The 144,179-nt window shown below is 42.2% G+C and overlaps 2 protein-coding genes and 3 long non-coding RNA genes across 11 annotated transcripts; 4 read left to right on the top strand and 1 right to left on the bottom strand.

Annotated features, from left to right (window-relative positions):
- The first annotated feature begins 12,560 nt into the window (after positions 1-12,560).
- Positions 12,561-36,763, top strand: PTPDC1 (protein tyrosine phosphatase domain containing 1). 4 transcript variants are annotated; one of them, XM_064518871.1, is made up of 11 exons: positions 12,594-12,611; positions 25,614-25,706; positions 27,775-27,931; positions 28,498-28,669; positions 29,462-29,542; positions 29,765-29,883; positions 30,651-30,788; positions 31,514-32,721; positions 33,489-33,674; positions 35,266-35,376; positions 36,212-36,763. In XM_064518871.1, the coding sequence occupies exons 3-11, from the start codon at positions 27,871-27,873 to the stop codon at positions 36,326-36,328; spliced, it is 2,193 nt and encodes a 730-aa protein (XP_064374941.1). In that variant the 5' UTR covers positions 12,594-12,611; positions 25,614-25,706; positions 27,775-27,870; the 3' UTR covers positions 36,329-36,763. The 4 variants fall into 4 exon arrangements, 3 of the variants coding, with proteins under 3 accessions (XP_064374942.1, XP_064374941.1, XP_025955348.2); XM_064518872.1 differs by lacking the exon at positions 27,775-27,931 and having other exon boundaries at positions 12,561-12,611; XM_026099563.2 differs by lacking the exons at positions 12,594-12,611; positions 25,614-25,706 and having other exon boundaries at positions 25,733-27,931.
- A 20,662-nt stretch (positions 36,764-57,425) lies between these two features.
- LOC112982861 (uncharacterized) lies at positions 57,426-68,674 on the top strand. Of its 2 annotated transcripts, none has more exons than XR_003259079.2 (4): positions 57,426-57,534; positions 57,982-58,082; positions 65,369-65,422; positions 65,944-68,674. It is a non-coding gene; the product is annotated as an uncharacterized LOC112982861 (long non-coding RNA). The 2 variants fall into 2 exon arrangements; XR_010391226.1 differs by having other exon boundaries at positions 65,356-65,422.
- LOC135329682 (uncharacterized) lies at positions 58,671-84,530 on the bottom strand. Of its 2 annotated transcripts, XR_010391228.1 has the most exons (8): positions 77,030-84,530; positions 76,448-76,572; positions 75,410-75,573; positions 74,491-74,601; positions 71,545-71,710; positions 69,806-69,922; positions 62,154-62,232; positions 58,671-61,209 (listed from the first exon to the last, which is right to left on the bottom strand). It is a non-coding gene; the product is annotated as an uncharacterized LOC135329682 (long non-coding RNA). The 2 variants fall into 2 exon arrangements; XR_010391227.1 differs by lacking the exons at positions 71,545-71,710; positions 74,491-74,601; positions 75,410-75,573; positions 76,448-76,572; positions 77,030-84,530 and having other exon boundaries at positions 69,806-70,351.
- Positions 84,531-91,349: 6,819 nt separating this feature from the next.
- Positions 91,350-92,219, top strand: LOC135329681 (uncharacterized). Of its 2 annotated transcripts, none has more exons than XR_010391225.1 (2): positions 91,350-91,450; positions 92,117-92,219. It is a non-coding gene; the product is annotated as an uncharacterized LOC135329681 (long non-coding RNA). The 2 variants fall into 2 exon arrangements; XR_010391224.1 differs by lacking the exon at positions 91,350-91,450 and adding an exon at positions 91,770-91,881.
- A 1,063-nt stretch (positions 92,220-93,282) lies between these two features.
- Positions 93,283-136,415, top strand: WNT7A (Wnt family member 7A). The gene is made up of 4 exons (XM_064518870.1): positions 93,283-93,581; positions 94,282-94,508; positions 107,330-107,601; positions 129,075-136,415. The coding sequence occupies exons 1-4, from the start codon at positions 93,511-93,513 to the stop codon at positions 129,552-129,554; spliced, it is 1,050 nt and encodes a 349-aa protein (XP_064374940.1). The 5' UTR covers positions 93,283-93,510; the 3' UTR covers positions 129,555-136,415.
- Positions 136,416-144,179: the final 7,764 nt, after the last annotated feature.

Below are 144,179 nucleotides of genomic sequence, written 5' to 3'. Positions count from 1 at the left end.
GAAGCTCATGAGGAGGCAGGCAGGTTCGGAGGCTGCTTCCTTTGCCAACGCAGGGCGCATGGACGAAAGCACCATGGCCGCAGCCGCTGGAAATGGCGTCAGAGCCAACAGCCGAGCGCAATCAGGCCGGCCCTGGTCGATGGCGTATGTAACCCTCTTCGGTCCCTCTCCAGAGCTGCTATCGAAACCCGCAGCGGAGCAAGCTACGCTGTTTTTCAGGAGTCTCCTGCAAGACCCGGGTGCTGCGCAATGCTGTGGTCTGCACAGGCGTCACCGGTGTCACCACTCGGGCTGGTCTTGTGCACGCGGCTCCGCGCCTCGCACACAAGCGCGCCTGGCTCTGAACCGGCAGCGGTACCACGACGCCTGTTCGGGATGCACAGGTTCGGCGTGGGAAGGCTGCAGAGGACGTCCTCAGGTCCCGAACGGCCACGTCAGTCAGCAGGCCCTGGACCGCACCAAGGTGACGATGTGCTTTTATCATACCCAAACGGGGCTCGGGCAGGACTGCCGTCGCCAGAGTTATGGCTGCAGAGCTGAGCGCCCACAGCTGCAACTTACATACGGGTTTTGCAAACCGCAACTGGGATATACATAAAACTATGTTAAAAAAATGGGTGCATTAGTTCAGTAAATAAATATACTAAACCTTAAACCGCAACTGTGACTGTGCTAACCATTTCTGGCTGCTGAAGTAGTTTCATACAGAAAACAATGAATTTGTCCTCACCACTCTGGAATTAGATTAAATCAAGAAACAAGCACATCTGTTGCAAAATTAAAGATGCCTTTAATGATATCACATTAGCCCCTGTGCTGTAAACACTTAAATGTGTGCTTCGGTTTTCACTATGTACACAGTTGACTGACTGGAATAGGACTGTTTATAGTTCATAAAATTAAGTTAATGACTACATCTGTGCAGAGCTGGGGCCTTCAGTTTTTAAAAGAGAGTGAAGAAGCAGAATAAAACCCCGTCATTCTTCAGTTTTACAGTTCGCCTCCAGTCAGTTTGGGTTTCTGGTTCTCCAGCACTGCATCAGACCTAGACGGTTTGGGTTTATAGATCAGCAGGGAGAGATGTTTAAGTCATTTAACACAATAATGGCTAACTGAAACATTTTATTTTAAAAATAACAAGATGTTTTATACATATTAAAGGTATATTAAAGCTGACTTCCAAGTCCCCCATAAGCACCACTGCAGCTAGTTAAAAGCCCTAAGTCAGAGAGTCAGTTACACAAAATAGCTTTCTTTAAATGCCAAACAGTATAAAATGATTAAATGATAAAAGGCTCCTTTCTATTAGCTTATTTGTTAAACAAGCTTTTGATAAGCATGTTTGCCTTGTTTGAAAATACAGGCACAAATATGTTAAAATGCTGCTATAGTGGAGGTTAAGGCCAGAGTCTCTTCCCATCCCCAGGGAGATCAATGGCGCTGGCCTAGGAGAAGGGTTTGCAGCGTGGGGTTCACCAAGCGTTAACGAAAATCACGCCAATCAAAAATACTTAAGAAAAATGTTCCAAAAATGAGCAACCAGGTGTCTGAACTCTCCCAAATGGCTTCTATTTTTAGCGGTTTCCTTTCCCAGTGCGACGGCTGCAGCTATTCCACCTGACAGGCCAGTCGATCCGGTGGGGCTGCAAACCGCCACGATGGAAACATTAACCCCCGCGTCCCTCCTCGCACGTCGGGCGGACACTGCCCGCTGCGGGGAGCGTTCATAATAGAAGGTAATTAATGTATATGGGATATTTATATGTGTGTGTAATATATATCAATGTATTGGTCCCCAGACAAGGGACGCTCAGAAGTGGAGTGCCATTTCCCGCCTCAGTCTAGAATAACTTTTTGCAACAAAACCGTGCTGCGTGGATTAGGATTTCTGTTCGCTGTTTACATTCCTCAGAGTCTTTATCCATTTTAATCTCCATATCTTGGCTGAGATTCAACAGATTCTTAAAAACATAACTTTTGTTTTAGGAGTCGTGGCCATAAATCAGCAGATGGGGTTAAAATATTTATACGCATGCAGCGCGGTGCGACCTGCCCCACGCAGCAGGCACACGAGCCCGAGCGGCCGGGGGGAGCCGGATCTGGGTGTGAGGGAACCGCTGACTCCGAGACACGGCGGGAAGCCGGCAGCGGCGCTTCGTCACAGCCGGGCGCGTACGGGGCCGCGCTGCGTTTTCACGCCTTTTCCCATGGCGGGTTTCCCCGCTCCACCGGCCCGCGCGTCCTCGCCGAAACGCGCAGGGAGGCTGCGGGCCGGCTCCCATGCCCGCTGCGGCCCCGCAGGCCTTGCTCAGGCCAACCAGCGCCGCGGGACGGCTGTGGGCCCGCGCCGCTTTCGCGTGTTCAGCAACGCGAGCTTCCGCCTGCTGTTGCCGGGGGTTCAAGCCGCGCACGGCTGCGCACCGCCGCCAGGCGGCGCTGCCTCCCCCGCCAGGGCGCGCGGGGCCGGGCCGGGCCGGACGCGGCGCTGAGGGGAGGCGCCCGGCCGCTCCCGCCGCTCCCGCCGGCCGCGTGACGCCACCGCGGGGGCGGCGCCCTCTGCCGGCCGCGGCGCGCACGGGCCGGCGCACACGTCACACCGCGCGCGTGACGTCACGGCGCCTCGGCGGCGGCGGGCGGGGGGCAGCGCTGGGGCTGCGCTGAAACACGCGGAAGAGGGGACCGCGGCACGGGCGGGAGGAGCAGGAGGGGGACACGCGCCTCGGCTCAGCCTTTAAGCGGTTACTGAGCGCTGGAGAGGTCTGCGGAGGAGAAGTCGCATGCCCCATGAGACGGCACGCGTGGCGCTGGGTGCCCCCTCCCAGCAGCGAAGCTCCCGTTCGCTCTCACGGACCCCAGCGTACGCTGCTGCCGTTCCGGCACTGCAGGAAACAGGAGGCAGAGGGACACGCGGCAGGACCTCCCCAGAGCCACGCTAGACCCTGCTTGTGCTGCCCTTCCTTGCCTACCGCGCAGGCCAGCTCACGACCAGTTCTTGGTGAAGCTCAGACTAGCGTTACCACATCATTCCCTTTCCAAAGGATTCATTTTCTGTTTCGTCAGCCAAGACAAGCGGGTTAGGGCCTCCTAACTCCTGTTGAAGTCTTCTGCCCCAGAAGACTCTCAGTTCTCTGTACAACAAGCATTCCCAGCAAGACCCTATGCTTAACCGAGGCCACCTCTCTTCTGAAGCTCCTACGTAACCCTCGTTTTCCCTAAATCCACACCCCACGTTCCCGCTACGCTGTTTGCCGATGGTTTGTTGGATGACAAGGGAGGAAGCCAGTCACTGCTGGGATTGCACCCAGCAACTTTAAAGCTCTCCCACGCTGCCCTGTGACCGAGCACCGCCCTCTCGCTCAGACGTACGGCTGCAGGTGAACGGCACAGACCCGCCACAGCGCTCGGTTCCTCTACTGGTTTCCCGTTCGCCCGCAGCTGACATGCCCGCGGCGGGGCGCAGCTCGGCCACAGCACCTCCCACCAGCCCGTGGCAACCCCGGTGCTCCGGCAGGTTTCCTTCCAGTGCACGGCAGCTGCCAGGCGAACGCCCACGCGAAGGGAGAACTACGCGCTGTAGAGCCGAGTGATCCTGTAGCCACTCTCTGATCAGTTTAACCAAGCCCAAGGGTCTCTGGTCCTCTTTCAGCACGCTTGTGTTGATGCTCTTCTGAAGAGTCAGGCTCGAAACTCAAGAAGGGAAACTCTGGATTAGCTTTTCTCTCTGGAGGACTTCTTGGATGACCAGCTTTTGAGTTTTAAATGATAGCAATCCTCTAACAACTTACGGAAGAGCCTTTGAATCTGACGTTTTTATAAACACCAACCTTTTCATCCTCAATGTTTGTTGTTTAAGGAAATCCCTTCTAGTTCTTATGCATGTATAACATCTAAAACAATTGAATTGATACCATATGAGGGTAGAGGGGTGAAAAATCATATCCATAGCCAAAATAGTTCAGAAAAACTGTAAAGCCCGGGTTTAAGATCGCCTATCGTGACTTTGTATTTTGTTTAGACATTGGTGTTAATGCTTCACATGGATTATGTGTAGTGCAGATTACAACAGTATGTGCTGTGTGCTGTATAATTTATGAACTATTAAACATAATTCTTATGTTTTGGAGTTGTGAGTTATGACCGAACAGAACCTAAACTACCAGCAAAGAGAGGATTTTTTTCTTTTTATCCTGGATTAAAGTAAAACTGCTGTGTGTGTAGGGAAACACCCCAAGCCAAAAACTTGCATACTGACTCTCAGCAAACTGATAGCTCAAGCTGTATAAATTTAGAAATCTTTAATGTTCAACACATGTATAATCTATGTTGGTGGAGTTGTGAAACAGGGATCATCTGACTGGTCTCATACTGTCCCAGAGAGGAAGACCATGGGAAAGGAGGAAGGCAGTGGGGAAACACCTCTCTTTCCCCTGACCTAGAGGGCTGCCAGAGGAATCATTAATATTTGTAACAACACCAAGCTATGCGGGCACGTAAGTTCATAAATTCCACACACATCCTAGCAGCACTGGCTGTAAGTCCACACTGCTATCGAAAACAGAGCTGCAGCTTCTTGGATTCGTTTTGTATTACCTAGCTATATATATTACCTAGCAATATATTTGTGATGGCACAAAGCTCAGCGCAGGCCTGTGTTTAACACTTACCCTGCCTCTCTGCTGGATTCACAGTGCACACTGACCTCCCCGCAGCCACAGTTAATGACAGGTGCTGCTGCTGCACCTGAGCTGGCAAGTCCACGGCTAGCTTTGCTGTGTCTACGTAAGCAGCAGCCAGTGTGTGAGCAAACCCAGCCAAGGCAGCTGGGAAGAGGATAATGCAATAGCTATGAAAGTAATCAGGTGAGGAAAGAAAAGCTCTATCAACAAAGATTAACCTACTAAAGCTAATTTCCCTTGGCTCCCTCTGCAGTGAATGGAGATAGAGATTCCTGTGCTGTGCAGCCTCTAACTCAGATGAGCTGTTCTCCATCAGTACTGTGCCATCTTTCTCCCTTCGTGGTGGCTCCCTTTGGTGATAAGCAGGTCCTAGTCAGAGATGCAATGGTACAGTTATGTTTAGAAACTCAGAATTTTACTTGCAGGTAGTGCTTAGCTGAAGATTAATATGAACCAAGTAAATAAGGCTGAGATGTGGTTCCTTCATCTCAGTTCTCATACGTAAATACTGTGTGATGACAGACTGTAGCAGACAAACCCTTTGAGAAGGAAACATCCTCAACTGTTTTAGTTTATGGTTAGTATAATCAGACCCTTTCTGTCAGCCCCTGCTTTGCAACAGAAAGTGTCAGCTACAGCTGAGTGAGGGTCCCCAGCAAAGATGCTCAAATGATACTGGCAAACAACACTGTTTTACTTGGGCGCTCAAGAATGAGTGATGTTTCTCACTCCCACGCCTTGAGTTTACACAGCGGAATTTAAACAAACAGAACTTTACAGGGAAGGAAGAAGGAACCAAAATAAAGAATAAAACTGAAGGGCCTGAACAGCTAACAGAAGGTGAGACGACTGCCCTCCGGGTATGCTGGCGATGGCTGTGAATGCAGCCCTCTCCTCCAGCTGCAAGCAGCTGCTGAGGTAGCCAGCCACTGCCCTCCCTCTGCTTGTATCTCACTCAGTTTATTGTCAGGGCTCAGGAAAAATCCAAGCTTTGGCCAGATCAGTCTGTTATTCCTAATGGATATTCAGCATCTGGGGCTCTATCCAGCTGCTGAATCACCATAACGGCTTTTGCAAATTACAGTTTTCAATAAATTATATTTTACTTCGACACATTTTATTGTTTGCAAGGTTTACTTGGGAGATGAAACAAAAGTTAATTACATCAACTGATATGTCAAGAAAATGGATTGATTTGATATCCCCTCCAGATGGGCTTCCTTTGCGTGGCAGTATGCATACCACATCTTAAGAAAGAAGACAGAATATGTTAGGAAGGCACATTTGAGCCATCAGACTGACACTTCTTTATTACAGTGTATTTATTTTTTATCATGTGCTTTGACACAAGTCTCATAAAGTGTTATGCTCCTTCTGTAGGGTCAAAGTCTTGCGACCTTCCGTGATTTTAGAGAGAAGGAACATAATTTTAGAGGGCATGTTTATTATTTCTGTAAACAGTCTGTTTTCTAAGCCAAGAGAACAGTTTTTCTGTACGTACTTAGATGACAGCTCAGCTTCACTGGCTCACTTTCTTGAGCAAGTCTTGCCTGCCAAATGTTTTTGATCAGTCTGGCAAACAAAACAATATTAATCGTAGAGCCGAGCAAATAATCTCCAGAAAACTGCTGATTTTTAAACCTCTTTCTACTGCTTGCATAATATCTCTGAATCAAATGCAATTTGCTTGAATTTAATTATAATTCTAAAGCATTTTATTTTTTTACTGAAGACAAAACAATTAAACTCCATGGAATACTCAGAATAAGTTGCCAGCAATCTGGTTAGCTGTGACAACACAGGCACATCACATTATGTTGTTTAAGTCCCCCAAGAAATGAGCATCCATACCCTTGCAGCATGAATGCACATGCTTGTGAATTTAAACTCTGAACACTCAGCTTCCAAATCTGTTTTTACTGGCACAGGTTTTCATGGAAAGGAGACAAGACCACAGCCAAAGCAAACCTACTTTAAAATCTAACTGAATAGCCCGCTTCTGCAATACATACAGATTTCTGATAAATGCACTGAAGTGACTTATTTTCCCTTCAAACTGTGCAGATGTATCTGGAATATGCCTCTCTGAATCTGCTGCAACCTTGCATGCTCTGCTATGTGTTCACGGCACAAGGTCTGTGCCAAGGCTTTCTTCTATGATGGCCCGTAAAAACTGTTGCAGCACCCTGCTGAAACTGTGAACTTGAAGCAAAGCAATTCCTTCTGTAAAGGGTTTTGGTCTTTTTGAGTGGCACAGAGCTGGTAAAATCCCTCCGTGTTATCCCAGTATTATGTCGAGGAAGGCAGAATGATGGCATGCACCTTTGACCGGTTTTGTTGAAGAGCCCTCCAGAAGCCACGGCAGCTGAACATAGGATAAGCCTTACGAGAGAATGAAGGGACTGAAGGCACCAAGCTAGTTCATGCCATTTTCTGCTCTTCTTGCACAGAGAACACTTTAGGAGGGAGGAAGCATCTGGCTCACTACCATCATTCGGGAACATTCAATTTCCTCCAGTAGGAATGAGTTTGTTCAGGGACTTGCATGGCACTTGATAAAACCCCCTAACTAAACTCCTTATGCAAAACACCTGGCAGCTGTAGCTGGAATAACCTGCTTCTAAGGCAATTTGGAATACGTCTGCCTAGCAATATTTCCCTATCTACCCAAGAGCTGTCTCCTTCCCTCCGGACATACTGCTCGAGGCGTAATAATAAATTCCTAAGAATACCTGAAATTCTCTTTGTCAAAGTCTAATTATTCTTGAGATCTGTTTGGGTTTTGTTCAGTGCCTTAAAGTTCATAAAACACAAGACTTCACTTCCCCAGCTCAGCCTTCCTGATTTACAATTTTTTTCTCCCTTCCTACAGTAATTGTCCTTCAGGTTGTTCAGTTTTGGCAACCGAAAGATTCACGCTGACTCATAGCCTGACTTTGCTCCTTGGTCATTCCGGAAGTTTTGCTGTTAAAACCCCGTTCTGACTTCTTAGTCCTTGTTCCTTCTTTCCTGACAAAGATTTTTTTGCTGCTTGGATCCCTCCTCTTTCAGGCTTGTCCCTTCCAAAGCAGACAATCTATTGTGCCAAGATGTTCTCATTTTACTGGAAGATTTTAGTTAATCATTGTTTCTAATCTGAGAGATAGCTAATACCCATTCTGGTGGCAAATGACTGCTCTAATGCACATGGAGATCCTTAGCAGCAGTTGATTTTAAGAAACGGATATAATTTCAAAAAGCCATGATCATGAAATTTCACCAAGAATCACAGGGGGTATGGCATTTATCACCCATAGGTCAGAAGCACCAATCCAACTGAATGCAGAAGTCACTGAAAATCCCCTCCAGCTGAAGGCATATGATGCAAATAAAAATTGTAGACTCATAAGCTTTGACATCAGAAAAATTACCACTAGAATTACCACCAGAATGAACTACATTTCACTTAAGATGTTTCTTTCTGACTAATGCTCAAGGCAGACTGGTAAGAATGTATGGTTTAAATTAGCTCTTGCAAACTTACAGCTGCTATGTTATCCTACTAAAATTTATTTTCCTCCATTGTGGTTCATATTAATTTGTTGCCTTAGGGCTGCATGTGAATTCAAGCACTACAGGCTTTTTAAAATGAAAAATACGTATATATGCTTTTTTTTTTTAAAGAAAGTAAAAGGATTACATATAAGATGAATGAAGCAAGCAGAAGACTGAAATAAATGCAGTAGGTTACACTTTTACCTACTGCAACATTATTTCTTTAACATCTTTCTGAGAGGAGAGCACACTGTACATAGAAGGGAGAAGAGGATCTCAGAGTTCCTATATTCTGTGTACTGACTTTGGCTATCAAATTTCTTAATCATTATTTTAAAGTATAGTCATGCAAATTCCAAGACACACAGACCTTTCCCCATTAGTGTTCCTGTCCTGTTGTAAAATGGGGGTATTATTAGCTACCTGCTGAACTATAGTTATTATTTAAAAAATTTCTTTAATGAAAAGTTTTGATAAGTGAAACTACGGAAATATCTACACCTTTGTAACAACAAATTTACTTTGAAGAATTTCTTACTTGACTTATTAATCATGATTGTAAAGGCCAAAGCACAGTTTTAAGGTGTTGAAGCTAACAAGTGTAAAGCATATAAAAAAAAATCAGAAGAAAGAAATTCAATACACAGTTCCATAAAAAAGTAAATTAAAAAAAAAAGTTGTGAGGATGAGAAACCTCTGCAGAATAGGAAAGGGACTGGCAACATGACAGAGAAATGGTTGCATCTTTTTAAAAGGAACTGTAAGAAAATCCACATGAAAACAAGTGAAAGGACACAAAATTGGCCTGACAGAAAGTAGAACTATATCTACAGCATTCGTCCTGCCTTCAGACGAGACCTCGGTTGAAGGAGGGAGTTTCCATCCACATAGTGTTGAATGTCAGAGGAAGAGAGGGATGAGGCAAAATGTCTTGGAAAACCTTTGACAGTAGGCATCACTCGTCTTTTCCAGGAAAATGTGGAAAGCTAAAGACGAATGAGCTCTACCAAGATACTCAGATACTACGTAGAAGCTCAGATGGCTCCACTAAATCTGCATACAGACTTGCCCGTACTTAGGATCCACGCTCCAAACTAATGACAACTGCAACACCACGTTCCACTGAGGACATTTCTAACCTCAGAAGCAGCGGGTCAAGTTATTTTCTCTTGCTGTTGGCATTGTTTCATTACATCTGCTGATTATCCCTCCTATCCTTTTGTTCCCTTTGCATTACGCTGATGTTCATTTCAAACAATGCAGATATTGTACAATGTGTGATGTGCCTGCATAAACACTGCAAATGAAAGGCTTGCAGTGAAAAACTAAATCATCTTTGTAAGGGCTGTGTTTATGCTGGGAAAGAACACTGCTATCCCCAGTGAGCAAATGGAAAGTAAGAAAATGAAAACAGGAATAAAGAATTTAAATCCAGTACTCGTGCAAGAAAGATAAGGAGTGTTAACAATTCAGACGTAGAAATGAACACTAAAGGTTAAAGGTGAACCTTCAATATTCTTTATAAGGCTTTTTTACTCCACAGATTAACCAAATGCAGTTATTTATCAGCTAGCTACTAGCTTTGAGTTGCAAAGCACTCAGAACATCTTGCTGAAAAGCATGCTTGATGTTGAAAAAACATGTGACCCAAATGCAAAAAAATCACAAAATTGAATCAGTGGGATTTCCAAGCTATGTAGGAACTACTGAGATGAAGTGCAGGAACCCTAAAAGGAAATCCATCTTGCCCCCACAACAATCTGAAGGATAGAAGAAACATAACAGAAGACAGAATTTTGATAAAGAAGTATTTTATATAGCTGGAAAAAAACAGATGCACCATGTTAATTTGCCACAAGGTGGCATGTGCTGATCTAAAATGAGTTCCAATCAGGTAAGGTTTTTAAGATCTAAATACTAAAACTCAGACCTGGAGTAAGTAGGTTCAGCTTCAGCGGAGTTACGCCATTTGCATCACATTAGAACTTGGCCCTATAGTACTAGAGGATCTCATTACGCATCCAGGAATATCACTAAACTTGAATTCACACTTTTTCCTGGAAAAGTTTCCTTTCCCCTGCTGTCCCTTATCATCTATTTAGTCAGATTTGCTCTGACTAAATAAAAATAACCTTTTCTTGGCTGTATCCAAAAGCCTGTTTTTCATTCTCGTTCATAGTGAGTTTTCCTCTGGCTTTGGTTCATTCTCTGCTGAATAACATATCTTTCAAAATTTGACATTTCTGAGTATTCCTGCAACATGGCTTTCCTTGTGGCACAGCCCTGCGGGGGCACCTCCTGGGTCTACATGCTGAAAAGAGTGGTGAAGGTGGCAGGCCTGCCTTCCGCCACTGCCCTTTGCTGGGCACCCCGCTCTGGCCCACTGCGTGGGCACAAGGGTTTGTGCAGCTGCGCAACGAGCTGGATCGAGGACATGCTGTGGTGAAGAACTAATCTTTTCCCTTATTTCAGACACAAAGAAGCAAAACCGGAACGTTTATTTTCAAAAAATGTGGCGTGCGTCTGTGGTTATAGCTTTACAACAAAACAAAGTAAACTTTACGCTTTCTTTTATGAATTTTATGAACTTTATAAATTCTTTTCTGAAGCGTTCAGGAGGTTTGTTTATTGAAGTAATTATGTAATGATAAACACAAATTTTAGGAACAGATATCACATGGCACGCTCATAGCCATACTCCACATTCCAGCCCTGAGCCTGCAAAATTCTAAACACATGAGTATTATAATTGATGGCAAAGGCACAAATCACAGCAGCGCTGAACGCTAAATGTGTGTCCTGTAGTTAATTTTAAAAATGAAACTGGTAAATTTCAACAACAGTTTCTGTCAAGCAGACCTTCGAAAAACAGCCCTCAGTTTTTTTACTCTTAGAAAAAGATAGAAGTAAGAGTTACATAGCCATTTTTTTGCTTGGTTAGAGATTACAGTTATTTTAGGAAAGGCTGTATGCTAATGGTGTGAAAAAACAAGGTAAGTTTACAACACCGTAGTACTAATGTGACATACGTACTCTAAGGAGCAAGCCTTGCCTTTGTTATACTCACAGTTCCTTTACTTAGTAGAAGGAAAATGAACAACAGAGATTTCTTCAGTATTCCCACTAATTTCTTACATCTGTTGTTTTATCTTTAAGGGGCCTAATTTACAAAAACATAAACACTGCTATTGCTTATGTAACTTCCAAGATGTAACATAGACACTAATTCTATTAGCTGACATTACAATTATTTTAATACTGGCTAATGAGATACACAATACTATCAAAAATTTATCTTAAAAATATCTTGAAAAGCACAGCTGAACTTTGCAAATGGCTTATAAGGACAGTCCATCCTAAAATATCCTCATTACCTATAGATGTTTCAGCCTAACACACTTGTGCTGTAAAGATTAACTGCTTTTATTATTCCTTTAAACAGGAACCGCATATCAGTTCTAGTATTAAAATAAACCATTATATACACATTCTGCTCTTATACCAAAGATCCAAATATCTTCATGCCTGTTACAGATGCTAAAAAGACTCGTAACTAAGCCTTGCAAAGCCCTAGCTGATGTCTGTTTGGCACCCCTTCACCACTAATTCCAGGAGCCTTAATACAGATAAAATATACCACAACATAATCAACAAAGCAGCTGGCTGAAATACAGGTCTTTCAGCATGTTAATGTGAAAAACATCCATCAGCCACAGATCTAATTTACCCGAATGGAAAGAAACCGTCTGTCAAGAATTTTGAGTGAAGCCCCTGACGTCGAACTGTCAGTAAAAATCAGCGGTTGACGATGACAACGCGATATAAAATGACAACAGTAAAGTCTGTTCACTCCTGGTTTCTTTCTGCGCTTCTAAGTGCACGTTAGCTATAAAATACCCCAAGTCCCGACGCCAGCACACTCCTACACCCCGCGACCTGGGGATTCAGGCCATCAGGAGGTTCCTATCTACTCCTTCCCTTCCCCGCAGTTTGCTCTCCACACGCTCCCGCTTTATTGCAGCGCGGCCGTAGGCAGCGCGCCGTCGCCGCCAGCCCGGTACCGCCGCCAGCCCGGCGCACGCCGCACACGCCGCCTTTCCGACCCGATCCAGCTCAGCGGCGGTGTGTGACATGTTCCCACCCCCGGGGTGTCTGCGAGGCGGGAAGCAGAGCGTCCCTGCCCCGGCAGGAGCTGAGGGCAGCGGCCGCCTCACCCCGGGCGCCACACGCCACGCGCCCCCCGTCACGGCACGGCCCGGCACGGCCCGGCACGGCTGCTCGCGGCCCAACGGCCCCCGCCGGCGGCGCATGCGCGCGCACCCCTCCAACCCCTCCCCCCCCCACGCGCGCGCGCGCGCGCAGAGCGCAGGCGGCGGCGGCGGCGCAGGCGGCGGGAGGCAGGTGGGTGCGGCGCCCCCCGGGCCCTGCCCGCGGCCGCAGCGGAGCGCGCAGCGGGGCCGCCTCTCCCTCCCCCCTCCCCTCCCCACCGCGCGGGCCCGCCCCCGTCGCCACGGCAGCGCGCCACGCCCGGGCCGCCGCCCTCCGCGGGGCCTCCGCGCGGGAGCCGCGGCGGCGGGGCCGGGGCGAGCGGCAGGCCGCTGCGCCGGGTCTTCCGAGCCGGGCGGCAGCGCCGGGGGGCGCTGGAGGGGGCTGGGCGCAGCCGGCGGCGGGTAACGGCCGCGCCGCGCCCCGCGGGGCTGCCAGGGCCCGCGCGAGGGGCGCCCGAGCCGGCGGTCACCGGGCAGGAGACGGCAGCGCGGCGAGCGGGCTGCCGACCCCTGTGCCCGGCCTGCAGCCGCCGGCACCCTGCGGCACCCGCCTCCGAGAGAGGGCAGCGCCCGTAGCCCCTGCCGGAGCAGAGAGGGCACACGTGCTCGCACCTCGCTTAACCTAAGCGCATTTCATCGGGACAGTGATTGTTAGATACGGCTGTTGCCGGTTTCCCCGCAGACAGCAACGACGCTCTTCGCTAACGTAGAGGGTTGCCCAACATATCAGTAATTTGGCCTTAAGCATTTTCCCTTTGCGCGGCTCCCTCGCTCCTCTGTTCCTAGAGAGAGGCGTGCTCTCAGGAGGCCCGCGCCTCGGCTAGCAAAACGGAGCACCGCATCTGTGGAGTAATTAATCCCCAAAGAATATGCACAGAATAAACTTTAAGCATTTGCAATTACGTATTGCTTGAAAGCATTTTTTCCAGTCTCTCTCTTTTTTCATCACTAGTTTATGTGAAACATACATAGAGCCACATGTGTCAGACAACAAAGCAAAAAGCAAGGAGACGGTCTGCAGGGCCAGATATTGCAAGTGTGTCACCTCAGAGCTATAATTAGCCATGTAATCTTCTCCCGTTATGGGGTTGCTTGGGTGGCAGTATCTATTTGAAGTGTTTATTCCATGTGCTTGAGTAAATATTTTACTTTATTGTGAAACCAGTGACCATTTTGAGTATTTTTTAATTGTAAAATTACAAGTGAGAAGAGTTGTGAGTAGAAATTATGAAATTTGACATGACTTACCGGGAAGCAATGCCTATACGAATACTGTGACAAAATTAAATGGACTAGGTATGCTCAGGTAAGGTACAAGATTGCTTTACAGATGGCAAAATATTTCCACTTTTCTGAATGAAGAGTATAGTTTGCAGGTTTAATTTAATTTTAATGCTAGTATATACCATTCAGAGTTTAAGATAATTTTTTTAAAGTTACATTCAATTCAGATCCAATTTTTATCTAATTTTTTAAAAACACCTACAGTTGATAACAACTGCTGTTACAACAGGGAGGTTTTTTTTCCAGTCAGTTTGCTTACCAACACAGGTGAACTTAGAGGTACTTTAAGCAGTGTATATGGAAAGCATTAAATTAAAACATTGGTAAGGGACTTTAGGAATAAGGTATGAAGCATAAAACCATTTAATTCTTTTAAAATAAATGAGTAAATGCAATTACGGGGTTACTTTAATATTATTATTGGAGTTTTTAAAGTAGCAGCCAGACCAAATCTTGCCATAGCTAAAGAGATGCTTGCTATACAGAAATATTAGCTCTGGAAACTACAGCTAATTCTGAGGCTAGGGAAGGTAATTTTCTCATTTGCTTCTCCATGCGGCTCAGCAGCAGCTCTCAGAGCCCTGGGCCAGGGCTGCTGGGCCAGGCTGCAGAGAGGAGCTGAGCTGATAGCACCCAGCGCAGGGGGGCTGTTGTGGCCTGCCGGCCTCAAGGTGCTCAGCCAGTTCACCTGTAAACGGTAATACCTGCCAGTCCCTAAAACAACTACATTTCAAAACAAAGCCAGTCTCTCTTTCCCATTGTCCACATGTGCTTTTAAAGACTGACTGCCTTGTTAGAAGCATTAAATTGAAGGCATAGGGCGTCCCTCTCTTGGAGGCACAGGTGCTGCCTGCGGCAGCCTTGGCCTCAGGCACCAGGCCTGCACACCCTTGTTCCTTACACCTTGTTCCTTACAAAGCAACAGTTTCCTAGGCATACCTTATTTCTTTGTGAAAACAACCTTCAGACTCTTTCAGGCTCTCTGTAAACAGCTTTCAGGCTTAAGTACACTTACAACAAAAAGCAAATGATTTCCAACCTTGTATTCTGTGGTTATCTTTGCAACACCATGGAGAAACTTCTCAGCATGTCTACTCTTGATTTTAAGTAGTTTGTTATTGTCATAAATTAGAAAAATACTTTAAAACATACCTATTTCCTCAGTTTTCTGTCCACTCTGGAGTATTTCCTGGACTTAATCCTATCTTGGGAGCAAGAGAGAGATACTCCATCTGAATGACCAGCTACCTGCAGCTCTTGGTCTCTGGCCACCTTATTAACTTCCTTTGACCTCTTTGGTTCTTCACTCAAACAGTCCCCCGTGTTATGGAGCTCAGCCATTTTGTTCCTTGGCAAAAGGCAAATGATAAAATACATAACAGAATTGGGTTACCTTAGACCCACTCTATTTTTTTAACATTTCCTCTTTACCTAGTCTGCCACTCTTTGAAGATCTAAGTTTTATTGTGCATAAACTACACGTTTGTTCTGCATATGCATAGGAGGTCCAATGCTTCCTAGAAATTATACATGTATTAAACAGTTCATTTGCAAAGTTCATCACAAATTGGATTAATACATGGTAGCTCTTCAGAAGTTACAAAATTTATGAAAGAAGGATTTCTCCTTAATTTCTCCATTTTCAAAAACCTCACATTTGCTGGCTACCTCTAAGGCAGTGCTTCTAGCACAAAATAGACCATTACTGGATAAGGGTTTTGCAGCCACATGGACACCACTGTGTCATATAGTCAGAAAATGAGGTATCTGACAAGGTAGAGAGAAATAGGGTTGCTACAGCCCTACAACACCTCTCCTTTCCTTTTTAAATCTAAATTTAGTTAGGAATTTTCTTTCATTTCTAGGTCTGTGGCTAAAAAGTGAAGTTCTAGGCTATTTTCCTGGGCTTGTAGTCACTTGCAGTGCAAGTCTTAAGTCCACTGAACAGCTTGCAAGTCATACTTGATACAATGGCTCCAGTTTTAGAACTGTATTTTGAATTGAAATCTTTGTAATTATGCTCCCTCCTCCTCAAATTTTACTACATTTCTATTTTATCCCTTATTCACAGTTTTAACTAGCAGTGGAACAAACATGAAAAGAGGGAATATAGGCAGTACAGATGACAAATGAGCAGAGGGATCATAGGTGGGCCGTTGCTCTAGGATCTCATTAGGCATCTAGAAACAGCACACATTTAATCTCACAATTGTAACATAGTTACATATAATGTAACTAGTTACGCAGTTAACTATGTTATATTACCTTATATGCATAACTATAACATAGTTACATAATTGTCAGCATAGTCTAGGACTGGGAACCAAAGATGAACTTTAATCCTGCTTTTATGATTGATTTGCTGTGTGATACTGCATTGTACTTAAGGGACAAGAATGTCAAAAATTTAATCCAAAAGCAAAACTTGTAAAAAGTTTTTAATAAAACTTCGTACAGTTTTAAAATTACACAAAACTACAACATTCCCTGCAGTGTTTTAATGTAAGCATTAGAGTCCTGAATATAGAGCAACATTAACAGATTTTTATTAGCCAAACTATGAGAAGTGCAGAAAGCAAAAGGCGAAGATGGAAATCTTCAAAGCCAGCTAGGAATCTAAATACATAGTTTGTACTAAATTAGCATTATCCTTAAAGTAAATTAGTTTTTAGTAAAGTTTAAGTTGTCATGTAATTTCATGTTCCAATTCTGTCTATGCAGCAACGGAAAGAGTGCAGTCTTAACAATGGTCAAACATTTTAATTGCATCCAGCTCATTATGAAACATAGTTTTCTACCTGCCTAATTTGATAATTAGTACCTAAGGCAATGGGACAGGTAGATTTGCTAAGTCCAGTGTAAGGTAGCCATGAGCTAGCCCATACAGTTCTAGGGAAATAAGCTGCCAGAAGCCTAGTGATCCCGTTCTACTTGCCTAAAAAGCTTGTTAACATCTCTGAGCAGCAATGATAGTTCAATAGAATTTTCCAGAGGGCTTTTGTGTCTTCATTTTGTTTCAGTAGGAAAATGCCAAGCCTAAAGATACAAAGATGATTAGTTTAGTCACTGGCATCACACCTACTCTGTGTATTCTTTCTTTGAAAATGGCAGATTATTTTACCTAATGGTTAACTCCCCCAAAAAGTCATACTCAGTTAGCACAAAACCTTGTCTTGATGAAAGTACGATGACATAGCCTGTTTGAACGACCACGGTTGGCACAGCTTCCTGGAACTAGCTAAACTTGGCAGATTATTAGAAAAAATTAGTTCTTTAGCTGAATAAACTGCCATTAATACTGAAGAGTACCAATCTAGGAACAGATAATAAGGGGCAACCCACCAAATATCTAATATCTATAAATAAATATAGCAGAACAAGGAGGCTCTTACACCAGGTTTCGAAACCATCCAAAAATTAAACCCCCTCTGGAGTCAGATAGGTTCCTAGAGTTATATTATCCGTATGAAAGTAATCACTAAGTATGTCACTGACCACCTTTCAAATGTACCCATTTAGAAATTACCAAAATATATTAAGAATTAAGATTCTTAAGATTTCATTCATTAAGATGCGTGTGTATGCACAATTCTGCTTACAGCCTAGTGTTTAACAGGACTCCTCGAGGGAGTGAAGCTGTTTACCAGCTCTTGTTGCATACGGACCCTTACAGACCAGTTTTGCAGAGGTTCTGAGCATTGCTGATCCACTGGCAGTCGGGGAAAATGGGGTGATTGGCACGTTTAGAGCTGAAGCTTATATCAACACATAAAAGAAAGAAGTGCAACATAATATTTCAAGCTGCACAATCTGTTCAGGTTTTAAATAACAAAAGGGAAAAAATATTCAGAATTTTGAAAACGTACATTGTTTTGTAGTTGGAATAATATATATTCTTAATATTAGTTGTTGTTTAAATGGCAAAACTTAATTTGCAGTATTGCAAGTCCTAAGTTTCTAACCTTAAAGTTCAAAATAATGAACCTGATTTCAGTCAGATTTTTAACAATATATATTTGCTTTACAGGTTATAGAAACAGGAGTATATGGCTACTTAGATACACCTTAGTTAAAATGTTTGTTCCTCAGCAAGTTATTCTGCAGCTTATATTTGCAGCTACAGAACTCTTCCAGTCCTAAAGGTGATTTTTAGTATGCATGTTCTATAAGAAACACTGAAGTGGAGAAAAATGAAATTACATGCCCTCTAATACCTGCCTGTTGTAAATAACAGGGTTACAAGTATATACAGCTGAGAGGGCAATTATTAAGGCATCTCACAAAGTTTTTTCAGCCTATTCAAACCCTCCTTTATCAGCAAAGACTCACTATCCAAAGCAATAGCTGTAGTTTGTCATACAATTCAAAATATTTACAGGCTTTTAAAAACTTTTCCATTGTATGCTTCTATTAATACATTTTTCAGCTATAAGATAATCACTTGGAAAAATAAATATAAAAATATGTTATAGCTCTGGCACACAGTTCACACAGTACTCATGTAGGGTGGTGAATGTGTTTGAAAATCAAACGTATTGAACATGGAAATTCCTGTTTTTTCATGAGACACAATCTCTCAGGGAAGGAAACTATTTATTTTCTCTCTTCGTAATTAATGCACAAAACTGTGTGAGTAGACTTTTTTTAAAAAAAAAAATTGAGCTCACTTGAAAACAGCTTGAAAACAGCAAGTTTTTTTTGTGTGAATTTTATCTCACTTTACATTCACCCATGACCAATTACTAGCTTTGTAAGAGGATATATTTACCATGGCACGTGGCAAACAATGGATGTAAACTAAAACAGCTACTTGTAGAAGAGTGAATTTGAGAATAACCATGATTCTAATATGTTTTTTGGAATTGCACATAAATCTTTTGAAGCCCAATTTTTGTGTAACACTTTTTTGCCCAAATGTCCATACATTCATGTATATGATGTATACTGTTTACTAAAATGACTGGAATGCAGTTTAGTTCATGTACAGGATTTTTTTTTGTCCCTGCAAGATTATTGAGAAGCTAGACATGTAGTTTTAAGGACTACTTTTGTAAATTTGTCTCTGATCTCAGTAAATTAATTTTCATATAAAGGAGTGCTTGGATTCTTCTTCCATCTGAATTTTATTAGCAGTACACAGCACAAACACAGTGCAATCTGACTATAAAATTGTTTCTGAAAACTAACCAAACAGTTTAGTCCTGCTACATGCTCCATCTCTCTGCTGGCCAAATTAAGGCAGGTGTTTAGCTGAGACAGTGTCTTTGGCATTAATGAGGTTGTTGGCATCAGCCTTGAGAGAGTTATCTCCTGTAGCTCCTTGCTTGTTTAAACAAGACAACTATCCCATCCATAGAAGCTTGTACAAATATTTGTTATTTTGTTTCCAAATAATTGGGAGGAATTTTTACTGATGAGCTTTTACTTGATTACCTCTGCTACATTTAGAGATATTTATTTTTGGTATTTTGAGGTATTACTTTTAATCCAGTTAACTTATACTACGTGTAAATATTTTAGTGATATTCTGTGCTATATTGGGTGAGAAATGAAATGTTTCGTTCAGGATATAACCACAGATATGAACAACAAAATATTTATCCATGCTTTTCTTTTCATGGTGCTTCAAAATTAATTTATTAGCATAACCCTGTTTAATATAACTTCACAAAATTATTTCTGTAATCATGTGCTTAGTTGTCTGACACATCTAGACATGTATATATATTTACTTGTGCTTAATAATAGGAAAATGAGGTGAACATAAAGAAGAGGTGGAGGATTCAGCTATTAAAACATTAGATTGGTGTGGCCTGTTTGCCTCAATCCCTTTACAATCTAGACAGCTATAGAAAGCAGTTTATGGGATGATTATCTGCATAGTCCGGCATTCCACATACAGTCTTAAGTTAAAGAAAAGATGGTTACTGGCTCCTCCCAGATTACCATGATGAATCCAATTAACTACAGGAAATACTGTGGTAACATCATTCAGCTTCTCTTCTGTAAACGTGAATGTCCCTAGAACATACTTCTTGTGGCTGATACTGCAATAATGAAGGGATCAGCAGTCACTCATTCTTTTTGCTGGGCAACAGGTAAGGGGTTAAATTGAAATTATTGAAAATCTCTATTAAAATGCATGTAAATTTACTCACTATGGTTTTGACTATTTGATATTTAAAAATAATTCCTCTGACTTGCAGAAGTTCCATTTTAAAACTTTTCCACTTCTGAATGCTATTAAAATTCATTACTGACAATATCTCACTCTTCTGTATGTAGTCAGTCTTACAAATCAGATAGACTGTCTTAGTAAACATGATATTCATGATCAGGAATATCTGAGTCACCAGTTTTGTTTGTAGAACAGTTAATATATTCATTTTTACACCATCTCCTTTATAATTCTCAATAGTAATTACTGGTTGCCAGCCTGTTCAACGTAGTTTAAAATAACTTCTGTTAACTATTGCGCTAACACTACCACAGAAAGCTGATGTGACTTAAACAGTATGAATCAAGTCAATTGGTAGACCTGTCCATCAGTTTAGGTTGCAATTTCTTATTATTTATGTCAAAAATCTATTAATAGCAAAGACTGCATCACCAGGCCAACACCTACATAATCTTCTAATGAATTATATTCTTTTGTCTCTCTAGAATGTGTAAGCAGCTGCAGTCCTATGTAAATATAATGCTTAATGATAAAATGACATTCACCTTTTACTAAAACAGATGGTGAATATTTTTTCCTAAAGAGGAAAAAACACGTATAGAAATAACAAATTAGTTCTGGTTGTGTTCCCAGTGAAATCACTGGAGTTTTACAACAGCTGTAGGATTACCCCTCTGTGTAAATTACATATAACTAAACTGTCTGTATTTAAATTATAACCTTATCCTCCCTCTTGTCTATATCTATGTGTTATTTTCTTTTTCCAGTTTTTTGGTGTTAGCTCATAGGTAGTAAACATTTCAAGTTTCAAGTGAGCCGAGGGAATTGAGATGTGTGTCTATTGAGATACGTTCACTCAATGCTAAATATTGCCTTAGAGTCTTTTGCCAATTGTACCATACATATTTGTGAAATATCTTATATCAGTGAGTCTTTTTACTGCAATATACATTGAAACACTACTTTGTTTCATTATTCATATTAATCAAGCTTAAGGAAAAATAGTTAGCTACTATTTTTACAAAACTTTAGAAATAAATGTTTTGTTATTTTTGGCAATGTTAAAATTAGATAGTCTATTGTAGTTTGAAATATGATTTCATCTACCAGTGCTTCCTGTAGAAGTGACTAACTACCTCTTAGCATATTTTTTTTTTGGTCAAAACTTTCATTATCTGCCTGTCTTAAGAGATTTAAAACCTGAGTTTAGCGAGCAAGTTATAATTTAATAACCATTTTTGCATATTGTTTAAAATAACCATGGCCTTTTACCATTTCATTAAATGCAAACAATCCTCATTACACTACCATACTTTTGCTTAGTTTTAGTTATCTAACTAAACAACTAAATTTAAATTTAACAGCAGCAATTTAAAATAATTAAATAAAACATCTTAATTACTACAGTTTCCAGAAGTTTGCCTTTTGGCAATGAAACATTGTCCCATATGATTTTCTGTTTAGATAAATATCCTGTTGACTTCTGTGGGACTACCCACGAAAGTAGTTTCTCATAAAGATAAGTACTTGTAGAATCAGGCCATGGACTAAATTTTAACTTACTCATACTTGGAGCTAGCTGAGTGATTGGTATTAAGCTAACTTGGCCCCTACCTACATCTGCGGTCAACTATGTTCCTTTAAAAATTTGGCCACTGGGCAGTTACTTATATGTAAGTAACTGTTCTATATATGTATATGCAACGGGGAAGAGAACAAATTACTTTAAAAAGCAAGAAAATAGTAAAATAAAGCCCGTATTTTATGTGACAGGTGTAAAGCAGTCATCAGCATTTCCCTATATTGTATGAATATACTTGAAGTTTAATATAACTTTTCTTATACATTGATACTTTAAAATTGGCTGCTTACCAAAGTTTTTTCATGTTCATACATGAAAGTAATCTTTTTAAATGTGTGATCTGCTCTCGTATTCTAAATTATCCAAATGCACACAGATCTGGAGAAATGAGACCTCATTATTAGTAAGTAGTTTCTCAGAAATGCAGTGAGAAGCTTTCCAAGGGGATTACTGCTCGTGCTGGCAGCTGAACTGGCACAATTGGAATCATTCCAGTGGAGAATACAAGCTCTACTGTCTGTTTTGAAAATGTGTTCTGAAGTAAAAAAGATAATAGTTACATATATTAAATAACCATACTAATTGCTACAGTCAAGTGGGACCAACATCTTGTTACTGCATCGCTTTTTGGCTATATAATTCTTTTTCTGACTGCTAAAATCTTTGATTTTATTTCTTGTTCTCATTTCATCCGGAAGCAAAGATCCTGCCCAATCACTGAAAGCCAGGAAAACTTTCCAGATCCTGAGATACTAAAAAGGCATCTTCCTTTTTGCAAGGCAAGGTGATGCCTAAGCCAGTTCTGGGGTGTGGAGTAGTTTCTGCTGTGGTCCTTCCTTCCCTCTACCAGGCAGTAGAGGAAAGGCACCACCAGCACCTACTCCTATCCCACTGCTAGTCTGCTCAGTCCATACTGCAGCCTGACCATGGGAACCAGTAGCAGAGCCCCCCCGTATGCTCTTTCTGGGTAAACCTGCACCACAGTTAGTTACAGAACCTGTTTCACTGTGGACCACTGATATCCCAGTTGGCCTACTTGCTACATGGCATTTTACTACTCAATCCATGTCTGTGCAAAGAGAAGCGCTTTTATTCTAGAGGAAATCATGACATGGACAAGAGGCTACTTCGCTCCTGAAAAGCAGGTAGATGAACAAACTGAATCTCACCTGTGACAGCACAGCATGACTACACTAGTTCCTCTGCAAAAAAGCCACCTCTCTGCATGTATGAAGCAGTGAGTAGGATCTGACAACTACTCATCTGTTATCAAATGCAACATGTCAGTCAGTGGTGCACCTAATGGGCAACAAAAACAGTATATCCTTTCTGTTAGGAACTGGTTTGCTCAAACGAGAAAAAAAAGCCTCAGAAATACATACAGAGGGACAACAAAATGAATACAAAAAACACATTGGAGGGAGAAATAAACTTCTTGAAATATCCCCTTAGTGCTTGATACCATGATTTCAAGAGACCCCTTTTTCCTTGGGCAATGTGATACTGCTATTTGCTTCAACCAGCCAATAACACAGATATTATTTTTACTGTGTGTTACACTACCTGTGTGCAGGCTTAATAACATTGCTTCCTGGGAAAAAAATGCAGAGATGGAACATCACCTAAGATACTGTTCCATTTTTTTAAATTGTGAAACCAAGATTAAGAGACCAGCTTCTTTGCTGTCATGGCAATAGGAATGCATGTCACACAGATAACATAGTGGATCTGATTAAGGTGATGTGACTGCCGCAGGTATGTGAGTCAGTTCCCTCAGAGAGCTAATAAGGAACACAACCTAGAATAACACCGCAGGATTCTTGCTTTTTTCTGTAGCATCTGCGAGTATCAACTGTTAATGTGATGAACAAAATGCTGAAGAGGATCTTTAAAAAACTAAAAATATACAGTACATAGAAGAAATAGTTGTTTCTTTTCCTCAAGCACTAGTTTTAATTTTAATACTGTTTTGATCTGTATAGAAATGTAATACCCCTCTCCAATAACATCAACACTGAAAGTACTTCCTGTCCCAAATTATAGTATTTTACTTCTGTCTGAGGGAGCTCAATATTATTCTATGAAGTGCTTGGTGACAATCTTTTTTTTTTTTTTTTTCCAGAAATAAATGCAAGGAAACACTGCTTACATTGTGGAATTCAAAATACCTGTCAGGCAGTAAATTTAAAGAACTGAAAGGCACGCAGACAAAATATTTAAGTTAGTTGGAACTGTACTGGTTGTATAGTAAAGGAACCAAATTTATATTCTTTATTCAGTATTCCGAGAAGTGCACCGTACTTCATACTCTCAAACTTTGTTAAAAAATTTTTGGTAGTTTGTAAAGTCAAATACTGCTATGTTAGAAATGCCAGATTTATAACTTGACTTGAAGCTTTAATTCTGGCAGACTGTAGGGAAAGATCCTGGACAGAGACTTTTCAGGATATTGCTGTTTTGACTCATGTGTGTGTGGGTGCGCACGCCTGTGTGTTGCTGCCTATTTATTAAGTGATTGACTTTAAAAGTGCAGAGTTGGGTGGTCAAATAGCTGAATAGAAAACATTCCAGATACTCTTTAATCTTCTTAATCTACATAATTAGTATTCTTAATAATATACATATTTACATTAGAAATGCATTTCTTGGCATCACTGAAGTTTCAAAGATCACTTGCTTTCACAAACAATAGCACTGCCTACTATTCTCATTGTTTTGAGGCCACTCTGTACTGATACAGCAGTGTTAAAGGGTCATTAATATGCATGTTTATTCTGTTCCTGCCATAAAGCATCTTGGAAAGGACAGAGCTAAGGGTCTTTGATGTAAATGGGAATCAAGTCCACTAGCACTCTTGGAAGAATAATCTCTATTTATTCAAGTATGTGGTCAGATAATGTAATATCTGAATAAATGAAATTCTATTTGAACCTATTTTAAAATTATTTTTCAAAACAATTGGGTAGAATTATAGATAAAAACTGGATATTGAACAACAAGCAATTAAAAACTATTTTTAACACAGTTTAGGATTGTTATACCACCTCATCTCCATAAACATTTTTTTTTAAGCAAATCTCCTGTCCTTTAAAACGCTATTTATGCTGCTGAATCCTAATCTTGTTTTAACAGAATCTGGGATATGAGGATTTTATATGTAGAAAAGTTTTACTAGTTATGCATATAGTGTAGACATTTTGTTTTGGTATGAGAATGCTTTTTTTTTTTTAATAATTGCAACTATTTTTCTAGTAAGGTAAGATAAACCAAATGCTGGGTAAGAATTTCCACACAAGATCCATATAAATTATTTATATTTATAAATATTTGACTTGTGTGTGTGTGCATGCACGCCTGTGTAAACATATAAATATTTATAAATATTTAAACATCACTGTGACTGATTAATATGTTCACCCCTACTGCTTTCCTTTAGCTTTCTTTTTGTCAGGTATAAGGTCTTCAGGGCAGGGCTTACCTTGTATTAGAAATCATATTAAAACATGAGAAGAACTGTTTTGTGTTTAGACAAGGTCTTGTGTTCAGATTTCTCATTACAGGGGGATCTTCATATATGTGCTTTCAAACTTGTCAACATACTAAAAACAAGGAGTGGAGGAAAGAGAACAGAGAAGGCATATAACTTGGGGATGGTCCGCTTGGAAATTATAAACTGAAACTATAAATGATCTGATCTAGAAACAGTGCTGCCATAATGATATCGTTAGCATCATCAAAACTGCACTTTCCAGGATTTCGGTTCAAGATTTCCAGTCACATGTTTACCTTGAAGAATTTGAGAAAATCAAAGTGACATTACCTTAAATACTTTGAGTGACTCCTGTCCATATAAAGCACAAAGTCCATGCTCAGCTAAGCTCTAGAGCTAGAAATACACAATCTGTTAAACTTCAGTTGTGCTGGGACAGGCTGCCAACCTGTTTTAAGATGACTGTACACCAAAAAAAAATACAGTCCATGTCTGACTGCCCAAAGAGCTTTGGACAGATCTACAATCAGTGACAGGCACTTATTTTGCATTTTTGAACTTCTGCTGTAGATTTACAGTTAACATATTACTGTTTCAACAGGTACTGCAATGGCTGCAGGAGTTTTGCTGCAAAATGAACTACCGTATTCTTCACTGCTAGAAAGCAGTGTATATCTTGCAAATATGAATTCAGGTAATCATTTTCTCTAATACGCTATTCATGGAAAGTGCTTAGAGAAATTCTGAAAAAAATACATTTCTATAGATAATTAAAGATATATTATTCCCAAATTATAAGCACAAAATGTCTATAACATAAAAATGAATTGCATTACTTAATCATCGCCATGATGTGTTATCATGCAGAACTTCTCTGTAGCTTTCATATTGTCAGGTATAACCTCTTAAGCAAAAGAACTATGTCATTTTCATGTTCAGAAGCTGCCTAGCTCTCTGAAGGTACAAACAAACCTTCAACAACAACAACAAAAATCAAAGAAAATACTTAAACTCTTATGGGACTTACTATTTTGGGTGAGTACTTGCAAATCCTACTAGATTCAGTGGGAAAATAATGGTGTGCAGCATTTTATCTTGCTCATTTCTGTCTCCACTAGCATTTGGTATATACTGAAAAAAACTCTGGGAAGAGAAAGAGAAAGAAAGAAATCTAAGAAAGCAATATAATTAATTAAAAAACATTTTTCGTGTTCACTGGATATAGGAAGCCCTTGAAACAGCCTTTTTCATCTTCCTTTCTCTTCTACCCAACCCCTAAAATAAAAGCCCATTTAAATATTTCCTCAGCTCCTGGTATCATCATTCGTGTTGAATTAGAATAGTCAGAATTTTGAGACAACAGCTAACAGTATCAGCTTTAATATTTCCTTTTCTCATGTGACATCGCTACTTAAGTTTCAGGCCTAGTATCTACAGAAGACCTTACTATGTCTTCTTAATAGCAGGGATGCAGTATTCAAAATTCAGTCACTTAATTCCTGTTCAGTACCTAGAAGAAACAGTAGAATTTTGCCTGATGATTTTTTAATCAGGAGAGCTTTCTATTACAACGCAAATTCCTCTTTAGAGGACTGCTTTCATAGTACAAAAAGAAATGTCAAATGCAGACTCAGGATAGTATACGTACTTAAGAAAATACAACAGGATTAATTTGCTTATTGAACAAAGTTACAGTTTTTTTCTTTTCCTCATCTCAGAATCTTTAACACACAGTCTAATGTACAGACAAGGGATGTTCTAACATAGATATTCTAGATGTTCGTAGATGTTTCTAGATGTTTAATTGTTTTAACATTGCTACAGTCTGTTCTCCATATAATTGCCAGCATGAGAATTTTGTGCTTTTGAGAACCTTGCAGTCTTTCTGGCCAGCTCATTCTCCTTCTTAGCACACTGGAAGCAAAGTGGGAGGAAAATTGCCACCTAATATCTACCTTCAAAAGCTTAAAGCACTCAACTGATACGTCTTCTCCCCATAATCTGCTTTATCTCAGTCTGTAGGGCTAACAGCTTTGGTTAATAAAAAAGCTGGGCCTTGAAAAAAATAAGCCTTTTGTTTTGAGTAACGAATTGTGTTTTGTTAGAAGATATGAATGGTCCAGAGTGAACAGACTACAATTCATCATGTACTGAACCATTTCAGTAGGAACACACTAATCCCAATCATTACAGAGCTAATGATGCATTTTGGAACAACTAAGTGGAGGGAGAGAGGTGGTTGTGGAATGTTAAACCAAAAGGTGGGGGAGTATAATGTTCCTACTTACGGATTTCTCAGAAAGCAGTGTCCAACTACATTCTGATTGTTCTTTTGAATATAGTATTTTGTGTCCTAGCAAATTCTGAATGTGTGTTATTTACATACTCACATTGTTTATGGAAAATGTTTTGGTTGTTCCCAGTCCATTTTCAAAATTATCTACTTGAAATGCAACTATTTTCATCAGCAGTGGAACAGTTTGTCCCAAACAGAATCAATTCATATAGAATTTAGCTGCCACAAGGATAGCTGGCATCAGTGCTTCATTGTGTGTTTCTATGGAGACAGCTCAGCCTATCCTGAAGAGCTGCCAGACCGTACAGAAAGATGCACAGCTCTGTGCAACTTCAGCACTGAGCAACTTGGATTTCGTATCAGAGCGTCTTCGGCAGCCCTTCTGAACTGTAGCTGGCGTGGGGTAGTCATGCAGGGCTCACCCCGGCGGCGGTCAGCAGCAAGTATTTTTAGCAACTTTTTCCAGGGCCGGAGGCATTCTTCCTCTGATCCCCTTCTTCGCGTAATCCAGAGGCGCCGGAGCTCAGTTGTAGAGGTACTGTCATCATCGACTCACCGGGTTATGGTGGCCGTATCATCTCTGAGCCCTGAGGAGCTGAATGCAACTTTTCCTGAAAAAAAAAGTAAAGTACTTTTCATTAAGACTATAGGCAGTTCTGTTTTTCCTGTGTGTGTTAAATTTCTTATACTTTTGTTCTGTCAACTGTATTTTATGTATATGCATAAAATATGGATTTTAAATGCTTTTTGCTGTATTTTATATTAAATTGTGTTCATTGATTTTTTATTCAGGGTTTAATATATGCTTTTTACTCTAAAACAGCTCAGTTATAGAGAATAGATAAAATAAAAGCCAGTGGTGTATGTGTCAAGGTGTGCTAAGTATTTTTGTTTTCAGATAGATGATCATGACATTTGTTTTGTTGCAAAGGATATCACACACCTGTAAGTTCATCAGAAGAAGGCAAAGTTACTGTGAGAAAAACCAAGTTCTGCAGTAATTCAAACAAATATTTTTTCCCTAAGAGTCCTTACTTTAAGTCTGTATTGAAAAATGAACCTTAAATATATATTCTATATATATTTATGCTGTTTGTAACTTCATCAATTTAGGATTAAGCTGATAACTTTCAAGGTGGAGATGAATTTGTAAGCTTTCTTACTAAATCTGTTTTTGCCTGTGTTCTAGGAAGTTCAAGGCGTCCAACGGCAAAATACACGAAAGTAGGCGAGCGCCTTCGCCATGTCATTCCTGGTCATATGCAGTGTTCAATGGCATGCGGCGGGCGTGCTTGCAAGTATGAAAATCCAGCTCGATGGAGTGACCAAGAGCAAGCCATTAAAGGGCTCTACTCTTCTTGGTAATATGCAGCATTTACTTTCACTACATGTAACTGCATCCATTATATTTATTGAAAGAGAGAATTCAATTAAAATAAGCTTCTACTTACTGCTTTTTAACTCAAATAAGTATAAAACAGAAAGATAGGTTGATTCAGAATTACCACTTAGCAGTAAACTATAATGGCCATTGTACATAGCCCTGTAAAGTCAATGAAAGACTTGTATTTACTTCAAGAGTTTGGTTCAGATCCAAAAGAAGAAATACCTATGATGAATTTAAAAAAAACATTTTGGGTTATAGGTAATTCTTCTTAAGACTTAAAATACAAATGAATTAAAATATGTTCATAACAGAACTCAAAAGTGAAAACATTATTGAAGGTGAAATAATATAAGGTATGTATTCAACAAAAGCATATTCATAATTAGTAGTATTCATATGAAATTAATCTTTAAATTATTGATTTTTGATAACAGCGGCTGCTATTCAGAAGCATACAAATCTTAAAGGGACATATCACAGAACATAGATCAGAGTCCAGATTTCAGAGGAGTTTTCTAATATGTTAATCAGCTTGGCATTTGAACATTTCCAGTAATGGTCTTTTGATATATAATATATGTATCAGTGGAACAGGATTCATCACTAACGCTATATATGATAGTAAAATTTTTTGAAAATAAAGTTTCTACTAAATCAGCAAGGTGTTTCCATCTTTCTTGAAAATGAAACGGTGTTCTTAGTTTGGTAGACTCACACCCAAGAAATTAGTATAATGACATTATTATCTGCCTTTTTAATTTCCCAGGATAACAGATAACATACTGGCTACGGCCCGACCCTCAACAGAATTAATTGAAAAGTACAACATTATTGAACAATTTGAAAGGTAAAAAATTTAGTCACTATTTATTGTAGGTATTACTCATGTAATTCTTGATCCATTTTCTCTTTCAACATAGATTTGGATTGTTGGTAAAGATCTTTTCATTTTAACAAAATACAGGTAAAGATATATTCTCCTCTAAGAATAAATGTGTGTTTCAGAAAATAAGGAATAATGAGATTTTGGCTACATATAATACTTTGACTCATCTATTCCTTGCTTAAGATGCGGTATAAAAACCATAATTAACCTTCAGCGTCCTGGGGAGCATGCAAGCTGTGGGAATCCACTGGAACAAGAAAGTGGCTTCACCTACCTTCCTGAAGCTTTCATGGAGGCTGGAAGTAAGTTAGCTCCTGCTGCTGTTCCTCATTAATTATTGATCTGGCACTTAGAGGTATTTTGACTTGAATTCTTGTGTGTTAAAAGAAACAATACAAGAAATGTAGCACAAAAAAGGATATAAAAATGAAACCTGACAAATATAATCAAGAGTGAATAACGCATTATCTAAGATCATGTATATTCAGGGTTAATATTCAGGTGTTTGGAATAAAGAGAGGATGACAGCTGGTTAATTTTTTTTTCTTCTTAGTTCCTAAATATATAGAACATTAATTGTATTTCAAATTCTGATACAATGCATATTTTCTTATCTAGACTATAAAATGGTCATTCCTTTGATTTGAGAATATTTGTATTGACAATATTTTTGTATTTCCATATTACAGTGAGATTAGAAGAATTACCCCTGTATAAAAAACAGCTTTTAACTGAAGAAGTGCTTTTATTTCTTAAAAAAAATAGGCTCTACCTATATATAGCTCAGTAATTTTAGTATGAATCACTCAGTTTTGTTATACCGTTTACATTCCAGCTGAACTTTAGTTTGACAAGTCTTTACTAGGTTCATGTATTTATCAAATTTTCATAGCAAGAGTATTTTGTGAAATGTGAAAATAATCTCTTTCAAACATTATGTAGTCAGATTATTCTAAGATCCTCTATGCTGTTTTAGTACTACCATTTATTATTGGTGTTCTCTCCTCTGTATACAGTATTGAAAATTTCATATTCTGTACAACTGAAAATAATTGTCTTTTTATTTTAGTTTACTTTTATAATTTTGGATGGAAGGATTATGGAGTGGCATCTCTCACTACTATACTTGATATGGTAAAAGTCATGGCTTTTGCCTTACAGGAAGGGAGGGTAGCTGTTCACTGTCACGCAGGACTTGGTCGGACAGGTATGTGTCCTCTACTCCAAAAATCAACACAACTGTATTTTTAAAGATGCAAAAGAATCTCTGGTTGTATAGTATTATTCATTTGTTTAAATTCTGTATCATTGCAAGATGTGCATCTGTAAAGTGGTTAAAAAAGCTAAGCAAATTTATATGTGAAAAGAGGAAGAGATCAGTTTTAGTAGATAAAAAGCAGCAGCCCATAAGGTTAGAAAATCTTTGAATCTGTATAATAATTCCCTGTTTTATTCAAATGGGACAGCTTCCTTTTGATGAGAAAAACTCACTTAGTACACTTTCATTTTGAATTTGAATATTTATTATGTTTACCCTTACAAACCTACCTACCACTGATTGTTAGATCAAGTAGATTTTTGTGGAGCAGCTGAAATTTAATTTATTTCTGGCCCTTTCAAGACCTATCTCTTTGCCTGAGTCCTTCCTGTAGAAGCCAGCATTGCTCCTGGTTTCGTGCTGGTGTTCAAAAATGCTGCAACTGCTAGAGATACTGTGGTAAGAAATTAGCTCTCGTTAAAAGTGTAGTGAGAATAGCTTTACTATCTTGCAGTCCAACAAATGCAACTGTACTGACTTAACAACAGCATCACATAACAAACGACGTAAAACTTGTATCTTTGCCTATATTCATTTTCATTCTGTACATCTTTACTGAATATTCATTTTAATCTGATAGTTCTTCAGCTAATATTTGTCTTTATATTTTCCAGGTGTTCTAATAGCTTGCTATTTAGTTTTTGCAACAAGAATGACTGCTGATCAAGCAATTCTTTTTGTTAGAGCAAAAAGGCCTAATTCTATTCAGACTAGAGGGCAGTTATTATGCATCAGAGAATTCACTCAGTTTTTAATTCCTCTGAGAAATGTATTTGCTTGCTGTGAGCCCAAGGCACACACAGTGACACTATCTCAGTACCTGACCCGTCAGAGACATTTGCTCCATGGTTATGAGAGCAGGCATCTCAAACACGTGCCAAAGCTTATTCATCTAGTTTGCAAACTGTTGCTAGACTTGGCTGAAAACAGACAAGTGATAGAGGCAGAACTGTTAGATATACCAGATCTCTCAGCTGAAATTGAAAAGACTGTTTCTCAGTTGGTGTCTACACAGCTAGATAAAGAACTAGAAAGACAAGACAGTGATACATCTGACTCGTTCTCCCAAACCCACTCAGCTACTTTTGAGATGCAGGATGCTCTTTTCTCCCTGGCACATGCCTATGATCCTCTGTGGAAAAGGAGGAATGCCGAATGCCTTCAGCCACTCACTCATGTGAAAAGGCGTCTAAGCTATAGTGAGTCAGATTTAAGGACAACCGAGTTTCTCTTAGAACAAGGAGAAACTGCATGGACAGTACCTACGCAGATGTTACTGCACAACAAACTTCAGCAGAACAGCGGCGAGGAGTGTTCTGCTGCAGGTGGACAAAAGCCTCAGCTGGATTTAAACAAAGAAGTCTTAGTGCATAATACATGTACATTCTGGAGTCAAGGTAAATTTAATTTGGATGGACGAAAAGATGGATCCTCACTTTATCACAGAAGGAAATCTACCAAAGAAGTACAACGCAGCAGAACCTTTTCTTCAGGTCTGGCATCTATCCACAATTCCAGGGAACCTGGAACACCAAGGCATAATTTTGCCAAAGAGATTGGTCATAAAGCAGAATGTGAGACTAGTATGTATAAGAGAAGAGTCTATGCCTCTCAGGACTCTGATTCTTCTTCTTCTAAAACAAACTTTTCTATGGGATATGAAAGCCAGACTAGCAAAGATCTGTCAGAGGCAATTCCACACATTGTTTTGCAATCAGAATTAAGTTTGGAAGCCCGAAGAGTTTTGGCAGCTAAAGCACTTGCGAATATAAATGAATTTCTGGGAGAGGATGAAGTGAAGCAGAAGGTAGAAATGTGGCAGGTAATTTTTAACTTGATTCAATGTTATGTGTTCTGCATATTTCACCTAGGTTAATCCCTGGAATGGCAAAAATGCCACCAATAGGTAGCGAAAAGAATCTTGGAGACCTTTGAAATGAGACACAGGGACACAGATTTATGTTCTGATTAAGTAAATGATTGTCAGTTATGGGCTGGTTCTTTCAAAAGTAAGCAAAATGAACATACACATTTTGGTCTCTAACAGAAGGTCAGAACATTGTTTCTGGTCATGTTCATTCACTTCACTAACTAATGACAATGCTATTATCTGTGGTTTTAACTTGGCTGTTGCTAACATAAAAATACTACAGATTTTTAAGTTAAAAGCTTTTAAAAGCTTAAAAACAATATAGCTCTAAGTTTTTAATTAGCTGCTTTACTTACAGTTAATCAGAGGATTCTGCATGTAGAAGTAAAATAATTTAATAACCGCTTATCCTCAAAACCAAACCCTCCTAGTAACATTTGCTTTGAAGTAGGAATCCAAAGCTGTTTTATGTATTCTAATAGATAATTAGGAGATTTTGAGCTGTACTATTTATGTCATCCTTCTGTTTTAAAGAATGACTTGTATTACTGCTGATTAATGTTGATGCTTTGGAAAAAAATAGAAATATATATGTTTTTTTTATAAGTGCTAAGTCTTCTTTTTATGTTGCAGCATAAGCAGCCAAGTACTGCTACAATCAAAGAGAATGTTAGCAAAAGTAAATAGATGATGCATTTATTTTATTTATTTATTTTTAGAAAGAACTGAATTCTCGAGATGGAGCTTGGGATAAAATCTGTACTGAGAGAGATCCTTTTATCCTCTGCAGCTTGATGTGGTCCTGGATAGAGCAACTGAAAGAACCTGTTATATCCAAAGACGATATTGACATGTTGGCAAAAAATTGCACAGAATCACAAGAAGCACTTAACTTACTGAAAAAGGTAGGTATTATTTATGTCAAATCGTTATTTTACTGCCAAATATATTCTGTTAATGTATGTTAAACTGTTCACTTATGGCCTTTGGGCAAGGAAATCACTCTTTTAAAAGGCAATTTCAATCTTTAAAAAATCAAAATGATGATTATTGTGGTAAAAGTTGTAATCAGTGCCAGGATGATGAATATTATAAGAAAAATTTCAGATACTATCTTTGAACTCTATTCAGTAAAAGCTCAACGTCACCATGCTTACCTTCAAATTCTGCAGTTTGAGATCCAGAGGCAAAGGCAAGATCTTCTCCATTGAACTTTATGTATGGCTTTTGTTAATGTCAAATCTGGCAGCTGTGCTTAATAGTTGTCATATTTGCTGTGCAAACATCTTAATCCATCAGCTTTGGCAGAGCTGGGACAAGGAATAGGAAGAACTGGCAAATTCAAGGAATCAGAAGCCAGGCCAAATTCCATTACATAAGTCAGAACTCCGGCCATGTGTTTTCTGAAATCTTTATGAAAAACAGGTCCTTCTGATCCAAAACCATTAAACTGTGTTTTCTCCAAAGGGCTATATGCAGGATAAATAAAAAAAAAAGTCTATTCTAGATCTTTTAATTACACAAGTTCACTTCCTAATTCTTTGGGCATTCTTTGCTTCTGAAGTATGGAGAAAATAGGGCCCCTTTTAATAGCCTCCTGAAGTCCCAATAATACAGCTTCTAATCAACAAGTAGTCAGAACTTTCTGTGCACTTGCCATTTTCACGACATTCTTCATGTCAAAATGGCATGTTTCTTCCTGAAGACGACACAACATTCTTCCACCCTATCATGGTTTTATCTTTACATTTTTGTCAAGTACTTGACAACTGTTGACAACTGTTATAAATGTATGGGAAAGGAATTAAAAGTTTTTTTTAATTTTAAAATAATTACTGATTTTATCTCACATTATCTTATCCTATATTATTTAGCTTATCTTCCCAGAAGTCCCTGAAGTAATAATTTGTTCTTTTAACTTTACTGTCAAGTTACCTGCCAGTGAGGAGACCTGTCTCCCACTGAAAAGGGATGGGGACTAGTAATCAGAAAGATACTGTTGTCCATTTATGTGTCCTTTCTAGCACTGCCCAGGTGTCTTTCTGTAAGCTTCATTTTATGGTGAAGGAGACCTGCTAGGACAGAAGGAGATGCAGATTATCCTACCTCAGCTGTGGATAAAAGCCTTAAACATGCATAGTGCTCTGGGCTGATGAGGCCTAATCTCACCCTTAAGGTGCAACTTCACATGAGTGCTGCTGTGTCATGGGGGAGGCCTTGAAAGTCAAATCTCCAGGTGAATGCCTGGCCTCCTAGAAATTTCCAGAGCAGTCTGTGGGGTGCTTTACAAGAGAAGACTTTCTCCCATCGTGACTGAAAAAATTATGCAGAGGCTCTTCAGGCTTCTGAAAATTCCCTCCCCAACTCCTACACCTGAAGGTTTCCATACAAGAAGGCACAGTCTGATATTTAAACAACAATTAACAGAAATTGCAAGTTAAATGTTTTTATTGAAAAGATTTCTTCTAATGAGCTGCTGTTCCATTTACCCACCAGGAACAGTGTCAGACTATCCTTTGTGTTTTACATTGTGTGGTGAACTTGCAAATGCTACCAGCTGATGTGGAGGAGGCCTTACTTGCTCGTGCTATTAAAGCTTTCACTAAGGCAAGTAACCACTTGTCCATGACTTTGTATTTATTTGTTATAAACTGTGAAGGGTAGAGCAATATTCTGTGTTAAAAATTACAGCAGTTCCTTCATAGTTATTGTACTGATGCTTATTTACTTCAGAGTTTATATTTTACAATAATCAGCCTACATAAAAGATTGGAAATATTCCCAAAATTCAGTTCTGTCACTAGAGCCTTGGACAATATGTCTTAATCCTTTAGTATCATTTGTCTGTATCTAGATTACTTCCAATTCATCGACTGTTTCAAACTGGGGAAAAGATCATATTTAAATGGTGAGAATAATTAGCCATTGGAGAAACTTACCAAAGGCTTTCGTAGATTTTCTACTACTTGGAGTCTTTCCATCAAATAAAATCATTTTCTGAAATTATGCTGTAATTCAGTTATTTTGGGGACCTGTAATACAGGATATGTATAAATAACTAGTACCTCTGATTTTGGAATCATTTAGTAAAGATGACAGGTTAAGCTCTGAGTAGCTCAGCTCAAAGCTGCTTTCTTCTCAGATACAGCAGGTGAAATTATTTGGAAAACAAAACAAAGTTCATCATATTGCTTCATAAACTCTTGTAAATCTACAGATTGTTAAAACAATCACACCATTTCTCCTTTTACTGGTTTATTTTACTGTCTAGTTAGCATAAAGTTGAAAATAAGTATTAAGTACTCCATAATAAAATGCATACTTTCTTTGGTACGTTTGAAAAACTAAAAATTAAAATATTTTAAAATGTTGATCATTTACTTTGTATTTTGCTATATGACACCTAATTTAATAACTGAACTTTAATTTTTTCCTTTTTTAGACAAGCTTTGATTCTGAAAATGGACCATATGTTTACAATACCCTGAAAAAAGTATTTAAACAAACACTGGAAGAAAAAAGAAAAAAGCTCAAAGAAGGAACAGAGAATCCTTCTTGATTTCTACACAGCTACACTGAAGAATTAGATGGGCTTACCAAATTATTTTTCATTCTCCAGCTACTGTATTTTGTGCTATTTGGCATGATTTACCTAACTTTAGATAATAATAGTTATTAACAAACATTTTATTTTTTTAAAGGGAGTTTTAGTGACAATTGTTTTATCTACACAGCTCGAAAGAACAGCGCCTGTATGACTGTACTGTAGCATTTGGTTTAAAGTACTATGCTTTTACATTGTGAACTGTTCTCTTCTTTTTAAATGTATTTATTGATTTGGAATCCTCTGTTATTGGCATGCTACATTATTTTCAAGTTACCTGATTGCCATAAGTTCAGTGCCATGGTACACAATGTATTGAGTTCGTATGTATGTATTAACATTAAGTATGTTTACATTAAAGTTATTTGATTTTACTTCGCAGAAAATAAATATTGACTGTACTTAAATTCCTTTTCCTTTTAGAAAATTTAAAATAAAACTAAGTGTAATAATGAAAGAATTGTGAGATTTACTATTAACAGCAGATGATAATTATTTCCCATAGATGTTTTAATCATGGTCACTGATGTGTTTCTAAAAGATGCTGCAATAGAGAAATAAACTAAACAAATTAGCAAGGTCTTAATTTAGAAATTTTGGCAAAAATTCTTCTAACATGTTGTTTTTAATGAAAAATTGGTTGTGTCATCTTAAATGCGTTGAATAAGAGAAAAATGTTACCTTATTAGCTAAACTCTTATACATCTTATTTTAAGTGAAAAAAATATTTAATTATCAAACCTTAACAAGGGTATTATTCTGTTCTCCTTAATTACATTGAGCAAAAACTTATTTATATAAGTGTAATAGAATAATACTCAAAAATAATTGATGAAAATCTTATCTGCAATACACTTTATAGAAGTATTTTCATTAATGAGACAGGAACAACTGGGATATCATCATAACTGCAATTTTTGATTAGGGGCTTCAGGTGCAGACTAGTGCGCCAGTTTTCAGAATAAACCATTTATCTACTTTGATATATTTAAGTAGTTAAACAAAAATCTGTCCTTTTCTATTTTTTTTTGTTATGCAGTATAAATAACTAATATTCAGAGTTAAAAACAGAATTAAAAATACAAACAGAATTAAAAACAGAATTAAAAATACTTAAGTTAGGCATGCTTCAACTGTTAGATGATTATATATCAAATTCGGAGTAAAACAAGTACTTCAGTAGAATCAGCCTAAAATAAGCACACTTGAAAGTAAATTATTGCATATGAATCACACATAAAAGCAGTCTTGTAAAGAGTAAAGGCAATATAACATGCAGTATAATTTTAGCCAGCATACCTTAGCAGTCAGACTTGGGAATTCTAAGATACATTTGCAGGTGTCTTAGTTTCATAAGAAATTACTTCAATCTACTACAGTTAACTCAGAATAGCTAGCACCAATTCCTGGTATTATATACTAAGAGTTTAGAAACCAACTCAGAATTGTTTAAATTGCATTAATTAACAAGGGCTTTGACATACCATTAAACCTAGCTAGAATAATCTTTCTGTAGTTAATGGCAGGTGTTGGTATTTGAAAAATTACCCACAGGCTATCCACATAGATGGAGGTTGTAGAACTGGCATATTGTAGAACTTTTTTATTTAGTAATTTTTCTTTTATTCACTGACTGATGTGGTTGCAATTACCTCCAAACTAGCCACCACTTCTGACTGAACACATAATGAGAAACAAACAAAAATAGCCCATCTAAATGTATAATCAAACCCACAAACGATTAGCTCAATTCATTCCCCACCTGGGTGGTATAAATGCTTAATCAGCAAAATTTTAACCCATCACCTCCTTGTGCACTAAACCTGAATCACAACTTTGTGCAACAGCCTCGCGGCTGTAGGGTTACGCATGGGCAGATACCTCTTCATGCTCATCAGGAATAGTGCCTGGTCATGCTAAGACTCTACCTAATCTCACTGCAACAAACTGGCCATGATTTAGTGACATGATGGGACAGGAGGACCCAAACTAGTATTTACTGAGTTCTCTGGTCCTCCAGAAGATCCCATTAGAAGGTCACAGCAGTATCAGCCATAGCCATGAAGTCCCCTACCACAGCTACTGCAATAAAACACATAACTCTTACTGAGCCTTACTACAAAGTCTCATAGGAAGCATGGAAACTGCAAACCCAAACCAAGCCATACAAGAGAAATTCCTCTGCTGCTGCAGCATTGCCCTCCATAGCACTAGGACTCTTCCCCCTTGATCTTGTCCTGCCTCTCGTCCACCAGAGAGGTCATGCCTAACTTGTAGTAAATACAATATTAAATTAACTGCAAACAATGCCCTTTGTGGCCCTTCTACTCCCCTGTTCATCAGTAGTCATGAAGACTGCCTTAGGCACTAGCTTCACAGTTTCCAACTTTTGTTAGACATTGGGCAAGATACTTAGCTGCCACAAACTGTATGGAATATTATAGCGTTATCCCCCTTCCCCAGTTTAGACAGCAGCAATACTGGCTTCCTCTGACCCCAAGCAATGGCAAATGCCTCCTACTTCTGCAATATCCGCTGTCATGCTCTGCCACCCCATACGCTAATGCAGCATGCAAATCTGCTAGGCACCTCTATCTGGGATGTTATATCTTATTGAAGCTGCATGAAATTCACATGCTGCAGCAACAGTCCAAAGAGCAAACTCTTACCTTCAGCAACTTGGGACAGAGAAGCTGGAATTTGTCCCCAGACCAGGCCTACATGGGTTCTGGGGAAGGTTTCCATGTAATTCCAAGGGTACTGAGAATTTTTTTGTTCAGGCAGGGGGATAAAGGAAAAGGAAGGAGATTTTTTAGATCCATCCAGTTACTGTCAGTGCCTGAGACTGTCCCTTAAATACGGCCAAGGAAAGGCAACTGCATGTGGCTTCACTGAGCCCAACGCTGTTCCACCTTTCACTTCAGGGCTATCTGTAGGGAATTTTCCTACAGATAGCTATCTCTCTACCCTACAGAAAGATACTGACAGATACCTACAGATGCTTTTACCTCTTCTCCTTCTCTGATCTCAAGCGTCCTGACTCTCCAAGTACCAAGAATGCCTTGTGAGGCACTGCCAAAAGTGATGCTGCACAGGTCCCGCACAGACTGAAGTTGAGGAGGAGAGATGAAGGATATAGGAATTTAAATCCATACAAGGAGACTGAGAGAACCTGAATAAGCTCCCACAGCAACCTCTCCTGGCTGTGTTGTTATTGCAAGTACAAACTCTGCTGTCTCCACAGACCAACGGACAGGATGAAGAGGACAGCCTTGAAGATGCCAGCTTTCTAATACATGGTCACGGCGAGGTGTTAGTGGCAGATACAGGGAGGCCAATCAAATTGGTGCATGGAAGTGCCAAGCACAGGGACACAGCAAAAAATGAAATATGGGGACAAGGAAGGTATATAGCTGGACAAGATCATGCTAATTATTATGGTATGTGGTGCACAAAGGGGATTACAGTCGACTCAGGGTGCTGGGCGCATTAATTGCAAAGGGTGAATTGATCTGAACATGACATATGTGGTTAGAATAGGTCAAATGGTTTTGGCCCCTGAAAGCACGTTGCAGAGGAAGATGTAATTGGTCTGAGTGGTTATGTTAGACTACAGCAGGAGTTACATTGATTTTAGTGCCTGAGAGTGTCTGAAAGTCCCACTGCTACCACAAATTCAATCAAAATAAAGGACTTGCCTGGTTATGCACACTCATCCCGGTCTCCCGGCAGTAAGTTTGCTGACTCTTAGGACTGCTTTCTCCACAGGCTTTGTTCAAGTCCTGGTCTGCTGGGGAGTTTTTGCTCTGTTCTCCAGCCCTCCAGAGGGGAAATGGATATACCGTGAAAACAGCAAGTCAGCTGTCAATAAGGAGTGGTGCGACCCCTGCAAGCAAGTAATCCCTGGAAAGTCATCATGAGGTTCTGAACAGACACTGGCATTTTTGTGACTACACATTGGCACCCTGGAACACACACACACACACACACACACACACACAAATTATTTTTAACTATGGATTTGCCATATGGAGACAGCACTCATTACTTTGGATAAGATGCGAATTTCAAGAAGATTTTTTACTTAGAAATGTTCACACTCAACAGTTTGCTCCTGTGAAAAATAGAGGGACTTTTCCTTCATTTTGACTCTTGAATGAAAGTAAGTAAGTCCTTAACTAGCAAATAAATTTCTGTTGCCACTTCTTTTACTTGGTTCCACTTGTCTCTCGTGAACAGAGTGCTGCTCTGAGGCATTTGAATTTTTCTCTCTTCCGCCCACACTGAGTAGTGCAGGAGTGAAGAACTGAGATTTTCCTGTGACTATTGGGTCAAAATCTATTTCCAGCCTGGGTCTGTCAACATGTCATTTGTGCACAGTTGCCTCTGGTAATAAAGAATAATCTGGTTTAACTCTCCTGCATTATTCTAGATATATTCGAGGTGTAAGTAATTGACACAAATCTAGTTACTTTATAAACCCTTCAAAAAGGCCAGTTCTCTGATGACTAATGGCTTTATGGTGTAATATTTTTTTCATTCTTGTGCTTTAGGGTTGCTGGCTGATCAGTAAAAGCCCATCTAGAAAGAATAAAGTAAGATTTATTGCTGTTCCAGCTTCTCCCTCTCCTGCAATGCTACACAGAGCGAAATGGAAACAATGGACAGTGAAAAAGAGCAGTTCCCAATGGAATATGATGCATAGCGCAGTCTAAGGAAATAACTCCCAGCAGAGGTTAAAATGAGTAATTCACTTTGTTCCAGCGACACGCTGCAAGAGATTCAGTGGCACTCCTTGGCCTACACTGTGTTTCTATTTTCCACAGGTGCAAGTGCAGTCAATTTATTTTGTAGTTATGTCATATGGTTGAGTAGCAGATTAGTTAAAAAAAAAAAAAAGATAGGACATGTTTTCAACAAAATAAACTAGTAAGAGATTTTCCCCATGTTTGCCAAATGAAAAGTTGCTCCCCAGACAGGAGGCTGGAGAGTTGATGTCCTGCAGGACAAATTTCAAGATGTTTGTTTCCTGTTTGATGAATATTCCCTTTAAGCGAATGTGGAATTTAAGAAAGCGAAGTAAGATCCCTACTTCAGGCTTCATATTCTTCAGTGAATACCTGTAAGGGGTCATTCTCTCAGTCAAAATGAGATATTAAAATATCAAAGTATCAGAAAAAGAACCTAACATTTTGAAGGAGGATGTACATTGTTTGGGTATTTGAAGCTGACAGATTAGATAGGAGACAGGTCCCAACTGGGGGGAATGGGCTAAGAGGGAATTTTGGGAAACAGGTATTTCATTACCCATGAACCAGTAAAACAAAAATAAGCTCAAGTTCTTCTTAGTTGCTACATCTACCAGTGATGAAATTCACCCCGACAGTAGTCTTGCATCTAAGAAAGTAGAAGGAAAGATGCAATATTACAGATGTCTTTTTCTGTGCAGCCGTGATTTAGAAATGTGAGAAAGTATATCAGCACAAACCTCTGTGGAGCTGTCTCACTGCCAGATAGGACACCCTATGCTGGAAATATGAAACCATGGAAGCAGCAACAAATGCTAACCTGCTAAAAACCTGCAGTGGTGGGAAAGTGCTAAACACTGTAATGTGTCAGCACTTCATGCTATCAAAACGCAGAACCAGGGAGCCGCTAACATCCCAGGTTCAGCTAAGTACAGGGAGAACAGGAACGAATGTCCATAGTCCTTTCACAAACACCACAAGTTCAGTTTGTGGAATTTCCCTGTTGTCGCCTTGGCCAAGTTCCCACCCACTCCTGCTTTTCCTATATCTTCACTACAAGATCACAGAAGATCCTCTAACCTACCACAGCAGAATTAGTGGGAGCTTCAGATTAAAGAGTTGATTTTCATGACAGTGCTGAAAGGTCCCCAGTCAGTTGCTGCATCTTATCAGCTGGGCACAGCCAGCACTGTCACTCCTCCGAGGTCCCAAAGAGAAAAGCTACGTACCTGCACACATACAAACATGTTTCATGTGCTCTCCCACTAAGGACAATAGGAAAACAGCTCAATTCCTGGGCTTAACTCCTGCCTCTGCCTTCATGCGAAGGAGGAACTTTTTCCCTCCAGAATTTCATCACCAGCCTCACCCCAGGTGACAGCAAGGAAGGAGAGCAGACAGGATTCACATACAAGAGAGCTCTCTTCCCTACTACCTCTTCTGCTCTCCAAGGTTGGGATGCTGCAGTCCTACTGATGCTTCAGTCTCATTAGCAACTGCATAAACCTTTTGCTTCAGCTCATACAGCTGCCACTTGCAGAGCATCTACAGTTGTGGGATTTTCAGACAGACCTGTGGCCAGTCTGGACCACTGACCTTCTGGCAGGAAGAGATTAACCCTCCTCCCATTGTCTTCTAGAAGAAAATAAACTGGGACTGACCTATTGCAAATAGTGGTAGGAAGAGGTCTCTTCATGGGAGGCAAAAAACCAACCTATTTCTCTTTTTTCTTACCTTAATTAAGCTCACAATTTCTATGCTCCCTCTGCTGGTTAGGGACACATGCCAGCTGCAGCACACTTAAATTACAGCTGCAGTTTCCAATGCAGCCTAAGGTTCTGGACTAATCCTTTTAAGTGTCTACACCTATTTAGCTGTTTTATAGCTGTGTTTTTAGTAATAAATAATTTCATGTTGAATCCAATTATCTGTATACACAAAAAAACTTGAGAAATCTGATACCTATATCTGATTTGCAGGAGATCCATTCAGCTCCAGAAAGTCAGACTTAGAAAAATGCAGGAGGACAAGGTTCACTTGCTCTTTAATCTGGCTCAAAACAGCACTCAGCACTCAACCTTAAAAAGGGGGTGAGGGAGGGAGCGAGGGAGCGGCATCACTGGAGTAATCTCAAATATCCGACTTGATCTACAATAGTGGGCGCTGATATGAGCACATTTCTCAGCAAAATAATCATTAGGCCACTTTTCTCCCCTGCTCCAATAAAATCAGCATTGTTTTGTAAGAAGATATTTGAAAATGTACCAGGAGAACAGAGATCTTGCATACCTCCTTATCCTCAGATTACCTAAACCAAATAAAACCACTCCTTTGACTGCAGGCCAGCACATATCAATTTATTTGACATACCCTGCACACCACAAAACCAAATAAAATACAGAGTACTACCCAAAAGGTCTTAAAGCATCTAGTATGTATCTCAATGAACATCTCGTCACAGCATGTAAAGCTAAGATTTTTTTTCCAGGGTTTTATTTATTTGCCACAGAAATTACCTTTTATACTTTTAGACACCAATTAAGGAGGATTATGACCTATGTTACTGAAGAGCTGTTTTGTACAGTTGTACTGAAATGTTAATATCATGCCCGAGATTTGACTCATATTGCAGACTGCTACCATTTGTCATACAAGGCAGCCTCAGCCTCAGCCAGGTCTTCCCCTTGCCATACTGACACTAAGTGTGTGTGTTCAGTGTTGTGCTTTAGCCAGTATTTACATAATGAAGGACTTCATACAAATGCCGCGATGATCAAGAGTTAGCTCCATAAATGGGCAGAACATGTATCTGTCTCTGCCTGATTTACCAAGTCATTTGACCCTTGTACCCTCATAAGAGTTAGCCAATGTCAGCTAACAATTAAAAAGTTGTATACTTGACTTCAGTAAGATTAAACAAAAATTGGTGGATATCCTCATAATACAATTTATACTACCAGTTTAACTGATAATTGTAATCATATTTGCATGCAGGCAGAAACTGGCTTCCAATGACTGAAATGGTAAAGACAATGAAAAAAAACATTTTGAAACATATTAATTGCTCCATTTCAAGAAAGATAATGTATTAAATAACAAACAGCGAATATATCACTTTTTTCTGTGAGCAATATTATTTGCACTTAGGAATCGAACAATATTATCAATGCATCTTTTCACTGACTTCAGACAGCTTTTGATCAAAGCACTTGGAATACATGTCCAAATATCTCAAATGTTACAACAGTTAAAGTAATAAGAAAAACTGCTTGTTGATAGCTTATCACATTTACTCTACAGATGAATAAACTGAGGCCAGTCGGTATCCAATGCATGCACAATGACCATAGAAAGTCAATAGCCAAAATGAGGGTGGAACCTAAGTGTGCTGTCCCCACGGCCTAAGTAGCCAGAACACCTCCTTGGACCCTGGCTGCATCGCATCCTCATCAATCATCATGCATTGCATACTCATCAAGAGAAGTGTTTCTTCTACTGAGAGGAAGCAAACATACTCCGAAACAAGATACTAATTCAGAGAACAGAAAATTCAAAGGGAATGTTCCACACAATCAAATGAAAGAAAAAAAGCATTCAGTGCTGGCAGTAACACCGGCTGACTGCAATAAATGTTGAAAATAACATTGTACTTCCCACATAAGGTTTCCACGCACTCCTATTGATACTTCCCTTCATATGCCTATTTTTACACCTGTGCATCCCATCTCAGTTACAGAGCACACCTCCTCAGAACATCCTATGCTAGTCTGCATACTACAAGTCACGGGACACAAAGATTATGGAAAAAGGAGAAAGATTAAAGGTGACAACAGCAACAGGCTGCTGTTACAAATTGTTTTCCAAATGTACCAGTGACTAGAAATCTCTGACTATGCTACAATCAGACGAAAGATTCAAGTAGACATTCTGTCTTTGGTTCCTGGCGTTGCCCCTTCTATTTACTCCTCTTGCTTTCTCTGGGAATGCTCTCGAATCAGAAAGAAATAGGAAAAATAACTCTCATTAATTATTATTAATACTCATTACTCTCATTAATACCAAGGCTTTCTAGCTGCACACCTAATTTCTAACTCACATAGTTTTATTAAACCTAAAAACATCTATGCATGTCTGAGATGTGAATGCCAAATCTTGAATCTAACACAGTAGGAATGTCCAAAGTAAGCAGTGTACAGAACCAATCAGTTTACCTGAAGCCGGTCCAAGTCGCAGTCAAGTCTGCAGATAGCTGTGGTTGGGCTAGCGGTAATAAAAGATGAGATATAATTGGTATAACAGCCACATATTAATATCCCAATAGGGCACTGTCTGATCACCCTACCCCCCCCAAGTGTTTATGCTTATCCAAGTTACTTTTTATCATTAATCTATTTACACTAATTTCCTAGCTACTGTAGAACACATGAAATATTTCTGTAACAAATGTATATCTCTCTGCTTTAGAACTTTTAAATAAGCATTTGTCTAGTTTATGGGAATTTAATAGAAGGTGAGAAACGTCTTAACTTCTATATCTTTGTCTGAAAGCAGTGAGACAAAAACTACTGTCTTGGTAAATATGCAAGTCTTACTAACAGCAAGAGGTCAGTTGGAGTCCTTCAACAGTGGACACAGAAACCTTTAATATATTTCAGTGTTTGGCAGTAAACTTCCAGAAAGTTGTTATTTGAATGGTCCTTATACAGATGGTATGTTAGCTTTCAATGTCATGAATTATGCCTCTAAAAACTGCTTTTTAAAGAAGTTAATGATAACAAAAGGAATATTGCTAAAAAGATGTAGGCTGACTTTTTGAAGAGGTTCTCAGCACACAGTAATGAAAATGTAAATTGAAATAAGTGAACAATGAAAAATTGTAGGTGATAAAATAATTTACCACCATATGGAACTTTTAATTGACATGCAAACCCATTTTAATTACAGCCATAGACACTGGACTGTTTCAACACCTATGAGTGTTAAACACCCAAAAAAGTGCTTAAATCAAGACCAAGGTGTTTCAACAGAAGTAAGAACTTTCTGGTGTAATACAGTGATTTCGTACATGTGCTCAGTGTGATCAGAGATGCAGGAGATCCAGTCAGACTGTCAGCATCTCAGAGAAGGGATCTGTTGATGCCGCTGCCGTGGAGATGTTATTACAGAGACTGGAGACGCGTTCCAGAGCTCCAGTGCTGATGACTGCCGGCAAAGGACTGTTCCTGATAGTGGTCAGAAGTGTCTTCCTCATGCAGTGAAACAGCATGATGGAAGCTTTAAGAGAGGTGCTCTCGTGCCCTGTGTGTTTAGACCTGTTCACCCCACCAGTCCCGGTCCTGTCCTGTGCACACAACTTCTGTAAGCAATGCTTGGAAAAGGTTCTGATCCACCAAAACCATAGCCATGTCAATGGACATTTCCACTGCCCTCTATGCAGAAAGGTCAGTAGGAATGATCCTATATTCTTTGCAGTTAAAAGCTGGGCAGATGTGACATTTTTTAGTTAGGAAACTTGTGTTTTAATCTGAAGTGTCAGGTCTGCCCCAACTTTCCATTGGAGGACCACCGTTCTTGCAAGGAACACCGTGCCACAGCATATTTACAAAGAATGCAACAAGTTGTTTGCAATTGTGCCTGCCCTTTTTAAGAACAGCTTGGGATCCACATTACCAGTCTCAGAAACCTGGCCTCACAATTCTCAAACTCCTACGCAAGGAAAGATGTGCAAATGCTATATACTATCTTGTTTAAATTAAACATTTCCTTGGATTCTGACTAAACAATGTATTTGCTTACCTTTTTTTTTTTTTTTTTTTTTTTTTGCCGGTTCTACAGGGTGTATGCTTATCACATACACAAATTGGCAGATTCTTGTGACTTAATTTGGAACATACTTGTTTAAATATCCACGTTTTATAGATTTCACTGAGAACAAGATCCACTATGAGGGCCTTTCTTGGGGATAGATTCTGCAACCATTAATACACACTGTTATAAATCTTCTCATAGTCTTTTTGGAGACCAAAAATCAATTCAGTAAGAATTGAAAATATCTATACTCCTGGCCCTACCATGCAAGTAAATCTACTGACTTCAGTAGAAGGTTCAGGAACGTATTCTCATAAAGCCTTTAGGATTTGCCTCTCAATATGAAAGTTTAAAAAATACACTTTTTACCTGTTAACAGAAACTATTGAGATTGTCTCTACTTAATTCACTGAATTCTGTACTCCAGAATAAACTGTGTAATTTCTACTGATTTAGGGTAAGCTCTTCATACTCACAGGTAAAGTATGAGCAACTGATACTCATGAGCCTTAAAGTTACAAAATACACTTTTGAATGAAACCACTCTTTAGATCAGCCAGCTGCAATATTTCACCTCAATTCTAATCACACCAATTTAAATACCAACTAACTAAAAATGATACTTTTTTCTACATTATACCGAATTGTCAGAAAAACAAAGCATTCCTGTATTCCTCAAGCTATTTTACTATTTTTCTCATTTACAGGTCATTTACCTAAGAGGCAGAGGAATAGTCGGATTGCTAAGAAATAGTCTGGTTGAAAGTATACTAGAGAAATTTAAAGATGAGCTTGAAAAAAATCCATGCTTAGGAGAAAAAACAGCTGTCCCAAATGTGTGAAGAACATGGGGAAAACATGAATTTGGTATGAAATTTTCATTTATCTTTTTTCCTTTTAGTAATTTACACAGTCTCTCTCCTGTAAACATTAAGTACATACTGGAAATTCTAGTGAAAGATCAATATTATTAATGTCCTTATATATAATAAAAAGTCCTTATAACAACAAATTATACAAAATTAAACTACATCAATTTATTCCAAAATTATAACAAAAAAGAATGAATAACTGAGTTTGAATAATCTCTTACCCAGGTTAATTTTATCCATCCCACTAACAGGGGATTTTCTGCAGCCAGAGCAGGCAGCTTCATAAACTTCAAAAAAACTGTAAACTTTTACAAAAAGTCAGATTCAGCCTTTTAGACAGAATAACTACAAAACTAAAACTATTCCTAAAAACCATGACCAAGTGGTATAAGATAAGCATCCTGTGCTTTGCCTTTTTTAAGCACCATGCTAAAATGATCAAAAAGGGCCAGGGTTCCCTTCTCTTATTCATACTGAATACTCCATTTCCAAGTAATCTACAGTTTTTATGAGGCTAGCTGCAAAAGCCATTCATGTATCTGTACAGTAGCCCCACTGAAATTAATCCTCTGAGAGGTTCAAGTTCTCATTCTGAAGTCAAGGAGCTGGATCAGCCTGCTGCCACTGCCACAGCAAGCAGAGGCCATCACTCGCACACCAGCACTCCCTAGAGAAAGTGACATCATAAATAATCATAAAGAGTTTAGCTAAAAGATGCAGGAAACCTCGATTCACTCTAGGAATTGGAAGACCCAGTGACACAATGGTCATTAATCATCACTTGTTAGACACATTTTAGACATATATTGTCCACTTATCTTTGAAAACCACATCTCATCTTTGAATCCTTCTCTGACTTCCCATCTCACTGCACTTAGCTCAAGCTTCTCATTCACATACTCTCAATCTTTTACAAAACTACATATGCCTTGTTGTCTACTCTTCTGTCTTACCATGCCACTCCACTATGTCCTCCTATTCCACCACTAGAGCCACTCTTAAACAGCTGTTCTTCAGTTCTCTCACAATTTTTTTGTGTCGTTATCATCCAGGCATGAAATTCCCTTCCTAAATTAATCCATAAATTAGTGTTCTGTTTTCCCCATAAAACATCTTGGTTTGTGCATGTTAGTGCATATGGACATGATGATACTGTACAAATATAGGAAAAAATATGTATTTATCCCTCCTATAGATATGACTTACCTCCTTCACTCATAAGTCTTCCAGGTAAGGACTGTATCTCCATCTGCAGTCATGCATCAGTTTCCTGATGCGTGTATCCCTGATCATCAGTGGGGTTTCTAGCACTATGTATTCACCAGGATGCAAAATACGTAATACATACAAGGTGCTGAAGAACCCAATAATATGATTTATTGAATGCAAAACTTCCCTATACCATCTGATACCAAAATTCACATAACACAAAGGAAGAGAGTACACTTTTTTTGGTCAGCAACTAACATGCATATGGTTTGGCAAAATTCATATTATCTAAGTTCTACTACAGATGTCAATAGAACAAACAGTGTAATAGCAATCTTTCTTTGGAAGACAAACACTTCAGCTTCACCAGCAATACTCAGTTTTGGCAGTTCTAACAGTATCTAACAGCAGACAGAACAATGAGCTACTTGGCTGACATTCCTTATATACGCATACTAACTCCCTTTGCATATTCTTTTTTCTCTCAGATGTGCCTGACTGGTGATGAGCCAATATGTGCAATCTGTACACTCTTTGGAAAACACGAGCATCACAATGTTGCAAAAGTATCAGAAGCTTACAATACCAGAAAAAATTCATTTATAAAAAAATTACACTTAGTACATAAGAAATCTGAAGATGCTAGGAAGGTATAGTATAAGCGATTCATTTGAGATTATACTAACTACATTACATGGATGTTTGATAGAAGATTAGAGCTGCATTTTGATTCTGATAGTAGATAGTCGATTTGTAGATTTTCAAAACAGGGTTAGTTTATACATGATAAAATGGCTTAGCAGAAAGAGAATAAGAAAACATCCCAATCTCCACCTAGATTGTATTATAGCTCTGGCCAAACCATGTGCTCTTTTTGTTCACCTAGATATAACCTACAATATTTGCAAAATTAATTAATGTTCATTAAGCAGATGATGAAACATGCTAAGATATATTACCGAACCTGGGCTTGCAAACTTTAATTGCTCCTCTCTGCCAAGGAGGTACATGCAATTCACCATCCCAAATACCTGTACTAACACATGTACACAGTACCAATATTCCTGTAAAATACCAGGCAACCAGTGTCTTTACTACTCACCTAAGCAGGCTTAGAAGGAGGCACTGAACAGCTGGAGGAAAAAGCTGGCACCTCACCACCCCTGTACCTTCATCCAAAGGTATCTTGTGTGTGAACGGTCCCTAAGTCTCAGGGTAATCAGCTTATTCTTTGAGAAGAGCATCTCCAGTCTCTGTTAGCATAGCATGCTCAGGAGCATATCCCAACAGTTACAAATTACTGTCATCAAATGTAGTATCTAGTTTATAGCCCTGGCTGCTACATTAAATCACAGTAAGGTACCTAGCTGCTGAGGAACGGAGATGGGAACAGGGACATTCTGGTACACACCTTCTTCAAGCCTGACCTGCAGACAGGATCCAGAGACAGGCATGTCTCAGGCAGCACAAATATGCTCTGCTCTGCTCCCACCTTGCTCATTGGCAGGATATCCCATTTTCCCAAAAGTGTTGCTGTCTGCCATATGACTTCACTGGTGCACTCACCCTGGCAAAGGCACAGCTGAGTTTCATTCCCAGTTCTCTTCATGAAAGGGTTACTGAAATACCACCAGGCTTTTCATTTGCATTACAGGATGGGCATTTAGGCTGCATCTCACCTGGGAAAAAACCATGCAAAACCAAACAGTTTACACAGCTTCTTTCAGTGAACTGACTGCAGGGTCCCCTCCTCTGCTCACCTCAGTGCTATCTTGCAAAGGAAGCTTGAGCATAGCACACATTTTCCTCCTAGAAGTTTTCAGAGCTTCCTAAAGAAAACAAATCACATTCAAGAAAAGACACTTTAACAGATCAATTTTGAGAAGTGACCTGCAGTTGAATTCACTTTCTAACCTAGAGCCAAAATAGCAAAATGTTTCAAAATGTGCTTACAATTATTTATATTTTAATTTGGTTTTGAGCACTAATGGCTCCCAAAATTGAAGTTTCAAAAGTACAGAGCTTGCACTGCATACCTAGGTACCATGTTTCTTTGAAAGTTAAATATCTCATGCACTTAATTTTTCTGAACACTACTCACAGACACTATGATGAAATACCTAACTTGCAATCAATTTCACATAGGAAACCGAAAAGCTGATTAATGAACTAACAGCTGGTGCTACAGACACCAAAATAATGATTGACACAGTTGGAACCAGTTTGCTGAAAGGGATAAGGTACAGAATGGCAGAACTGCAATCAAAGTTACACAATGACTATTCTACAAAAGTGGAGAAACTGCAAGTAATCTCAAATGACATCAAAGCTCCTGGACAGCTTTATCAGCAAATGAAAACTCTCCTGGAACAGCACTTAAATTCTGTACAATTTCTACAACAGGACAAAAAACTCAGGGAAAAGATAGAAAAAATGATAGAAGGAAAAGCCTTATATCAGGACCCACCAAAGTATAAAATTTCAGTGAGACAGTATTTTGAAGAACTGATCAAAGGAATTAATATCAAGGACTATCTCTCTACCACATGTGAGCAGACTTTTGCAAGTACCACCGACCTACACGAGACATGTAGATCAGAATGTCCTGCCTTTGTTTTTTCAGGTAGGAGTCCCAAACAGTTCTTCTGCAAACAAGTACTGCGATTATTTGAAAAGTCAAACGACACAAACCAAGATCATTTTGAAAATACAGTCCCAACCACACTGCAGCACTAATGCAAGCACTACCATTTGAAAGCACTATGCAAGCACTACCATTGAAAATTTAGTTTTTAGACGTTTGTTGAAAGGACAGTTAAAGCACTATCTCCTGAAGTTTAGCTTTAATTTCCCAGTCATATGTGTTGCCTATATAGTTCATAAAACAGCTAAAAGCCACCATAAAAAGTAAACAGAATGAGACGTATCTAACATATATGCCTTGCTGCATACTTTTTTGCACTGTCACAAATCAGTAATCGTTTGGAAGGCAGCAGTAAAAGAATAGCCTAAGACAGAATAATACAGACCACCTAAAGAGGGTGGTTTGGGAGGAACTTGGGCAAAAGGAGATTGTGTGCAGTGTGCACTGTCAACTGAGCTTCTTTCATATGACTCCAACTGCTGCAAATGCTTCAGATTTCTTCACTATAAGAAACATAATTCACATCCTAAGCACTAAATCTGAGTCTTAAACCATGTCCAAACATAGCTAACTCCATATAAACTTACCTACAGAGGTAAATGAATAAATTCTGTAACAAAATTACAAAATAATGAAAATTTGTTTTAAAATCATAAATGCTATGCAACAACACCTCTGATATTTGGTTACCTCCCTGATGATCTTTTTCCAGTGTTGGAGCACAAAATAGTCAACAATACATTGATACAAATGCATCTTCTAAATTTTTGACAGGTACAGAGCCTGTTTACCAGTTTTTTCTTTACACAATTTCTCTAAATTTTTAACTAATACAATAATACATTTGTTTCTCAGAGCAATGTCTGCTTACTCTCTGCACTTTTTAACTTTGGAAGAAAAAAACATTATGGAGTTTATCAGTTTGGTTTTCCTTTGGCTACTGAGTTTTATTCACTAGCAGACATTCATTCACCAAAAATGCTGTTTGACTATTTCTTCACATTTCACGATTTTATATAAGTAATTTCTGCGATTCATCTTCCTCTCTTACTTTGTCACTTCATTATCTTAAATAAGAGAACAAGAGCCAATCACAACTACCATTCTGGAAATCAAACAAACAAAGGACAATGTCAAATAGTAGTCATGAGAAGAGACCTATAGGTTCCTGGGGGGTTATTATGATACAGCAGGCTTTCCTTACAAAATAACATTTCGAATCAGGCTCAGGGTTGGTATGTAATCAAAGCCCTGACTGTGAAGGTTATAGGATCAGACCCTTGCTGCCACACTCGGTACCAAGCCTCCTCATGTAAATGCAGACACTACTTATGAGGATAACAGAAGAGACCGGGTCCAAAGCTGTTATTCCCTACGGCCCCTTTGTATCCTGTGTGGAGGTGGGCTGACAGCTATATCAGTGGAATGCAGAAGTCAGTTCTCAAAGAAATGGATATAGCATCTCTGACTTGCTATGCATGAAACTGACTCAAAACTTGCTCTCTTGACTGGTCTCAAGATGATTTTGAGGTCATATGCACCAAAAGTTTTGTTTTCAAACATCTCAGTAGATGCTGTATTGTACATGCTCAATGAAAACACAGACCTTGTACCAGATTCCATGTGATGCTTTTAGTCTGGTTTCTAAGGTATGTGTATGTGTCCATCCATCTTCCTCTAATTCACTGTGAATTGATTGACCAATTTCGATCCACTTTAACTGAAAGATACCAACTGTAAAGACAGTAAGTTCCTACAAGCTTCATGATGATTTTCTATTAGTGCTCCCTGTGAAAAGAGAGTACAGTGTAAGTTCAACCTTTCTTTTTATATATATTTTAAAGATATCATAGGATTCACTTGGGAACGGTGGAGAAACATGAATGACCTAGTTGTGAAAAAAGCATCAACTGTCACTTGCACATTACTAGATAACAGAAAAAAAGAAACAAACAGAAAACAACAGGAATATAGGTTTCACTGGTTCCAGTGCTATGGGGTCATACATTTCCATATTCATCAAGTTGAGGGGCCTCTATGCCATGTTGCCAGGTCTTCTGATATCTTTTTTCTCTTCATCATTTTGATTATGTTCTAATTTTGTATCATTTGCAAACACATATGTATTGGCATTTTTTTCCTCACATGTCACTCTGATGCAGAATGAGTAAAACTGGGACCAACCACAAACGCCATCACCCTTTAATCTATTGCTTCTTCCTTACAGCCTGTTAAGGTGCTGCCATAAGACGCTGTTTTAATTGCAAGGAAAATTGCGTTCAAAAGGTAAGCAGAGCTTCAGAAGACTAAAGTTACAACTTGTAATCATTTGCTGCTGTGCTCGAGCAATGCTTAGCAAGTCAACTGCTCAGCATTGCTTTGCTGGCATTTCTAATTTTTTTCTTTTGGTGTAACTGAAGCTCAGGTAAGTTATGCAGAAATTCTCAGCAGCTAGTGGCAACCTACCAATTTGCATCTATTTACTAGTTAGGGTCAGAACTCAGACTTTCTACATTACTGCTTTTTCAAAGAACTTGATTGGCTGGATTAATCATAAAAAGTGGTTTATACATCTGAACTCTCTTTTTCTGAGCTCACACCAACCACATTTGTCCACAGTGTTTGCTTTCAACCTTTACTGCACTATGATCCACTCTTAACTGAGGACAAGGATTAGGCTCTCCAGTTCTTACCTCTCACAAGAGCAGAACTGTTTGGCACTACTTCAGAACTTGAAAGACTCTTCCTAGGAAATTACATTTCAAGACACACAATTTCAGCGTCCTTCAATCTGCTTTTAAAATAATTAGTGCTATTGAAAATGGCCCTTTAGTATACATTCCAGTAAAACAGATGGACTGGCCTTCTTATTAAAATACAAGACTTCAGCTAATCAAAAAGCAATAAAACGATTCATTTTCTGAAGACAAATTGTCACTTCAGCAACTGTCTGGTGTCTGATTGGACAGAATGTGGAACTGTTCTCTTCTCTAAGCCAAAAACAATATCGCTTTCCAATTATGGGCATAATGAGCAAGGGCCACCAGTGAATCAGTGCGCATCTGGCAAAGTGGCAGGCCTGGAAGAACACTGTCACTGAATAAGTATTTCCTGCTTTACAAATAAATGTGTCGTCTACAGAAGGCCTCATTTTTGAGGAATGCTTGTGTACCCCTACTCATTTATCTAATAGCTGGAATCAATTTTCTTATTATAGCACTTTGCTCCATCAGCATATTCGAGCATTGCAACACTCTCCAGTAATATCCACTACAGACACTATAACTTATAAAATGCTAGAAGTGTGAACTCAGAGTTACACATACCTCTTAGAACTTTTCTGAATGTGACTCATGAAAAACAACATACAATAACTACTACTTCTAATAAATTTTATCTCTGTGCCAGTAAGAATTATTACAGTGCCGATGCAAAATGCATGGTAAGATGGCATTTCACTGCTGAGTTTTCTTGGACAGCCTCTTTCCTGGGTATTCATACCCCATCTTGTGACACGCAGCGGAACTGCAGGAGCTACCCTTAAGACGTGCCAGGCAGACACCTGACAGAAGTTTCTGTCACTGACGTGGCCTGTAACTTCTGCATTCATCACAAAATTTGCCAAATTACACCTACAGGTAAAGACTAAAAAGTAATTTAGCAGATGGCAGTATTTCTGTGACACAGTTTTACCTGTGCCAGGGAGCAAACTGGATTTGGGGTTGCCTTTTGGCTGTTCAGGCACCATTGCTGAATTTGCTCCACATGCAAAATGGCTGCCTCATTCAGAAAGGTGTCAGGTCAGACCGTTTCATCTGCTTGTTGCTCGGAGCACTGAAAACAAAATATGCTCCCTTCTAGCATTTGTAATAAAAATTCACTATTCAGGAAATAAGACAGAACACCACATGCAAAAAGAGTCCAGACTGTAAACTTTTACAAAATTGTTAAGAACTCAAAAAAATTATTTCTAAAATTTTTCAAAAGAGGAAAACATAAAACCCTTATTTACGAAACCTGGCAAGACTTCTCTGCGCATTCCGGTACTTTTTAAGGACAGGTTTGCTCTATCCTAATGACCTTATGAAAATTAAGAGACACAGAAAAGAGATCTATGTTTGAAGTGTTTTTAAACACACAGTTTGCCTCCCTGACCTATTACTACTCAAGAAGACTCTGATATTGAAAAGATACAGAATAAGCTGAAAGATCACCACTCCTACTCTGAAAGACTTCCACATGCACTAAACCCTCTGTATATCACCAAAACATTAAGAAACCCATCAGGAACATAACTAGAAAAGCTACTTTGATTAAGTCACCAACACACCAGTATAACACTTGCAAGTCAAATTGCTTCTGAAGTAGAACTGGATAAAACTCAAATACAATTCAATACAAATATAAAATTCAGCAGTAGAGAGAAAAGTACACAGACAAATATCGCCAAAACTTCACAATACCCTAGAGTGTTAAACGTCCTAAAGGTTATCATCTCATCCAACTACAAAGACCAGCAATATGAAAATAAGAAACACCTACAAGGGTGGCTGGTAGAAACCCCCGTTCCCAGCAAGGAGAAGTACAAACTCATTCCTTGGAGAACTCATCGGGGTGGTAGGAGAGGATGAAGCGGCAGGAAGGTGAGAAAGAGCGAATGCACAGTGCTTCAGTTGCTGCTTCCCAATTAAACAAGATTACCATCTGTAAGAGAAAGCTATCAGCAAAGCAATTAAAACTCCAGTTCTGTTGCTCATTCAATCATCTTTTTAAATAGACTACAAAACACGATGAAAACAAAAAGGTCAATGCCCTGAAGGTGAAAAGCCACTCTTGTAAATCTGGGAAGCTGACAAGAGCTCCTGAGGGAAACTGTATGTACGTGTACTGCGTTTATCCCAAACTATTATTCTTTACACTCTCAGGATAGCTTGCTAGGAGACACTCTAAGTAATCATGCCAGTCAATCTATTTTTGCTACAGCTGACGTTTCTGATTTACCCACTGTAGCACTACTTGACCATTTGCCATAGCTCAGGTGGCCAGGGCTGGCAATGAAGGGCGTATGAATCATCACTAGTGCCAAACTTTCATCACTTGTTTTTGGGTCTCAGTCATCAGCCTAGCCAGCTGATGATGTCAGGTGAAACTGAAATGGCAACAGAGGCAAACTCAGCCAGTAAACTACAGAAGAGTACTAGTGAGAAACAGGTCCTTTTCTTCTACAGAAACCAATAAACCACTGGTGCCTGCAAGATTAGAAAGTGAGGTCTCTAACGTGCACAGTCGATGCTAACCACTCAGCCTGGTTCAGGACCTGCAACCCCTCTGTGAGCACAGGGCGCTACGGCCACAACCAAGGGGTGCTGGGAGAGGCCGGCTAGCGCCTTCACCGCCTGACGGGCGCACGCTGCCCAGAACGAGCGCCACCGGCTCGACGCTTCGGGCCGCGGAAAGACGAGCGGCTCGGGGCCAGGGCGCCCGCCCCACGCGCCGGGCCCTGGCTTGAGGCAGCGGGAGGCAGGGCCGCTACCCCACGCGGCCGCCACAGGGGGGCGCCATTTCGGGGCTCCCTGCAGTGAAGCCTGAATAAATGGCGGAGGGGGCGGGCCCGTTTCTCCCGCCACCCAGTGAGGACAGAGAGTCCCGGGCGGGGGCGGCGCCGCACGGCCGCAGACCAATCAGCGGGAGGGCTCCCGCGTGAGAGACAGGAGGCTCCCCGCCCAGCAGCGCTGGCGGGCGGGGCGGGGCGCCGCTCCACCAATGAGGCGGCCGATGCGGGGCGCGTCGCCCCTTCCCGTGGTGCAGCGCGGCCGGCGGCGGCAGTAGCCGCCGCGACTCCATCCGGGTCCCGCGGTGCTCCGGGTCACCCTGCGGCAGGTAACGGGGCTGCGGCGGGCGCAGCCCCTGGTGGGCCCCGCCATCCTCGATGGGGGAGGCGGCGCGCCGCAGGGCGGCCCTATGGGGCGCGGCCGCCGGTGTCTCGCGGGCCTGGGGACTGCGGCGGTGCCAGGGCGCGGAGGGAAGCGCGGCGGGCGGGGCGGGGCGAGCCCCCGGGGGCGGTGGGGCGTTGCCGGCTCCCGCGGTCCACCCGGCGCCGCCGGGTCCGGGACCGGGTCCGGGCGTGTCCCGTCCGGGCAAGCCCGCGGCCTGCGCGGTGGAGACGGGGCTCAGGCTACTGCTGGGCGGCTGCAGTGGCGAGATGCGGCCAGGCCGCCGGGCGGCGGAGGCGGCCCCGAGCCATCCTGCCTGCCGCCCCGGTCGCTTTCCCGTTTTTATTACATTTAGGCCTTTTTTCTCCCCCCCCCTTCCCCCTCTTTTCTCCAGACTAACTTGAAGGCCCGGAAGTGCCGCCCCCGGGCGCTCCTGAGTGGTCGGTTACGCTCGCCGCCCGCCGGGGATAGGCCGCGGATGCCGTCAGCGGCTGGGTACGTCACTTCCGCTATCAAGTGTGTGGGCCGAGGAGACCTTGGCCGCGGGGGGGAGCCCCGCAGGGCCGGGGCCGCCGCCCGGGGCCGCCGCGGGCTCCGGGCCCCGCCGAGCCCCTGGGGGAGCCGGCCGCCCTGGCGGGGGGAGCCCCGCGGCCCGTGCAGGAGCGGGGCGCCGACGCCCCGGGCGGGCAGCGCTGGTGGCAGCGTCTCCGGGTGGCCGCAGCGCTGCACGGGGCTGCGCTCCCCACAACTCGGGGTGCGCGTTAGGCTCCCGCGCGTAGGGAGCAATTGCCGACGGGACGCGCTGTGGGACGAGCGTGAGCTGGTGGAGGGGGGTGAGTAGGACCTCAAGTCCCTGTGAAAAGGGGGAAAGGCGTTAGGCCCGAGATGTCCAGATTTTTGGTGGGATCGGAAAGAAAGCAGTATCGCAAATGAAGGAATTATAAGAATTAAGTGCAACAATGAAGAGGAAGAAGTAAAGCAAGGGAAAGAAAACGCTTTACAAAATACTTCTCACTTTAAAAGTAAATATGCTGTCAATAACAGCAGTGGAAAGGATGACATCACACAAAGTAACTCTTATTTGTCAGTATATGCTGTACTGATCATAACTCTAAACACTGACATTACATTGCATTATGGTTAGCACAGCTTCAAGTCCATTATTGATATATATATATATATATATTAGCATGTGTATGGTGGTTCTCTGTCTGGCACAGCAGAGTTTTACAGGAAGATTGTTCAGTCACATTACATTTAAGACTTGCTGCTTCTAGGAGTAAAAACTCAACCCAATGTTCAAGGTTAATAATAGTCCTCACTTGCAAATTTGCCTTTTCTGCATGTTTTATGCCACTCTTTCTTAACAGTACTATTTCAGTAAGATGATTTTCTCACAGTGACCTAAGTCTTAAATGAACTGGCATGGAAAAGATGCTTCAGTTAGAAAGGTACATAGAAGTCCTGCAGAGTGATGCTTAATTGTAATATTGGATCAAATTTAATTTATGGCTGAGAATTGTTGAGAAATTGAATCTCTTCTTTCAGAAACAGTAAAATTTCTTTAAATTACCATAATTAGTGTAAAAACAGTATTTCATAAATAGGTCACCCTCTTTCTGTTTCCATAGTGGAGAACTGCTGGAGTGCTTCACTGAAACAGTTGTTTACTAATAAAGCTCCTATGGTCAAATTTGATTTGTTCCATGTACAGCAACACTCAGTTGCTAAATAGTCTAAACTTACCCAAGGAATTATTTACAGTTGTTGTTCCAAACTTGCTGCAGTTTTGTCAGTGTAGTCAACTTTTAATAGTAATAGATTTAATAATACTTTATCTTCTTGAAGAGGGACTTAATAGCCATATTATATTTTCTATTTTTGTAAAATTCTTGAAGGTATTTCTTTTCCAGTGGTGATACTCTAACTTAAAAATGCAGCCTCAATTTATATGGGTTGTGTTAGGAACTTATATTGCATAGTAATATAAGAGAATTTGCAAAAAGAAGCATTGACAAAACATCAAGTTACTTTATTTTTTTACCACTAATAAAAAGCAATATCTTTATTTTCACTTTACCTCTGATAGCCTTCTTTGTTTTCCTCTAGTGTTACTAGTGGAAATATTTTATTTGCAAAATATGAAAAGGCTTCCAGTATTTATTACAGGCAATAGAAGTTTAATTATGTTGCCAATTAACAACAACACTCTTGAAAACATTGCTTTTTTATGAACACTAACTTAATAATTTGCTGAATTTATATAAATACTAATTATACAGATATGCAAGCTTCATGCATAAGAAGTTGTCAGCATAACATGTTCTGCTAATAGGTAGGATGGCTTTCATAATCAGCTGCTGTTCTATGGAAGAACACAAATTTGGTAAACGTTTTGGTAAATTTAAATGTTATCAGTAACTGTTCATCTTCAAAAAAAAATCCCATGTTTCTTCCACTTTTCTCAGTCATCTACATTCTGAAAGATTCAACTCCTTTGTAGGAATAAAACAGCATATCCCACTTACTAGTAGCATGTCCTGAGAGACACAGAGCTAGGGGTTAAATGTACATTTCAAGCAGGGACACGTGACCAAAATGAGGATTTCCTTTGAGAAAGGCATTGAGATCTTTGGGGCATTTGAAATTGTAGCTAAACAGCAATAGGCTTATATATACATTTATACTGCCAGTGAACTAATGGAAACCTATACTCAAAAGACTTTGTGAGAATTGGACAGCATTTTAGTGTAGTCATTTTTCTCACTACAGTGTGTTATCTAATGCTAGGGTTTTTTGCCAGCATTGATACTGTATGCTAAACCAGAAATTAGAAAATCAGTTCCTTCTGTTATGTGGTATACCTCAATTAACAGGATTCAGAACTAACATGTCTGCAAGGGATAAGTTTAGGGTTTGAATGCTGAACACTAACTAGGTTTAGCACTACGTTTTCAACAGTCTGTACCTCCAAAGTTTTGTATCTATATGTGTATGTGTGTACATACACTTCAAGTATTTATGAAAGGTTAAAAAATTCCAGAGTATTTTTTTTAAATCTTTGTCAAATGAAATTATGTAGGTATATTGCTGTTCTGTAGTGATGCAGTGGTAGGTAATAGACATCCTGGTTTCTGTTCTTGAACACCTTGATTATGCACTAATTTGGACACTAATACAGATCTGTTTTTTGTCTATATCAAATACTAAACTATTTCTAAAAATAATGTGCATATCTCATTGGAGAAAAGTTGCTCATAATAGATATAGCGAGAATCAAGCTTTAACTTATAAACTACTGAAATAATTTTGAATAGCTTAGGAAGGATTAAGTTTAGAATATGCATCATTCATCTGAAGTCCTACTTCCAGAAGTAATCAATGATAATGCATCGATTATATGGAGCTGGCTTAATAGTAAGGTTGTGAAGTCAAGTTCACATACAGGAACATGCTAGAATTCACCTTAGTTTGGTCCTTTCTTCATATTAAAAATTATTAATTATGATCACATACTTTGCTTTTCCACAGGAGATGTGCTTCATTCAGTGCATGAGCAGGCAGTATTGACTTCTAATTTCTTCCAAGCCATGGTTTCTTGATACTTAAGTTTGTTCTGATACTATGTGATTAGAAAAATAAATCAAACATACTCATTGAAAATGCAATGAAACAGTATTATTTCATGCTGTGATTACTTGGAATCAGAATGCTTTGTATTAAAGCAACTACATGTAAATCAGATTTAGATATTACAAAAAATTCTGGCATGTTGGATTGAGACACTAGATAAGTACATTACTAGTGACAAACAAAAGTATAAATCTTCTATTGTGTGAAAAATACTGAGAACTTGTAAACACTGGAGTGGACGCATACATTGCCACCTAGTTGCATGGACTTTGGTACTGCTCATGCTTAGAGTTAAAGCAGACATCATACAGCATTGTGGGCTGAAATGGGCTTCTACTCCTTTTCTCCTCCTTTGTTTTTTTTTTTTTTTTTTTTTTTTTTTTTTTTAAAAAAGCCAGTTCAAAGATACATTCCAGTGTACTTCAGCTAAATGGACTACCATGTTCATATGGAGGTACTAAATCTCAAGTTTTTAGGTATTGGCAGGAGGCTTTTGTTTTTTTTAAATAGTCTCCTGGACTTCAAATTGCAAGGCTTACATCCTAAAGAATTTTTGTTTTCTTGGTCTGTGCAGCTCTTCAGTGCAGGTGTGTTTCCTTGGCATTTAGCTAGGAGAAAGTACAAGATTTCCAATCTGTTTAGTCTTAATCTTCATATATTGTTTAATAACTTACAGCTTTGACTTCTCTGTTATACTTAATTTCATGCACTGAATTTTTTGAGTTTAAGCATTAAAGAAAATCTTTTTGAATAACAACCTGTTTACAATTTTACAATGTCAAATAGTTTTTGTTTCCTTTTGTTTTAAACAAAAGGATATATGACAATATAATGTACCTCAAGTTAAGGTACCTATCTCCAGCCCACAGGTAGTAGTTGATGTCAGTAAAGCACAGTTAGACAACGTAGGAGCTACTGCCTTTACAAACTCACCTTCAGCTTCAGTTGCGTTCTGTGCAAAGTGGACAAAATCAGCTGGGAGAATAAAGCACTTGTCTCTTTTAGGATCACACTAAGATGAAACAGAACACCTTTGTTATTTCCAGAAATTTGCATTTTGTTCCCTCAGCAGAGTAATGAATAAAAATTGTAACCATCATTTGAGCTATTTTTTCCCCCCCTCTTTGGTTGGAGAACAGATCAAAAGTGCTTATGTTACACTGTGTGCTACTAAACAAAAACACACAAATTCTAGAGTTCATTTTCTATACAGTTTAGGACACTTTCAGAAGATTTTAAAAAATCAGAAAAAAGCATGAAAAAACATACTTCAGAAAGCTAGAGGTAATTCAGATTCTACTACTGCCATTTCTGTTGGACACAAATTAGGAGCAAGGCTCCACCAAGATCAACACTGATAAAAAGGAAGGTACAATCCAAAACAATGTAGAATGGGAAGAATTATTCATTCAAACTAATTAAAATTTTCCTGTCAGTAACTATATAGATATATCTTACTGAATATCACTGGAAGAGGGGTCAGGAGGTATGTGCATAGTTCATGATGAAAGACAGTGTATAGGACAGCTGAGTGAAGTGAGGATATGAAGGATGACTAATAGTCTGCATTATCACACTGTTCCCCCAACAAAAGATCCCTAACACTTGAACAAAACCCGCTGACCAAGCAGACCTGAGTTTGTAAGTCTGCGTGTGGTCATTTGCGACCCTGGATGTGTAGGTACTCCAGGTGTCACTGGAGAAGGTGGTTGAAATGCATTCACTGAAAGACTCTAGGGGAGCCTGGAAGTGCCGTGCCATTAGAGGTGGCATTAGGGAAGTTAAGGGATAAAACAGTGAGGAATTGCCGGTAGGGCTGCTCATCTAAGCCCCAGAGCTCCATCTTGTGGTCAAAGCTGCGTATGGGCTAGAGCCTCAGCCCTTGGCTGCGGCAGGCAACTTCCAGTGAGGTAAGGTGTTTGGCAGTAAACTCGTTCCTCTGTTCTCAGTGCTCTGCCAGAGTCCTACAGTTGTACAATTAGTATCACTTTCCTTCACTTTAACTGCCTTGGGGTTTATTAAATAGAGACCTATGGGTGACCGAAAAATAGTGCTTTGAGCACAGCTGTTAATAAGGAAACCACATTACAAAGGTACTGCTTCAGAGCTTAAAATCTCATCATTGTCTAAATGTTTATTGCTGAAGTAGAGTAAGCGCAGGCAGATGGCACTGAAACCCTTGTGCTTTACTGTAGCATGATGTCAGACTTAAGTTGCAGGGATGTATGCAATAGCAGACTCACTTGGGTGAGTAACAGTTATCAAATCAGTAGAGACTGTGCCAGGAGCATAACTTATAAAGCTGCTCTGTTTTGGTGTGTGCCAGGAAGATTTAATACATAATATCAGGGAAGAAGCATACAGGTAGACCTCCTAGCAGATCTCATTCTTTGAAAGGACATTGCAACTTAAGTATACAGTTAGAAAATATAAGAAATAACCCACAAGTACATCTCTTAGGAAACTCCTAAACTACTGCAAAGCAGAACATGAAATTAAGCAGCCTATTCATGAATACATAGTTAAAAAAAGTTCACTTGAACTTCCTTCAGAAGAAGGTTAATAATACTAATTCTAAGCCCTTTTGTTATTAGAATTCTAGTAAAAAAACTGAACAGAAATTGCTATCAGATACCTACCTGGTTGCTGTAGCATACTGATAAAACTGCTTTTCTCAAGTAGTTAGAAGATGGGATACACTATGATCTTTTATAAGGTATGATATTTATAGAATGAGGATTTCCTAATGTACTAAAGCACTTTATGATCTCAGAGCAGACAAGTGTATGTAGTCATAGGATAAAAATTGGAAGTCATTCATAATATTTTCTTCAAGGACATTTTTGACTTTAAATAATAAATAACCTATGCACAGTGGTGTTAGATAAAAGGCTCTTGTTTTAAGAAGCTGAAGGCAGGCAGATTCTTATTGGTTGAGGAACAGCAAATACTTAACAGAAAAATCAAGTCATGGTGGTAGAAAATAATTTGAAATTTCTTATATAAGTTTCAGAACTTCCCAGGGAAGTCTTGCTGTCAATAGAAAAAAAATAAGATCTGTTTGATACATCCTGTCAAGTTGGTTAGTTTTTTAGATAACCTATCTAGATGTGGTGCAATGCAAAACATTGATTTTTAGGCTTATAAATCTAGTATCCCTCAGGCTTTGGTATAAAACTGCAAATTTGCAGGTATTCTCTTTAAATATTTTGTTTTGTATTTTTGGTATGCCTTCTTGCTTTGTGCAGTAACACCTATTTGGTTTTTCAAAGTACTGAAAATAGTTTAAGTGTGTGCATCAGAGAGTCAGCAGCTTCATTGTAAAGTTCCTTCTGAAATTAAACACCTTGGACTTAGCGATTCCATGAAGTTGAAGTGACAAACTGAAGATATCAGTTTGGCTCTGTCTGCAACTAGACTCACTGTACAGAGGCCTTGGTGGGCTACCTCTTTTGCTTAGAGATGGGATCTTTATGTGAATGCTATCCAGTTCTCATTCTAAACTGGTGAAGGTCTGGATGCAAGAACAAGGAACAGAGAGGATTGTCAGCTTCCCTACTGAATATCTGTTTGACAGCAGGACATCTCCCTGAACTAATTTAAAGGATGTGATGTCTGCCAGTGCTTCATAGTCATTTGACTTTGTCCTAGTACTCCTGTTCTAATTTATTTCTGTTTTGGGCATTAGCACCAACTGCTTGTGTCCATCTGTGCATGGTAAAATATATGCTCTGATAGGCATGTAAGTTAGCAAAAGCAAATAATGGGATTCATATGAATTACAAGCAAAATTTTTAAGAGTGATTCACTAAAATTTGTCATCAATATTTGTACAAAGAGGATTCCAGAGTAAAATGTTGAGGGGGTTGAAAAGTACTTCTTTCTGCACTATTCAAGGAATAATGTCATTCCTTTGTATATTAATGCACTGGATCACACGTTGTGTTTTTTGGCAAGGATATTAACATGCATTAGGAGCTCTTGTTCTAATCAAGGCTTTGTTTGAAAACTGGTCTAAAAATCTCAATTTAGAATTGGGGTGAAGTATTAGTAAAACATGTATTTAGTGTTTGAAAAACCATATTTCTGTAAACATTTTCAGCCATCTTATAAATTGCATTGACAAAATAATCAGTTTTCCTCTCCAGCTCTGTTTTCAAGATGTCTTTGCTAAGAAGGGGACTGTAAGTCACATCTGTCTGGCAAGTATTTAGATTTCAATATATTATTATTTTTTTTTTTAAACTTCAGGATCATGTTGAACTATGTTAATGCAGAAACTGGCTTTAAGGTTATTATCAAGATCAGTTGGAGAAGCCCATTTGTTTCTGATCTAAAAACCATGTATGCTTTAAGTGGCTTTTTGGCAAAGCAGGTGTAACAGTTAAATGGTGTAGAGTGTAGGATCTAATCTTGATGAGTTTTGTCTGTAATAAAACAGTCCTTATGCACAGAACTTCATGTAATTTCAGACTAACCGAAAAGCACAAAATACTTTGATAATTTTTCTTTGAGCTATTAACATTTATGGTAGCTGAAAAAATCATATATGTATTATTAAAAATATATATTTGATCAGAATTATAAACATCAAGGCCCCATGATCCATGTAAATGGTTTGCATTGTTATGGTCTTAGATTTTGGTTTTACTTTTAATTCTAAAGAGGAGGAAATTTAGGTTTGCTTATGATGTTTCTGATAGACTTTTTCTTCTAATTTCAGATGAGATTACATCTGTGGGACAAGAATAGTACTTTTAAAGAAAAGTTTAATGACTAATTGCTATGACTACTACAACTTGCTAACTCTGTAAAGTTGAAATATGTTAAGACCTAAGCAATTCATAGAATTTTGAAATTAAGGAATGTTATTTTTAAAGTAAAAATGTAATTGCATGTTTGGGGAGAGAAGGAATTTCTCTTTGATCAGTTTTTTTTTTTATGCTGTAAATGGTGTCTTGCAGCTAGCTTAACTTGACTTTATTAAAAATCACATTCTTCCTGCATCACCTGTGAAGATGCCTGCACTGTGGGATGAGGTAGTAGGTTGTATAGTTTTAGGGTCATACCCACAACTGGGAGATAACTATACAATCTACTGTCTTTCCTAAAGCAGCAGAAAGTCAACAGCGGAAACTTTTCAATTTAAGTTCAATGGCAGATTCTACTGAGCTCCTGTACTTGGAATGTTTATAGATAAGGTATTTTAGGAGAATGTATTTTTGTAATATCTAAAAATAATTGCATTTAGATTTTTCTCATTCTTGGAAAGTTCAGGTTATCATTTTACATTAATTTCTTCTCCTCTAAAGAATAAAAAAGTTAATAGACTAAGTTTCATATGCATATGGTGGACTAATCAAATGCAATGATTGATGTTCTAATAAGTTGTGTTGTTTACCATTGCTAACTGAAATATCAGATATAAATACTCTTCAGAATAAGACTGTAGTGAGTTACTTCAGGAAAGAGCTTAAATATATGCTTCTCTGTCAGAGTGAGGTAGTAGATTGTATAGTTGTAGGGTAGTTATTTTACCCTGTTCAGGAGATAACTATACAATCTATTGCCTTCCCTGAGGAGTAAAACAAACTGCGGTCCTTTGCAGTAATTCATATCTACATTGAATAAAAATAGATTTGTCAGATTTTGGGTTGTAGAGTATCAAATTTATCAGTGACAGAATTTGCAGAATTAACTATTAGTGTGAATGGAGCAACCCCCAAATGTTATGTTTGACTGCTGTGACTTTTCTTCCAAGGTGAGTGGCACAGTGCTGACTGGATATCCAAAGTGCATATGTTACTAGATACAGAATTGCCTCAGTGGAGTGGAAAGTCTAAAACAATTTGATTTTGAATCTAAAAATACAGGTGGCTCAGACTGGTACATTATGCCTTAAACTGTTTTGAGACCTCAATTTCTGTAAGGTATTAAAATGCCACAACCCCAGCTGAGTAGTAAAAGTTGGAGGAAGACTTTGAATTCTGCTTTGTCTGATTATTTTCTAGTTCTTCTAGCAAGTGAGACTTAAGCAATGTAACACAACATTAAAATGTTGACTTGAATGGCCAAATCTACCTTTTGAAACAAAATAAAATACTTCTGGGAGGGGTGTGTGTGTGTAAAGCTATAGAATTTGAGCACCCAAGATCCAGATCTTCAATTTTTCTGAGGTAGTTACTGTTTTTATAAAAAGACAGTTTAATCTTATTGTGTGCTTTTTCCTCTTGAAGAGCTAGAGTGTATTCAGTCTAACTACTTGTAGAGTAGATTGACAGCTCCTTGCTGTAGTGACAGACAAGCATGAAATAGCTTTTCATGGCTGAAAGTTCAGCATAGTAAGTCAGAATGAAAATGGAGCCTTGCAAGAGTGTTTAAGCCAGGAATGTTGAACTAGTTAACCACTTACAAGTAGTGACAGTGTAAAGTTGTAGTATGTACCCAGGCCTAACATGCAGAAGATCAAAAGCAGCTGGTAAGCTAAACTGACTTCAGAGAGCAGCTGCTTAGTAAGAACTGCAAAAAGGAAACACTGGGCTCCTAGGAAGAGGTAGTAGGTTGCATAGTTTTAGGGCAGGGATTTTGCTCACAAGGAGGTAACTATACAACCTGCTGCCTTTCTTAGGGCTTTACTATAACAACAGGACCATTTTGGCTCCATCTTAACTTCTGCAGCTTTGACATGTGAAGAGAAATGACAAACTATTTCTAAGCATATTGAGGCTTAGTGAAACTGGTATATGAGAAGACTTGGCACTAAACTCAAGTTTAGTACTACTAGTTGGAATTCAGTATGATAAAATGCTGCATTTAAGGGTGTGCTTGCCATTTTGGTGACATTAGTGTTGTGATACCTTGCAGGAAAGAGGCTATGTTTGGAAGGTAACTCCTTCAAGACTAAGATTTAAGTTCCCTGAAGTTGCATGATGCCTATCTAAAAGTTCACTTGAGGTACCAATACAATGTACCTAGAGACAGATAACTAAAATACATGTTCCTTTTGGCTTTGCATTTCAAGCAGAAAAACTAAAGTTTCACTTTCCCAGAAGGATCAGTGGACAACTTATTTGAAAGCTAGTGGTTTCTGTACACATATAGGCATAATAAAACATATAGGCCTAATAAAACAAGTTCTCAATCGTGGATTAAATGAATGGTTGCTTAGTGCCCTCTCTCATGGGTTTGTAGGTTGAAAAAGTCCATAATTAGTTCTTGTAGGGCTTCATCTTGATACCTTATGCTGTGGGATATGAAGACTTATTTTAATGGTTAAGCCTGTTACAGCATTGAAGTCTTATGTCTGCACTAGCCAGTACTTTGACAGTAAGACACAATCCTTCCCTAGATACTATAAAAAACATTGAGTATGCTTACATTGAACCTGTTTCATGGATTTAACTGTACACGTTTGACTTAGTTACTGACTTAATAAACTGTAGTGTTTTATGCAACTGTTATGGTGAATGGACTTTACTTTCTCCAAAATAGAGGCAGATTTCACAAGAAAACAGTACCTACATTATTGAAAGTAATCAAGAACACATTGTAAAGGAAAAAAATTCTAGTGTCGCTATAAATGTCAGGAACCCTGCTTACTCCAGAGCTAGTTTGTGAACTTAAGTTTAAGCTGCTGCATAAATATCTGGACTTTTTGAAAGGGTGGGCTGTCTGGTCATATTACAGCTTGGTTTCTGCATAAATGCAGCTGATAAAGTCATTAACAGGCAAGATTTGGGAAGAGAAACAGACACCCATAAGTTTGATCTTTAGCAGAGCAAACTCCTTATAAGCTTTAATGTACTTAGCATTTTATAAGTTGAAGGAATATGCTTATAAAAGAAATCAGTGCCAGCCACCACACCTGTGATGATCCCATTATCACATGCCACATTTGTAAAGCCTCTGTTGTGAGAGACACATAAACAGGATTTTGGTACTAAATTAAATAACTATATAAAGTTGTTTAACATTAAGTTTGGTGTCACATGCAAGTTTCAGAATTGATGTGCAGATTATTACCCTTCTTTTAATATAAGATTTAATACTGTTAGCTACATGTAGTAGATGCAGCTTTAAATTTATTAGTCTCTGACTGAAGCTGTATACATCTAAACATGTATCAGAGCCAGATTTTTCAAGTGTTACAAAAAACCTCCTCTTCAGAGTCCTAAGTGCTACTTAGGCAAAAGTACCTAAATTGTGAGTAAAGTGAGATTAATGTCTCCATATACTTTCACTGTGTATGGTGATAAGCGGACAGTGTGGAGAATTACTGCAGTATCTGTTCTACCACATCAAATATAGTCCCTCCTACACGATACCATAAGTGGCCTTGATCATGTCTTCGTAGAGGAAGGCAGTAATGCTCAGTTTATTTTTCTTAAATGGTTATTTAGTTCTTCATCTATGGGTGCTAACTGTAATTGACCTTCACCTGATCATTACTAATGCTGTCTTACCTATGATTTGTACAGGCATTTACTTTCTTGTAACTGGAAGCAACTTAATGAAATAAGGCTTGAACTAGAAAGGAAGCATGCTGTGGTTTAATCATCTCATCTAATGATCAGATTATTTCTTACCTTGACCATCTGTAGGGTCCACAAGTAAATGGCATCTGCTCAGCAAAGCACAGGATTTTGCTTTTTTCCCATATGTGTAGTCAGAGGTCCAAGGATGAGGTGACAACACAAAGAATCCTTCCAAGCAAAGAAACAGTGGTTAAAGAATGCACAGCAAAGAGTGCAGAAGAGTTTGCACTAACACAGACATGTTTACCACCCATCTTGAAGTAATTGTGTCCTGGTGGTCTTGGAAGCATTCCAAGAGAGTTCTAAAAATAGAATACAGTTCCAGCTCTGATCAATATCCCATGAGAATTATTTCTGTTCTGTACCCCTCTGGAAGAAGGTATGCTCTGAAATTTTCCTGGTAATGTGAAATTTGAGCCCTCTTGAACTTTTCCATAAGAAAAAACAGTACTTGATAACACTATGCTTCAGAAGAGTACTCCTAGCATTTGTGCCAAAAGTCTGCAACATAGGAACTTTCTCAGCTAAAAAAAGTCACCTGTGCTGCCTCACTTTGAGATCTAGGATTATAGCAGATAGCTTATTAAAACTAAGAATCTTACTGCAAGAATTCCTTCCTTTGTTTTCTATAGTTTGCACTATGCAGCAGATACTAGAGCTTCTAGAGAACAGCTGCAGCCATGGGTACCTACGTTAGAATTTTATCCTAACTCATAAGATATTCTCTACTGGAGTTTCTTAGGTTGAGAAACTATCATATTCCTAACCATTAGTTCTGTGTGCTTTTCTATCCAGCCTCTGAGAACAGATGCAAAAAAGTGAACCCTTAGCTGTCACATGTGTCTAGAGAGAAGTCAGCAAATACATGACTAGAATTTCCATTTTATGTTTGATTCTTGACTGCTAGATCTCATGCTATGATGTTCATTAGGAACACACATCATTCTTGTGCCAAAAGGCTGTTCTTGCCATCTCCTTTGCTAACCAGCAGGCTCTGCTGCACTCAGTAATAGGTAGAGAAATGCATACAGGTGGTTCATCTTCTGGATTAACCAAGCAATCTGTATAAAATACCTGATATGCAGAGGGGAGAAAGGAAGAGAAGAAAGTCTGACCAAAAGTGTCCAGTTCAATTGAAAATCGGTGGTTTCAACTGACACGCCCAAACAGCAACAAGGTCCCTCAACTCTAAAGGCCTCAGTGCACAGTGTTGGTTCCAGACCCCTGCTAAGCTTTAAGCAGCCCAGCAGTTGGGTTTAGTTAAGAAAGCAGATTTCTGCTAACAGCTTAGTGGTAAGTTTTATGAAATTGTTCTGTAAAGATGAAGAGTTATGACAGGAACTACTAGAAGCATCAGATGTCAATATGTTTTGTTGCAATGTACACACAAAAATCAATAGTGCCATTTATTTTTATTGCCTATATAGTCCTAACATGTTGAATTATATACAAGTTTGTTTCAGATACTTACAAGCACTAGAGTGAAGAGTGTTTATATGCATTGGAAAGTAAAACACTGTTCTTTCAGCCTGTTGTATTAAAATAATTTCAAAATAAAGTATTCCAAGTCATATAACGATAGTAAGAATTGTATTTTTGGTGATTGAAAATGTTCTTTCTGAAATAGGAGGTAACTGAAAAATTACCTCCTTTGACATTAAAGCTCTTCCGTATAAATGATGTTGTAAATGATGATTAAACCAGCACAATATAAGAACAGCAAGGAGAAAAATCAAATTGTGCAATTCTAAGTCCCAGTTCTGTGAGGGGATTTAAATAGCATACATTACCTTTGGAGATGCACCTGTGTTCTCAGCCTTCCCAGCAACTAGCCATAAATTGCTAGGTGAAGAGAGTAATATATTAATGCTAGTATCCTGAAGTGCTGTCACATGTGAAACCTGATTCAGCCTTGGAATCATTTGTATGTAAATGGCTCCTCCTGCCAATAGCTGCCTAAAATGAGAGGGGGATGGGTGGAAAGAAGAGGAAGGATAAGGAAGATAGAGAGCAAGGCAGGTGTACTTTGAGCTTCAACTCTTACAATGAGAAATCTGTACAAACAGCTAATACTCAGGACTCTTAAGAATATTCTGCCCAATTAAGCTGGGACTGATGCTGTTAGAACCAGGTTTGTAGAACTAAGGCATATTTTACACCAAAATAAGCACACCAGTTGTCAAAGACTTTCCCTCATACTTACTTTACAAAAGAAGCCCAAAAGTGTTTTTAGAGATCGAGGTAATAACCATCCCAAGTGTTGCTTCAGCAACTGGCATATACCACCTAAACTGCCTTGTAATACATGGTGTAACGATGCATAGCTGCTGAAACCAATGGCTAAAGAGATAATACAAAGCAGACTTCTTTCAATTACTCATGCTTTGAACAAATAGAATCTATTTCCTGTTTCTGGAAGAGTTTCAAGTTAAAGGCAGCTAATGTGGCAAGTATAGGAGAGCCAGCAGCCAACGCTACCACTGCAGTGCAAATAAGCAAAGTCAACACACACAACCAGCATCCTTGTGTCCCAGTGGTGTTGGTGGGGAACAGAGCAGTATTTCTGTTGTTCTCTGCCTCAGACCCTCTCCACTTCTGCCCTTATTGCACAGTAACACTGCAGATGCAGTTCTAAATACAGCAGTGCAACACTTAGTCATAAATGGCATTTCCGGTACCTTAGCAAGTCAAAATATCTCATGATTACAGAGGCAAACAACTAGAGTATATCAGTATCTGAAGAATACAAATGCAGGGAACAATTCTTACTTAAATTCTAAGAAGTTTCAGATAACCATTCAAAAGAAAAGTGCACAATGATACATGCAAAACTATTGCGGAGATACTTTTAAATTGATGAATTATGAACAACATGCTTTAGAAAACTATCCTTTGGCAGGAACAGACATGTTTAAATCCTGATTCAGCTTAAGTCCAAAATCCTTCCATTAATCTCAGGGCAGGGTTTCACTTTGAGCTTAAGTACATTTTTACATGAGCAATTGGAATAAAGTAAGCAGCTAACATTATTACATATAGCAAAATATTTGGATAATTATTAGGTAAAAGAAAAAAGCTATTATTAATCTCTAAGCTCTACTCAGTTAGGAAAGGCTTGTTTACTGAGTAGTAGCTAGGCTGCATGAAGATGATGTGGAAAATGCAGCAAGCTGGACCGTGATGGCTCTGTGGGCACCTGCACTGATTGCCAGTGTTGCAGGACTGCAATGACTTCCAGGAGAGGCAGTTCCTGTGAGGAACTTTACCATATCTGCTAACCTTAATCAAGAAGAGTAAGATGCCAGTTAGTAATCATTTAATACAGAGTTAATCATTACAATATTGTTACTTTGTTCACTTCTGTATCTTAGTGATTGAGACTATATAAAATTCTCACTGACACTTAAAATATTTCTAGGGTGATGAAGTTTTAACTTTTAATAAAATACTTATTTTCTATTTTGCATTTAAATTCTGGTTGGAACTCTGTCCCTGCTGGGTTACTAGGACTCTGCATACTCTGCTGTTTCAAAAATTCTGAAATACAACCAAGAGATTCCTTCCACTGATTACCTTGTAAAGGGAAAAATATCTGCTGTATTTCTTGCCTATCATATCTTATTCAGCAACTCTGTGCAGGTAGTTGTATTTCAAGAAGGGGCAACACAGGAGTTTTCAGGACAGATTCTCAAAAAAAATCCCCCCTCTTCAATTCTTTCCCCCTTCCTCCCTTTTAACTTCAGTTTTTGGAGCAACATCATGGTCCCATGAAATTTGAGGACCATTTCTGGATTCACATGTGGCACAGTTGTATATAGATTTTTCTGCCATGCTCTGTCAATTAGTTTGACTCTTGACTCAATCCCAGGTATTTTAAACTGCATGTACACACAGCTGTGATGGTAGAAAATCTAAACTACTCTTGCACAGTATTTAACAGTTGACTAGCAGGTGACTAGCTTAAATGCTAGTGTTCAGGAACTAATTTCCAAAAACAGTAATAAAAAAGTTAACAAAAAGCAAAACCCCCCAAAGGCCTAAGTGCTAATCAGCAAGTTTGAGATTGAGCACACTGTTTCACTCAGTGGACTGTACTGGGTTGATCACTGTTTAGTCCCTCTACAGTCCAACTAAAATTCCCTCCATCAAAACTGGCAACAGAAAATAACCATATGCTGTTCTTAGATTCAGTACAAATTCATTGACTGAATGACTAAGACTTCTCTTCTCAAAGAGCCTTCAATAGCAGAAGAAAAATGTGAACATGCAAGCTCTGACACGTCTTTGTTCCTTTCTGTCTTATTTTCAGACAGATCAAGAAATAATGAAGTATTCTTACATCCTTGATTTTTTTTTCCTGCTGTGGTTTAAATTAGGCTCTGAAAAACAGTGATCAGCAGCCCAAATATCTTGGGATTTCTGCATAAAAGAATTTTTCATCATATGAAGACATTATTAAAGCTGAATGACTGGTACCTTTACATACCTTCACACAACAATCCCATGCCAACTGTGTTTCTAGCAGAGTTTGCTGCACCTGAATTGAAACATTCAGTGTGTGAAACACTGTCAGCTGAAAGCTAACATTCTCAAATCTTAACAGTTGTTTTTGAAGTGAAATAAGATTCTGAGAAAACCCAAAAACTAGAAGGCCTAAGTCTTGCAGGACAGATTTGTGCCTTTAATTTCAATTTTGAACAGAAAAAAAAACCCAAACTCATTTTCTCATGTCTTACTTGTTCCAGGCTGTAATGCTACCATCACCAGATGCAGTGCAAGCAACAGGCCTTAACTGTCCAGCACCAAACACGTTCATCATCTGACATATCTGCCATGCAAACTTTTTCCTACAATAAAATAAAAGACAACAAAATATAATTAAATAGAACCAAAGGATTTGATTCTCCACAGGCCCTATTCAGCAAAGTGTTTAAGGATGTGGAGCTCAGTGCATCCAGAAAAATAACATGCCCTTTAGAAAGCATGTTATTAAGTATTATTAAATGACTGCATGTGTGAAATACAGTTTCCATCTTACAGTATTATATAATGGATGTTGAACAATTTAGATTTTACTACAAGTAAAAGAAACAGACTTGCAATGTTTATAGGGAGGTAAGACAGTTGGTGAGCAGATAAGCACTTAAATATTTTTACAAATCTGGCTTATGGTCAGTGAAGATGGGGGAAGTCTTCATAAATGATGCCATTACTTAGACAGCATAGGTGAGCAAGTGATATGCAATTGGTTTTGTCACCATCTTTTATGCAAATATTTTTAGGGCTGGTAAGGGAATATCAAAAGGTAGACACTTCAAAAAGAGTATCCAGGCAGAGCTCTATTTTTATTCTTCTGAGAACATAACACACAAAAGCCTTTTTTCCTAACGTTGATTCACTTAATGTCCACATTTCTGCTTATGGCCAGCTTAGCTTTTAAAGAAATCCAAATATGGATTTGCACTCTAAATTCATGCAACAGTTGCGTGCAAAGTCTTCTGAAGTGCTTTATCTAATACCTAACATATAAAACTAATCTGTAGCTTCTTTGAATATTCATCCATGTGAACTTCCTCCAGAATCAATTCATCCCAGCTAAGCATTCTGAAAACTGTTACCACGAGACAAGTAACCAAACAAAACTATTTTCCTTACCATTATGCCCCCTCATTGGCATACATGGGTAATTAGCTGATAGCCAGCCTGATGCCATTTGATGTTCAAACTGGGAGCAGTGGGAACAACATTTATATTGTGTTTGTCTTCCTGAAGTCAAGTTGGAGATACTGCAAAAGGCCCAACAATCTTTACACATTCTTCTGTGAAAAACAAAGATGATTATTGCCATGCATGTAGGAGTTAATAAAAATAATACAGCACAATAAGTTAAATTTGGAAGTCAGTTAGCTATATTGATTTAATATTTTGACTGAAATATTAAAAATATTTGGTTGAAACCACAGACAAAACCAGAAACTTGTTATTCATTCAAGTAGGGTCCAAGGTATGACCATGGAGTTCAAAAGAAAACTTCTGCCCAGTGACAGAAAAAATTCACTGTACTCAGGTATGACAAGATAAATCTAATCGCTCATTAATACTTGTGGGAGCCAAAACAGGATTATGATTTTTATCACCACATTATGCACAAGCAAATGCTAATAAACCCCAGCCTGCTTCTACATGTCATGCAGGAGAGATGTTTTGAGGGTGCTGGTGATGTGGGGGCAACCTGGAGCAGGGCTGGCACCACCCATGGTAACACGGGGACTCGCACGCTGCCAAACTCATCTCCGTCCAAACAGAACTGCTTAGTCCTAATCATGGTTTAGGAATTTGAAGTCTAAAAATCACCATTATTTGCTAGCCCATGAAGGCAGGACTCACTTGTCTAATGATTATAGACACAGCATCGTGATTTCCAGTGTGTGGGTCTGCGCGTATCCTGTGCTCTGAGGGACAGCTTCCTCCTGGGAGACAGCAGGGTGGCCACCAACCCGTAAGGACACGGCAGCTGCAGCAAGAGGGGTGCCTGGTCAACGACAGTATTTTTCCAGCCCGTTATTGCTGGGGTAGTTCATGGGTCTGTTCATTCATCAGGTTACCATCAGCACCCCAGCATCAGGAACTCTGCTCAGCTATTTTCATTGTATACCAGTGAAAGTCTTAACAATTCATACAAGTTCATTGTACCTGCACAGTGTGGATGGTCTCATTTCAGCCACTGTGCAACCAAGAGAAACTGCTGTCAACACTGTGTTTGCTGAAAGAAGCACTTGCTTCCACCAGGAACTGCTCTCTGCAGTGTTGCTCCATAACTGTTGTGCCAGAAAGGAGAGAAAGCGTTTTAGACACACCAAAGCTGATTCAGAGTACCAGACATCCTTTTTGGTGTCAAAGTAACAGACTGAATATCTGTTCTGCCACTAAAGCCCCCAGTTCTTTGAACAACTGGGGTTAAACATTCAATGAAACTCTAAGTGCAAGTACAGGCCTCTGGGAGAATTTTAAAAAAATGCATTTTGGTCATTGCTTACATTAGCTTTTCCAACAAACTCTGAGAACAAAGAAAAAACACTTTTTTTAAGATGAAAGTAGTTAAGATGTTACAACACTTCTAACTATACACCATACCATGAAAGATGGTTAGACTTATCAGCCCACACAAAATTAACTGGGTAATGAGCATAGAAGTGTTGGTCCCCTTTAGTGTGCAAATCCTATCAGCTGAGCCCTATCCACTAGGCTTCACCCACTAGTATTTTTCCCCTGTACCTGCCCCGATTTCCCGGCCGGCGCTTGCTGTAGGACAGCCCTCCAGGGCTTGCTGTGGAGCGCGTGACCAGTTTGTTTTGGCTGGTGCTCATGCCGGTTTTCAGTTTGTGTGTCAACACTGGGTGTGCTGGCTGTCATTTCTTGATACCGAAAGCTATACACCCGTGTTTGAAGACAGCGATCCTGCTCCACCTGGATCCAGAGGTTCACAGGAAGTGTTCTACAGCATGAGCATGCTCATACTGCAACACTGAAATACATTGCCAACTTAAACAAGAAAACCAAACCCCCCCCCCCCCCCCAAGAACACACAAAACCCACAAAGAATTAAAACATAGGAGGAAAGGAAGAAAAGTTAGAAGTATAGAGTCAAATGGAGCCTTAATATGCAAGGCTGTGCGTGGCAGGGCATCACTTTGGAGCTCACCAGATGAATTTGGTTAAAAGGACACAGAAAAAGGCACATGCTGAAGCCAGCTAACGCAGACCCAGCTTCACGCTGACCGGGAACCGCACCAGCAAGTGCCCCAGAAGGGCGATGACTTCTCAGTTGCTCGAGGAGTCTACACGGAGATCTTCAGTGCTGGAAAAGCTCCAGCTCGGCTGGCCAGTCTATGCCAAAGGAGAGGCTGGCTACAGCAAGAGGGGTTTCTCACCGCACCTGCGCGCACACAGCCGTGTGCCCCTCGGAGGGGCTGCTGGAGCAGACGTGGCCGCGGGCACCTTCGCTGCACCCTCGCAGTGTGAGCACAACATCGGGTCTGAAGCTTGCTCTTTTCTCCCTTATTTTCCCCACCCCCGGACAGGATTTACTCAAGACCTAGGTTTCCTTCGCAGCACTCCAGACTGGCTGAAGGACGATCGAGCAGGCTCGGCGGTAGCAGCCCACGGCTCAGCCTGGAAATGGCTTGGGGCAGAGCAGCCTGGCCCGGCCCGGTGGGGAGTCCCGAGCCGCCTCCAGGAGTGGCCGCACCGGCCCCAGGTCACGCAGACCCGTGCACGTTACATTTTTTATGCTCAGTAAAATTTGACTCCATTTGTGCCAAAAACTTCCAGGATTCTTCCTCTCCCCCAAAACCCCCCCACGAGTTATGTTTCCTTGAAAAACCACAACCCTCTAAGTACCTTAGAACTGCACCATAAGCACTAAGCCGGCGCGGGACAATAATAAATGAGGCAAGTTACACGCCAGGATGTGCCGGTGATAATGTTTTCCACTGAAGACAGGAGCAGTGAAATTTTCCAGCATAACAACAGCGGCACCGCTCCCCCCGCGGGACACCACCGAGCACGGCCCCGCGCCCGCCGACCGCATCCCCTGGCGCCCCGCGGCATGCGCCCGCCCGGGACCGCTGACCTTTAATCCATCGCTGCTTGTCCGTGGGCCCGGGGGGAAGTCACATGTGCGGCACGAGCCTGACCCAGAAATATTGCAGGGAGCAGGATATTTTGTGCGAATAAGGAAGGGCAGGGTCTGCAAGATGAATCACTGAAACAATAATTATCCTGAGGAAAAGCCTTGGAGGGTGGATTAGCTGCGATAACTGCCCTCTCAAGGTAACAACAATGCGAGACGTCAGCTCTTCTCTGCCGCGAGCGACAAAGTGCTTCAGTATAACACAAGAATTATGGCAGCCCGTCCGGGGAGGCTGGCCGGGGACATTCTTCGCTCCCAAACCGGCCCGGCTTCAGCCCACGATTGTTGTACAATCCGCAACAATAATAGCCCCAAAACTTATTTTTAGCTCACCAGTAGCTCACAGCGAAAATAAATACAGAGACAGACAGTTGCTATAAAGACAGGAAATAAACTTTAGAAACTATTTAGCTTTTGGCTAAGCAGGGCAACCGAATTACACAGTTCCTGAGCGTGCATGATACTCCCAGATAAGATGAACTCCAAATGATAGTTTTGTTCTTTTCCTGCGGTCAGCCCCGTTACGGGGCAGCGGTCAGCACTGGGAGATGCCACCACACCTGGAGCAAAACACCCCAGTCCGGGGATCCCCGGGTACCGTGGAGTTTCCCACCTACCCAGTGCACATTTCCCATAGCTGCATTAGACGCCCATGACATGCGGGCAGGGGTTAGCAGGCAGGAGCTCCCGTGGAGCCCCTGTGCCTGCTGCTGTCACCAGGGCCAACCTTCAGCTGTCACACGCCGAGAGCCCGTCCTGCCCCACTGTGTGGCTCGGGCACGCCAGTGCTAGTGCAGCCCGGTGAAACCAGCATCGCTCTAGACAAGCTAACAGCCCTGGTCTGTCCCCCGCTTGACTAATACTTAAGTTTGGTAAGGGACCAGCATCATCTTCGCTCCCACCTTGGCATGTCACCACCTCAGCTAGATGCTCCTGGCTGCCATGATGTCAGCCAGAGTCCTAAAGGAGACAGATTTTGCTGGTTTTCAGTTTTCCTACAAGTTACACCCACGAAGCCTGCTTTGAACACAGGGAGCTGCCGCAGCCCCGCTCCGGGCTCGCCAGGGCACAGGCACCGCGCAAGGCGCTCCTCCGGGCGAGAGCTGCCTGCAGGGACGCACCTTGGTCACGCAAGCCCTGCGCCGGGAAAGGTCACGGCAGCGAGGCAGCTCGGGGAAGACACGAGAATTCAGAGGAGAGACGAGCGTCCGCAGGTGACCCGAGCCGGCTTTGGAGGCGAAGGGGCACTTCAGCGCGCCGCGCCGGGCCCCGTCGCCCCGCACACGCTCCTCGCCAGATACGGAGGCGATTTTACCTTGCGCATGAGCCGTGCTGACGAGGAATGCGCTATCGGGCTCGCGCTGGCGTAATTTAAAGAAATGCTCTTCCTGCTGTTCTTTGAAACCAGCTGAACACTTGCCAGCAGCAAGCTCCAAGATAGCCCTGGAAAGTGAAACCACACCAGGAAGGGGGAGAGAAAACCTGGAGGGGTTACGCACCAGTGCTTCTCTCTTGGGTACTGAGGACTTGAGCTTACAGTTACCACAGAGGTGTGTCCATTGGAACAGAAGGCCGGTTTGCAGAGTTATTTTAATAATAATTAAGAAAAAGAAAAGAAAAGCAGCTTTTCCTTGTCCCAGTTCCACACGGATGCCTTTCCATCTCACTGCTCCCCAGTCACGAGAAAGAGTAAATATGATGCCTGCAACTCACCGTTACTAAAGCTGTTAGCTATTTTATATACCTCCTCCGCAGCATCCCTCTGAACCGGACAGCCAGGGTCCTCCCGCATCGCCCCACGAGCCCTCCTTGAATGCCTTGGACTTTGCTGCTTGGAGACAGGTCCATCAGCACTTGAGGGGTCATCTGGGGGAAGGTGAGGTCGCTTTACTTAAACATCCTACTATTTTATTTGCTTGTTTAGCTGTACATTGAGCTGCCTTCTGACCACAGCACCATCCTCCCCTCTGAACTGCTGTTTTCAATTTAAGGTATAAGAGAAGGATTTTCATATTTTTATGCCCCCAAAAGCACAAAAGAAAAGCCCCCAAACCCCCCTCATCCACAGGCCTTCAGCCCGGACTCGGTCATGCCTCTCACAGCGACAGAGCCACAGTAAAATCTGTTATCAATTTGAGCAGATCAGTTTCCTTTATGGTGGAGCTGTTTTCAGTACACTGCTATGTGTATTACAGCAGCCAGAGATATAAATGATCAACTGGAAGCCTGAATTAATTTTTCCTCATGTCTAAATTAGGCAAGTGAGTAATTGCTGCAGTAATCGCGAGCAAAGCCTGTTTATCAATGCCAGTGAATAATTGGCTATTAAACAATAGTGCACTTTGCCTTTGGAAATGCACAACACTCGAGCAGGAAGCACGCTGCCAGTTTTATATTAGCTTGATGATTGATGAGAGGAGTGGCAGGATTACAGACGCAGTTTGGGCAAAAGCTTTCTGACATGTCTCCCCCAAAATCATCCCTGTGCCTAAACAGTTATCCGCAATGCAAGGATAAACACACAGTGGGCTTAGATTACAGCATCTGAAGTCACAGGGCCAAAATAGCACAAGTCTAATTCTGTAATCAATCACTTGTGATTGCAGTCAGCCAAACGCTGTACCTAAAAACCGCAGGCAGGAGCTGCCTCTTGTTTTCTGTTTTTGTACATTTGTCTGTCTGCCACTTAGCTGTCGCTCTGACCTCACCCTTTGTTCATCGCAGCATCTGTCCCGTTATCTTGCCCTCTCCTATTTTCCATGCCAAGCCTATCCTTTTCCACCATGCTCTTCTGTCCTTCCCTTTGACGACCCTGGATCCAGGCCCGTCCTCCCAGCGTACCACCCGCTCCACCCAGATATCCCCGTCCACACCTCTACCTGCTTTCTGGTGCCACCACTTTAGATTTCTCCCCTCCCCGACCCCTGGCTGTTTCATGGCTCCATGTTCACCCAGCTGCCCACAGCCCGGTCCAGCTGGCAGCTCCCTGGACCTCGCCGGTGCTCCCTTGCTCTTTGGGGCATCCTTCCTCCACTGAACTGCTCTGGGACAGGCATGGTGGAAGAGGTCAGGGCTCCCTCCTGTCCCTGCTGCTTTCAAATCATTTCTCTCCTCTTATTTGCTTCATCCATGGTCTGCCCAGGCTCTTCCCATCCTCCTGCTCGGCACTTGAGTTGTAGCTCTTTCTCCTCTGCGATTCCCACATCTGTCCTTGGCGACCTCTTGACAGCCCAGCCAGTTTCTTACGCTTGCATTTCCTCATCTTTGTGCAGCTGATCTGCAGCCCTTGTGCAACTCTTTCAGTCACTCCAAAACTGCTAATTGGGTATGTTGCTAGCACTTCTCTCTCTCACCTCTCCATTGCACAAATCCCCCCTCTGATCACCTCATCTGGAGAATTCAACGAGGCTTTTCCTCCTCTGCAAACCTCTCCTCCCTGTCCTTTCTTCTATTTGAAAATTGCCGATTTTCTGTCAAGCTTCATTTCAGCCCAGTCTAGACTGCCTTCCCAAAGTCCGACCTGCTGACTGCTCGTCTCATTTTGTTTGCTGAAACTAGTAACACAACCACAGATCCATTCATTCCACTGCTCTTTCCCATCAGCTTCCCAACTAAGCAGCTCTAAGATCCAGCTGAGTTTGAAAAAGTGTATCTGCAGCTCTGGCTGATGCAATTTCTGACTCCTCCAGCCTCCCTTGTTCTCCCATGCACAGGATCTCAGCAGCTTCTCCCAAGAAACACAAGCTGGCTAGTTTTCCTCATTTCTGCAATAGTGCCCCAGTTTGTTCCTTCTTCCAACAGCATCTCAGTGCCATCTCACAATTTCCCTCACCCACTTTTATTCTGATTTACCTTAAGCCTTATTTAAGCTCTTATTCTTCTCCAGTTTTCCCCTCACCAACATCCTTTAGCAGCTCCTTCCTTTAAAGTGCAAAGTCTGCGACTCTCCTCTTGCCCTCCCAGCCACTGCTCCCGCTTGTAGCTCATTGTTGGAGAGGAACATCAAGACAGTATAGACAGCAGTTTCTCTCTCACATCTTACTGAATCTTCTCTGGCTGAAGTCTCTTCTATCTTCACCTTGTCCAGACTTCAGTCAGACACTTCATCTAAACCTTCTTCATTTACTTTTAGCATGGTTGACCACACTCTTCTAGAAATCATGTTCTCTGGCCTCTGTGATCCCCCGACCCCTCTCTCATCTCCCAGCAATTGCTTTTAGCATGTTCTCTCTAAGGAGTTATCCTCACCAGACCTTGAACATGCACAGTTCTGGACCTCTTTTCTCCTTTCATCTCATTTCCAGCAAAAAAATCTCCACACACCAACTCAGTGACTGCCACCAGAGGTAACTGTACTGTTCACTGTTCTATTCCAGATCTCTCTTCTATACAAATAAAAAGCGCTGCATCATTCTCTAATGTGATCTCTTATTTAGATCTGCTTTTAATTCAAGTTCTTCCTGGCTAAAACAAAGCTCCTTCCTAACCACACCTCCATTTATCCCCATCCTCTTTCATTACTGACAACATGACTGTGTAAGTCACTCACATCCACAACCCATCATGTTCTCCAATGTCTCCTAATGCCCAGTATATGACTCCCCTCACCCAAAAAGAGGCTTAATTCTCTTGAAATTTTTCAGCATAGCATCATGAAGTGACAGCCTTTCCCTCTTGGCTGAACTCTCACCATCTGACATCCTGGTTAGATGACCAGCTTTACTTGCTTTGCTCACAGCAAGCCAGCAGCCTGCTGCAGAGTTTCCTCACCAGCATTTTGACACATACTCCTCTTTTTGCATGCCTCTTCTGACATCTCCTCCCCTTCAGCATCAAGCATAAGTTGCTTGACTTTGCTTTCAATGTCCTTCATGACATACTGTCATTTATTAAAAGCAGCAGCTCTAATGGCTGGGCCACTACAGCAGTCTTTGTTACTCGCTATTAAGTTTTCAAGAAAGCATATTTTCTGGACAGTAAACTCCTGCTTAGGAGAACTCCCTATAAGTACTTGCAAAGGTGCCTCCTTGTTCTGCTACAGATGCTCTTTTTAACACTGTGATGCCCTCAAGAGCTTGACAGTGGCTGCTCATCACACTGATCAACATGGTTTTCTTTGCACTCCCTTGTCTTCCACTCTTACTTAGATGACAGCAGCTTTTGGGATAGGGACCCCTTTTTCTTCTGCACTTGTAGAACATACTATAGAAAGGGAACCTGTTGAATAGATAGGTCTGACAGTGCTACAAAAATAGGTACAGCTATCAAGAAGCCCTGGTTTCTAAAGAGTGGTGATCTGCAGAAATGGAAACCATTATAATCTCCTGCTATCACACACAGGCTTTTATCTATTAAATGTGCAAGTCCACCCTGGCACCCATTCAGCCCATAACCCCTGCTCAGTTCCAGCCAGTCCACGCACAGTGCTGACACCTTTCAAACAGCTTTTATGCTCTGGGCTACATTAAAATCATTTCACAGTAACATAGACTTCTGAAATGTCTAAAGAGTGTACGTGTGCACTTATACCCCCCTTGGCCATGTCTCCCAGAATGCTTCTAGGAATACTTTGGTAAAGACTGAATTTGTTTATCTCTTTTCAGGCCCAGTGCAATCGCTTTTACGAACAGCACAGAAAACACCCTTGCTGATTAAGAGCACTCACTGGAGACAGATCAGAGAGGATATGGATGGAAACCTATTTTAACCTGAACCACAAGCTAAAGGGTAGGTCTGGAAGTTGCTCCCAGCTCAGAGAGTGGAAATCAAATATTTTGCTTGCCCTTCATGTCTGTTTGACAGTCCTGGGCCAACAAATGAATCTTACCAGAGAAGGGAGCAAACCTGGGAGACAAGCCCTAGAGCCAGTGCTTCAACCTGCCGAGTGTCCTCAACCAGCCTTCGGAGAGACGATCCCATCCAGCTCCGGCCTCGGTGGTGACACCTGAGCAGCAGCGTGGGAGCTGCGGCAGACGGGCAGCCCGGCACTGCCAATACAGCCCCGCCGGCGCATCAAGAAACACGAGTTTGCAGACGCCAGGTCTGTTCACCTGGCCTAAGGCAGCAAGCTCTGCTGAAGGTGGACCAGCCCACAGCCACCACAACACCGGCCCAGGCAAAAATTAACCCCCCCCAAACCCCTGGTGGCCTAGCACTGATTTGCCTCCACATTACATCTTCGACTGTACAAAGTACATGCTAGCGCTTCATTAGTTGCCTTCTGTATCATTAGACCTCCACAGTTTACAATCATGTGCTTGATACCTTTAATTTATTTACTCTGTGGTTACAGTTTACAAACGCGTAACTGGAGGGCTGCGTGGATCACTCTGGAGGCATTAGCAGGCCCACGGTAAACGGACGTGCTTCAGGTATCTAGACAAGCGGTGTCTCCAAAAACTGGAATTAGCTTAGTCAGGCGTTTTCCAAGAATGCACGTTTTGCCAGATTAGTTAGTACTGTTTATATAATTTAAAAGTAAATATTGAATACAGGCCTATTTTGCCTTACATCATCACATAAAATGCATCTCCACAAAGGTAGATGGGGAAAAGTTCCTGGCTTTGCGAGGAGATTGGAGATTATTGATAAGGGCCCTGATATCGGCAGTACAATACCCTTTCCGAGGGCTCACAGGATTCCCCCAAAGCCTTCTCGTTAGCAAAGGCTTTTTGAGCAAATTTGGCTGAAAAACAAAACCAATCTAGTTCAGTACTTTCTCCTTTTTTTTTTTAAACCTGAAGTGGTATTTTAAGAACAACTTTATAATTACCATTTAGGCAATGGCTAAACAGTAAGGGAAAAGTTACAGTATTTCATAAAGTTTATATGCCATGCCCACACCTTCCTCTCACCACCACACTCTCCTGAAGCTCCGGTGGCACACCTGGACATCAGCCTTGTAAAGCGGCATGTTATCCCTTTGACTAGAGGAAAAAAGGGAAACTTCATTTTGGAAAAGACAGATATTATAGCTATAATTAAAATAATAAAATTGAATGATAGTGGTATTAATCTGACTGCCAGTAGTGATATTCTCAAAATTTATTCTGCTCATTGTCATACTTGTAAATATATAATGTTAGTCCAAGGTCAATCTCCATCAGAACAAAAAGTAGACCTGTGTCTTTCTGTGCCTTCCTCCTCATCATTCCACTTTCTCCACCCTTTCTCTCCTTCCTGCCGTGAACATGAGTTTGCTTCCCCTGATCTCCACATGACTTCCTCATGCTATTTGTTACCCCTTCCCATGCACAATTTTGGTGACTCCGCCCTGCGCAGGCAGGGAATGGACAACACCCTTGTTGTCCACGCTGCCGCTCTCCACCCAGCCGCACACTATCTGCTTTGCACATCACCGGCCACGTGGTAAGTTTGGCCAACACAAAGCTCACGCTGCTTTTGCGACGACCAGCATCAAGCACAGCTCCTCCTCCTCCCATCATGCCCGGGCTGCCCAAGCTCAGCATGCTCTGTGGCAAAGCACTAGGATCCAGCACTTATTATGGAAAGACACACCGGCAGGATTCCTTTATTCACCATCAGCTGGCCAAGGCTTACCAAGAAGCATGTTTGGCATCTGGTTTTAAAACACATCTCTTCCCCCCCCACATGTGCTATTGCTAGTCCATCTCACCATACACTTAGTATTTCCAAAGCTGACAAGTTCTCCCCTACTTTTAGCAGCATTTGTAGCTCTCTGGTTGTGATGCTGCCTGGAAGACTGTGTCATATTTTCTGGATCAGATCCATGGTGCTTAAGACCTTTTTTCAGCAACAAATAATCTACTTTGACAGTTCATCGTTTCACCTCTACATCCATTAATAAATGTGTAAAGGAAACATTTTTTTAAAAAGACAAAAATAGTATTTGCCTAAGTGCATATTGTGACAACTAGGGAATATTATTTTTTTGCAAATACAACATATTCCCTAGTGTGCTTATAACAAGTAACTTGTTATGGAGTGGCATCACAGAAAGCTCCTAAAGAACCCATGCAGGAAAGGTTAAAAAAAGAAAGAGTCTAGATGAGCAGCATCCCTGTGAACAAATAGCCATACTTAGGCTTGCAAGGGGACAAGAGATCAAAGGAGAAGTGAGTCATTGCAGAACTACAGGCCCATACGTGACAGTGCAGCAGGCACCTAGTGACATTTTCACATTGCTTGAGATAGACTGGTGGGATTCATATCGTTAGTTTAAAATGACTGTTGAAAAGAGGTCTGCTTCGCTCTGCACATTCCTATTAGCAGTATTAAGCATTGCTGCTTGGGAAGCAACGTGCTGCCTATATATTAACCATTAGTTTCTTCTACAGTACATGCAACAATGGCAGGTCCAGCTCCCAGGAGCCAAGATGGTACCGGGAGAGCTGCAATCTGCCAAGTTTAGCAGTTTAGGGCTGATCACATCATAAATGTAGCCCCAACATCAGGTCTGGTGCATGCAAGCACTTATCTAGAGGAACCTGCAAAACCACTACAAGCACGATGACAGTGAGTTACCTGGTCCTCAAGGAACATACTAGCACAGAAAAAAAATCACCACATTTTCAAAGAAACACATAAATAACCTATGAATCTGAGTCTGGTTTTCTGACACCTGATAGGATCAACAATCACATCCTCACATAGGGAATATTTCCTTGGTTTGGAGACCCAAAATCTACACACAATTGTCTGCCAGAAACAGAACCAGGTGGAGTTCTTCACCAAATCATTACTTTTACTTTAATTTAAAATATGGCTTTATCTGTACTCAGATTCAAGCACCTGAGCAAAACTAAACTTGGGGGAAGCCTTGACTCACAGATCTTGGTTTCAAAAGCTCCTCAGGCCATGCCCACTTCCAGAAGGCCGCAGACACGCTAGAGACTACAGCAGAGAGGAAAACCTACCTAGGCATTCATGTGTGGACACAGCTCTCTACCAGCTTGGCGTAACCTGCTGCACATCTTCCAAGTCACTTCATAGTCGGTAGGCTCCTAAATCACAGAAACCACAGCAACCCCAAACCTTCTCCAGGCATCCAACCAGCTAGCTGGACCTCTCCTAATTTAACTCCTCCAGGGCTCCAAACTCATCATCAGTTACTAGCTCAAGCTGCAGCTAATTACCTCCCAGCTGCATGGGCCTGCCTTAACGACCTGTGCATCCCGGCCTGGCACTAACTGCTCCAATTGCGGGGCGCTATCCGGCTGGTTTGGCGGGGCCTCACCTGCAGCACCCGGAGGAGCCCAGGGACCAGCGCTTCCCCTCCCAGAGGAGGCAAACCTCCTCCAGGTTTCTCGAGACTCTGTCCCAGCTTGCCACGCACCCGTTCACATCACAAAGTCAATCCCAAATTCTGTGTTCTTGCCACAAACGTTCGAGACCAGATGAGACTTCTTCTGGAAACTTGCCCTGGCCCCGTCCCAAGCGGAGCCCCGAGAGCAGCCAGGCGGGGGAGGCGGCTTTTGCCCTTCCTGAGCTCTGACCTGCGGCAGCTTCTTACATAATTTACTCATCTCAGAATGAAACTCTGCAGCATGCTATTTATTGCTCATTTTGCAGTCCCCTGAATACATCTGTAAACTGAGAAGTTACTGTGGTTGCTGATGATATGATACATTGCAGGAGGGGCAAGGCAGAGCCCAGGAAATTAACTGGCTTTGTGAATCTTATTTATTTATTTATTGTATTTTTTAAACACCCTTTTAGGAGGTTAGGGATTCTTAATCCAGGGAGTGTCGGTATATTAACCTCTCATTTCTGCTACTGAAGACTCTCTAGTCTGCCTGTTACAGGAGATGTTTTGACAACAAAACAGTGCAGCTATGACTAGCTTGATAAAAGGGAGCCAGAGTTGGAGTATTGATGGTATGTGCATCTAGGATCTGGTTACAAAATGGGCTTTTAACCACATTCTCCCTTGTGAATTCATGTTATCAGAGGCCATCTTAAAAAAAAAAAAAAAAAAGACAGACAACCTTTCTTTTTTGTTTTACATGGGTATGTTTCTTGTGTTTCTTTATGTTTATGAAAAATGAGACATTAATAACCTTGACCAGAACCACACACTGAGTGGACAGGCATTGTGCAAACTTCCGTGCTTAGCTCCGCTAACGCACATCGATGCAGAAACCGAGCGCCGCGGGGAGTCTGTGCTGCGAGAGGAAGCTGTTGGATCAAGTTTTGCGTTTGCGAGAGAGTCCAAGAGGACTGTATTGAGACCAACAGACTTTTCAAGCTTCTTTCTTGATCTAATTTATTTTGAGACTCTATTTTCAGAGCCGATTAGCTGGTGTACTAAATCACTGCGCTGCCTCACCCCCCAAAGCAACCCTGACACGCGCTTCACAATAGCCACACCATTGTGGCCCCAAGTGATGAATGGCCCGGGGGTGTGACTTGGGCCTAGGCCTAGGCTTTGTTCAGAAGAACGTTGCTGCTGCTAAATAAAGAAATGGGCAGTAAAAGGTGAGAGTGAACAGATCCCTATCTGGAATAAAACTACCCTCTGCCCGAGCGTGCGTGTTTCCCCAGACCAGGGAGCATCTCAGCAGCGACGGAGCAGCTACCGCTCGGTGCGGGCTAAGCTGGCAGCAGCGTTGGTGCTCCAACCCTGCCTCTGCCACGGCCTGGGATGAAACCATCCCTCTCAGTTCCCCCTCTGCTGCTGTATGAGAAATACAGCATCTCCTGTCCGTACGCCGGGCGCTGAGGTGGGGTAACTACTAGGATTCACACTCGGGACTTGTATTTAGGATGGGGCATTCCAGGCCTGCGGAGCCCCTCGGCCCGGCCTGACCTCCGCGTTCCTCGGCGCCCCTCGGCTTTCGCCAGCACCCGCCGCCCCATCGCCCGGCACACAGCTCCCGGCCACGCGCGGGCAGGGCTCCCCCCGAGGCGCAGCGAGTCCGGCCCGCCCCGAGCTCCCCGCACGCCCATGCCGTGGGGTCCCAAAAACGCGTGTGCAATGGGTCTGACGCTTCCCGGCGAGGCGGGCAGCTGCCCAGCAAAAACCGTCTGGCGAGAGCCTGCGCAGAGGGCGCAGACCCCCCCGGTGCTGCACACAAGTAGGGCGCTACCCGGGAGCACAGCTGGCAGCGCGAGGCAAGGGCTCGTTTCTACGCCACCACCACGGGACCATACGGCCTTATTAGCTTGGCTTCTGAAAGCAGAGCCAAGCCTGTAGTTAGCCCAAAAGGCAAAAGTCATGGCGTTACCGCAGCTAAGCAAAAATATCGATTACTACGTCCTTATATTAAGAAAGAGGCAGGCTGCTTCTGGTTGTCTTCTGGTTGTCCAGATTCAGAGTCACGGTGCTGTCAGAGTAACAAGGAAAATTGGGATTTTCACCTGCAGACACCTTCCTACGAATTGAGAGCTCTGGGATTTCTTTTTAACCCTTTTGAGAGCATGCTTTCCAGCCCTTTTTTTTTTTTTTTTTTTGCCATAGGCAATTTACTGATTCCTACTTTTCTACCATGGATTTGCTAATCACTGTTCCAGGTTTTGTGTTAATTTTCCAGGTGTTGCCTGTAACTTATTGCCCTGCTGTGTTAAGAGGAGTAGAATAATTTTTCATAATGCCTCAGACTGACTTTATTATGCAATAATTAGAAAGTAATATAAGGATATAGTGCAAAAAGAGAAGCTGGGTATATAGGCACTGGAAAACAGGTAGTAGGTGAAGACTAGATACTACAGACCACTGGAAGGACCACATGGCTAGAAGGACCACTTCAGTTCTGCAAGCATTTTAAATGCTAATTTAAATGTTTTAGAAACTTTGTGGAAGAAGACAAACTACTCTTCTGTAATCTGCACAGCAGTGTGATTTTATATATGCCTTACATGTGTGTACACACACACACACACTCACATATAGCTAAGGCAAAAGTATTTTAGGAACAAACAGGGTAAGGGAAAGTCACTGGTTAGTCCAGTAAAGGGTCTTCATTTTCTGAGGAGCTTTTGCCATTTTCTGCTCTTGCAGAACCGTAAGACAACAGTTTGCTTAGCCTTGACCTATCCCACCCCCCCGGGCTGTGTTAAGCAGCAACCTGCTGAGAGAAGTCAGACAAAACAACTCGCTCTACCTTCTGCATCGGAAATACAGAAAAAGCAAAAATGAAGCCGAAGGAGCCCCTGGACTTTGCTTGTCAGATCACCGTAGTGGGAAGAGGGACTGAAGCTCTGAAGCGAATTTAAATGACTTCCCAGTCCTTTTAGCGTTCAGAAGTTTGCTCTGGGGGTAGATTTGTTCTTCGGAAAGCTGGTTTTGTTTCGGGATGAGACTCCTGGGACTGACGGCACGCTGCTCGTGCCCGTCTCTGTTCAAGGACTATTGAACAGTAATGTGACCAGCTGCACTGGAAGAAAAAAAAAGACACAAACTCCCCCTCCACCGGGTGTCCCTGGCTCCTCTTCAGCAGCAGCTCTACTCACCCGCCGTGGTTTGCTACTCTTCTGTGCTGTCCTAGCGCTTAGGAGCCCCAGCGGTGGACCGGGACGTCATGGTACTAGGCCGTGTAGAGCGCACAGGCAAACTGCAGGCTTTGGCGCCCGGCTGGGACGACGGGGCATGGTCCGGCACCTGGGAAACCTCTGCCTGATGTGCGGCGGGGGGAGTGGGATGTGCACAGAGCGCAGCGGTGTCTCCTTACAGCCCCAGCGTAACATATGTCATGCTGCTGCTCCGCGCAAGACCACCCCACCTAGCCTGGACCAGGGGCCACTAAGGTGCCCAAGGCCTAGGTGAGCACCTAAATACGTGTTTGCTGCAGAAGCGGGTGCTGTGCGCGGGGCACCGCGTTCTCTGACACGCTCAGGTTTGTTACACACCTGTTCGCACCGCCTCTGCACGCACACACCCGCCGGCACGCAGCACGGGGCGCCTGTCCCAGAGCGATACCGGGGCTAAGCTCACGCTCAGCGTCAACGCCACGCGCTCCTCGCCGAGCCGGGAGGTGACAGATGGATGCAACTGGGAGTAACGCCTTTCTGCCTCTCTCTTAATGGTGCTTTCGCTTTCGGGGGGGATGCCCTAAACCCCGCCTTTATTCCTCTTAAATAGAACAGGCCACCGTGCATTAGGGGCACAGGGGCCCCGAGAGGCCTGCGGAGCCCCGGCAGCGCGCGCCCGTGCACAGCGCTGCTCGCACGCGGAACGGCGCGGCCCTGGGGCCGGGAGCGCGCGGAGCCCCGCGCAGAGCCCCGCGGCCGCCCCTGCTGCGCCGCGCCGCGCCCGCCAGGTGGCGCCGTGGCAAAGAGTTTGCGGCGGCCGCGCGGCTCCGCGCCCGCCCGCACCTGCCCGCGGCCGCGCTCCGCGCCTCTGTGTTTAAGGCCGCCCCGCGGCGCCCCGCGCTTTACCTCGTCTTGCGCGGGCGGCCGCGGCCGGGCACCGCGGGGAAGGGCGGCGCGGCCCGCGGTGGGAGGCGGCCGGGAAAAGGTGATGCGAACCCAGCCCCCGCGCCGCGCAGCGCGGAGAGGGGCGCGGGGAGAGGGGCGGGAGGGGGCAGCGGGGGAGGAGGCGCCGCTCCGCGCCCCGGCGGGGACCGCGGCCCCCCCGGCGTCTCCCGGCGGCGGCCTCCGCGCTCCCTGCGCTCCCCGCGCCGCGCGCGGTATTTCAAACCAACTTTCTAGGACAAATCCTTTTATTGGGTTTTTTTTTGTTTTGTTTTCAGAAAAACACGATCAGCAGAACAGTTCCAGCACCACACCCCTGTTATCACTCAGGCAACCTCCCTGTCCGAAATATTTTAAGTGGATAATAAAATAGCCACCGTATCCGCACGGATCCGCTCAGCGAGGCGCGGGGGTCCCCTGCGGGGCCGGGCGGGGAGGGGGCGGCGGGTGCGCGTCTGCCCGCGGTGCGGGAGGTGCCCCAGCGCGGTGGAGCCCCCCAGCCCCCGCTCGGAGCCCGCTCACCCCGGGGAGCCCCGGCGGGACACCGGCTGCGGCCGGGCGGGCAGCTGAGCGCCCCGGTCTGTGTCGCTGAGCGAAATCGAAAAACGAGCGGGAAAGGCAGCCCGGGCACCCGGCGGGGCAGTCGGGCAACGACGGGCTTTTCCTTTCCCCGCGGCTCCCCCGCAGACGGGCCGGGCTCTGGCACCGCCAGGGACCGTCTGAGCCGCTCCGCACCGCATCGCTCCGCACCGCCGCGCTCGGGCCGCGAGGATGCTGCGCAGCGCGGTGCGGTGCTGCGCGGTGCTGCGCGGTGTGGCGCGGCGCGGGGCGGTGCGGAGCGGAGGAGGCTGCTCTCCGCGCTGATGTGTTAATCGCGGCTCGGGAATCGAGAGGGAGCGAAAAAAGTACGGTAAATGCGGGGAGGCAGCGAGAGAGGGGAGGAGCGTCGGGGCTGGTGCAGACGCATAAAACCAGCCCGAGGTGCGGAGCGGCGCCGGCAAAGAGGGCGACGGGGCCCGGCGAGAGCGCAGCCCCCGGCGGCGGCGGCGGGCGGGGAGCCCCGGGCGAGCGCGGCGGCCTTCGGGCGCGGCCCCATGCCGCCCGGCGCCCCGCGGCGAGCAGGGGCCGCCCGCAGCGACACCCCGCCCGGACACCGCGGCGACAGGCGCTGCCGCCCCGTCGAGCCGCGCCGCCCGCCCGGCCCGCAGAGGGCAGGAGCGCGGGCAGCCCCGCGGCGGGCAGGTGCTCTGCCTGCGGTCTCGGGTTGCCCTTCTTCCCACCGCCCCCGCCTCCCCCCCCCGCGGCCGGACGACTCCCTCCCCCGCAGAACACGCCCAGGGAGCTGAAGAAGAGCGAAAGGGAGGGAAAAAAAAAAAGAAAAGAAAAAGAAAAGGGCAGAGAGTTATCGCCGAGCCCGGGCAGCGCCCGCAGCCGCCGGCCCCCGCAGCCCGCGCAGCGCCGGCGCGGAGCGGCGCGTGAGGGGCGCGCAGCGGCGGCCGGGGCCCGGCGGGGCTATGCGGAGCGGCGGCGCGGCCGGGCGAGCGCAGCCCGGCGGCCCCGCGCGGGTCGCTGCGCGGCGGGCGCTGCCGCGGCGGCCCTGAGCGGCGCCTCCCGGAGCGCCCGCGCCGCGGGCATCGTTTCCGCGCGGGTCTGGGACACGGCGAGCGGGAATATGAGCAGGAAAACGAGGCGCTGGATCTTCCACATCCTCCTGAGCCTCGGGATTGTGTACATCAAGATCGGGTAAGTAACTTCTCTCCTTCTGTAGCAATTGCTGCCTCTCGCTCTCTGCCTGACCTGCCCAGACCTGCTACCGTTTAGCCCGGGAAGTCTGCAGAAACGGTGGTGCCGATCCCGATTCGTGTTTTTTAGGCAGACAGGTAGAGCCCCGCGCCCGGGGGCGCAGCGCGCAGCGGGGAAGGCGGCCGCCCCGGCGATGCCCGCCGCAGCCGCGACGGCCGAGGGCGGCGGGGCGCGGAGCGGGGCCGGGGCCGTCCCGCAGCCCCCCGGGCCCCGGCGCATCGCGGCGCATCCCGGCGCGGCCCAGGTGTGCGCGGCGGCGGCGGGCGGCGGGGGCAGGGGGGGGCCGGCCGCCTCCCCCCCCGCTGCTCCGTGCGAGCGCTGGAAGCCCCGGCGGCCCCTTGGCTGTGCGTGGCCCGGGCACGCACCGCACTTGCATGTGCTTTAATTTACGAATGAGGAAGTTGAGCCCCGTTTTGGCAGGAGCCCACGTGCTCCTTATCTCTGCTTTATTTATGGAGAGAGAGAAAGAGAGAAGCGGCGCGGCGAAGGGGGGAGGCGGGTGTTTTCCGGGGGCACCTGCCAAAGCCGGGCCAGCGGCACGGGAGCGGGGCGCGGGAAGGTGGCGGGTGCTGCGCCCTGCCCGGCGGCCGGCTCCGGGACGTGCCGCCCCCCAGCCACCGCCGCGCTCTTGTCGTTGCAGGGGTTTTTCCTCTGTGGTGGCCCTGGGCGCCAGCATCATCTGTAACAAGATCCCGGGGCTCGCCCCCCGGCAGCGGGCGATCTGCCAGAGCAGGCCCGACGCTATTATCGTCATCGGGGAAGGGTCCCAGATGGGCATCAACGAGTGCCAGTTCCAGTTCCGCAACGGGCGCTGGAACTGCTCGGCCCTGGGCGAGAGGACCGTCTTCGGCAAAGAGCTGAAAGTGGGTACGTTACCTCTCTGCTGGCTGCCGGCCGGCTCCCGCCCGATGGCCGCGAAGGGGCGGCAGACAGGCCTTGCGGGAGCGGCGGCCGCCGCGGCGCGCGGTGCTGGCGCTGGGAGAGAGCGGTGGGCATGCACGGCCGTGCCGGCCAGGCAGCGCCGGCCCCGTGAGCGTGCTTTCACCCGGGCGCTGGGGCTGTCACACGGACACGAGTGACACCTGCAGATCCCCCTAGTGAGACGTTGACCTTGGCCCTTGCGGTAGCTCAGGACAGCGCTTTCGCAGTGCTTTAGCTTCCTCTACAGCGTCTCACTGTCCTGGTCTCACAAAACCCTTCCGAAAGACTTTTCCTCTGTGTGCATAGGACAACAGCCTTATTCCCACACCTGGGAAGAGCAAAAGGTGTTTGGTCCTAGTAAAAGGCAGTGGTCGGAGGTGGAAGGCGGAGCAGGGATGGAAGTACAATCCTGGGGCACAGAAATGTCACAGGTGATACTGGCTTGATGCTTCCACCCTCTGGGCCTCATGTCTTTGGGTCGAGGAATCAGTCTCATTTTAAGAGATTTCTACCACGTGAAGCAGTTATTCTCTAGTAATTATCTCCAGTGACCTCTCCGTCACCAGAAAGAATAGGTACTTTCCAGTCTGAGACGTCAGGTCGTTTCCAAATGGACGGCTCTAATCAACAGGCAGAAGAGTCCATTTCCAGTTTCCATTATTTTCAGTTATTGCAACAGTACAAATGTATCAAAATTCTTAACTAAAATGGCATAAATCACGATAAACACAAGTATCTCAGGAAACAGAGCCGAGGTTAAAACTGCCGTACGCCTGCAGTGCAGAGCGTGCAGCAGGGGCTTGCTCGTGTTTGCGGGTCGGACAGTGCTCGAGGTACAAGGAGTTCGGGAGAGAAGAGCGTTTTCCAGACACAGGCACTGTCGCTTCTTGAGTCATGATTGCAAGCCCATCACTCACAGGACGGAGCAGAAGGTGGGACGGTGGTTTCTGGCCTTGAGGCCTCTGCTGCCTCCCAATCTAAAATTTAGGTGTAAAAAGCCAGAAAACCAGTCAAACAGTGAGAACTGAAGCACTGAATAAGCACAGGAGCCAGAAGAGCTGTACGGCAGCTGTGTCCGGCCTGTTGGGAAACCCTCTGGCCTGGCCTGGCTCCAGGCATCATTTAGTCATACAGGGACAAGTGGTAGGATAGAGACTTAGTACCAGTTTCCTCACAGTTGCATAAACTGCGGAGATGCAGCGTTAACACTGCTCTGCAAGGCCTGAGACCGCTCCCACTGGAGCATTGTACAAGATAGGTAGAGACCCTCTAGGTCTCTAAAAGGCCCCGGGCACGCAGCCTCCAGCGAGGGAAGGTGGCCGCCCTGGCGATGCCCGGCACGCGCAGGCTGATGGACTGACCGTATACGTTCACGTATATTTTCATATATGTGTGCATGTTGATATGTGTATTTTCCAATGTCTAGAGATACTTAAGGAAAGAATAAAAAGAGAACAAAAAAGTAAATTTTAAAATCAGTGTGAACTACAGGTCTGTCAACGCCTCATATAATCATATACAGTGAGTCAAGTGACGTACGTAAAAACCAAAGTGCACAACATTGTGGAGCACATCTGAAAATGGATCATATACGAGGATTAGCTCATTGCTTCTGTTCCTTGAGCTGTCCCTGTCGGTGATCCATGCAAGTGTTTGCCACTTGGTCAGTGAAGAGACCATTTGGACGGCTGACAGATTTGGGCTCATTTAGTCTAAGAGTAGCGTTTCCTTAAACAGAAAATGTGAGAAGGATTTCTTCTTCTCCAGCAAATCATAAAATTGTGTGGTCTGTTGCATAAACATGCACTCAGCTCCTCCACCCCCCCCCCCAAAAAAAAATTGAATTATTTAGCTAGTGGGTTATATTTAGGTCCTTTTAAAGAAAGTCAATATCAAAGGAAGTAGACTTTGATCTGTCTTTGAGGTGATAACTCTTAATACACTCTATCTACCCATTATGATGCTTAGACGGATAGGGCAAATTCACCGCTGGTTTCAGAGCCCAGGCAAGTGTTGAATATCATCCAGATTAATAAAACTCATTTAAAGAACAAGCAAAAACTTCAAATTTAAACCACTTATGCATTTACATTTAAAAATGAACTTTGACAAAAATCATCTCTCAGGGCTTGAGATCTGCAATGGTGAATTTCACATGCAAGGAAAACGTTGTGTTGCGAGAGTAAAAACAGCAGGAAACTCCAACACCATGGAATATTATAATGTAACCACTGCCGTTCAGGTCATCTCCTTGTTCCTCTGCTTCTTGTCTATTAGCATGTACAGAAACCTTGCACATCTGACACAGCTCAGCTTTCAACACTGATAAGGGAAAAGCGACCATTTCCTAGATTTCTCTCTTTGTCCCTAAGATCTCTGTGTAGGAGCGTGGTCTAGGTTACCATTCACAGAAATACAGGCTAATCTTTCTGTCTGGTTAAAAAGGGTAAAAACCTACGTGCTGTAAAGCCAGAAGTCAAATTTGGTGCCCACAGCTAAGAGGAGATAAGGGGTAAGTCCTGTGCCTTACACTAAATAGGAAAGAGAGAGGGGTAAAACATGTGACGTGAAGAACCATATACCTTATAGGATGGATCTGAGATTTATTATGCACAAAAGACAATCCAGGTTAATATTAGGGCAAAAATATTGTACCCTTGTAGCTTTTTTTAATTACTAGCAGCATCTCTAGATTCTCAGTCCTTTGGCACAATGTACGTTACGAATTAGCATTCAGAGAGTAACTAATACATGAGTACCTTTTATAGTGCTCAGAGACTGATTATATTTCTCAGCCAATTGCATCTTTAAAGTTATTACCTTGGAAGTACACAGGGCACTCGCAATACAGTCATCAGGCCACTCAGCGTGGCCTTGGAGCGGCTCTGAGGGACTGGCCCTGCTTGGGAGATGACTTCAGGATGGCAGGAACGCAACTCGCCGCGCCACTGCGCTGTGAAACGAGTGCGCACGGACAGTCTCGTATCCGTCTGGGAGGATGTGCTTAAGTAACTCTTATGCTAATAGGATTTGAGTGTGTTAGTCCATACAAATAAGTTGCCTTGGATACTACATCGTCTCGTGAACTATTTCCCAGCCAATGATTTTGATGCCACACCAAGCTGAATCTCCTCAAAACAAGGCTTCATTACTTCCACCTTTACTGGGTTATCTATTTTATGAACGTTATGCCCATGCACCCAGATTATTTGCGTTCTCCTGCTGACGCTGCAGCGTGATGCAGGAGGCCTGAGCTCCCCCAGCAGCTCTGCGCTGTCTGGCTGAGCGACCCTGGCACTTTCCTCTCCTCCCCTGTGTTTCCCTTTGCCCATTTTTAAAATGACAGCAGGGATACTAGCCCCACTGCAAAGCTCTTTGAAGTCTACAGAAGGAAAATGTCATACCAAAATTTCCTGTTCTCATCTGTAGCACGTGTGTATACGTATTTTAAAGAAATCACATTTAGCCTATTTCCCAGTGATAATTTAGTTGCAGAGTTACAGTTAGCAACCATTTAAATTCACTCGTGCTTCATATGGCATATTTGTGATCACAGACTGAGTTTCCAGATTCACAGCATGCTTCCAAGCAGTACACAGCATATATACTCCGTTTCTTGTGTCATTTTGTCTAGTTTGTCCTTGAAAAGAGAGATTCTTCCCTACTGACACACTGTGGATATCTTATCATGACAGCTGGTGACAATAGTGCCAATAACATGAAGAGATATAACAGAGTACAAATGACATCAGTTTAGTCCGGCTGAGGACTTGGTCCAATTACAAGAAGAAATGAAAAAGCCACAATCAAGATTAACACAACAAATTTTTTTCTAGACAACTCTATAGACACCTCATTAATAATGCAAAGTCACAAAGAGAATTTTTAAAATAACCACAGAGATGATGCAACAAGACGATTATGGGTATTTTTGAAAACAAACGTATCTGTCAGAGCGGTCAGCACTTCTGTTCCTGAAGACAGCCACTGTAAAAAACAAGGTTTTATAGTAGGATAGTCCAAAAAACTCATGCCGACATCTGCTCAGGTGAAACGTGATTCAAGCCTAAACATTTGAGCAGCCAGGGATGCCTTTGATTGAATCTGAAAATCAGATTTGGGCTCTGGGGGATCACAGAAAGAGCAAGTGCTGTGGCGAAGGCTTGTCATCGGGCGCCTTCGTAGCCCGTTCTGCAGCGTCCGCTCTGTGAACTGGTAGTCAGCATAGCTTTGCTGTTTGGGATAGTCGCAAGCCGAGGCACAAGCAGAGAGTAGTTATCTCAAGTAATTGCTTTAGGATATCCATGCGTTTCATGGCATCTAGAGGACAGCATCTGACTGGCATCACAGGGTAAAAAGACAAAGCTATGTCCTTTTGTCGTAACGGAGCAGCAATGCCATAATTAAACACGACCCAGGAAAAATTTGCAAGCAAAAGTAATACAAACTGCTTGACTGCATCTCCACAAAGTGGCACAGCAAGGTGGAAATCGGCTTCAGTGCAGAGCTCTGGAAGGACAGGCAGCACAGCCTTGCCGAGGGCTGTCACGGGCCCTGCCTGGGACAGGGTAAAGGGAACCAACCGACGTCTGTGAAGATGTGGCGGTCCCTGAAGAACATCACAGAAAAACTGATTTCTACCAAGCTTTCATCCTGGTCTTACTAAAATCCATCAGTTGTCTGGTTTCTTTTACACTGAAAAGCTTCCCAGTACAATCAGCCTGGTAACTTCACCATCTTACATTGCTCAAGTGAGTAGTGAAGCTGAAATCAAAGGAAGAATCCACATGACCAAAGTGGTCTTAAAAATTTTGAGGGCAGCAGGCTCGCTCAGCACCCACTGTGCACAACGCCTTGGACTCAGGGGTCGCGCCGGACGCATCCAGAGGTACAGGTTACAACACGAGGCCGTCAGCTTTGGATTATATGCTAGACTATTAGCTCTGTGCTGCTCACTGGAGCAAATTTAGCAGTAATTTACTTTTAATACATTAAAAAAGCTTCTCTTTTATGACTTAGCAGTGTAAGAGAGACATTGAAAGAAATTACAAGCATCCTAGCCACCAAACTGTAACTAGCTCGCTCAGTAGCCATCACTTTTGCTAGCATGCAGAAGGGACCCAAATCTAGTTTGTTCTCCTGTAGCTTGTCTGGTCTGGTCTGGTAGAGTTAAAAGAAAAATAATACAATAAAACTTCATTTTGCCACTGTTTTAAAGACAAAACCTTTCAGAAACACCCCAGGACAGATGTGTTCAGAAAGGGTTCCATCTTCAACCATTTTCTGGGGAGTTTTGATGTTCAGCACTGGTGTAGTCTCTTGGGTCAGGTTTTAAACAGTCTGCTTCTTTGAATTACAGAATAACAGCCCAAGGAAGCAAGCACAGATAGATCCACATTAAAATGCCTGCTGTTTTTATATTGCATGGACGAGTATCTGCACGTGTCCATGGGAAGCTGGGGTTCTACGTGTTGCTGCACTATTCAGTGTTGTCAATATTCAGAAGAATGGGTGATAAATACTCTGTTTTCTGAACCAGTGGTGTTATGAAACCCTGGAGATAAACAGAGAAGAAATACGGTTGTAATTAACAGGAGTCTTGCTACCTGCTCAAGTAGGGTCAGGATTTGCATTTCTGTGCTAGGTTTTCAGCCCTTACTGCCCATTTTAGTGTCAGCATATTGCACAAGAGCAGTTATTTGCAGGCAAAACAGAGGCCAGGCTGACATACGGCCCAAACATCCAAAACCCAGCACGCTGCTTTATGCCAAAACTCAATCTCTCTAAGCAGGGACTGTCACAGCAAGATAAAACATTGCCCCAAGGTCACTGTAGTTGGAATTCCCACCAGAAGGTTTTCATACCTGCCTTCAGATGTGTCTTGTGAGTACATGTTTCAGAGAAACAAAAAGATTACATTTCATTGGAAAGCTAAAATAGGTATCTCCTATTGCAGGGTCAGTACATGGCATTTTCTAAAATAATGCTGTGGTGTGGAGGGATCAAAGCCATCTGAAAGGGGGACACTCAGTCTTCTGAACTCCAAAATCCTGGCTGCGATCTTTGCAATGCACACGCCTAAGTAGTTATTTTATAGGCTTAAAATGGGATATTTTCAAAAGTAGTCACTATATCTGGGCTGTTTCCTGTCCAAGAATCTCATTTCATGTGTTGATGAAACAAATTTGGTTTGATAAAGTGGGCAGTGACTAAACCCCCCAAAGGCTCAAATGTCTTTTAGAACAGCTCTGCTAATTTAAATTATTGGTACTACTGTTTTAAAAGCACCTACTACCAGGGAACTGTCATTTTCATTTCAAGTCAGTACAATATTTTAAGGGCACCCAATCCCTCAGCACTTCGAGCCATTACAGGAGGGGGAATAAAAAAAGGAGGTGGATACTTAAATGTTTTTTTAACCTACTATTTTATTAATTGCACATGGTAGGTAAAAGAAAGATAAAACCAAAAAAACTCCAAGACCAAACATAGTCTACCAAGGAGAAGGAGGAGGCAGACCCCAAGGCAGGCAGAGGATGAGCTCTGTTCTTCATTTTTACTAGCTATGAATTATGACCTCTATAGAGAGATGTGAAGTAATGTCAGCTATGGCACATAATTGGCAAGGTACGTTGTATTTTCCATCTTTATATTTTCACAATCAACATATATTTCAGCTCATGTCACTACAGATAACTCCCTCTCTGACCCTTTGGCTTTAAATAGCAGAAAATACAACCTGTGTTTTCCAGTGAGATAAATAGAAATTTGTCTTTTTTATTTCCCAGATTAGCCAATTTATGAGGGGGACTGATACGGTGGCCAAGCTATTTAGAAACATACTTAGATACCGCGAGGTCCTGCACCGCTGAGCACTGCCCGACTTCCTGCAGCGCGGGCCTTGTTTCCCCTGCAACACCGAGCTATTCTGCTTCTTTTTTGAACCAAGTTCTCTAAATTTTTAACCTATGTGAGTGAAGCTTTTTATAAACTGCTCACATAAAGAGTTAAGTGGCCCAAATTAGTGCCAGAGCGAGGCCCTGTCTCTGCAGCAGATCTCTCGCTGACTAGCCAAGGCGCAGTCCTGCAAACACTCGCGCACAAGGGCAAGGGCACCCGCGTGGGTGTTGCAGGATGGCGCGCGGAGGCGTGCGTGAGCGGCGCGCAGTGTGCTCTGCGGCAGCGGGGCCGCCCGCGCTGCTGCTGTCTGCGTGTCCCCCTGCTTGTGACCAGCCCGGCGCTTCCCTTCGGGCACCCGAGACCCTGCGGCGGTCGGCGCCTGGGCAGAGCTCAGAGACGTGGTCAAAGCCCGCTCGGCAGTGTCGTACGCTCCCCGGCGAAGGGGCTACGGACGGGACCCCGGGGCTCTGGGGGACTGTCGGCAGCGTAACAGGGGAGTTGTGGAGATCCCGGGAGCCACGGATGCTGCAGCCTCCTCCAGCAAAGCAAACGGAGCCGCGACGCACTGCTACGCGGGGCAGCACCGCTGCAGCAGGCACAGCGCGCCCGGAAAAAGCAGGAAGAGCAGGGAGATATTTGCGTCTGACACACGAAGAAAACCCGCTGGCTTCGTGCGGCGCTGGAGCTTGTTTAGACCGAGCACGGCCTGAACGGGGGAAGCGCTGCCGCGCGGACGCCTGCGCCCACGTCCCGGGGCCGGGCCAGGCGCGACGGGGTGCCCTCGCCCGGGTCAGCCGTGGGCACCAGCCTTCTCCCACCGCCTCCTCCCCTCCACGTCCCCGCCGAGCTTGGCTCTTGCTCACGGCAGCGCCGCGACGATGCCTGTAGATGCTGCCGGGGTTGGAAAGCCCTCTCAGATCACCGGCCTGAGGAGCCTTGGCAAGACTCGGAGCCTTTCCCGACGTTTCTAACACACGGAGGCCAGCTCCGGTGCGGATTTAGCCTTGGCTTGCTCTAGACACAGCGAGAAGCCCCCGGCACTGGGCAGCTGGGAGGACGGCTTTCTCCCAGACCCACGGTTTGGGGATTTGCTTCCCCCTTGCTTTCTCTCGTTTTTCGGCAAGCTCTGCAAGGTGGACAACTCTCGTTTCTCGGCAAGCTCTGCAAGGCGGACAACGCGGGTGAGGGGAAGATCCGGACCGTCCACTGGCAGTTTAGACTGTGAAAATCTCACCAGCTTTTGTTTTGTTTTTAAGCAGTTTCTGGCAGTATTCTGACGACGCAAGCCACAATACGGCTGCGAGGGGATGCAGCGGTCTGCAAAACCTGGGCAACGTCGGCAGGGTTTGCCGTGGGTACGGCAGAGTTTCAGCGCTGTGGAAGGGGCACCTGCAAATGAGTTGCACTTCCAACTATCAAATACCGAGGAAAATACAAACCGCAATTTTTATACAGGTATAAGCAACTCTCCACCTTTCTCCACAACTCCTATAGTCCTCGGGCAGCCTAACCACCACCCATGGCTTGGTGTGCACCCTCGCGTGTCGCTGCCTGGAGAAGCCGCCGCAAGAAACACTTAAACTGACTCAGCTCCTGGGATCACAATTTGCACCAATCCTCCACAAAGATCAACTGTTTGCTACATGCATTTTAAAATTCTTTTTCTATTTTTTTCAAGGCATAGATTCAAATTCAGCTGCAGTTTAAGGATGGATTCAGTGGGAAGTAACAGCAAAAGCACTTAATTCCTGGATCTCAACCCAGGGCTTCTAAGCCAAAGGGCTGGAAGATTGTTCAAGGGACAGTTTTGTTACCTCATGCATATGGGAACATTTCATTTAAATTTTCTCCGAAAAGTGTGATCAAATGTTTAGCAGTGTGATCACTGCTAGAAACGTACTAGTTCATTCTTCCAGCTCCTATCTCATCTTTCTAGCCTCCTGGAGAAGGTAAATCACTGCACCATAGGGTTTTCCACAGCCTTTCAGTTATGCAGAAGTCCCTGAAGACCACTGACTGCCACTACCTGTTTTCCCTAGGGAAGACGGGTTTTGCTTGTTCTGGTCCTTGGCCGGGGCAGGTCCTGTGTCTCACAGCGTGTGACGCATTGCTGCCAGTCCTGCTCCCCTTCCCCTTTCTTTAGTTGCTTTATTCCTTATTTTCCCTCCCAACAACAACCTGGCAGAAATACTTATTTGCACCTTATCTCCCGCTTTGCTAACTTTCTTTGTCCTCCTGAGGCAGTATTGCCGTTCCCATGTATGAAGCATTTTGTGATGCTAGAGGCACCATCACCTCAGCTTGAAACAAACACAAAACAGTAGCAGTATCATGTTGATATCAAAGCCTGGACTTTTTTTTAGCAGTAAGATCTTGAACTTTGTACTACTAAATGTTCAGAGGGAAATTATGGCGCAGGACTAAGCTGGTGATCAGATGCACATGAGACGCACAGGCTGAAAACTAAGTAAGAAAGAAAACAAAGGAGGGTGCAATTACTCCCCCACCGTTCTGGCTTCCACAGATCATAGGAGGTCGTTTCCCAAGCTGCTCATCTTTGGGAGTCCGGGTTGTGCCTTTCAGCCTACGTCCATGCTGAGATTAGAGCGGATGCGGAGCAGTACCTCCCTCGTTGGCCGGCTCTAGAGCATCAGCACAAACTCAGAGGAAACAAACTGTTGCCTGTGGGGAGCAGCTGTTTGGGTGCACCGTGTTAAAGCAGCGTTTCCAACTGAGGTCTTCCAGGCATTTCAACTATCTGCTGAAATAAGAAGCGCAGCAGTAGCATTCATTACTTAAAAGTGGCAGGAAAACACGTTTGCATGTTATCCCATTCAAGCATTGCTGGTTTGGTTGCAAAAACTCTTTAACATCATTTTGGTATCTAAAGCACGGTCATGGAACAGGCGCAACATGAACTATGCCTCCCAGAATGTGTTCCTATACCGCCCTTTACCTGCTGACATTCCTATGGGCTAAACAAGGGTATTGAAGCTTAAAAAGATGAATCATTTATGCAAAAACTAGTTAGTTTGACGTCAGTATGACAAGCGTGCACTGCTTTATCAACACTGTATAACCATCTCCTGACGGTACTTCCTACCTCGATCAATTCCTCCTGACACTTGCTGTGTTTACCTTGTAATCTCCTAACCTGTAGTTTTAAAAAGCTGCTTTTCCCCCAAACAGGACAAATCTATAAAATAACTTAATATGTGTAAAAGATTTTAAGAGCAAGCTTGAAACTGGATTCTGCTTCTGCTTGTGCTGTTTTTATACCCTTTGTATTACATTTTGCCCCCCGAAGAGGCTGAAGAGCTGCTTCATCTTTACAATGTTGTGTGCATCAGATTAAAATGATTTTTGAATATTTTTTTATTCTAGTTCTTGAAAGCAACTTGTATTAGATTTGAAATGATCCAACTAAAGCAAAACCAGAACCAGATGCAAACTTCAACTCAAATCATTTTTTGATGCTGCCCCATTCTCGCCGCATCATGAAACAGAAATCTGGCACAATGCGTTGCCCCTTCAAGGAGGGACCCCGAGTGGAGAAAATGGGACTTCTTACTGTACCCTCCCTGTTTATCAGTACACTTTTCATACTGCTGTGCTTAAACTAGGGAGGCTGTTGAGCATAAACTGGAGGAAGGACGAGGAAGGTGCCCTGGCTGGTCCTTGCGGGCTCGCCCTGCAAGGAGACCCCTTGGCACCTGCTGCCTGCGGTCTCCCACGCTGCTACTCCGGGACGCCAAGAGCACAACTGCATCCGTGCTTCAAGTGAATGTGCTTCTTTCTCCCTTTTCTCACTGAGTTAGGCTTTATCTCAGTAGCTTCCTCTTACCTCTTTTACGTCTGAGGACACTGAGGCAAGATACCGGTCTCACAGTTCGCTCCGGCAGCGGCACGTTTTGGGGCTACGTGCGACAGTAGCGGCTGGCTGCTAGCGAAGACAGGTCTGAACCCTGGCTCTGCACGACGTGCCCTTGCGGTGGCCGTGTCCACGATCACCTGTTGCCTCCACAGGTGCGGAGGGCAGGAGGAGGCTCTCCATAGGCTTCGTCGGGTACCCTGATGTTAGTGCACATACAGTGAACTGGGAACTACAACCTGAGGACTTCTACCCCATGTTCACATTTTCATAAAAGCCACAAGTCCTGAAAAGGCTCATCTACAAAGTCCACAGTCACAGCAATTCAACATTTTAAGATTTTTCTTTTTATTTTTTTAAATAAAGGAAAGCAAGAAATCCTTTGAGGAAGTCTAATTCTTGACTACAAGGTCCTTTACAAACACGGTGCATAGTAATATCAGTGGGATGTTGCCTATGCCAATAAAAGGGCCTGCAGTTGCCTATTAACAGGTTTTGATGATGTCATCCTGTTTTCCATTTTACTTCCTTGCTCATAAGGAAGTGAGTATTTTTCATTAAAAGAATCATTTACTGATGCACAGAAATCTAATCACGTATGTGAAAGCGACGTAGCTGAGAATGAAGTGCTTGTAAGATTTTCTTCCTAAGTGATTATTTTCTTGTGAAATCCAGTAAACAGCAGAAATGTGCTTGTTTCTTGTAGAATAAGCTATTGCCAGCAGTTGAGTTCTGCCAGAACTGGCAGATGTTTAAAGAAGGGAAGCAGATCTTCCCATCTGCCTTCTCCTAATTAAGAGCCTGATCCGGATCCTATTGATGCGAAGGTACATTTTGTCACTGGAGAAATAAGAGTAGGGGCAGGTACTTAATCCAGGACATGAAGTTCTTAATCAATCAAATGCAACCGTTTTATGAATGAAGAGTGCAGAATTCGTAACAGATTTATTCTCATATATATTTATATGTGTATATATGTGTGTGTATATATGTATTTTCTAACATTTTACATTTTTTCTATACAAACTGAACTACTTCCAAAACCAGATTTAATTTAATAAAAGGAAGAAGACAAGAATTTTTAAAGAGCTATTTGATATACATGGACATATTCTGCAAAACTCCCTGCGTTTTGAAGGGGCCCTCTTTCAGCAGAACTGGTTGCAAAAGCCTCACAGATCACCTAGGATTCACACTTTCGAATTTCACACACTAGAATCTAGGAGAGTTTCAAGAAGATAAATTAAATCATTGATTTTAAGTCAAAAAAACCCCCACCAAACAAAAAGGAGCCTGTCATACTCACACTGCACAGAATAATACTGGCTTTACGACTTCCTCACAGACAGCTGGTGAAGCTGTTCCTTTAACTTGCTTTTGTGATGATACTTACTACAGGTCAGGAAACTTTTTTCCATATTGTGAGAAATTTTGAGATTAAAAATGAAAACTATTGCCTTGAGTCTTGCTGAAGCTTATAATCTGAAAAAGTGTTTCAGTTGAGGTAAAATATTTTCAAAACAAGATTTCTAACAGAAATTGTTTCCCTCTAAAAATACCTTTTAATGAAGAATTAAGTTTCTAAACAGAATCCCGTTTCTGAGCTGATTAAAAAAAAGTTGAAAAAGGATGTTTTAACAATTCTACCCTCAATTCCATCCATTTTCTTTTTGTTGAACAAGAACATTTGCCAGTCCCTTGGTTTTCCTACGAATAGTTTATTCTGACTACTTCTAACATCATCTAGAAATATATATATGAAGTTGCTTAAGTAATACTTTATTTCTGACGACCTCATGGAGAGCTGTCGCTTTAGAGAGTGTCTGAACATCCACAAAAGTCAGTCCTTAGAGGAGCAGAGACCTGCTTATGCCTGCAGATGTACAGCACTGCTAAGAATAGCCCTCTGACGTTTGCACTGCAGCAACTTGCATGTCTTTTTCTTACTAACGTCCCCATGTTGCATCACGTACTTACAGCACTGCTTTAATTTCAGGTAGCAGAGAGGCAGCGTTCACGTACGCCATCATTGCTGCCGGGGTAGCGCACGCGATCACGGCCGCCTGCACGCAGGGGAACCTCAGCGACTGCGGCTGTGACAAAGAGAAGCAGGGACAGTACCACAAGGAGGAAGGATGGAAATGGGGAGGCTGCTCCGCTGACATCAGATATGGAATAGGATTCGCCAAGGTGTTTGTGGATGCCAGGGAGATCAAGCAGAACGCGAGGACCCTCATGAACCTGCACAACAACGAGGCCGGGCGGAAGGTGAGTAGCTCTGCTCTCCCCTGGCCGTGGCCACCTCCCGCCTCGGGTGGGAGGTCTGGCTGCCCCGCGCACGGTGCACGGGAGCTGCGGGGTGCTGCGACGCGACGTCACTGCACGGGAGACAGGTAGGCACCTTTGCAAGTTATACAGGCTTGTTGGGCCCGTCTGTCCGTCAAATATTCGTCTAAATGTTACTCTTTACAGTCGTAAAAAGAAAAAGCAAACAAACATTTTACCTGGAAAGTCAAATGGTACTTATGATAAAAAGCTCGTCTGCTACCGTGTGGGTGAATGGGATTCCCGTCAGGTTCAGACATGAACTTCTCACTCGTTTGAAAAGGGATCGTTTTCAACCCAACTGTTTAAACCTTGCTCTTTGTGTGAGGACTGTATCTAAAGGGAGAAAAATACTTTTGCAAAAAGACCGCAGACTGACTCACTGTAACACCATTATATATATTTGGCTTATCATTTTGCACAGAAACCTTCCCGCCCCCTCTTTTCCATTCCTCAGGACTAGGTAGCCGAAAGCAATTACTGCAGAATCAGCACTTGGGAAGACAAGAATTCAGCAGCTTCCAACATGCAGATTTCTTGGGGATTGTGGGAATCCCGACTGCCCTGGATTTGCTGCCGTTGCCGTTTGCTGTAGCTAGCCAGCTTTCTGATCCGCAGTGGCAGCATTTACGGGTGCAAGACCCAACCTGATCTGCGCTCTTCAGATCCCCGCCGGCCGGGCTGCGCCCTGCACGCAGCGGAGCAGGTCGGCCGCGGAGGGCTCTCCCCTGGCCCGGCTGGGAAGAGCCCCGGCATGTCTCTGTACCCCCGCCACAACCGTGTGCAGGTACAGTCCTATTTGAAAGGAGTCCCTGGGAAAATGGCATGTTCTCACTCAGTTGTTCATGAGTTTATTTCCTGAGCCTAGTAACAAAAAGCGTTTTCTACCATTTTTTAACCCTTGAAACTTTAAAGGGCTAAGGCGGGCACAACAAGTTACCTGCCCTTGCAGGTGCCCTACCCACCAGAATTATCTGTTCTGTACAGTGCCCTTAGCAACATCTCTGCCGCTCCCCAGCCTTTTCTGGGTTGCGTAGTCACACTGCATGGGATTTAACACCTTTCTGTAGAGCAGCACTGCTTTCTGCAGCTGAATATGGGAGTTGCCATCTTGCTGATCAGATCTTACAGAATTGATGTAGATCCTCTTGCTTTCTTAGCTATTTTACCTTCCCCATTATTTGTACTCCTGTGGTATTAGTACTGACTTTAGCACTATCTTATTGTGACTTAGAAGCAAACGGGAGAAGGAAGTTAGAAACAGCAATTAATTTGTGGATACTATTTTGTTGCCACAATTATATTTAGGCTCTAAGACATCTCTGCTTAGGCACCATATGGTGGAGACAAGCATATGGTATTGAAGAAAAGCGATTTCAACCCCAAACAAAAGCCTAACCTTACTCTTACTTAGTGCTGCTGAAGTAGTTTTACAGGTCAGATTGTTTTTTCTCTGCCTAGAATGCTAAATTTCTGGGTCTGGCCCTCCAATGCAAACACGGTACTTCAAAATACTAGCAAAATTAACACTGAATTCTGACCACAGCTCAAGGACTAACTATTAATTTGTTAATCAAATAATCTGAGTTATCTTAGTAAAGATACTGATCTTTACCATTTGCCTTCTGGTAGCACAAAGGCATTTATTAAAAAGCATGGTAGAACGTCAGGGTCCACAGTGTCCTCTGCTACACAAGTTCAAATGCACTGAAATTAAAAATAGCAAAGGAGTTTAGCCCAGTGGAGTCTCATCTTTGTGGAAAAGATAACTGCATGAAAGGCGTGTTTATTAGGTAGGTGATAGCACTAAAAGATTCCCCCCAAATGACAAACCAGCCTGTAGAGGACTGCAAATATAGACAGAACTGGCTATTCTATTAGTAAATTATTTCAAATGCAAAGCTCAAAGATGTAGACAAAAAAGAAGTTCCTCTTAGCACTTCAGTATATTTTTTGGCTCCATTATCACCCAGGTGTGGAGCTAGGGTGGAGGAGGAGGGATATGAGTCCTGGAGCTGGCCTGTGGGAAGGCAAAACATGCAGCAGCCTCCCCTGAGGACATGAGCTCCTTGTGTTTCTCACCTATATACGCACAATTTGCTATCCTAAAAAATTATGCCTGGAAGATTCAGCTCGATGCATTGTTATCTGGGAGCACGGTGGTGTGCGCTATCTCTGGCGATCTGCCATTTCTCCAGCAGGCTCAGGAACTGTTCTGATCTAGAGATATTTCTACGCTTCTTCCTGCATCCCTTACAAAGCAAAATTACTGATCTTTGTTCGAACAAATCTCTGTTTGAAATCTTCAGGGAAAAGAAAGAGTAACATGACTGAGAAGAGACATGTTACTCCACCAATCTGTAGAGGATGAATAAATGATGTTTTTGCTAGAGAGATCCCTTTCAGTCTTTGCTCTTATGTGAAAGATCACAGTATTTAAGACAATTGGCAGAGGGAGGCCTATATGGGTATTTGGCAAGCTAGGTTTCTCAAAACCTAATGCTTTCACAACAAAGAGTGTCTTGTTTTAGGTGATACTCTCCCTTTTGGAGCAGTATGAATCTTAGCAGCCTCCACACAATCCATTCTTGGTGGCTTCCCTCTGGGCCACAAATTCTTGTCTAGTTTTACTTGCCCCTGGCTAGGTTTTTGATGATACTTATGCACCTAGGAGACCGACTGGCACCTGGTGGAGCTTCCAAAAATAAGCTGGATGTTCAACTCTTACTGATTTGTTATCCTCACCTGTAGCTATCGCTACACCTTTGGAAAGACAGCCCCCTCTATTTCTTTGGTTCTTGAAAGGCAAAACTGAACTGTGTGCTGGGCCCCAGTCCTCTGGGCTCTCAAGACTGACCTATGAAAGGTCCTCTAGGATGACACCAATGGCAGTAGATTCAGGATGGATTATGGTAAATCAAACATATAGTGTTATCTAGTTTTCTTCCTACAAATCTTTCCACTGGTAAATTCATCCGTTCCGTCTCAGAGAGCAAGAGCTGGCAGACTTCGCACTGAAGTAGGCAAGGCCGCTGGACTTACACAAGGAAGCTGAACATAGGTAGGACCTCATGGTATATACTGACATAGAGCCACCGGGAAAAGTCTGATCCAGACATTTTGGAGGTCTCAGTTCAAGATCTTCCTTATATAGCCCTTACAGTCTCCTTATAGACTGCTTGTAGTCTCATCTCACCTAGGCAGATGTTTCTCTGCTGCCTCTGGTGTCAACTACTGTCTGCTGAACCTACTGAATATGTGATTTTGTTAAAGCAAATAGTATGAGCACCTGTTAGCTCTTCTATAGAAGTAAGATGAAAATTGGCCACATCAAAGACGGAGGATTTTAGAGGTTATAGGCGGAGCAGATCCGTGCTGCTATTTCCTGCTCTGAACAGCCTTGCCAGTGTAATGCTCAGGGAATACCCGTGTGCACACCCGGCGTGTGAGGCAGAGTGCTCCCTTCTCAGCTCACTTTGTACGAGCTCTCTGCATTTCCAGCTGCTCCCGTGCTGCAAAACAACGCCGCCCGTGATGACACACCGGCTCCTGCAGAAAGAGCACCCCGGGCGCCTCAGCTGCTGGGGTGGAGCAAGGAACAGTTTTCCTTATTCTTAAAAGTCGGGGCTCTAACTCTCTCTTTGGCTTGGGCTAGCAATTCTCCCCAGACGGCTAGGACTCATTTTTGTAGACAAATGCATGACTTTGAACTTCTCAGGCTACTCGGAGGGGAAGGGGCAGAGCTCAGAAAAGAGTTTGCATGCACCCTGTAAAACTGGCCCCAAGCAGCCTGAGAAGCCTCACGTCATTTGTCAAACCTTTCGGAGAGCAGCTGTTTGTGACCTCCAGAAACTGAGTTAGGGTGTCTTTCCTCTTTGAATTAGTGTTTCCTGAAGTGCTGATTCACTGCAGCAAGAAGGAAGCAGTACAGGGAGAAAAGGAGAATAATTCATATCGGTTGGGTCAGAAAAGAGAGATAAAGCCTAGATTAATTTAAAGGCATAATCCTGATTTGCCCTGAGAACTTCCATGTGAGGGGTTATAATTGCAAGACTGAATCTTCTGTTAGCAAATTTGTCTTCTTAAGTACAAAGTTAATTAAATTACTGAAAGTAACACAATAACGTAAGTCTGAGAGATATTTATGCTCCAGGAAATAAAACTGTTATTCTCCCAGTTAACCTGCTTCAGTAGAAAAGTAGGTATTGAAAGGCTCTATACATTTTGGCTGTAAACTCTTCATCTTGACAGCGAGGCAAGGTACATGACCAGATTGCTCTCTCCTCTCTTTTTCTCTGTGACATTGAAATTCCACGAATGGCATCTTGCATCAGCGTTACATCACATTAAGTATAATGCAATATTATGAGTCATTGTTATAAATCATGGGCACAGGCTGCATTAGAAGGCTTTTGCAATTCAAGAGCATATCAAGGTGGATTTTTATTTAACATTTCTCTTTGGAGGCATACCTAGCTGCACTAACTTTGCAATGTATCTTCATCCTCTGATTCAGTAGCATTTCAGTTTTGCCTTTTGGCTCTAAAGTTCACGGGAGTAGGGCAGAACATGTCTAACAATTGCTGCAAATGTCAAGCAAGGTTATAAGAAACCAGAAGGTGTTTCCAAAGTGGATCATGCAATGACTGTAATTAATTAACTGAAGTATGTAGTATTTTGTCCTTTAGGGAGGACTATAATAATGTTGAAGTGAAACACCAGCACTTGGAAAACACTGAGTTCAGGAGTTCTCCCAAGCTATTCTGTAAAGGCTACTTTTATGACACACTATTCCCCTTCACTTGCTAGCATCTCTGCCCTCAGAAGGGATTCCACCATATAGCTTTCCTGATCGTCTTCCAGTTCTTGCATAAAGTGTGAAACCACAACACCACTGCAAGAACTTAACTGTCTCCTAGAGCAGATAGATACTTCTATTTCATCAAGATACATTTTTCTTAATTAGTCTGAATACATGGAACAGCACAGAACTCAAGCTGTTGCAGCTGAAACATTAAAAAAGTTGTAAGCAGTACCTAGTGCATTGTTAAAAAAGAGAAATGACTAAGAAAAAAGACTGCTGAAAAATTAAGACGACAGAGATTTAACATTTATAATTTTTTTGAATACATGCATGAAATTCTGTAGAGTTATTAATTCTGCCTGAACCAAGTCTTAGAGCACTGTGAACACTGCCAGGTGAACTGCCAGGCACCGTGGCACTGTTCCTGCTTACGCCTGGGGCTAAGCTCAGCTGCCTGCAGTGGGGAGGGAGCGCAGCTTGCACTGGCGGTTGTGCCCTCCTTGCACTGGAGCAGCCGTGCCTGAGGAAGGCTGTGGCTGCGGCCACCTGGTCAGCCCAGCTCCTGGAGGAGCTCCGTTTCCAGAAGGTGATCAGGGATGCGTATTGCCTGGCAAGCGTAGTGCTAGATGGGACAGTCAGCATGCCAGGAGGGCGCAGGGCCCATGTCAGGGCCAGGAGATCCTTTTCCATACATACAGACCAGCTGTAATGCGGCCCTAAGCCATCTCTGCACCGTGTGAGTAGCTAAGAGTAACCAAAAGCACGTACTTTTGTATTCAGCTGTCTCCCGGCTCCCTCAGAAAGAACGTCTCTAATGGTGCACGCACACCAGAATAGAGCCCGCCTGTGTCTGGAGCTGCTGGAAATTACCATAGACTCCAGAGAGTCTAGGAGACCAGCTTCGAGCACAAGACTGGGTGAGGCTGCCCTGATACTCTTGGCACCAGCAATCGAGTGATATTATGGTATCAGCAGCACAGCCACGTGTTTCTTGGAGCTCAGAACTTAACAGTGCTCCCGAAGTTGCACTTATTATTTTCCAACAGTTTTTCACTTTTTTTTTGGCATGGCCACAGAAACGTTCCAGATTATATTCAGAAGCCTCCAGTTTTTAGTGTTAGGGATGTTCTTTATAATACAAAACTGACAAATGATTCTCCTCTCTACTGTCGGATACTCACTGCTACTGAAACAATCACAGCGGTGGTACGTTCCTGATTTAGAGTAAGTTGAAGTTGGAAAGAGTTTCTCAGGAGTAACTTTCCACTTCTGGTTACAAGAGCTATTGTGAGGGATCCTGAAGAGATAAACATGCCCAGGACTAGTTGGGCTGCCTGCTTATTCAAGAGATGAGGCATCATCTAAGAATATCAAAGCATTTGGCTACAATGTGGTAAAAAATTCACTTGGTCATAGGAGTGGGCACTTTTCAAGGTTTCTTTCCTGACTGATACAAGACCAGGATAAGGGCTCATGCATGTCCATTCCCATAGGAAGACGGGGAGCTCAGTCTCTTGGCAGGTATCTTGTTGACAGTGGCAGTAGCATTTCTGACAGACTTCAACTGTAGCTGTGTTTAAACCCCTGATAGATGAGGTTGTTGCACAAATTAACATGGAGCTCAGCAGCAAAGAAGGAGGGCAGACCGGTGGCAGAACTGAATAAAGCAGATAGTAACGGAGATAACCATGCCAAAAACACCAGTGAAAATAATCTTTGGCCAAAGGAACACACAGCACTTCCACACACAAAGCTACAGCAGTCTCAACAAATGGCTGCTCTACTGCTAAAATGTCACGCAACATCTGGAAAATCTAGTGCTAGATGCACCAAATATCCCTACGCAGAATGTCCTAATAGCTGGCTTTCTTAATCAAGCAGTATAGTACCTCACCCAGATTAAACTTGGCAGACGAAGAAGGTTTAGTGATGTATGCATGTGGCCCATACCTTGCTGTGAGCAGAAAGCAGTAAGTAAAAAAACCTTGTGACTAATTCCAAATTATCATGGCTGTAAGGCACTGGCAAAGAGAAGGGATGTCCACCTGCAGAGCTGAGTTTAGTTACAGCACGTTATCCCCGGTAATCCCATCACAGCCTGCGGTCCCTGGGTAGCACAGCTCCTGCTTGGAGCACCTCCCTCACGGAGGCTCCCGCCTCAAGGCCTGGCACCACAGCTGTAGTCCAAGGCAATCAGAAAGGGAGCAGAAGATGTGGCAAAGCCTCTTCTACCAACTTCTTCACTACACCTTTACTGGGGAGAGGGGGCAGGTGGATTTCTAGAAATGGCCAAGCACTGACTTGGGAGCAAGCCCAGTTCCCTCAATGGGAAAACTCTCACTGAGGCCAGTGGGAACACTGGGCAAAGCTGAGTGCTTCCCAAATCGCACCCCTGCTGCATGCTTGCAGTGCACAAGACTCTGCTGGGCAATTTCCCAGGTGCGAAAAAAATACACATCCTGTGCACTCTTACAGTGTTTCATTTGTATTTGAACTATCGAAGTTCTATTTTATGGCTTTCCTACTTACTTTAGATAATAGTCTTAAAACAAGACCAAACTTGACAGACAAGCTCTGCATCTTCTCAACAGCCCAGACCGAAGATAAAGGGAATATTAATGTTATTCTAAATTATGAGGGGGAACTGGACTGCACAAGAGCTTGTAATCTGCAAGAATGAGTTTTCATTCCACTTGTCCTCCACTTTCAGCCCATCAGAAATTGTGATACACGGTCCTACTTGTATTTTGGCTTTCAACTCCCTCTTATATCTTATGTGGTTGAAAACTGAATTCCTGATTTACGCTGAAGATTAGGGAATGATAAATGCTATCACTTACCTGCAGTCGCAATTTTAGAGGATTCTGGCATTATGAGCAAAACATGCATTTCATGTATATGATTACTAGAGCTGACAATCTGTCATACTGCTGACAAAGATAGCTGAGACTGAGGGCCAGGGTCTGTTAATAAATAACAAAGATCTCAAATTCCAAATTTAATATCATGCACCCTTTATAACTGAAATAATCAGATGCTTGCTATAATGATTAATTTGCTCAGCAAAGCCACTGGCTGAGTCTCACACTTTTGGGTATTTTCTAATTTAATTCGGTCTTTCTCTTGGACAGTGAGCAACATTGCCCACAGTGCATAGCCCTGTCATTCAGTAATCATAGGGGAACATCATCTAGACAAAAATAGTAGCTGTGTAAGTTATTCAGTTCTCCCTGAAAGACTCCCAGTCCTTTTCTGCCCATTTGGATGAGACCCTTGGTAGCAACTTCAGTGGCTCTCTTGTGCTGCAGAACAAAAGCCCTCATTTCTAAAAAAAACATTACTAGTTTGAGACAAATGCTAGTACCACAAAGCATAAACACTTCAAAGCAAATACTTGCCACGTTTGTGTATCATAAACCTTACGCTGATCATATAATAAAAGTCATAAGAAAGAGAAAACATAGCATCTAATAACCTTAACTTTGACCTATAATAATGGCGCTTTTTTGTCCTGTATTATTTCTATCAATCTATATTTTCTGATATTTTACTGAGAAATTTATTTTCTTTTTGCTTATTTTTTGAGGCATGTCTTCATTTTAATTATTCACTTACTTAAGCAAAAGAGAAATGAAATCAGAATCCATAATTTTTGAGCTCTGTGCCTAAATTTAGGCCTAAGTCACTGCAATATTTTCAGAAATAGCTGATGAACACAGATCTGCTTCCCCTATATTTACCAGATAACATTCATCACACTTCAAATTTAGGTTTCCAAATACTGATTTATTATATAAAACTAGACACTTCCCTTTGGATATTTTATCTATTAAAACCAACAGAAGACAAGTATTGGCCAAGTTAGCAGGAAACTAATGGTTTGGTCTGGCTATTCAGTAACACTATTTTTAATACACAGTGAGAATTTCTACTACACATGAAGTTTACACTGAATTAGACTATCGCTCTTGCTCTACACGGTCTCATTCATCACCTGTCTCACGAAGTATAGCCATTCGTTATGCAACTCTAGGTGCGTGTGGTTAAGTTTCTGCTACTGTACTGTGTCAACATGGACAGGACATGGGACTTTCTGCATTCGAAACTCAAATCTCCGGAGACTGAACTGGAGGTAGCTTTAGGAACATTTCCAAGAGCCTTGCAGCAATGAGTCAGTAACGCAAACTCGCTTACTCAGTTGGGCTATGCAGAGACTTTTGGAACAATGCATAACAGGGGTTTCGATAAACCTGAAAGTTAAACCAATGTTTGGTCCAAATGCTGTATGAGATACTTGGTGGCAGAAAGCTCTGAAGTTATGAAGCTCTGAACTTTCACTTTAACCTATGCACGAGCATTTGGTGGGCAAAAGGAACAGACTTTTGCTTTAATGGAAATAATTCCCAGGTATTTTCAAGCAAACAATAAAAAAAAATTGATTAGGCAAGAGAAAGATCAATCTTTTAGCCCAAGAATGCGAACAAGGCCTGTTGTTATTGAAAGAGTGTGATGTGGGTCTGTAAAAGTATAAGAGTTTCAGGTAATTGCAGATAGGATGCTTAACTTTGCATAACCAATTAGTGCCAAATGGCACAAGTATTAATTTGCATTAATACTAGCAGAAGACCATTAGAACTGGTTATTGAAATGACCCTGAGACTTCTGGTACTTAAAAGTACCTAACAGACTACATCTGATCCACCAGGACAGACAGACAGAAACTCTTAGTATGCACAAACTCTAAATGAGATCCAAGCCAACATTTATTCCTAGAACTCTAGGATCTCTTTGCAATGTCAGCTGGTGGCCAACTAAGGGAATTAGCCTTGCCTTAAGCACATTAGGTCTTACATCTAGTGTAAGACACACAATTATAAGTACAACCACGTAAGCTGTAAGAACAGCTATTTCCATCCTGAAGAGCAAGCTGACAAAGAATTATATGCATCAGTATGGTGCACCCTAAATGAGAACTTCTGCTAATATGTGATCTCTCATCTTTAAGATGAGAGCTACACCTATTTACACAAAGTACCTGTTAGAATCAAAAGACGAAAATCTAATAAACCACGTAAGGAACACAGAAGTCCAAAGAGGTTTGCTTAGACTGCATTCGGCATCATGCTCAGAATTAGGAAATTCCACATTCTTCTGTATAGGAGAAAATTTTAATTGACAACAGGCCAGAAGATCCCTGTTAAAATTCTTGGCCTAGATACGAGCATGCTAATCTTGGCAGCTATTAGGTTACAGAGATAGGCTCTGCTGGTAGGATCTTATCTCTGATAAGTAGAAGCTATATGAAAACATGGAAGCATGGATCTATTGTCTCAACTGCAACTGGAGGTGGAAAAGTCTTATGTATAAAACTTTATTTGAAGATCATCCTTGTGGAAGAACTATTCCCACAAGAATAACACAGTCAACAAACCAAAATCATGTTATTTTATAATACTTTGAATATTTTGAATTGTAAACACAAAGTGTGTGGAAAGATGTTCACAAAGAACAATAAGTTAATTTTATCTAGTTTCTGCCTTATGATAATTAAGATAATTGCATACTATTTAGTTGGAGGAATCACGTGAAGTTGCTCTTAAAACAACAAGCGCAGCTATCACTTCCGTGAGAAGCTGTCACTTAAAGTGTGGGCATGGTTGTTTTCCATCCAGGGTGCAGCCACCTTTGGTGATGGCCTTGAAGCTCATGTTACCTCTGCAGAGTAGTGTGACTAAAGGGGAGGGAAGTGAGTTTAAGATGCCTCGGGTGCTCTTTCCTACTGAATAGATGGTAGGTCGGCAGAGCAGGCAAGGGATACACCTCTAATAGTAATTTATGGAGTTGAGAAATGTACGTTAAATGTTAGGATTGAAGCTTAAAGATGTCTCTCTGTGAATCAAACACGAAATTACCTGGTGCTTCTTTCTCAATCAAAGGAGTTCATGAAGAAGTTAAGCTAGGAAGTACTGGTTTTTAATAAAGGCAGTACTGAGAAATTAGTGTAGAGGCACTTTGAAATCACTTGGAATGCTTGATGGAAAGGAAAAAAGCCCATCCACTGTCTACAAAAAATGCTAGCTTGGAGAACTAAAATTTATGTCTGCTTTTAAGCATGAGAAATATGCTTTGCATAGTATTATTTGTTGAGTACCTAAGGGTTAACTATCATAATGTGGTATGTAGCTAAATGAACCCATAGTTAACTGTGTATGGCTATTGGTTAAAAAAGTTTGGAACCAATATGAAGTGATATTATTTTGCAACTAACATTCTTGCCAGTGCCTGGCTTTATTAGTTTAGCACAAGAGGTGTTTTCTGATGAGTTGTCTGGAACGAGTAAGACCGTTCTTTTGGTTTCTATCATTCTTTGGAAACTTTTTTCTCGACAGCTTAAGCATTTGTCAAAATGCTCTACCTGGTTGCTCCCAGTTCTTTACTATACAGTGCCAGAACCACCTCGTTTGAGCGCCTGACTGCTAGTGGAGAGGGTTACACGGAAGATGAAATTTTGTGGGAATGAGTCAATTCTGTACCAATCCCCGCTCTGCGTACATGAGCTGTGACGAGGACGGATTCCAGTTGTGTCATTTCCTGTTTTCCCTACCTTTCCACCACAGCCGCGCAGGGTGACTCAGACACCATGACCGGTGTCTGAGCCAAAACTGTCAGCCCCAAACTGTGGGCAGCAGCGACGTCGCTGCCCGGCAGAGCGAGGCTGCAACAGAGCCTGGACGCCCCCAAACTTAACTCCTTCTGTTCTCAAACTCAGGAGCGTACATAAGTTTCGCTTCATCTGAACGGGGAGTACCTCCCATTACTTCAGACACAGCGTATGAACTATGTGAAACTAAAATAGGAACTATGGGCACAATTTCTTTCTTTACGAAGAAAAAAGCTCCCCACCCTCCAGTTTAATGGCAGCCTGATGCACTGCCATTTAGAAGCACAGAGTTTGTATGGACTGCACAGACCAAAGATCGAACACAGTGGACATGGGGTGTTAGAAGGATTATATTAACTTTGAAGAGGCCCAGGCCTGCAGACATCTCTCCGCCAAGATTTCATTGACTCCGCTAATCTCTGATCTGTATATTGACTGTAGGACTGAGCTCCTAGACTGAAGTAGGGATTAGGGAAGATGGCATTTTTAACAGAGGACAGTCATCATCTGTCTAATTCATGGTAAAATCCTACACAGGTCACTATTTTAGAGAGGCCTGTTTCAGAAGTGTCAGTATTTTGGAGTGATTTTTCTTTTATGAACAGAAGGAAGGTAGATAGGACTTAAGAAGAAATGTTATGTTGATAGTATGTCCAAACTCAGAAAAATTGCTGTCTCCTTTTCTTTGCAAATTGTGTTAATGTCAGTGAACATCATGTTGTTCCTTCATTTTCAAGAATCCTTTATCACTGTCTTTTTATTCACTTCTGGCATCAACATGCTATCCAGTATCTTTTTGGAGAGGAAGATATGTACTGTAGGGAACTTCCATAGTGATAGGAAGGTAAAGTAGATAATAAAACCAGCAACTCTATCTATAATTTTGTAACACAACCCCCCCTTTCCATTCAATTTTAGCTTCACTGTACAAAGCACCCAGGTAGTCTAGGACAACAAGACTGTTCAGGAATTCACAAGCTATAATCCATCATTTCCACAGTGTCAGTTTTGCTTGGATAGCAGCAAATAATGATCCTAGGTAAATTTTTCCCTAATTTCACAATCCTTTTTCCGTCTGGGGATAGGAAATCATACTTTTGCTTATGCAAATATAGGATATAAAATGACGTACTGAATGCGTGTAAGACAATTCATCTATCTTCCAATAACTGTGGGTGAAAGCACATTAAAGGAAACTGGGATTTTTTCTAGAAACTAATTTTTTTTCCAAGCTCCTTTTTATGACTGATCTTTGCACTTCCCACATGATGACACTTATTTGGCATTGCATTGATCCAGTCTAATCTATGCGATAACGGGTCTCCCCAGAGTTATTTTTTAAAAACAAGTAGTTTATCAAACACATGGACAGTTATGTTTTCAAACTAATTCCATTTTTTGTTGAAATATTTGCCTGCTTTTAAATAGAAAAATCTACAGAAACAAAATGCAAGTTAGATCAGTCTTGCAGATAGATGTACCGAGAAGTCAGAGCAGCAGTAACTAAAAAACTACCAAACCAACTTTAAAGTACAGAGCTTTTGGATTCACAACTTACTTAAAAAAAGTTCCATGCCAGCAACCCCAGCCCCACAACTTATTTGCCAATAGTACAATAAGATCATATTATTTACAGTCTATTTCCTGACATAAGAATTTATATAACCATTAATTTAGTAGCACGTAGTTGGGAAAAACTTTTATAACAGGACTTTTCACTAACAGAAGGAAAGGTAGAGAAAAAGATTTTGTATTAGATTGTACACAGAAAACTTTGTCACCAACCATTTCCCTGAAGAGCGTGTGAAATTCAACCTGAAGCTCACAGTTCCAGCTCATGAATTAATGGTTTCATTTTACATTTTGATGACCAGAGAGAGAGATGAGGGTGCAGGTACTTTTTCTCTGGGGAAAACTGGAATGTGTTCAGGAGAGACATAAAAAGGCAAGGAATCCCACGGACTGGTTTGTAGCTGTGTTATCAGATATGATGGAAGGGGAGGGGGTGAGGGAGAAGAGAATACCTGGCATGAGACCTGTGCTGAGCAGGGCCTGCCCGACGTGGCAGGGTGGATTTATGTGCATCATTCCGCTCAAATTCCATATCGGATTTTGCCGAGCTATTAACATGGGGAGTTGCCACATCGTGCCCAATATCTCTGCAAGCAGTATCTTGATGAAGATAAATAAAACCTTAAGAACCTTATTTGACTTTCGGGGGCCATGATTAGATTTGCAGAGAAAAATATTGAGTAATGAGCAAGCTCGATACAGACTCTGAGACACATACACGGAATCCGCGTTCACAGCTACTTTTGCAAAGCTGACGGGGTTTTGGCAGAAGCTAATCCTATAAGCAGCTGCAACGGGCTGTAAGGTTTTCTCCTGGGAAGAACCCCTCAGTGACAGAAAGCTAAGGTATTATGACACTTTGTTTTATTATGCATAGTGATTCCTACAGTTTGAAGAAGGCGAGGGCCATGCCTTGTGGTTTAATATGAAAAGAGCGTTATTAAATAGCGTGAGAATCTGTCTTGTTTAATCTCTTTTTTTACAACAATGATGTCCTTTCTATCCCATGTCCAAATATTCTTCAAAAATAACAATTATGAAAGTATTCTGTAATGTTTACTTTCTACTGCTGTTTGTTTCTTGGTCCGAGAAGGGGTGAAAAACTGATTTAGTAACATGATAAGTCATTATGAAGGTTAAGAGAACTATAAGAAAAATATGCAGGAGAAAATACTCTTTCTGCATTCCTCTCAGCTTGTACTGATATTGCTCTCAGACCTCTCTGTTCATTCTCTATTCTGCCCAGTGCTAGTTGTTGAATGAAAGGTACTAGGACTTTTGTCCTCTAATTCAAATGATGTAACTTAACCGTGGAAAAAGAAGAACATCTTATTCAGTGTGCCTTTGCTACAACAATATAGAAGTAGTGTGACTGAAGAAAGCTACACCAGTAATTTTTTCTTTACTCATTTTATATATTGTGGAAATAGAAGCAGCGTTTGGAGAAAAACTGCTGCATATGGTTGACTTCTTTATAATACCCAAGTAAAGGGCAACTAATATGCCAGGAAAAAAAGGTGTAAAAATAAGTTGGAAACTCTATAAAATATATGTAAGAAATGTAAGGAACCTGCTGCTGTGAGGCAGCAGAGATAGTAATAGTACACAAAAGAGGAAACTTACGAGAGAGAAAAACGTGTGAACCCATTTTTAAGGGTAACATGAGTTAGAATCTGGAAGAAATGTTCCTGCTCTTTAAAACAGGATATTCATCATTGAAGGTAGATGCATGACTGGGTACATATCTTATGGCTAGTGTTCTCATGGCAAGAGATGTTTCTGGCTTTTGTCACATTCCCCTGACTGTGCTCAGAACTACTCCTCAGACCGGCATCTCATGTGGTTTCCTTCAGGAATCTTCTATTCTTTGGAAGATGCAATGGTGACAGGATCAATGAGGGTGATGTACTGAGCTGATTTCCCAGCCATTTTTTATTTGAAACAGAAAATTTCCCGTAATATTTGTTTCTTGCTTTCTTGTAATGATGAAAATGGTAGTGGTAGCATTGGAGTGGTGGTAGTCCTAGTGGTATCCTAGTGGTAGTACTTCTGGGAAGCAAGGTTCACACGAACAGTCAGGGCTCACAGTGTTCAGTATAAGGCATTTGTTAGATGCTGACTTCAGATTTTATTCTTTTGCACAGATTTACTAATCAAAAAGATAAGCAAAATCATCATTTGACTGTGCTTAATAAGGTCCTCATGGTATCTTCAAACTGAAATATGAAAGACTGGAGTGAGTCACTGTTAATATGGGACACGATCAGTTCCAAACTCATCTGCAGTTAGTTTGCCATAAGATATCAATGCAAAATATGTTATGTGTCTACAGACCACATATTGCGACAGCTCTATTAAAATACTTAGTGGACATCCACTGATGGAAAACAGTCTTTCCTGCTTAGATATGTCTTTGCTAATGCAACAGCTCTATTAAAATAGTTAGTGGACATCCACTGATGGGAAATAGTCTTTCCTGCTTAGATATACCTTTGCTAACTTCAGGCTTCCATTCTGGTACTTTTCAAATATTCTGTTTCTCATACTTCTTAAGGATTTCATAGGGCATATATTTAATAGCAGCACTTCTTCTTTTATGCTCTCTCACGTTCATTTTTGTTTTCGAATCACAAAACATCAAGTATTACCTTTACTCTGGTATTAAGGAAATCCTACAAGGAAGTTCCTAAGTGATAGCACCATTTTGAGATTACTGTCACACTTGAATAAAACAAGTGGCAGTCATGTGCAAGGCATTTTAATTACACAGAGATAGTCATTTTACTGCTTGTCAAATCAATCTCATGTATATATCCACTGCCCTTTTTGATGTCTCCCTCCAGACCTCACAGGCAGTTGCATTAGCTATTATTTGGTTTCCAAATAGGTTAATTTGTTGAAAGACTAAACATGATTTAGCTTTATTATATTAGCTTAAAACAGTATTTTTACTTGATTAATCCTTTTTGGAAAGAAAAATATATCTATCTCTCATGCTATTCCTCAAGTTTGAGGGGCTTTATCTTACAGTTACGATTGCTTTTGTGAAGGTAACATAAGTCATAAACCACCATCTGCCACAAGCTGAGAGGGGCAGGTCTGCCTCCGCCCAAAGGCCTCCTCAGCACAGCAGAGCCGTAGTGACCACGCTCCAAGCCCCGCCAAGTTCTCCTCTGCAGTGAGAAATTCACACTGGTTTTTGCCAATGTTTGTGTTTTCTTTGACCTATCTAGTAAAGGTACAGCTGCAAGTACTTGTAGGAGACAGGTATTTCCTGACCCAGACGATGTGATGTCAGACAAAACGAGGAAAGATTACGGCTCTGGTGGGACAGGAATCGGTGTCTGTTGCCTCACTGATTACATCTCCCTCGCGTGCCGCTTGGAGCCTGGACGGTTTCTGATGATGCAATACGGGTTCTTGACCTCGGGCCCTGTTAGACTGGTGCCGTGTTAACGCTGAATCATCGGCACTACAGACTGAAGGGGCAGCGTTTAGTTTCTATGGGAAGTCCTGCTGATGGAGGAGAACGCACGGGAGGTGCCATGGGCACCTTAGAGCGTTTCATGCTCTAAGACCTGCAGGGTAACTTTGACGTTGCGTGTTCGGTGTCCTGGTGACCGAGGCAGGGCTGGGCGATACCTGTCTCCGTGTGGCTTGGCGCGTATGGTCAGAGGCTACCATGTCAGAGAAACCCAGCCTGGCAGAAGCATTTGTGGAGGTCAGCCATGCCTAGAAGCAGCAAGCCAAGGGAAGTACGGAGCACTGACCAACTCTGGCAAATGAGCTGACAAAAGCTACCAACCCTTCCGGCCACACCAGCCACGCAACGACGTCTCCGTGTGCCCGAGAGCTACGGCGCCCGTGCTGCACGTCCCACCCCCGAGGGAGGGCAGGCTTCGGACGCGGTCGGTGGGCGGGAGGCGGCAGCGGCTCGCACAGCAATGGCCTCCACTGCAGAATGGCACCCGCCAGCGCCTGCTGCCACCTCCCTGGGAAACCAGCCACGTCAGCTCAGCAGGCCACAGCCAGGGTCCCGCTCGCCCACGTCCCTTGCTGGGCCCAGCCCGCCGGAGGGCCGTTGTGCCCGCGCCAGCTGCAGGCAGCTCCTAAGCTGTTAGCGAGGTTCCCCAGAGCTAAAGCTTGCCACCTTCACATGACGCACCCTGCGCATTTTCTGCAAAACTAAAAGCAAAGAAAAAACATGTTAAGTTCCCTGTGGCAGTGCCCAAAGGTACTATATCTGAAGATAACATCAATAGAGAGAGCGAGTGCAAGTTCTCTTCAGACAAACTATTTCCCAGAGGCTAATGGCAAAGGAGAGAGAGAGAGAGAAACAAGTACTGACAGTTAGCTGTAGGAACTCAAAGAAAAAGTGGACAAAGCTAAAAGAACTCCAGCTCTTTGTTAGCATCTAATCCAGTTCAGAGCATTCACTGGCGCATACAGATTTACTTTCCGTGGCTGACGGAGCTGGATATGGTCATTTGGTAAGGAACAGAGGAGCTAGGATTTCAATTTTGTGCCCTTCAGACTCCTATGTTTACGGAAAAATCGGTCTATAACACATATTAGATTTTAATCTAATGTAAAAGATATGAGCTACTGGCTAAAACCTTCAAAGAAACAAATCCTGATCTCCAAAGGTGAAGATTTTTTTCTGTTTTTAACACAGAAAATGTTATTAAGGGGTAAAATGCTTCTTTTCACTCATAGAAACCAAGGGTGAGGCCAAGGCCTCCTGTCTCTACCCAGAGAATCCCCTATTTTATTTTCTTCTTTCCTTTTTCAACTCCTGTTTTGAATTTATAAAGTCATTGATTTATCAGAAGCTATTGGAGTAATATAACAGTATTAACATACCACCATATGCATATTTTGATGCGAGACAAATAGTCCAAGCACCTGATATCACACTACAATAAAACTATCAAATCGCCATTGCAGACCTTTGCTTTGCAGAAGATAGATGGTTCAGATTACACGTAGCCTATTTTCTAAAGGCTATAGGAATCAATTAATCTCTGGCTGAATTTGCAAAACACCACACTAGAAGACAGCAACAGGGAGGGAGGATATAGAGGCAGAACCAGTGAAAGCATTTGTGAGCAAAAGGTAGAAAAACTGACTATGAAAGACAGAAATGGAAAGAAAAATTCAATTGCAGAGTACAGTGGACCAAATTGGGCAGATGTGTTGGAGTGATTTTAGCTCAATAGATCAGAAATGCTCCCCCAGCTAGAAAAAGAAAAAAAAGAAGAAGGAAAAAAAAAAGAAAAGAAGAAAAGGGAGGGTTAGCCAGTAAGTCTTAGATACAAAAAATTGAGAACAATAAATGTGGCACAGCATTAGAAGACAACACGCTTTCTCACCCCTTCATCTACCCCTTCATCTCTCTGCCACACACCTCCAACTATCTGTGAGCTTCTGAAAAGGACCTGTACTACCTGGGCTCAACAAGTATAGCCCAAACTTATGTTCAGATAAAGCCAGATCTTTTTACCCTAACTGCCTGTGCCCAGCCTTAGCTGAGACCAGAAAACCTGAAAGCTAGTTCTGGTTGGCACCGTGTCCCCAGAACGGAAAGATCAACCCATGACACGAGGCCTCTCCGTCGCTGCTCTAGTCCTTCGGCTTGCTCAGCTCGCTCTTATTCCCTCAGAGATCGCTGACTGTAAATGGGATGCTAATGCAATAAACCAAAAAGCAATTTAGGCTATTTAACTACACTTCAGGAAAAAACCCTACCTGGATAGATGACACTAAACCATGATGCGTTTTGTATTAATGTTTCAAGCCAATTTGGTGGATCCTGATGGAAGGCGAGTTAGAAATATTTTGTTGCAAGTTTGAACATCGTACCAGGATATAAGGGCAGCCACTTGAACAAGAGCAATGATTGAATTAGATCTAAGAAATGTTTTCCTGGCTAGTTTCACATTAAAAAGAGCTTTTAAAAAGGTACAAATGAGGCTAAAAGAATTTATGCTATTTTTCCGGTTTCTGCGCTATAACTCCTTTTCCATCTCCTCATCTATCTTCTAAGTGTACTACCTTATGAATGAGTGAGCAATAAAAGAAGTATGCAGTGGCTGAGAGAGAAACTTGAGATAACAAGATAATGCAAAACGTAAGCCAAAGTTTGAGCAGATGTAAATCTGAATATAAAACTTTCTCACATCTGAGTTTTAGGGCAATTATTAGGCGGACAGTTTGCACCAAAATTTCATTACTAATGTAAAAGCAGGAAAACAGGAATACAAATTGTGACCTAATGTACCCTAAGGATATCTATCAAAATCTTGGACCTGTACTTTCTATGCATTTAAAACCACTCTTCAGACCAGATGTACTGACAGTTCATGAACTAAAATACAAATCAAGATACCTTTGAAATCCAGTTCTTCATTGAAAGGGAGCAGAGGAAGAACAACGAGTGAAAGCAAATACAAACTCTCCTAAGGTTAGGCAATAGCAACTTCCATGCCCAGCTGACATGGGAACAGCCTCAGATCTAATAGGTGAGGGACTGTGCAGTCTCATACTGCTTATTCATACAGATGTCACCTGTTCCAAGTTATTTATTTTAAGCCTTTTGAGGACTGAATGCAGTTACATTTTGTCAGTGTCAGTGCGCTACTTGCTGGCTGGACAACTTAACATGTGCTCTGACCCCTCCCCGCCCCCAATTTATGCTGAGATTTTAGACTTGAAATCCCAGAAAACATGTCTCTAGCGTTCAAGCTGGACTTGGCTCCTCCAAAGCAGACTGCCAGTTCCAGCAGCAGCCAGCCCATACGCCTCTGGAAGGGCATGTGCTTGCATGGTAAGTTTTCCAAAAGCCCAAAACTGAAGGGGGGGATCTACAGTAGATACACTGCATAGCAAAGGGTTACTTACCGTTTCCATATCAGTGACCTCCCTCCATGCCTGCCAGGCTACCTGGGTTCAGTGCTGCATGGATCAGCTGGGGCTTCTCGGGGCAAAAATTTGTGTGGCCACTCCTTGAACCCAGGTAATCCCTCTGGCTGGACTTCCCACTACTGGTATCTGCCAGGTTAAGCAGAATTTAATCAGCAAAATTATTCTGTTCTCTTTCAAGCCAATACCAGGGTGAAATTAAGTGCTGGAAATAGATTTTTTTTTTCTAGCATCAACCCAGTGTTGCTGCTAAGCGAGGTCAGCTATAGGGCTCAGGATAGACAGCAGGAACTAAGCTGGTCTCCAGTTTTACTTGTCAAGGACTGGGTTGGTAAATAAGCAGCAGAGGAGAGATGATACAAGGTTTCAAGGGATGTAGAGGTTGAAAGGAATATGAAGCTTGCTACCTTCAAAAGAAAAGCAGTGACAACTCAGGCACAAACATGACAGACCCTGACAAAGAAGCGAACGAGAGGGAACGACAGGGTAGAGCAAGCAATAATGTTGGTGTGTTTGAGAAGCTTTTACAATATTAATGAGGTGGCAGAAAGTTTTTTAACAAGAATTGGTGTCAAAACATGAAAGTAATTCCTCCTCTGCACTCTTATCCTTTATGCTCCAAGATAAAGCCAGTTTGCTTACAAAGTAGCCTGGGCATTTTGTATACTCTTTTATCCATGTGAGAGGAGGCAAAACAGCCTAGACCCTTCAGAAAGTGCAAAGAACATAATACACGGTGTAGTGAAATAATACTCAGGTTTCCAAATTGGAGCATTAACTTGCAACATTTTGGAACAGGTGACATCTGTATGAATAAGCAGTCATCTGCTCTACATTGCTGGTTAATGAGAGACCAACATGAGGATGAGAATTCATAGGGTTTATCTGCTTGTTTACACCTTGCACCAACTTACATCATTTTCAGGTCCAAGAACTGGAATGAAGTTTATTTTTCAATCTCAGTTTACAAAAATGAAGTTCTAGTACATATTATTGCACTTTCAAAGCATTCTGCATACGATATTTCGTGCAGGTGCCATAGCAAAGATGTGATTTGCTGCCCGTTCCTACTTTCACTGCCATATGCCAAAAACTGCAAAACAGACAAATATGAAGCACTATACAATCCTATAGCAAAGCAATGTGGAGCCAAGTTGTGGTTAATAAGGATCCCGTTTTACTTGTGGTCAATAGGCTGTGAAATTGGGCAAAGTTATCTCCCCTGCTTAACTCAGAGTGCAAATGGGGACTCAGCCTCACAGCAGAACTCAGCTGGCACTGGCACAACAGTGGAGCGAGCAAGCAAAATGCACAGTTTTGGTGTGAACCTGACCTGCATGTGGTAGCAGCTCACGCAGGAGAACAGTCTAGCCTGTGACTGTCATTCAGCATGCATCAAATAACCCTGCCTGTCTTGAATATAATTGGTTTGTATTAATGCATCATTCTTTGTTCTAGATTCTGGAGGAAAACATGAAGTTAGAGTGCAAGTGCCACGGGGTCTCGGGATCCTGTACCACTAAAACATGCTGGACAACTCTTCCCAAATTCCGGGAGCTGGGCTACATCCTTAAGGACAAATACAACGAAGCAGTTCAAGTTGAACCGGTGAGGGCAAGTCGTAACAAGCGTCCGACCTTCCTTAAAATAAAGAAGCCGCTTTCCTATCGCAAACCCATGGATACAGATTTAGTGTACATCGAGAAGTCTCCCAATTACTGTGAAGAAGACCCTGTCACTGGCAGCGTGGGGACGCAAGGACGGATGTGCAACAAGACGGCCCAGCAGTCCAACGGCTGCGACCTGATGTGCTGTGGTCGCGGTTACAACACACACCAGTACTCAAGAGTGTGGCAGTGCAACTGCAAGTTTCATTGGTGCTGCTATGTGAAGTGCAACACGTGCAGTGAAAGAACAGAGGTGTACACCTGTAAATGAGCACGGGCTGGGCAGCCTGACCCTGTATCCCCAGCCACAAATACATTTGCACATGCGCTCAACGTACCTACGCAAGACTGTAGCAAAGACCTCCTCTCCCAGAAGAAATGCTGATGAATGGATCCCTGTCTTTCCCTCTCATGTTTCACTGCTTGTATGGATACACATTTCAGACTCTTATGAAAGTCGGCCAAGAAACAAAAACAACCCCCCCCCCCCCGCCAAACCACCTGACGTATAGAAGAAAAAAGATCATCTCAGCTAATCTGCACCTCTAAAGCATGGAGCGTTGACTGCCTCATGAAGAGACACCAGGCAGAGGAAAAACTCTGAGCTTGGCAACTGACTCTCTTGGTTTCAAAATAGTTGGTCAAAAACTTCAGTGTATGAGGATCAGGGACAGGGGAGAGTCCTCAGAACGGGGCTGTGCGCAGGACGGGACGGACAGTGCCCCACTGTGAATTGCCGCTGTCAGTGTGTGGATGATACGGATTTAGGCTTCTACACTTGCGAAAAGCTTCTGCCGGTCTTGCCCATCTTTCGACGTCTTACCATTTGCTACAGCAAGTAGAACTGTGGAAGTTTTCTGTAGACACTGCTTTATCTGCTGTTGTGTGTGTGTGCGTGTGTGTGCGCGTGTGTGTGCTGCAGATTTTAGCACAGGGATTTGGGACATTTGGGCATAATAATAGCAATATTTAACAATTTATTCAGATAAAACTAATATTAATTTATTTAATTAAAAAGAACTCTACCACCATTTTTGGACCTATTCTGCAATTAAAGTAGATAGCTTGCTTTCTTTGTGGAATAATTTTGTAGAAACAGCAAGGAAAAACTGGAGTTGTATATATTATTCTTTACTGGGATATTTCTACTAGTTGGACTTGCAGGATATGTTCTACAGTACTAGATGTTTAAGTACAAAAGCTGGCATCTTTATATATATGTACATACACAAACACTTTTTTTTTTCCCTCTGTTTGCTGCTAGTTGTCTGGAACAAAAATCAAATGGTAGGGGTTTTAAATCTTTACCAGATTTTTTTTTCATCAATTAAAGAAAGAAGCATTAAGAAAATCCTGTTTGGAATATGTCTAGAAATAAGGAACTCCAGACAAACTTCCATCTTTTGGAAAAACCACCATAGGATAAGAGAGTATATTTTGTAAGAGACTATTTTTATATAAATATTTTATTTATACTACGTCTGCTTGTTCAACCTGTACTTTTTCTCAAAACAGACATGCAATTTGTAATTCTTAGGCTATTTAACAGAGAAAGGCTAATTAGTTTGTGGACACAACAGCAGCAAGCTGGAGACATTCGGCTGCAACTGGTGGATGTGTCAGAAAGCAGAGTGAACTTTCTCTCCGGATGTGTGTACAAACTGGCTCTTTTCCTGCCGTTCAATTTGCAGAATATGCAAAACAAGAACAGGGTATGTAGCATCAATTTTGTCACATGGCTTGATTTCATGATTGGTATTAACTGGATGCTCATTTATCCCATTCAGGAAAAAATATCCGAATTAGCTTCCCACATGCGTCAGTCATTAAACTGTGGCGTTATGACTAGCAAATGTGCTGTGTGTGCTGTCAGTTAAACCTCTATATTGTGTTACTGTCAAATTTGATTTTAATCAGTGGAAGACTGTAGACTATGACTGTAAAAACTAGCATGACACACATCGTCTGATTCTCATAGATAGGATACAAAGCTCACTTTTTGTCCAACTCTTTTTGGCATTTACATTATTCTTTTCCCCCAAAAGGACGGAGCTAAAAAATCCAGAAAAAAACATCCAGGCAAATATAAAGACTGCTCACTTATTTTTGAGAGCCCCGTGAAACCATCTTGTGCTCCATTTTTGGTATTTCCTTTTTCATCACTTCTAATTTCTTCAGATATTTGTGGGGTAAATATATTCCTGCTTTTAGGATCATTCTGTTGCTCCTGCTTGATTTGTTCGTGACTGATAAAAAGTAACCTGATATTAATAGCATTTTCCATTGGGTAAAAACATGGCCCAGAACTGCTGGTGGCATTGCCTGTTCTTCTATCTGGGACAGGCAAGATTCCTCCCTAGTTCCAAGATACAGGATCTCATGACTTTAATAAGGTGAAGAGTGTTATCAGTAAAGGAAGCAAACCACTCTCCAGCACGCAGTGCATTTCACTGACTGCTGTCGATAACAGCAAGTATTACAAAGAATAGAGATTACAGATGTGTGCTGAGTCCATTGATCTTTCTGAGGCAAAACTCCCACCTAAGACTACGAAAACTGTGGCCTACGCTGAGAAAGTAAACAGAAGTACCATTAAAAATGTTTCAAAAATTTAGTATAATAACCTAAACTTTTAGAATTTGCCTGAATGTGGCATGACATTTTTCTAAACTCTCTTCTCGTTTATATATGTTATTTACATGAAAACACAAATCCATGCAGTACCTGCTCCTCTCAATGTACAATTAGGATAAATTATAAAGTTTCTTTGCAGACCTACAACTTAAAAAAATACAGTTTTTCTACAATTCAAACAGCAACATGAGGATCAAAGTAAAATATGATTAACATAATTTACTTTCAAACTTACGACTCATCAACATAAAGCAATATAAAAGCTTCTTTTTTGTAATGGAGTTTATGCTTTTAGGTTGTCTAAATTCCGTGTATCAGGAACTGATAAGACATAAAATGCAATTAAGTACATACAGTATGGCTGTTAATAACAATATTACAGTATGGTTTAGTAAAATAGATCAGATATTTAATATTGGAATTTCCTCCCCCCTAGTTTGTATTGGGTTTTTACTAAGAGGATATTGCATCACAGTCAACAGTGTGTTTTCTTCCCTGATTAGAGTATTTTACAAATTGTTATTTTTGCAGTATGTTTTTACGATAGGAAAGTAATCTGTAAAGCTCCTGCTCCCTATATATTTCAATATACAGCGATGCACAATGTACAGCTATCAGATTAATTCTTAAAGAACAAATATCTTTAAATAGTTTTACTCACAATAATAAAGAACTGGACACACAATGAAATGAATCTGATATACCTTTTCCCTATTGCTTACAATATTGCCGGTGATCTGTGCACTAACTAGAGAAAATTTCAGTTTGTCTAATAAAATGAAGTATCATTCTGGGAACTTCACAAGGTGCTTTATGAATTCAGGAGCAAGGAAAGCCACATGCTGCATTCAGCTAGAAAGTATTTGGAAATTTGGCTATGTGCTCTTAGATAAGAGGAATCTGGCCCATCAGAATCTGGAGCTAATTGGCCATTCTCTAAATGTGCTTCAATGGCACGAGGAATAAACAGGAGGAGGAGGAAGATTTACGGTTTTGTAGATACCCCTCCCCACACCACAGTTTGTCCGCAGGGATAGAGGAGTTCTGTTGTCGCGCGGTGAAGAAGCGCGCAATGGAGTGAAACGCGCACAACTGCAGAACAGTGCAGCTCTCGAAAGAAAATACATCTTCTCGTCTCTGCTAAACAAGGGGAGGGCCGGATTGCTGTCCCCATAACTGAGGCTTCTAAAGAAAACACACATTCGAGAGGCAGGATGAGTAAGAGGAGTAGGAAGAGTAAGACAACGAACATGGTCGCAAGTTGGGAAGCTATTTTGTATGAAATCTCACTTCCCATTTGATCCTGGAAGCCTGATTCACGGAAAGGAAGCAGTTCTGCACTGGGATTCCTAAGCAAGTTTTAAGAATTTTACCTCTCAGCCTCTTTTAAAGGACAACTAACTTGATTACAGTTAGCTTGAATACTTGAAGTACCTACATAAAACACAAGTCAAACAATGATTAAGTTTTCTTTGCCATGTAGACACAAAGCTAACTGAGATATGTCTTTCAGCAGTGATAATTAGAATGAAAACATCCTTAAAATCTAATCTTAAGTAGCTCATTCAGTAAAGTTATTCTAAAGGTACATAGTTACTGAGAAAAGGAAAATAACAAACATATACCATCTTACACAGACTGCTTAATGAACTATCCTGGGGATTACAAAACCTGTTTTAACTGACCAGGCTTAAAAAGCAATTCTTTGAATACAGAAACATCACAGGCTGCAGTCAGGGTGCACATATTCAGAAGAAGATTCAGCAAAAGTATTTCTGACAATATTTGCACATTTATCATTATAATGGGGAAAGACGCACTGTGGATGTCCAAAATAAGTGTATTGACTAATACAGCCCACCCAAAGTTGTAATCCCAAGAAGACCTGCTGAACAGCAAGCCCTCCAACTGCACTGTTGGTAGCAGGACTAAACTGCTGACGCAGCGATTGACACGTCTGGAGAGGGGAGGCCAAACCCTGACCAATACCCCGCCTGTCAACCAGCGGGTGTGCAGTCTGATTCAGGGCCTTTAACATTCCAGAGTTTTACATAATTGAATGAAGTACTGGACTTTTATCACACAGCAGAACACCAGACTATGAAGCTCATCTAGACTCTAAAACACTCTTCCTTAATTCGAGGTAACTTCGGATAGCTCTCGGTACGGAAAGTGACTTAATTCACTATGCCAATTTATGTTCGTCTGGGCAAAATCATACCAGTAATTCCTCACAGGCAAGCATTTTAATCCCGAACAAAAACTTAGGGAATCCTTCCTCAGGAAACAAATGTTAATAACATATGATTAAGTTAAAATGACGAAAAGATGCACTTGGATCTAAAGGACACCAGGTGTCTAAAGAAGGATACCAGAACTTTGCCGTCCTCTTGCCTTGAACAGTTCAGAGACGATGTTTTAAAACTATAAAGGCTTCTTCTGATGCTTTGTAGTTTTATGAGAGTACTCATTTTTGCATTTTGTTGTTACATATTCACAGATTCATCAATAGCACATACTGAGTGATTTGGAATTGGGAGGTCAAAAACACATCCCAGAGAAATCACACTTGGAAGTACAGCACAGTATATTTACTATCTATGCTCTCCAGTCCATATAATTCCTCGCCTTGATCCTGTATTTTTGTCAGTAGTGACTGTATCATGCTTTTGTTACTTAAGATGCCTGCTTTGTAATAAGGTTTGATTTCTCTGGGAGAAGATGAGGTTATATTGACCTTTGAGAAAATGTTTTTGTGTGCACGAAATACAAACATAAGGTGAAAAGGACGCTATCAAAATTGCACCAGTTACCTGCAATTAGTAGCACACACCCAAATTCTCTTAGCACGGAAAGCATAACCCTAGGTTTTTTTGTTTCTGATACTAGCTTGCATCCCTTCCCCACGCCACAAAATGCACGTTGTATATAACATATCAGATCCACAGCTCATTTTGTGGTTGTTGATGCAGACAGCTCACTAGCACTGTGTCACAAGCCCAATGCTGCCAGCACATAAAGCCTTGTTTCTTATGTACTTATGGACAGGTATTCCTCTTGGGAACTACACATTAGGCAACTTTCTTTTACTGCAGTGCTTCACTTTCCCGTTTTCACCAGTGTACCTGCCTGCACAGTGTACATGCTTGTTATTTTATTATCTCCAAGCACTCAGAGTTTTGGCTTTCTACAGAGTGTTTATAAGGCGCCCAATGCGCTCCTCCCAGCTACTGATGGCTTGTGTATCTTGATTTCCTCTCTGCGTATGAGGATACAAAGCACTACAGGAGGAGGACACTTGGCACCTAAAACATTCACTATGCTGTACCTGTAATTCTGCAGCCCACTACAAGACATCTGGAATTACTTCAGTCATTTAATACACTCTGCCCCTCTAATTTAACATTTCAATATTGTCAAGAAAGCCACACTGATGGTTATTTAACATGAAGTTAAAGACAGTGGACCAGAACAGATGTTCTTTAATTGACTAAACTTGTATAATAAATTGCAGCAAAAAACCATAAAGAGACAGTGCTGAATTTTGTTCTCCATCAGGTAGACTCATCACTTTAAACAGGACTGCAGAGGGATTGTGCAGTAGAGAGTGTCTGATATTACCCGTTAATCACATTTACCCATTGTTCACAGCCTTTTTCTGGACTCTAATTTTTCTTATTCCCTCAATGTTATTTCTGAGCTTGCTTCCATCACATGATGTCAGCAAACTGATTATTTTGACTGTTAAGATTTTACAAATGAGTTTGGCAGATTCCTTCCTGGATCCTTTATGCCATTTTTCCTTCTATCCTGAAATTCCTTTTAGTATTTATGCAGTAAAAGGCAATAAATGCTGTAACATTTTTGGGACTTCAGTGACAAAGCAAATATCTATTTCTGGCCCCACAGAACTTACAGAATAAATTAAATCAAAACCCATTAGAGAGGTGTCTGTATAGTCCCCAGGGTTACATTTTAAACTATCATGTACTACGGCTTGTTCTCAGTGGTGGAGGGTAGAGATTCTCCAAGTGATGGCATCAGTATCTCGCAGAAAAGCAATTCCTATCACGCTTCAGCAGAGTGATGTGCTTTTTAGTGTAGAAAGCAGTTCATCAGACGAGGACTACTCTTACTAAACAGTAAAAAAAGAGACTTAAAGAAACTAATGGCCTAATAGAGATAGGATGCAGCCCAGAAGTGTTTTGGAAAACCAAGAGGAGAACCACATAAGAAGGAAAAACATCGAAAAACTCCATGCGTGGAAGGCAGACTATTGAGTCTGTCAGAGAACAGAGAAAGGACTTGGCTAAATGGGCCCATTTTAGCCCAAGCTAAGGCTCTCTACTTGATACACAGCTCATAGTGCAATCTCATAATATTCCTCAGTGTGTTGTGCTAGGAGGAGGAGAAAAAGCTTGCACATCTTGGAAAACACTTTTGGCCACTAACATCTCCATGTTATCAGCAATAAACCTGTTTTGTGCATTGTTTCTTACACTCAGCTTATTTCCTACCAACTCTGCTGTTACGTGTGAGCCTATGGAAATATGTGATGTGGGCTACATATCTGTCCATATGTAGCTTGATATTGCAATGATTTAAATTTGATCAGACCTATCTTAAACTACAGAGGAAATTAAATACCTGACATCTTGAGCCAGAAGTTAATGGAGAAGGACAGCAAAGATACAGTACAGATAGTAGCAGTAATACAGATACAGTAGACCATAATGCCATCACACAAGTCTGTAAGATACATGTTCTCATTACAGAAATCGTTTCTTTTATCTTTTTAAAATTATCAGCATAATTCTTTTGGACTTTCTATAATGCTGTGGAGTCTAGAGGTACAAATGTTCTGCACTGAGTCCGGTCTTGGTTAGCCACTATTATTCCCATATACAGACAGGAAATCAGGACACACAAAGCACAGGAAGGCTAGCGAGTGGACACAAAGGAAGTCTGTGCAAAAATTAGGAATACAGCCCAGATTTCTCAGCTTTGCCATGCTGTTTTAAGGAACTCAAGCAATGTCTGATTTGCCTCCATTTATAAAATACATATCCAGATTTCAGTGTTTCAGAAATAGGTTCATTGCATGTAGTAGCTTCACTGCATGTAGTATATAGCTGAAGTCAGGAGACTCCTTCCTCTTCTCACCTCATTAAATGCTAAGCACAGAGTAATTAATATAGCCTCCCCATTAAGTACGAGTCCTGCACCAGGGAGAACACAGTAACCTGGTCCTAGTTTTGTCTCCATAAGTCAAATGATTAGCAAAGATGTTAGTCAAGGAAGATAGCAGGGAATAGGCTTGTAGGGCAGAAAATGTGGATAGTAGTCCCACACCGAGAACAAATAACCTCTGGCAAGCTGAAACTCATTGCAAGCTCTGAGGGTCTCTAAAATAGGAACAAGTTGCTGTGATGCTTCATCATTGAGAGCATATTAAAAAGTTAACAAACATCCTAATGGAAGATTTTTAACAGGGCAGTGCTAAACCCATCTCTATACCCAGGCACTGCATGGTGTTCTCTGCCACCAAAAGAGGGGGACGTGAGGTGACTCACTCAGGTCAATGAGTTGTGCCCACTAAGTACAAATTGTGAGACTTGGAATAGAAGCTAAAAAAATGGATTAAAGCCTTTCTGAGAAGTTAGAAAGGCAATTTATCTGCTTCTGTCTCTCCTTTGTACTCAGGTTGGGTACCAGTCAGAATATTTTGATGCTTGCCCATCTTTAATTGCAAACCACATGAACTGAGTTCAGATTAAACAGTAAAGAGAAAAACTTCTCAGGATATATATTGTGTTTATTTAGGCCAAACCAGCTTGGATGGAAGTGCAAAATCAATCAAAGCCTAAAAGGAAGCTGGCAAACTGTCAGTGCCTCAGCACATCTTAGCTGTGCTTCTTCCGTGAGAAAGGCAGCGGTGAGGGGCTGAGAAATTCTTAGCATTTATAACATAACATCGATTTATACAACAACAAGATGAGTTAAGGTGATACATAGACCTTAATGGATGACCACGCACCAAAGCTGTCATTTTGATGACTTGTTTGGGCAGGAGTGGTAGTGGCTGGGTGATAGATTATTCTCTCTTTATCCTGCCACAATGACATCTGCTTTATTCACAGATCAGCCACCAGTTGCTACAACAACGCCAGTGTGCTTTAGAAAATGTTGTTGAGCTGCTGAGAGAATCTTGGCTACCCATTAGCAAAATGTTAACTATGCAAAACCAAATAGCGTTTGGTTTTGTTGTAGAAAAGAAGTCAATGCTCTGCAATAAGTAAGAATGTCAAAAAGAATTTACATTCAAAAAGTAGAGAGGGGGTTTAACCCATGATATCACCATGATTCAAAAATCCCCCTGGAATTCATTAGTGAGACATTAGGCCTGAAGAAAAGAGAAAATAAATAATGAGTTTTAAAAAGAAAGAACAAATACACTTTCCTCTGAGCAGCTTGTTGTCTGCAGCATTTTAACATATCCGTTGCCCCTTCACTTTTCCTGTTCATTGTGTTGGATTTTTACACAGTAATCCTTTGCTAATAGGGTTTTATTTATTTTTATTTATTTCTTTTCTTCCACTTAGCATATTGAGGAGATGCTAGATGCTGTTAAAGCATGCTAGGAAACTGATTTGGCTGCTAAATAAAGTCTCTTGCTTCCACTTCAGCAGAAGGCAAGAGAACCTTACACTCCAACGTATTCCTTAGAAAGTCAATCACAGGCAAGTATTCGCAGACATCTGTAGGGGGAACAGCTTTGTCCTCCAGCCAAAGAACACAGCTATCATGCTTGAGCGCCAGACGACGTATGCTGTGCCGGAGAAAACAGGAGCAATGGTGGGAGCAGGTAACGTTCCCACGAGGAGTTAGCTGTGGATGGCACAGTGAAGACATATGGCCAAAAGCACTGAAATCTCCAGCTGTTAAAGTAGCTACATTACGGAAGACAAGACCAAGATGCAACATTCAGAGCAAAATTCCTCCAAATTCTGGGAAAGCACTGCTTGTCATCTCCCGAGTGATTCATGTTGGGCTGCACGCTACTGAAGACGTTGTTGATATATGTAACACGACATCCTAACACAGAGAGTGGCTTTCTCTGTTCCCAATTCCTGCTTTCTTTTCAAATAGAATGGGTCTATTTCTCTTGATCGTGATTTTTCATCCTCCTCAAAGTTAAGTGAATATAATTCTTAATTTGTTTTCCAAATGACTCAAACAATTTTCTTCCCTTTGTCTCCCCAGCAAGATCAGATCGATTTTACAATGTGTTGTACTTCAAATTTAACTTCATTAAATGTTTATAACATTAAGAGACTAATGACATAAGCCCTGTCTGCTGTATTTATAAGGCTGTATGAAGAGACCAAAGACCTGAAAGGACTGAAATTCAAGTTAATTCTTTGAGAACTAATTTCAACACCTATGCTCATCTGTAAAACACAAATATAATACTGCTATTTCAGGGTTATCAGTTTAATTTATCTACGTATTTACCAATCACATTTACCATTGGATTTAGAAATCTAAAACCAGCCCATAGTAGGCTTATTGTTTTTCTGTCACAGCAGATAGTTCCTAAATATTAAATCTAATGATCCATTTGCATATCCTAGTTCAAGAAGTTTTAAGATTACTGGAAGGATATATGTGGAAAATTGTCAGTATATGTTTTTACTATGTCCTAAACACTTGTTATGGACCCCTTTCCAAAGCAGCTTACTGGGGCATATGGGCCCCCAGCCTGATTCTGTAATAGCCACTTTTCTGTTATGATTGCGAAACCATGTTTTTAAAATGAAGAATGCACCTACATTTTTTTTGCTTAAGCCCTCTCTGTCATGTGTCCGCGTAAATGTTTTTCCTCCTCAGTCCTGAGATTTCTGCTTCTTCCAGAGATTCATTCTAGAGCTATGGGTCATCACTCCACGGAAATTAAAGAGAGATCATGAACACTAGTACTAATGCTTCCATAATATTGTTTATCTCTGCAAAATATGTTTTTTTCCAGAAGAGTTGAAGTCAAGTTACAGCAATTTATCGGTAACTTGAGCAAGGTAACGTGGAGGTTCTATGGGATAAAATAGCTCTAGCTGGTGATAGCCTTGTTCCACCTATAGCTTGGGCAAGGCAGTCCTGGTTAAACTGTAGACTTTGCGTTCAGGGAAAGGCCTTCTTGATATCTGTGTCACCTACTCTTAATATTTACCTGTAACTGCTCACAAGCCTGGAAGATACCTTCAGATGCCAACACACGCTGAATTACTTTTTAGTGTACCTTCTCTATTATTTTTCAGGGGAGTACAACTGGGAAAAGCAACATTTTGCTTTTTGAAGTTCACAGTACAGTCTGAGCTTCAGAAGTGCCAGTAGCGAATTGTATTCATAAACTGATGGCCGCAGGAAGCAATTCCCAATGCCCACATCTGAAATTGCTCCTCCAAGTGCTGCCTGTCCCGATTGCCATGGGAAGACACTTCTGGAGTCTGAGGAGAGATGCACCTCTCACAGTGCTGCTATAAGCACTCGAGAGGCTAAATGTCAAATAGGGAAACAGGCATATAACAGGTGATTAATAGGTTCAAAGCTTTTTAATTTGTTGGTCTCATCATACCCTCCCAACTTTACCTAGGAATATTGGCAGACATACTGGGGTAACTAAGCAGTAGATTAAATTCAGATTTTGGTTGTTTTCATGTATATCTGGAATGAGTATTGAACTCAGTGCTGTTCCTCTAGACTTAATGCAGTTCAAAACTATGTTCAGCAGCTCAGCACATCTGCCTTTGGCACCAGTGACCCTCTCAGGACTTCATCTTTTCAGAGGCTAAAATTCCACTCTCAACTTTAAAGAAAACACAGCACAAAAGGTAATTTTTTAAAAGGACTCTGTGTATCACAGGTACAGCAAGCAAAGAGAAAGACAGCATTCTCTAGCAGCGTTGTCATGACTACAAATTGAAATCTCTATCTTCCAAATGTACAGTATGTGATCTGGGAAAAGTCCAAAGAGCATCCTTAAAAAGCCACTAACATCTGATTGCAGCCCAGGGCCTACAGCGAGAAGCGGGAGCCGAGCGCTGGCTCAGCCCTGGGGCCTTTCTGCTCCAGCAGCCGCCCCGGCAGGTATTGCACCCGCTCAGCGACGCCTGGCCCAGACCAGCACCCATTTTTTCAGCTGTTCCCAACGTGTATGCGCGATATCGGCAAAGAGGGCAGTGTCTTTCGCAGCTAGCCAGCTAACCCAGCTCAAAAACAGCACTATCACTACTACTTTATGGACTGCCGTTCTTAAGCTAATTATATACTAGGAACATTATTTCCTGACAATGTATATTGCCTTACCAAGAGGTATGGATAACATCTTCATCTGCCAGAAACAGGATTAGTTTTGACAGAGTTATGTTTACAAACATAAAATTTATCACTTTTTTTCCTAAATGGCACCTGTGTACACCTGGAACAAGACAGTAGCTAATGATTTATGTTGGACAGTAACAACGGCTGTTTTTGCTGGAACTATGCCATAACTTAGTGTCTGCCACCCTGCCCTACTGGGTCAAGACAACACATCAGTCAAGTAAATCACTTAAGTAAATTATTGAGAACTTAAATTGACTTTTTCTACATAATATGTAATTACTTCCTTGAACCAACATTCCCTTACATCACCGATCCAAAAAGCTTTCTATTTATTTTTTAACTGAATATTGATTGAATTTAAATTACAGCCAGCATGTATTATTTGTCTCAAGTCCAGACTCCAGCGAACAAACTTTCCAACAATTTTGTCAGCCTTTGCTTGCAGTTTCTTGCCATCCACACATCCCCAGCGCTTAGCCCGAGAGCTGCAGTTTTGTCCATCAGGTTTACAACACAAAAATAAGCCTAATGAATCTGCTGAAAACTACAGTACCAAGACACCCGTAATTAGACTGTTTGGAGGCCTAGGGAAGATGACGCTACTCCAGCAGCACAGGGAAAGATGAAAAGTAAGTTTGCAGCACCAAGTTCTCACCAAGATATTGTGAAGGCATCAGGATTAGGGATGAGAAGAAAAACCAAATGTGCAGAGAAATTTCATGTCATACCGTATGAAAGACGGAAAGAGATTTTCTGGCGGATCGCATTCTGCTCTTAAGCTCTTGCCCTTGTTTAAAATGTAGGGTGCATGTACATAGCATCGTAGTAGTGTCAGAGCTCAACAGCCTCTAGTCAGAGAAACACAGCTAGGTCAGCTGCTCTGCCCACATTTCTGAACTGTGATCTACTGTGTAAAGGCAACTCGATCAACATTTTCAAAAGTGCCTCCATGCAAGTTTGGGGGGAGGTGGGGGAGGACAGACGGGAAGGAGACTTGTGACTTGAAGAAGGAAGTTTTCAAGCTAGGAGAGTCTCACAGTAAAACCCCTCACATACAGACAGCATGTTCCCTGTGCTGCTTTGGGTGTAACTAGAAAGCTCCTTAAATTTAAGTTTGAAACTATGGTCAAGTGACCCTGGGCTGTAAAGTATGTCTGGCTTTAGAAGAAGGCCAAGGATGTGGCTGCCTATCCTGGCAAGGGCTAGATCAAATTTGTCAATGTGAAACATTTAACATTCGTTAGTCAGAATTGTTTCCGGTTAAAATTGGCAGAAGTGATGAATATAATTCTCTTAGTATTTTATTAGTGAGATGGGAAGTTAATGGGAAAGGGCAGCTCAAAGTACTTCTGCTAAGGCTAGAAAATACATTACAGTCAGCGCTGTCATGGATTACACCCAAGGCCACAGGATCCAGTCACAGACATTGATTAGTGATATTTACAACTCAACAAATGGCTTTAAGCAAATGTGACACCATGCCCCACGCTATTTACCCCAGGAACTACACACGCAGGCTATGGAGTAGCTCATCAGTCAGGGAGTAGGTTAACATAGTTGGTGTGATCTGCAGGTAGAATATGTATAATTTTAATCTTCCTATCTTATATTTGGGATGAAGCTACACCTGTCTGAACCTACAAAAGCAAAAAGGGTCTTGCTAGTTGAGCTTATGTGTTCCCTACTCTGCTGATGACATGCTCCTTACTCTGCTGACTAACATTCACAGCAATTCTTTTTCTACAAATATGAGATTAGAGAAAACTGCTTTATATTTAATGCATTTAATTGCATTTTAATTGAAATATTTTTTAAAAGCAAGGTTCTAATTGCATCTACTGCTACAACAAGAAGTGAAACTGTTCAGCACATCAACAGACAAACAAGCACGTTGCTGCCAAGCTAGCTCATACCTGTATGCCGAAAACTCTTCAGCAGACAGTTACGGCACTGCGACTGAATCCTTGTTTCGCTCTCCCCTGTCCTTGTCCCCCTTCAAGTTTTACGACACGCAGAAAGGTTAGTTTTACGTGAGGTTAGTCAAACATGCCAATGCAGCCACACAACAGGGCACCCTAAAACAGAAGGAGTTTCACAAGATTTCCAAAGGACTGTGAAGACGAGCAACTGGAGGACCGTTACCCCTGCTCCGACAGGGGTTTGTAACAGCAACCTTCCTCCACGCACATCCCAAAAGAGATCTGGAGGCAGGAGCACTCCCAAGTGCCACAGGCAGCAGAGATGGGGCTGGTCGTGGCGGTGGACGGCGCTGCCCCTGCAGTGCCAGCGCGGCTCCGGCTCCCCGCGGGCCGCACCACGGCCGAGCTACCCGGGGGGCCACGCGCCTCCTCCGGCCCCGACACGCGTGCTCAGCCGTGCCCAGTATTTCACTGAAAGAAGGCAGCTCTCTCAGCTCCCAAAGGAGACGAATCCCTTTCCATGTAATTGTGCCTGTTTTGTTCACAGGTGTTTGCGGACCGTCAGCCAGCTGGGCGGCTGGTTTGTGCAACCAGACTTTGCTTCCCTATCGGAATCAGTCGTTTTCTAATGCATTGCATTAGACAGTAAATTGAATTTGGTTTGGGGGTGGGGTTTTTTTCTTTTTTTTTCTTTTTGCTAATCCTTATGAATCTTTCTGAGCGATCAGCGGAAGGGATCAGCAAGGAAGTTTTGGTCAAATCCTGATGGATGAATTGATTTCAGCAGGACACGTTAAGTGAATGATGGATCTCTGCCAAAAGGGCATGTAGGATTTTGCAAAAGGGAGGGGAATAAGAGGCAGACTTTGCCTTCTCCCTTTTTTCTCCCTCTGAGCCAGTCTTGCTAAGAAAGGGCAGAAGCACTTAAATTCATTACTCAAGTTAATCTCGTTTTCTTTTCT

Source organism: Dromaius novaehollandiae, chromosome 12 (genome assembly GCF_036370855.1).
Source record: "Dromaius novaehollandiae isolate bDroNov1 chromosome 12, bDroNov1.hap1, whole genome shotgun sequence".
In the NCBI taxonomy this organism is placed as follows: Eukaryota; Metazoa; Chordata; class Aves; order Casuariiformes; family Dromaiidae; genus Dromaius; species Dromaius novaehollandiae.
The sequence above is the reverse complement of the archived record's forward strand: the minus strand, read 5'-3'. Positions and strand labels throughout refer to the sequence as shown.

Bases quoted from the DNA above. Each gene is read 5' to 3' on its own strand.
- PTPDC1 (XM_026099563.2), top strand. From the start codon at position 27,718: ATGCAGGGCTCACCCCGGCGGCGGTCAGCAGCAAGTATTTTTAGCAAC. The intron at 28,670-29,461 runs GTAATATGCAGC...TTAATTTCCCAG, and splicing joins AAAGGGCTCTACTCTTCTTG to GATAACAGATAACATACTGG. The intron at 35,377-36,211 runs GCAAGTAACCAC...TTCCTTTTTTAG, and splicing joins CTATTAAAGCTTTCACTAAG to ACAAGCTTTGATTCTGAAAA.
- WNT7A (XM_064518870.1), top strand. From the start codon at position 93,511: ATGAGCAGGAAAACGAGGCGCTGGATCTTCCACATCCTCCTGAGCCTC. The intron at 94,509-107,329 runs GTACGTTACCTC...CTTTAATTTCAG, and splicing joins CGGCAAAGAGCTGAAAGTGG to GTAGCAGAGAGGCAGCGTTC. The intron at 107,602-129,074 runs GTGAGTAGCTCT...TCTTTGTTCTAG, and splicing joins ACAACGAGGCCGGGCGGAAG to ATTCTGGAGGAAAACATGAA.